Below are 141,778 nucleotides of genomic sequence, written 5' to 3' on the forward strand. Positions count from 1 at the left end.
CAGAAAAATTGTAAATGTACCAATGACCTGAAAGCCCCCCCTTCTCCCCCTTGGAGTTGTCTCCCCTTCCAGATTGAAACAATGTAAATCTTACATGTGTTGATTGATGTATTAGGTCTGCCCAAAATATATAAAAGCAAGCTGTACCCCAACCACCTTGGGCACATGTCACTGGGACTTCCTGAGACTGTGTCACAGGTGTGTCCTTAACCTTGGCAAAATAAATTTTCTACATTAACTGAGACCTGTCTCAGATATTTGGGGTTCAGAGTTCTCAACCAAACAGCTATAAAAAAGACATTCTAGGCCAGGCACAGTGGTTCACTCCTGTAATTCCAGCACTTTGGGAGACTAAGGTGGGAGGGTTGCTTGTGTCCAGGAGTTCAAGACCAGCCTGGCAACATAGCGGGGCCCCATCTCCAGAAAAGAGAAAAAGAGAAAGAAAGAAAGAGAGAGCGAGAGAAGAAAGAATGAGAGAGAGAGAGAGAGAGAGAGAGAGAGTGCGTGGTGGCTCATGCCTGTAATCCCAGCACTTTGGGAGGCTGAGATGGTAGGATCACCTGAGGTCAGGAGTTTTAGACCAGCCTGACCAACATAGTGAAACTCTGTCTCTACTAAAAATACAAAAAGTAGTCGGGCGTGGTGGTGAGCACCTGTAATCCCAGATACTTGGGAGGCTAAGGCAGGAGAATCGCTTGAACCTGGGAAGTGGAGGTTGCAGGGAGCCGAGATTGGGCCATTGTACTCCAGCCTGGGAACAAGAGTGAAACTCCGTCTCAAATAATAGTAATAAATAATAATAATAATTTGTGACTATGTTGCAGGGTGTCTTTATTATTAGAAAACTCACACTAAAATATTTAGGAGTTCCCTGTTATCCATGGGGATGTAAAAAAAAAAATTTAAGTATGTAGGAGTGAAGTATCCCCATGTCTGCAGCTTGCTTCCAAATGCTTCCATGAAGATGAATACACAGAGAAAACAAAATAGCAAAATGTTTATTACTGGACCTAAGTGGAGGGTATACTACTATTCAGTTATTCTTTTACTGTTTACATATATTTAAAAATCATAATGTAAAGTTGAAGAGATGGAAAAGAGTTGAATCTAGTTCCACAAAATGTCAGACACTGAGTGTATTTCTTTTTTGTTTTGTTTTGTTTTTGTTTTTGTTTTTTTGAGAGAGTCTCGCTCTGTCACCCAGACTGGAGTGCAGTGGCACAATCTTGACTCACTGTAACCTCTGCCTCCCGGGTTTAAGCAATTCTCCTGCCTCAGCCTCCTGAGTAGGTGGGACTACAGGCGCCCACCACCATGCCCGGCTAATTTTTGTATTTTTAGTAGAGATGGGCTTTCACCATGTTGGTCAGGTTGATCTCAAACGCCTGGCCTCAAGTGATCCACCCACCACAACCTCCCAAAGTGCTGGGATTACAGGCATGAGCCACTGCACCCAGCCATGAGCATATTTCTTAAATATATATGACATACTAAAGAACAAATTACTTAATAAGATAAATCAATAAAAGACAGGTTTCCATCCTCATTCTGCAAAACTTTGCATAAACTGTGTTCTGTTAAACATAAAAAATGTCACAGAACACCAATATTAAGCAAGGCCACTGTATGATCATGATAGAATAAGACAAAAAGAAGGCCACTGAGTAATCATGTCTAAACACAGACAAAAATGTGGACATCATTCGAACCACAGAAATGACTGTGTCCCTATGCTGAGTAATATGACTGACTGCTGCCTCTTTCCCAACCACAGCTTTAGTTTCACTTTATTCCACCTACCTTCTAGATAAGAGGTATTAAGATACCCAATCCGAATAACCACATCTTATTGACAGTATGTAATCCGGGACAAAGCTCCACTTCTTGAATCCTCCTCGCAAAATCACTGAACACAGACCCAAATCCTGTAGTAAGATCTTTCTAACACCCTTTCACTGAGATGTCCTCATGGTTCTCCATGGTGTTCTTTCACCCTCATTGCAATGAGTCAATAAACACAGTGTTGTCCAACTACAGCTGTGGTTCTCCTGGACTTTGGCTGAAGAGCATTGATATATTTTGCAGTGAAATAGAACATAAGGTGAAAGTGAATGTGGAAGAAAAGTTGTTAGAAGTTTGAAGAGAAAGGAGAAATTGTGAAATACTTAGGAGCACAGGAGAATGAACTGACTAATGTTTTAGGAAAATAGTAAAACAGTAGCATTGCTGGGCAACACAAATGCCTACTTGAGATTAATGGTCATGTATTTAAAGTGAGATCACACTAATACGTAAACAGCTCCCAGAAAAACATATGGAAAAATCACAGTCAAGTTAAAATTGTTAAAGTATATGTCAGAAAGTTCATGAAAAAGTAAATACAAGTGTCTTTTTTTTTTTCTTTGAGATGGAGTTTCGCTCTTGTCACCAGGCTAGAGTGCAATGGCACGACCTCAGTTCACTGCAACCTCTACCTCCTGGGTTCAAGCGATTCTCCTGTCCCAGCTTCTGGAGTAGCTGGGATTACAGGTGCCCACCACCACGCCCAGCTAACTTTTTTGTATTTTTTTTTTCTTTAGTAGAGACAGAGTTTCACCATCTTGGTCAGGCTGGTTTCGAACTCCTGACCTCATGATCCACCCTCCTTGGCCTCCCAAAGTGCTGGGATTACAGGCGTGAGCCATCGCACCCGGGCAAGTGTCTCTTAAAAATATAAAAGATCCTCAGTTTCACACAGAATAGCATAGAAATTAAAACCACACTGAAATACTATTTTTCACTTATTAGATTGACAAAAGTACAGAAATTTGAAAACGCATTCTGCTGACAAGACTGTGGGGATACAGTACTCTTATAATAGAAGTGTAGAGGCTGGGTGCAATGGCTCATGCTTGTAATCCCAGCACTTTAGGAGGCCAAGGCAGGTAGATCGTTTGAGGTCAGGAGTTCAAGACCAGCCTGACCATCGTGGTGAAACCCTGTCTCTACTAAAATGCAAAAATTAGCCAGGCATGGTGGCAGGTGCCTGTAATCCCAGGTACTCGGGAGGCTGAGGCAGGAGAATCGCTTGAACCCAGGAGGCGGAGGTTGCAGTGAGCCAGGATTGCACCACTACACTCCAGCTTGGATGATAGAGTGAGACTGTGTCTCAAAATAATAATAATAATAATAATGGAAGTGTAAAGTAATGTAGCAGATTTGGCAATAGCTACAAAAAGTACAAAATGCATACACTCTTGCAGCAATACCAACTTCTGCAGTTTTTCCTATAGATTTAATTGCATACATGCAAAATAATCCAAAGTTATTCCTAGAAGAATAGTTTGTAGTAGTAAAAATTGAAAACAAATCATCATCAATAAAGGACTGGTTAAATAAATGACATACCTCCATCCATTAGAATTTGAGATCCTATGTAGTTTCATAATAATTTTTAAAAGAATGAGGAAGAGCAACATCAACAAAAATGGCAGAGTGGGGAACTTCAAAAGTCTGTTCTTCCACGAAAGCAACAAATAAGGTGGCAAGAGCTGTCAGAAACAATTTATTCAGAACTCTGGAATGTCACCAAAACCTTACCACAATCAGAGGAATGCTTAATTAAGAGAAAACAGCTGAGTATCAGTAAGAGACTTTTTTGACATTTTATTTTAACTTACCCTGGTACCATCCCCCACTCTACAATAGCCCACATTCCTGGTACTGATTCCTAGTATCAGAGGTAGCAGTACAGACCTTATTCTCGAAGAATTGTTATCTGTTTGCTTTGACCTGTTTGGTGGCTCCCTGAAGGCTCAAGGACTTGTGTGCCTGATTTTATCTCAGAACTCTCCCAAGAGTAGGACACCTGCCTTGGGCAGGTGTTGGTGGGGGAAAGTTGGTAGAGGGGGCAGGTAGACTGTTTATTGAAAACGTTTGGGCCAGGCACAGTGGCTCACGCCTGTAATCCCAGCACTTTGGGAGGCTGAGGGGGCGGATCACCTGAGGTCAAGAGTTCAAGACCAGCCTGACCAACATGGAGAAACCCCCGTCTCTACTAAAAATACAAAAATCAGCTGGGCGTGGTGGTGCATGCCTGTAATCCCAGCTACTTGGGAGGCTGAGGCAGGAGAATCGCTTGAACCCAGGAGGTAGAGGTTGCAGTGAGCCAAGATAGTGCCATTGCACTCCAGCTTGGGCAGCAAGAGCAAAACTCGTCACACACACACACACACACACACACACACACACACACACACACAAGAAAAAAGAAAAGAAAAGAAAACATTTGAAAACAAATATATTACCAGTATTACTTGGGGCAAGGGATAACAGTTCAGGCAAACAATGGACAATCTGAAAAGCTTAACAGGAATACCTGGGGAATGAGAATCTTTGGGAAATAAGGGCTTTGAAAAACTCTCACAAATTCCTGGGAATCCAGAAGGCCACATCCATCCCCAGAGCTGGGAACATGCTCAGAAAAGACCTAAGAAGGCCCTAAACTTCCACCCTTGGCTGACTTTCTGCTCAGCTAAGGCAGAGATATGAATTGCCTGGCTGGGTGTTACAGGTATACCCAACACACAGAAAGCCAATCTGCACAGTCTGGAAGATAATTCCTCATTTCTGTATGTATTTTTCTTCTTCTGTTTTTATTTTTTTCTAATCTGACAGAACAGAGACTTATGTGGTCACATATAACAAAGAATGCAAACTTTACAAAATTAGTTCAACTTGTATGAGGTACCTAGAGTAGTCAAATTCACAGAGAAAGAAAGTAGAATAGTGGTTTCCAGGGGCCATGAGGAGGACAGAATGGGGCTTTATTTAACAGGTTCAAAGTTTCAGTTTGGGGTGAAGAAAAAGTTTTGGAGATGTGATCATTACACAATATAAATGCATGTAATGTCACTGAACCATACTTAAAATAGATAAAATGGTAAATTTTATCTTGTGTATATTTTACCGTAACATAAAAAAGTAGTTTATAAAAGATACTAACAAACCACAAATAAATGCTAAAATAAGCAGCAACAATAAAACCTGGGGAGGTGTACAACCTGATTTTCCAAGTTGCTGCATTATGCCGGGTGCAGTGGCTCATGCCTGTAATCTCAGCACTTTGGGAGGCTGAGGCAGGTGGATCACCTGAGGTCAGGAGTTCAAGACAAACCTGGTCAAGATGGCAAAACCCTGTCTCTACTAAAAACACAAAAATTAGCCAGGCATGGTGGTGGATGCCTGTAGTTCATGAGGCTGAGGCACGAGACTCGCTTGAACTGGGGAGGCGGAGGCTGCAATGGATCGAGATCGCACCACTGTACTCCAGTCTGGGCAATAGAGTAAGACTCTGTCTCAAAAACAAAAACAAAACAAAACAAAGTTGCTGCGTTGTAATATTCAAAATGTCCAGTTTTCAACAAAAAATAAAGTATGCAAAGAAACAAGAAAGTTTGACCCGTATACAGAGAAAAATAATAGAAACCGTCCCTAATGAAGCCTGAGCATTAGGCAGACAAAACTTTAAATCAACTATTTCATATATCCTCAAAGAGCTAAAAGAAATCGAATTCAAAAGAGACCCATGAGAACAATGTCTCACCAAATAAAGAATATCAATAAAGAGATATAAATTACAAAATGAACCACATAGGAACTCTGGAGTTGAAAAATACAATAACTGAAATGAGAAATTCACTAGAGTAATTCAAATAGACTTGAGCAGACAGAAGAACAAATCAGCAACTTGAAGGTGGGTCAATTGGGATTATTCGGTGTGAGGAGCAGAAAGAAAAAAAAAGCAAAGAAAAATGAACAGAACCCATGAGACCTGTAAAATGCTACCAAGTAGACCAACATATACAAAATGAGAATTCCAGAAGGAGAGAAGAAAGAAATAATATTTGAAGAAATAATGGCCAGGAAAGAATGAGGAAACTCTTTATGTATTGATATATAAAGATCTACAAGAAATTTTGTCAAATAAAAAAAAATAAGGTGCAAAACAATATATAGTGCCAAAAATGCATACTCTGAATCTAATTGTGAGGAAACAGACAAACTGAAATTGAGGGACATTACTTGAACTCTTCAAAAACATCAAACTCATGAAAGGCAAAGAAAGACTGAAGTGTTGGTTCATACTAAAGAACACTAAAGACATATAGCAACTAAATACAATGTGTGATTTTGTCTTGGATCCTGAACCAGAAACATTTTCTAGTTGTTGTTGTTGTTATAAAGAACATTACTGGGACGACTGGAAAACTTTGAATAAAGTGTATATTACATTGACTCAATGTTAATTTCCTGTTTTTGTTTTTTGAGACAGAGTCTTGCTCTGTCACCCAGGCTGGAGTGCAGTGTTACGATCTCAGCTCATTGCAACCTCCGCCTCTTGGGTTCAAGCAATTCTCTTGTCTTATACTCCAGAGTAGTCCCAGGTGCACACCATCACACCCAGCTAATTTTTGTGTTTTTAGTAGAGATGGGGTTTTTACTGGTCATGCTGGGTTTGAACTCCTAACCTGAGGTGACTCACCCGCCTTGGCCTCCCAAAGTGCTAGGATTATAGGCGTGAGTCGCCGTGCCCAGATAATTTTCTGTTTTTTATAATTATACTATGGTTGGGTATGGGGATGTGCTTGTTTTAGGAAGTGGAGTCATGCACTACATAACAATGTGTCAGTCACTGCATTCAACAGTGAACCACAAGAAAACAGTGTTCCCATAACTTTATAGTACAGTATTTTTACTGTACTTTTTGTATGTTTGGATACACATACTTTCCATTGTGTTACAGTTGTCTTCAGTATTCAGCATGGGAACACGCTGTCCGGGTTTCTAGCTCAGGAGCAGTAGGCTATTTCATATAGCCGAAGTGTGCAGTAGTAATACAGGAGATAGAATTTAGGCAGATAGTAAGGGTAAAAGAGTCCTCGGTGGAACTCCCCTTTTAACAAAAAGCAGCCACCAAAACATTTCTTTTCTAACAAAGAGCAGCCTGAAAAATCAAGCCACAAACATAGATAAGCAAGCTAAAAAGCTTGCACAGGTGAATTCCGGCCTCTGTGCCAATAGAAAAGGGCTATCTGGAAGCCAGGCATGTTCAACAGGGAGGGTCCGTCTTCTCTTTTCTTTGTCACCATGTGTACAGTAAAGAGGCAGGCAACATGGTGCCTGGCCAGGTAGAGAACCCATCTGCATAATAAAAGGTTAGGATGGGGTGGCCAGCTTCTTTGCACACTATGCAAACTGCACACCTAGGCCTAACCAGTTCTTCGCGTGCTATGCAAATGACACACCAATCTTTTGTGCTCTATATAAATCAGATACCACCTCCCCAAGATCATCTATACAACCTTCTGCATTTCACCATGGAAGCAGCAACCCATATTCTCCGGGGCCCCTCTCTCTGCAGTGGAGAGAGCTTTTCTCTTTCTTGCGCCTATTAAGCTTCTGCTCTGAACCTCACCCTGGTTTGTCCACGTCCTGGTTTTCCATGACCATGGGACAACGAACCTCAGGTATTACCCCAGACAACATCACTTCAGTAGGCTTTACCATTTAGATTTCTGTAAGTATATTCTACGGTGTTGGCACAACAGCAAAATTGCCTAATGATGCATTTCTCAGAACATATTCCAGTTTTTAAGTGACGTATGACTTTGTGCACTGATATATTTGATCTAGCTCACTCAAATGTTTCAGAAAAAAAAAAATGTGTGCCAAGAGAGAATAATAAATAAAGCAAACATGAAAATCTGAGTAAAGGTTTTATGGGAAGCCTTTGCACTATTCTTGCAACTTCCTTATTTCAAATAATTAAAAACTATTATAACTCAATAAATAAAGTGAAGTCAGCCTCCACAAATGTGTGATTTTTTTTTTTTTGTAGTTGCACAAATGCAAATGCAGAATGGACACAGTTGGATTTAATTAGAGGTTTTGGAGGGTTTCTTGAGACAGGGTCTCTCTCTATTACCCAAGCTAAAGTACAGTGGCATGATCACTGCTCACTGCAGTCTTAACCTTCTGGACTCAAGTGATCCACCTCAGCCTTCCAAGTACCTAGGGCCACAGGCCCACACCACCATACGCAGCTAGGTTTTGGGGAGTTTTGTTTGTTTGTTTTGTAGAGACTGGGTCTCCCCCCATGTTGCCCAGACTGGTCTTAACTCCTGGCCTCAAATGATCCTTCCGTTTTGGCCTTCCCAAGTGCTGGGATTACAGATGTGAGCCACTGCACCAAGCCTAAGGTTGATTTTTACCAGGCAAGTATGCTAAGTCACAAGAGAAGCAAGGGAGATAAGTATGTATGCAAGGGTTTGGCAATAAGGATTGCCCCTGGAGTCCAAGCAGGGTTAAGAAGCAAAATAAGGTCATAAGAGTGTGAAGGCTAATGAAAGTGTGAGGATTAAATGTTTGTAAATCTAGTTGAAATTAAAGGACTGCTGGTGATAGAAGTGATGAGTCGGAAAGACACAAATGGTACTTGAAACTGAGATTGTGGACAAATTACAGTTGTAATGGTAAATTCTGTGATATGAGCATGAGAGTGGGTGGCTGACTAGAGTGGTGGTTAAGATTGTTGGGGCAGAGGTCAAGGCCCTAGGAAACCAGGAATTGAAAGTATAACATTAGTGGCTGTTGAAATCACCAAGTACAGAAGGAGAAGTGTAGAAGAAAGTGACCATGAGCAAAGAGCAAAAATCTTCAGTGAAAAAGGGAACGTGAATTGTGAGTTTATAGATGACTCCAATAAGAAAAGGCAACGGGTGGCATAGTGTTCCGACATGAAATCAAAGCTAGAGTATTAAGAGTGAAGGAAAAGAGCCTGGAAGTACCAGGAAAAAAGACAATCACTTTTTCTCGGGCCCATTGGTGCTCCAGCTACTATAGTTGCATGACAAATCACCCAAAACCTTAGTGGCTGAAAACAACAATAATCATTAATTATTTCATGGTTTCTGTGGGTCAGGAACATGCAGCAGCTCAGCTGGTCAGTTCTAGTTCATGGGCTTTCAGAGGTTGCCCTTAATCATGTGGAGATCCAGTCATCAGAAGACCTGATAGTGGCTGAAGGATCCACTTCCACGGTGTCTCACTTACATGGCCAGGCACCTGGTACTGGCTATTGGTTTGGGACCTCAATTCCTCTCCACATGGGTGTCTCTACAGAGCTGCTTCAGTCCTCATTGCATGGCAGTGCCTTTCCTCAGAGCAGGTAATCCAGGATACCAAGGTGAAGGCTACAGTGCCTTTTATGACCTAACCTTGGAAGTTATAGACTATGATTTACACCACATTCTATTGGGGTCAGTCAGCTCTGATTCACTGAGGGAGATGACTCCACAGGGCATGAATGATAGAGGCCAGGATCAATGGAGGCCTTATTGATTGGAGGCCAATGGAGGCCAGGATCAAAGGAGGCCAGATCAATGGGAAGTTACAAGTGATGTGACGGTGTGGGAGAGGAAACAGACACCACTTGAGAGGGCTTCAGGGAAAGCCGTTTCCTGTCAAGTTTCAGGGGAAAACCAAGTATCAGTGCGTTTGTCCAACCCGTGGCCCACAGGCACATGCGGCCTAGGACAGCTTTGAATGCAGCCCAACACAAATTCGTAAACTTTCTGAAAACATTATGAGATTTTTTTTGTCATCAGTTATCATTAGTGTTAATGTATTTTGTTTTATTTTATTTTATTTCATTTTATTTTGAGATGGAGTCTCGCTCTGTCACCCAGGCTGGAGTGCAATGGCGCAATCTGGGCTCACTGCAACCTCCACCTCCCGGGTTCAAGCAATTCTCCTGCCTCAGCCTCTCTAGTAGCTGTGACCACAGGTGCATGCCACCACGCCCGGCTAATTTTTTGTATTTTAGTAGAGATGGGGTTTCACTGTGTTGCCCAGGCTGATCGCGAATTCCTGAGCTCAGGCAATCCGCCTGCCTCGGCCTCCCAGAGTGCTGGGATTACAGGCATGAACCACCACGTCCAGCCTAGTGTTAGTGTATTTTATATGTGGTCTGAGACAATCCTTCTTCCAATGCAGCCCAGGGAAGCCAAAAGATTGGACACCCTTGAGTTAGAGCAAGATGAAGAAAGATTTTTAGAGAATTTTCAGAGAAAACTCAAAGAACTTAGGTTATAGAAGATTTTGTTAATGTCTGATCCTGAATTTCACAATGCACCAAGGAAGGAATTTTGGAGTTAAGGACGGGGTGGTGGGGAAGAAATGAGTGCTGGGGAAATAGATAGGGTGCTCAGAAGCACGTAGCAGTCCTAGGGTCACCTCTTTATTTTATCCCAAGGAGGCCCAGAGGCAGACTACGGATAGTATGCCACTTTTTGCCTGTTCACTAAGTAGAGTTTTCCTGAGGTACAGCTCTTTAACTTACATTTCATTATTAGAAAGAGCTTGAAGGAGTTTACAAACTTCACTCTTTCAAATTTTTTAAATGTTCAGTGTGACTGGTTTTAGTATAGATCCTTAGGAAATGTCATTGTTAATTTTTATCACTTTTTTCTAGTTTTGCTAACCCATAAATGGTGCATTAACATATGTTTATAGACCTAATGAGGGGGGTCATGCCTGTAATCCTAGCTTTTGGGAGGCTCAGGTGGAAGGATTCCTTGAGGCCAGGAGTTCAAGACCAGCCTGGGCATCACAGCAAGACCCCATCTCTAGGAAAATTTTTAAAATATGTGTGTGTGTGCGCGTGTGTGTGTGTATGTGTGTGTACATATATGTATCTAATTTTGTTCCTTCCTGAAACCCACCCAAACTGCAATAAGAGGAGTTGTGGACAGAGAGAACAGGAGAGGAAACAAGAGCAAGAAATTTGTAAGCTGAAAGGCAGGGAAATGAATGGCAACTGAATTATAAAACTCACTCTCTCTGACCATATTTTTGCCAGACATCTAGTATCTGGTCCAGGTGCTCAAAGTCTGGTGAGTCCTAGGCTTTCCAGGACTCCCTGTAGGGCTCCTGCTCACTGACTTCCCAAAATGACCTCTAGGACAACCAAGGACCAAGCTGATTTATACCTCAGAATGCCCAAAAAACATGGGACAACACCAAAATACCTGTGAAACGGCTGATTAAGTAAGGAAAGAAGTAGAATAGTAGGTAAAATAAGGACTCAGGTCAAAGCTCTTTGTTTTATTTTTATTTTTTTATTTTTAAGATAGGGTCTCCCTCTGTTGCCCAGGCTGGGGTGCAGTGGCACGATCTTGACTCACTGCAGCCTCCACCTCCTGGGTTTAAGCAAGTCTCCCACCTCAGCCTCCTGAGTAGCTGGGATTACAGGGGCATGCCACCATGCCTGCATTTTTAGTAGAGACGGGGTTTCATCATGTTGGCCAGGCTGGTCTCAATCTCCTGACCTCAGGTGATCCACCCGCCTCAGCCTCCCAAAGTGCTGGGATTACAGGCATGAGCCACCACGCTGGCCAGGTCAAAGCTGTTTGGAAAGCAGTTATATCCCTAGGTCATCTCCTTGTCTCCAAGCTGCTAGGCAATTTTAATTTTCAGATGTATATGTCTCAAAAAATATTGCCACCCACCATGCTTAAGAAACAAGCTACCGGAGAAACAGCTCATTGAGATACCAGTAAAGACAACATGTGGGTGATGAAAACCAAGCACCAGGATAGAGACAGCAATTCCCAAGTGGTAGATCCCAGAGTGACAGCTGCAGACTAGACATAGAAGGCAAGTAGTCCAGATTGGAGCCGTGCAATTCAAGAGACAAGCTGATTGAGTGCTGTCATCACCAAGATCCCTATTGCCATTTATCTTCTTTTTAGCTGAAGACAGAATTTCCCCATGAGCCATGTTCAGATTCTTTTCCATACTTTGCTTGTGAAGTTCCTATTCTCCCTCCATGCTCTGCTGCTTCACCCCACGGATTTCTGGTTTGACTTACTCCTGAGAACGGGAGGTAGCTATAATGGGTTTAGAAGCAGAAAACACAGAACAGTCCACTTTCTCTGACCGTGTTTTTGCCAAACATCCAGAATCTGGTCAAGGTGCTCAAAGTCTATAGAGTCCTAGGCTTTCCAGGACTCCTGAAGGCTCCTGCTCACTGATTTCCCTAAAAAAGACTGTTTATTAACTCTCCGGGAACCTAAAGCCAGATTTTGATCAGTTTCTTTTCTCCTGAAAGGCTTTAAAAATCTGATAGTGACACCAATTGCCCTTTGCTTACACAGGAACATAGGTGACATATCTATAAATTAAGACAAGGCACTGATTAACTCAAAAATCACAGTAATGTTTATCTTTGGGGAAAGAAGAGAGATGCAGTTTGGGAGGGCTTCTATGTTACTCCAATATTCTATTTCTTTCTCTTTTTTTTTTGGAGATGAAGTCTTGCTCTGTCTCCCAATGGCACGTTCTTGGCTCACTGCAATCTTTGCCTCCAGGGTTTAAGCGATTCTCCTACCTCAGCCTCCAGAGTAGCTGGGATTACAGGCACGCGCCACCATACCTGGTTAATTTTTAAATTTTTAGTAGAGACCGGGTTTCACCATGTTGGCCAGGCTGGTCTCAAACTCCTGACCTCAGGTGATCCACCCGCCTCGGTCTCCCAGAGTGTTGGGACTACAGGCGTGAGCCACCCCGCTTGGCCCCAATATTCTATTTCTTAATCTGAATGATGCGTACATACATATGTATTTTTTTAATTGTCCATGTTAACACTATATATTTTTCTGTATTCATGATACATATCAAAATATTTTAAGTAAATAAACAATTAATGAAAGTAATTATGTTTTTATTTAAATGTTGCTTATTGAGTGTTGGGTTGACAAACATTTTTGTTTTGATTTGAATAGTTTTTGTAGGATGAATGAAACTGGAATATATATGTACATATATCTTAAAAGGAAAAAGCCAATAGAGAAAAATAGGCTTAGGTTGGGTACAGTGGCTCACGCCTGTAATCCCAACACTTTGAGAGGCCAAGGTGGGAGGATCATCTGAGGTCAGGAGTTGGAGACCAGCCTGGCCCATGTGGCGAAACCCCGTCACTACAAAAAATACAAAAATTAGCCAGGCATGGTGGTGTGTGCCTGTAATCACAGCTGCTCTGAAAGCTGAGGCAGGAGAATCACTTGAACTTGAGAGGCTGGAGGCAGAGGTTGCAGTGAACTGAGACAGTGCCACTGCACCCCAGCCTTGGCAACAGAGCGAGACTCCATCTCAAAAAAACAAACAAACAAAACAAACAAACAAGCAAATGGGCTTAAATTGGGTAGAGAAAGGGACACAATTTCCAGGGACTATAGAATGAGATCCACTGAACAGAACAAAGTTTAAGGCTGGTAAAATAAGGATATGTGCAAAATAGAAGCCAGTATTAGAGTGAAAAGAGAAAAGTACAAACTGAGAGAGTTCCTACGTCATTTGCTAAGGATATTAGGTTTCCAGATTCACATTTCATTAAACTATAAATTATTTAAATGCACCTTGTGTCAATTTCTGAAATGAGATGCCTTGTATTATCTAATGTTGCACTGTAACCCATGGTGTTAAATAAATTAAACTACCTAACCTAAATTTGACCTGCCATGTCTCTCGTTCCTCTCCTATCTTTCTGCCTCAATGATATCCATCGACCTCTCAATTTTAGCATTGCTATTTTAAGTAAAAATGCTTTGCCTTTACAAAGAAATAAGCAAATATTTTCCAATAGACTATTGATAGTGTAATTAAATTTAGAAATTACCAAACATGTTGAGACCATGTTTTCCTTTATACTCTTCCTGGAAATTAGACATTTTTAGAAATGACATTATCTATTTGATTGAACCTAATAGGCCACAGGAGTATTATTTAATAAAAATCTCTAGCAAGATTATTAATAATTTAGCAGTTATAATTCATGGATAAGTGTTAATTCAGCCAACTAAACGTAAGAATAGAAATCGTGTTCATTGTGATTAGAAACCCATGCTAAAAATATGTAAAATATAAAATGTGTAGTATTTTTTGAGTAGCTACGTTAGTTGGAAACAGAGGCAAGAATACAAATATTCATGAATATCTTTCCTTGGATCACACAATAGTGCGTTTAAAAATAAGTATAGGCCAGGTGCATTGACTCACACCTGTTATCTTAGCACTTTGGGAAGCCAAGGTGGGGGGATTATTTGAGTCCAGGAGTTTGAGACCAGCCTAGGCAACCTGGCAAAACCCTGTCTCTACAAAAATACAAAAATCAGCTGGGTGGGGTGGTGGGCGCCTGTGGTCCCAGCTACTTGGGAGGCTGAGGTGGGAAGATGGATCACTTCAGCCTGAAAGGTGAAGGCTGCAGTGAGCCATCATCATGCCACTGCACCCTAGCCTGAGCAACAGAGTAAAACCTTGTCCAGAAAAAAAAAAAAAGGGTTATCTAGGCAAAATAAAAATGATGCTAGGCTGGACGTGGTGGCTAATGCCTGTAATCCCAACACTTTGGAAGGCCAAGGTAGGAGGATTGCTTGAGGTTGACAGTTGAGACCAGCCTGGCAACATAGTTAGATAGATCCCATCTCTCCAAAAAAAATTTAAAATAACTGGGTGTGGCAAGTCCCAGCTACTCAGGAGGCTGAAGTGGGAGAATTGCTTGAGCCTGAGGTCCCAGGCTACAGTAAGCCATGATCACAGTGCTGCACTCCAGCCTGGGTGACAAAGCCAGAGTTTGTCTCAAAAAAAAAAGAAAAGAAAAGAAAAGAAAAATTTGGTACTGTGATTAAGAAGCCTGTAATCCTAGCACTTTGGGAGGCCGAGGAGGGAGGATTGGTTGAGCTCAGGAATTTGAAACCAGCCTTGGCAACATAGTTAGACCCTACAAAAAATTTAAAAATTAGCCAGGCATGGTCGCGTGTGCCTGTAGTCCCAGCTACTCAGGAGGCTAAGGCATGAGGATCACTAGATTCTGGGAAGTCAAGGCTGCAGTAAGCTGTGACCACGCCACTGCACTCCAGTCTAAGCAAGACCCTATCTCAAAAATAAAATAAAATAAAAATAAGTACAACCTTTGGAAAACAGCATTTATATGTGAATCAAATTCTAGAATAGAAGAAAGACATTGGAGAAAAAGATGTGGGCCATCCTGGGCAACAAAGTAAGACCCTGTCTTAGAAAAAAAAAGTTTTTTTTAATTAGCAAGATGTGGTGGCGCATGCCTGAAGTCCCAGCTACTCGGGAGACTGAAGTGGGAGGATTGCTTGGGCCCAGAGCAAGCCCATGTCAAAGGAAGGAGGGAAGGAAGGAAGGAAGGAAGGTAGGAAGGAAGGAAGGAAGGGAGGGAGGGAGGGAGGGAGGGAGGGAGGGGAGGGGAGGGAGGGAGGGGAGGGGAGGGAGGGAGGGAGGGAGGGAGGGAAGGAAGGAAGCAAGGGACTGACTTGAATTCTTAATTCTCTCAAAATGAAGGCTGACACGTTGAAGAAGCTTTCTATAAAATGATGCAAAAATGCTCAAAATGGGTAGGTATCTTAACGAAAAAATAATACATTCTCTCTCTCTCTCTTTTTTTTTTTTTTTGGAACACAATGTTTCTTTTTCCTTTTCTTTCTTTCTTTCTTTTCTTTCTTTCTTTTTTTTTTTTTTTTTTTTTTTTGAGACGCAGTCTCGCTCTGTTGCCCAGGCTGGAGTGTAGTGGCTCTATCTTGGCTCACTGCAAGCTCCACCTCCCGGGTTTATGCCATTCTCTTGCCTCAGCCTCCCAAGTAGCTGGGACTACAGCGCTGCCTGGCTAATTTTTTGTATTTTTAGTAGAGACAGGGTTTCACTGTGTTAGCTAGGATGGTCTCGATCTCCTGACCTTGTGATCCACCCGCCTCAGCCTCCTAAAGTGCTGGGATTACAGGCGTGAGTCACCGCACCCGGCTTTTTTTTTTTTATTTTGAGATGGAGCCTCGTTCTGTCACACAGACTGGAGTGCAATGGCACAATCTTGGCTCACTGCAGCCTCCACCTCCTGAGTTCAAGTGAGTCTCCTGCCTCAGCCACCCAAGTAGATGAGACTACAGGTGCCTACCACCACACCCAGCTGATTTCTGTATTTTTTGTAGAGATGGAGTTTCACCATGTTGGCCAGGTTGGTCTCCAACTCCTGACCTCAAGTGATCCACCTGCCTCAGCCTCCCAAAGTGTTGGGATTACAGGTATGAGGCACTGCACCCAGCCCAAAATAATATATATATATATATTTTTTTCTGGAGACAGGGTGTCACCCAAGCTGGAGTGCAGTGGCACAATCTCGGTTCACTGCAACCTCCGTCTCCCCGGTTCAAGCGATTCTCCTGCCTCAGCCTCCTGAGTAGCTGGGATTACAGGCATCTGCCACCACATCCGGCTAATTTTTGTATTTTTAGTAGAGATGGGGTTTTACCATGTTGGCCAGACTGGTCTCAAACTCCTGACCTCACATGATCCGTCCGTCTCGACCTCCCAAAGTTCTGGGATTACAGCAGGCATGAGCCACAGCGCCCAGCCTAACACATTCTTTTTTTTTTTTTTTTTTTTTTTTTGAGACGGAGTCTCGCTGTGTCTCCCAGGCTGGAGTGCAGTGGCGCGATCTCGGCTCACTGCAAGCTCCGCCTCCCGGGTTCACGTCATTCTCCTGCCTCTGCCTCCCGAGTAGCTGGGACTACAGGCGCCTGCCGCTGCGCCCGGCTAATTTTTTGTATTTTTAGTAGAGACGGGGTTTCACCATGTTAGCCAGGATAGTCTCCATCTCCTGACCTCGTGATCCACCCGCCTCGGCCTCCCAAAGTGCTGGGATTACAGGCTTGAGCCACCGCGCCCGGCCGCCTAATACATTCTTAATACATCACTTGAAGGCCTTCTTTTAGTGAGAACTTCCTGGAACAAGACAACCCTATGATTCTGTTCAATGTAACTGTAAAAATCACAGTAGTTATTTCTGCTCAGTGAGAATTTTGTGGAAAAGGAAATGTCTTCAGTTCAGTTCCCTAGGAACAGAGCCTGAGAATGAGATTCCTATGAAAGTGGCTTATTGAGGGAGTGCTGCTTAGGTGAAATTCATAAGGGAGTGAGGAAAGTAGGAGAGAGACGGAGAAAAAGAAGACGCTGATGTGGGTGCCACTGAAGTTTCTCCTCAGCCTGGTCCCACAGGGAGCTCAGGAACATCACAGACTGGCGTCACCTTGAGGCAAGAGGATTGGTCTTTGATACCCTCATATTGATTTGGGTGCAGTTGGGTGTGTGGGTGGGGGAAACAGAGGGCTTCAGTTTCCAGGCATCGCCAGATGTGACAGCTGCTGTTGGTTGAGGGCAAATACAGTACAGTACAGTAGAGTACAAATACGCTGCTGCGAATTCTTATCAGCCAACACTCCATCAGAATATGTGAACTGGCCTGGCAAAGGGAATATGTGCATTTCACCAGCAGGAGCTATTACAAGTAATATTTCTTTTCTTCTTTTTTTTTTTTTTTTTGAGACAGAGCCTCGCCGGCCAGGCATGGTGACAGACACCTTTAGTTCCAGCTGCTTTGGGGGCTGAGGTGGGAGGATCGCTTGAGGCTTCACCCAAGAGGGAGAGGCTGCAGTGAACCAACATGGCGCCACTGCACTCCAGCCTGGGTGACAAAGTGAGACCCTGTCTCAAAAAGAAAAAACAAACAAACAAGCAAAACCAAAAACTTATTTGGCAGTAGTTTAATCGAAGTTAATGCCAACAGGTTATGATTCAAATATCAAGAAATATGTTCTATTAATTTTGAAGTAGTTATTTCCTGAAGAGTGTTGCATTTGATGATGAATTTCTATATAATACAAGGCTAACATTTACCTTGAATCCTTCTAAAGGTATTCAGTAGGCACTTGTATTTTTTAAATTTATTATTTATTTATTTATTTATTTATTTATTTGAGCCAGAATCTCACTCTGTCACCTAGGCTGGAGTGCAGTGGCACAATCACGGCTCACTGCAACCTCCACCTCCCGGGTTCAAGTGATCCTCCTGCCTCAACCTCCCAAGTAGCTGAGATTACAGGCATATGCCACCATGCATGGCTAATTTTTGTATTTTTAGTAGAGATGGGGTTTCACCATATTGGCCAGGCTGGTGTTGAACTCCTGATCTCAAGTGATCTCCCCGTCTCGGCCTCCCAAACTGCTGGGATTATAGGCATGAGCCACCATGCTCGGCCTAAAATTTTTTTTTTTAATAGAGACAGGGTCTCACTAGCCCAGGCTGGTCTTGAACTTCTAGATTCAAGCAATCCTTCCATCTCTACCTCCCAAAGTGTCAGGCTTACAGGCATGAGCCACTGTGCCTGGCCAGGAAGCACTTACATTTTAACTGATACTAAAACAGTCAGTCCGATTTTTGACTTACAAGCAGGGTTGCTGAAGTTTCTGTCATTTGAAAACTACCCTTATTTTTGCCATATCTTTTTACTTCTGTGATTTTATATACTTAATAGTTTTCTTTAAAAATGACTCACTTTTAAAAATACTGAAGTTTGACTGCTTCCTTAAGCAAATCCTTGAAATCATGGATTTAAAGTGCTAAATGTTTGCCTCCATACATTAAAATGCATACTATTCATCTGTCTCTTTCCTAAAACCATCTCACGGCACTGAAGTGCACTGTGCAGGTTTCCCTTTGTGGAAAGACTTGCTGCCCAGCTGCCAGGAGTGTGGTCAGCAGACAGCCTCCAGCTATCAGCGCCTTCTTGCTCTACAGTTGCTGAAAACCACCCAATCTGAGATGACATTCTCACAGGTATCTTGAATCTGGGGACCAAGAGAGGCAGGGGTATAAAGGCCAGGCCATTTTAGGCTGATGCATGTCAACTCTGGCAAACTCCAGAGGTTCTGCCTAGGAGTGGACAAGTCTGTCAGGCCTGCTTTGTACTTTACTTATTTTCTGCCCATTCCTGCTTTTGCTCCCTTCCTTTCCAACTTGTTCATTGCTAATTAACAACTTGCATCCCAATCTCCACCTAGATGAGCTCTGGAAGTTCATCTGCCTCCAGAAAAAACCTGTAATTCCATGCTTGGGGAAATACTGTCATAAATCATATAAGGGTAAATGTCGAAAGGGCTTTATAAAGACTTTAAAATGAAACATGCGATTTAAAAAATTAAGGCCATAAATATGATTTTATGTGCCGAGTGCAGTGGCTCACACCTGTAATCCCAGCACTTTGGGAGGCCAAAGCTGGCAGGTCACCTGAAGTTGGGAGTTCGAGACCAGCCTGACCAACATGAAGAAACCCCGTCTCTACTAAAAAATATAAAATTAGCCAGGTGTGGTGGCACACGCCTGTAATCCCAGCTACTCCAGAGGCTGAGGCAGGAGAATTGCTTGAACCCAGGAGGCAGAGGTTGCGGTGAGCTGAGATCACACCATTGCACTCCAGCCTGGGCAAGAAGAGTGAAACTCCATCTCAAAAAAAATAAATAAATAAAATAAATAAAAATATGATTTTATGTGATTTAAAGCAATTTGGGACTTTTATACAAGGTGTCCCAAGACTCAGTACAATTTTAAGTCATCAAGGAAAAACTAAATGTATTAGCTTTTTGGGAGTTATAACAATGCAAGAGCTATTCTGATGATTTTTGAGAGTCAAACTAGGTCGAGCGTGATGGATCGTGCCTGTAATCCCAGCAGTTTGGGAGGCTAGGGTGAGGATCACTGGAGCCCAGGAGCAACACAGTGAGACCCAGGGTGGGAGGATCACTTGAGTCTGTGCAACATAGTGAGACCTCTGTCTCTAATAAAAAAAAAATTAGCCAGGCATGGTGGCATGCACCTATTGTCCCAGCTACTCGAGAGGCTGGGGTGGGAGGGTTGCTGGAGCCCAAGAGGTCGAGGCTGCAGTGAGCTGAGATTGTGCCACTGTACTCCAGCCTGGGTGACAGAGCAAGACAATGTCTCAAAAAACAAAACAAAACAAAAAACAAACAAACAAAAAAACCAGAAAATTCAAACTAAAAAAATTTATCTTGATCGGTTAAAAAAATTTTTTGAATCCCAGGAAAAATGCCAGGTTTTTGTTTTTGTTTTTTTTTTTTTGAGACAGGGTCTCACTCTTGTCACCCAGGCTGAAGTGTAGTGGCATGATCATGTCTCACTGCGGCCTTGACTTCCTGAGTTTAAGTGATCCTCCCACCTCAGCCTCCCAAGTAGCTGGGACTGCAGGCATGTGCCACCATGCCCAGCTGATTTTTAATTTTTTTGTAGAGAGGAGGTCTTACTATGCATGTTGCTCAGGCTGGTCTTGAACTTCTGGGATCAAGAAATCCACCTGCGTTGGCCTCCCATAGTGCTGGGATTACAGATGTGAGCCACTGTGCATGGCCAACAAATGCTATTTTTTAAAAATCGAACTAAATTATACTCCTTTATAATTATGTTCACAAGCTATGTTGCAGAATTTTTATTCCTTTTTAAAATCTCCCATGTGTAGATAAATGGACAGAAAAAAACCTGTTGGTCCATTCAGTAAAATACCTGAAACTACTATAATAGAATCCTGTTTAGAATCCATGGGCATTACAGTTATTATTGCTAAAATTTCATGATTTAGGAAAACTTTGAGTGCCAGGCTATTCTGAGTCTAAATGAGTCAGAATACATGTGAATCAGCAGAGCACAGTTTAAGGCAAGTACCAAGGTACCTCATAAAGGATAAATTGTTCTGCAACATCTTATAATGCTGAGATTATGATAAAGCTAGTCAACATTTGGGAGAATGCTTATTTAAATCTAAGTCTCTCATGCTACTTTTTTTTTTTTTTTGAGATGGAGTCTCGCTCTGTCGCCCAGGCTGGAGTGCAGTGGCACGATCTCGGCTCACCGCAAACTTTGCCTCCTGGGTTCAAGCAATTCTCTTGCCTCAGCCTCCTGAGAAGCTGGGATTACAGGTGTGTGCCACCACGCCCAGCTAATTTTTGTAATATTTAGTAGAGATGGGGTTTCACAATGTTAGCCAGGATGGTCTCAATCTCCCGACCTCGTGATCTGCCTGCCTCAGCCTCCAAAAGTGCTGGGATTACAGGCGTGAGCCACTGCGCCTAGCCTCATGTTACTTTTCATAGCTAAGCATGGAATAAAGATAGCTGTTTCCCAAAACTTGCCACATGGCAAGAATCACTTGGAATGCTTGTTAAATCGATTCCCCTACCCTTTCCCTAGACTAGAGATTCCAATTCAGGTTGGTTTGGGGCAGGGCCTGGGAATCTGTATTAACACAATTCCACGTTTCTTACATTCGGACAAGTTTGGGTAACATCTAATTAAGATGTATAATTATTTAAAACATTAAACCTGTTTCTAACAGTCATCCATTGCTACTTTAGGGGGCTGTGATATGTATTGACGGACACCTGAGTACATATTTGTATGCAACTGGCTACAGCACTGTGAAGAGACAACAATTTATGCATTCTGTGTTCCAAGAACAGACTATTCTCCAAATTCAGGTCAGCTATCCGACAAAGCAAGCTATTGATTGCAAAGAGAATTGAAAGTGCCTGAACTGAAAATTTTAAATCTATTACCACTGCTAGGAAAGTGTAAGTTTAAAAATCAAACAAACAAAAACATAATTTTCTTATTAGGTAAAACCTAAAAGTATTTTTAAACCACCACTATATATTTCTTAATGCAAAAAATACTTTAAATATAAACCTCTTAGGTATAATCATTACTTGTTTTTGTAAACTTATTAGTAAAGTATGACATATATACAGGAAAGTGCTTGAATTGTGTGCATGAATTTTTACAAAGTGAACCCATCTTTGTTATCAGGACTCACATCAAGAACCAGAACATATCAGCACTCCAGAAGCTCCCCTTCTGCTACACTCCTGTTATTTTATTTACTTATTTTTTTGAGATGGAGGCTTGCTCTGTTCCCAGGCTGGAGTGCAGCGGCATGATCTCAGCTCACTGCAACTTCTGCCTCCCAGGTTCAAGCAATCCTCCTGCCTCAGCCCCCCTAGTAGCTGGGATTACAGGCATGTACCACCATGCCTGGCTAATTTTTGTATTTTTAGTAGAAACAGGGTTTCACCATGTTGGCCAGGCTGGTCTTGAACTCCTGAACTCAGGTGATCCGTGCGCTTCGGCCTCCCAAACTGCTGGAATTACAGGCATGAGCCACTGCGCCCGGCCTACCCTCCTGTTATTAACATTCCCCTCCCCACCATGTGTAACTGCTATCCTGACTTCAAACACCATAGATAAGTTGTTTTTTTACATTTTATATAAATTGAATCATTCGCTGTTGTCGGGCTTCTTTAAACATTATGTTTGTGAGATACATGCATGTTGTTGTGTTAACTTTCATTTTTGTATAGTATTTCATTGTGCAAATATACCACAACTTACTTCAGTTCTTCCAAACTGTTAGCCAGGTGGTTCCCAGTTTGGGGCTTTTACTAATAGTGCTGCTATGAACATTTTGGTACATGTCTTTTTGTGAACATACATGTATGCATTTCTGTTGGATATAGACCTCAGAATGGGATTTGTGAGTCATTATTTATTCCCAATTCAATTTTGTAGACTCTGTCAGAATAGTTCTCCAAAGTGGTTGTACAAATTTATACTCTTGCCAAATATGTATGACAGTTCCTGTTGCTCCACATCTTCACCAGTACTTGGTATTCTGTCCTTTCCATTTTAGCCATTCTAGTGGGTATGAAGAGGTATCATATTGTATTAATTTGCATTTCTGATGACTTGAAGTTGAGCAACTTTTTCACATAATTGGCCATTTTTTGAGGCATCTGTTAATTCTTTTATCTATTTATAAAGATCTCTGCATTTTTTGTTTGATTTCTTTACATATTCTGGATATAAGTCCTTTATCAGATATTCATTATTTTTATATTCTTGTTCCTCCCCTCTTTAAAGACCTCTATACAATTTTGGTAAAAATGGTTATCTATTTCCAGATTCATCTTCTTCAACTCTGGCTCAAACTCGAACAATTTTCCACTCACATTTTCCTTCTTAAGAAAAACAAATTGGGCCAGGTGTGGTGGCTCACACCTAATACCAGCACTTTGGGAGGCTGACCAATGCAGGTTGATCACCTGAGGTCAGGAGTTTGAGACCAGCCTGGCCAACATGGCGAAACTGTCTCTACTAAAAATACAAAAATTTGCTGGGCATGGTGGCACATGCCTGTAGTCCCAACCACTTAGGGAGGCTGAGGCACAAGAATCACTTGAACCCAGGAGGCAGAGAATGCAGTAAGCCAAGATCATGTCATTGCACTCTAGCCCGGACAACAGAGCAAGACTCCATCTCAAAAAAAAAAAAAAAAAAAAAAAAAAAACCTTGGCCAGGCATGGTGGCTCATGCCTCTAATCCCAGCACTTTGGGAGGCTGAGGCAGGAGCACCTCTTGAACCCAGGAGTTTGAGGCTGCAGTGAGCTATGATCATGCCACTGCACACCAGCCTGGGTGACAGAATGAGACCTTGCCTCTCTAAAAAAAAAAAAAAAAAAAAAAAAAAAAAAGGATGAGTGGGCCAGACGTGGTCTCACGCCTATAATCCCAGCACTTTGGGAGGCTGAGAAGGGCGGATCACCTGAGGTCAGGAATTTGAGACCAACCTGACCAACATGGTGAAACCCCATCTCTACTAACAATACAAAAAATTATCCGGGTGTAGTGGTGCATGCCTGTAATCTCAGCTACTTGGGAGGCTGAGGCAGGAGAACTGCTTGAACCTGTGAGGCTGAGGTTGCAGTGAACTGGGATCACACCACTGCACTACAACCTGGGCAAAAAGAGAAACTCTATCTCAAAAAAAAAAAAAAAAGATGAGTGAATCATATTACCCATGTCCATGTCCACTTTGTCTAGCCGGTAATTTCTCACTGGTTTTTCTCAGGTTACTTTAGCTCATATTACTTGGGTCTGAATGAAAAGTACACATGTAAGGAAAAGATACACAGTATGATTTAGTGGAAACAAAGAAACACTAGGAATCAGGAAGCCAGGATTTTGCTATTAAGTAGCTCTGTGACAAGGGCAAGTCAGTTAACCTCCTTGAACTTCAATTTCCTCTTCTACATAATGAGGGGGTGGGAATAAATGATCAAAATCCCCATTGATCCCTTTACTTTCGGGAGCATTAAATCACATCTGTCTCCTTATACCCAAAATAGTATGTGTACTCTCTGCTCTTTCTCAAACATCTTGCCTCCAAGTCTCCTGATCTTTTTACATGGTGTTTCCTTATTTTGCAGAATGCCTTTTTTTTTTTTTTTTTTTTTTTTTTTGAGACAGAGTCTTGCTCTTGCCCAGGCTGGAGTGCCAGTGGCACAATCTCAGTTCACTGAAACCTCAGCCTCTTGTGTTCAAGCAATTCTGCCTCAGCCTCCTGAGTAGCTGGGACTACAGGGGCACACCACCACACCCAGCTATTTATTTATTTATTTAGAGACGGAGTCTCACTCTGTCGCCCAGGCTGGAGTGCAGTGGTGCAATCTCGGCTCACTGCAAGCTCCGCATCCCGGGTTCACGCCATTCTCCTGCCTCAGCCTCCCAAGTAGCTGGGACTACAGGAGCCCACCACCACACCTGGCTAATTTTCTTTTTTTTGTTTTTAGTAGAGACGGGGTTTCACCATGTTAGCCAGGATGGTCTTGATCTCCTGACCTCGTGATCCGCCCGCCTCAGCCTCCCAAAGTGCTGGGATTACAGGCGTGAGCCACTGTACCCCAGCCCACACCCAGCTAATTTTTGTATTTTTAGTAGAGACAAGGTTTCATCATATTGGCCAGGCTGGTTTTGAACTCCTGGCCTCAAGTGATTCACATACCTTGGCCTCCCAAAGTGCTGGGATTACAAGCGTGAGCCACCTGGCCCAGAGTAACTTTTCAGTTACTAATTGACTAATTTTTTTCCTGGATTTGTAAGAAGCCTGCAGTGGTTGCTAGTAGTGTCCTACCTCTGTCTCCTCAACCATGACCACCATTTCAGTGCCACCAGCCTGACCTCCCAACTGCCAGTACCTAAATTATTTTGCAGAGGGTTTTCTGTGGCCACCAGGGCCTGATCTACCTGTATGCATGTGCTGTGTATTGACTCTCCCCATCTTTATGCGCACAGCTTTCAAATTTTAAATCGACAGGAGCTGGTTGTCAAACAAGTTACCACAGTTTCCTCGCACCCTGGTGGGAATAACTGCGATGTGCATTGTTCACTTGTTCCCCAAACTCCCGAGCAGGATTGTGCTACATAGTCCAAAGTATTAACTTGGTTGGTAATGAGTGCTTTAATTGGCTTCTTTCCATTCTGTCTCAATTCTCTACTTTCCTAATGGTGTTTCTTGATACCATCTCCCAAATAAACTACCTAAACTCAATTACTTGTCTCAGAGTCAACTTCTGCGGGAATTCAAACTAAGCTCTTAGAACAACTTCAGTAGCATTTTATCACCCCATTTGAGAAAGCTGATTCCCTTCTTCATATTCCTATATTGTAGCAATACAGTAAAGCTAATATGCTGAAGATATTGGGATATTACCTAATGGACAAAAAATTACCGACTCTATAATGAAGAAGTCTTCTCATGATTTTAAAAATTTCTCTCCATAGCCGGGCGCGGTGGCTCATGCCTGTAATCCCAGCGCTTTGGGAGGCCGAGGCGGGCGGATCACAAGGTCAGGAGATCGAGACCACGGTGAAACCCCGTCTCTACTAAAAATACAAAAAATTAGCCGGGCGCGGTTGTGGGCGCCTGTAGTCCCAGCTACTCGGGAGGCTGAGGCAGGAGAATGGCGTGAACCCGGGAGGCAGAGCTTGCAGTGAGCCGAGATCGCGCCACTGCACTCCAGCCTGGGACAGAGCGAGACTCCGTCTCAAAAAAAAAAAAAAAAAAATTTCTCTCCATAAACTTCAGACTCAATGGTAATATACAGCTGTTTATTTGACACTGCTTCTTCACTCCTTTGGAAATTGTTAAAAATATAACATTTAAGGAAATAAAATATATCCTATGTAACATAATGAATTGCTACAAAGGATGTTGCTACATTATTATACTGGACCTTAAATTGGCTTGCAAAATCATAAATTACAAGGATTTAGTTCACTTGTTAAAAACTGAAGAGTACCACTGATTTCCTTGCATTTAGAAGTGAATTTATAGAAACCACTCACTTTCTCAATTTAAAGTAAAATTCAGAATGGGATGGGATTCTGTGTATTATATTTCCAAAACATAGTGTGATACAATTATGGGCCTTTTTGCAGGCTATAGTGAGGGCTCCAATTCAATTTCATAATCTTAAGAAACAATCTATAAAAAGGAAGGAAAAATTTTTAAAAGGTCATACCAAAACAGTAAGTCAAGATACAAGGTACACGTTTTCTAGCAGAATGTGCCATAAAAAAGAGAAAAAGAAAAAAATGTTAATTTAAATCCACTTTTTATTCTTTCACAGATTTTAACAATTATACACAACTTTTAACATAAACATAGTGAAATCTCAAGGATAAGGAGGCAATATATATGGCCTCTTCTATTCGTTATTCAGGATGGAAGGAAATTTTCGAAGTACAATGTGTGAGATTTAACACTGGAAAAATACATAGGAAACTTGTTTAACTGGCTCCACTTAGGACCAGACACAGCACAATAAATATAGAACCGCATCATCTTTTTAAAAGATCATTGTAATTTTAACACATTCTTACTAAAGAAATACATACTATCAATGACCAATCTGAAATTCTGTAACAGGTGAAGAGAGACTTACGATGAATCTCTGAGCGTAGGTTCGCTAGCATCTTCACACTCATACATAAACATTCTTAAAGGGAATAAGAATGATTTCAAATTCAAAACAACAACAAAAAAACAAATTTGGTCAAACTTTCTTCATCATACCATTCATTGCTATCACAATCCTAGCTTGCTGGTAGGTTTAAGAAAGGAATAGAAAGTTTTTGAAATCCTTTTAATTTCTACTAGTCTTAGGGCCTCTTGCGTAGGCCACTTTGGAAGCAAACTGATTAAACAGCACCATTAAGTCCGCATCTCAACAAACCATTGCATAATTTCTGTCAATGTTCTCAAAGGTTAAAACAAGTTGTATGGAAGAAAACCTTTCCTCAATAGCAGGCCACTGTAAAAACATGTAATCTGCAAGAATTTAAACAAAACTATCCTGAATTCTCTACTGATTGCTTCTTTCCTTAATAGATCAACATATAGGCATTACCTAAAAAATTAAATAATAATATACTGAGGCATAAAATAAATACTTCATTTATGCTATCACAATTTGGGTATTTGAGATTGTTAGCCATGTTCACACACCCTTTCCTCTACCCAAAGAGGAAGCAATGGTGCCAGCACTACTGGTCAGAAAGAGTTAATGGGAAACTGTTGCTCTCAGAGCTGTTCTGCAATATGCAGACACATAAATTATTATTTTAAACATATACTTAAAAGATGGATAAAATGATCTTTTTTTTTTCATGTGATGCAGATTCTGTTATCAGTAGATACAAAATTAATTTCATTCCTATTAGGATGGAAACTGGTATGCTGCTGTGGCCATAGATAGTCTGAGAAACCTCTTAAGCCAGTGAACCAAAAACCATATGAAACAAAGTAATATTTTCTGTGATTGGTTAACTGGCTGTTCAAAAATTCAACAAGCAAACAAACATGCAAACATGTGACACGTCATTATTTCATAAAAACATAATGCCACTCTGGCCCCAGGAATCACTATAGCCCAGCTGGTCCTTAAAGGTGCAAACAGCCTTTAATTGCTACTAAAATCTCTGCTATTTTACTGCCCATCACACTTGCCACATGATTCTCAGAAGCTTAGGCTTCCAAGATGTTTAAGGAAAATAAAGAAGGTGTGATGTGGATCAAGTTTTCAGTGATTGTTTTAAATGTAATTTTAAAAAGAACTTCTAGTAATGAAGTATATAATAGTCCTTGATACTAAATTTTTTCTAGTGAAATAAACTATGCTTTAATAAGACAATGTTGCTCTAAGTTTGACCGCCTGATTCTTTTCTTCTCTTTTTTAGAGGGTACTGTTTCATATTATTGTGTGAGCCCCACAAATGTCTATTTTAAAAAGAGTATAGTCCCCGGCCGGGCGTGGTAGCTTATGCCTGTAATCCCAGCACTTTGGGAGGCCGAGGCGGGCGGATCACCTGAGGTTGGGAGTTCGAGACCAGCCTGACCAATATGGTGAAACCCCGTTTCTACTAAAAATACAAAATTAGCTGGGCATGGTGAAGCATGCCTGTATAATCCCAGCTACCAGGGAGGCTGAGGCAGGAGAATCGCTTGAACCCGGGAAGCTGAGGTTGCAGTGAGCCAAGATCGTGCCATTGCACCCCAGCCTGGGCAACAAGAGTGAAACTCTGTCTCAAAAAAAATAAAATAAATAAAAAATAAAAATAAAAAGAGCATAGTTCCCAATAGTTTCTCACAAATATTCCTGATTTATAGTGGGGGAAGCGATGCATAATTGGAACATTAATCATTATGTTTTTGAAAATTAAATATTTCCTGCAAAGCAATTCCTCTGCAAAATGCTAAGCTGCCAATGAGCTTACCACAATAGATATTGAGTCATTTCACAAAGTACCTGTTCAAAAGTTATAGAAACCTGGCCTTCCATTCCAAATTCACTGCAAAGAGAGTACATGCAGTAGTCCTGTTTACAATTTAATAGAGATAAGGGCACACCTAGGACAAAGAGGGTCATCACCCTACATACAAGTTTACAGTAGTGTAACCATAATATATATTTACTACATTCACCACTTCAGATAGAGGAAGAGGGAGGCCCTTCACAACACTAGAACAAAGGAATGTTAGTTTTATATAAGACCTACCAGAAAAACAGGGAAACAAATAACACACATAGGCACTAGTCTCAAAGCTGCACAATAAAGAAGCAAAGGGTTTGAGATGAGAAATTCAGGAAAATATACACATAGGAGCTTGTTGAGGAAAAGGAAATCACAGTTCTAATCTTCAAGGCTTCTAATCTTCAAGGCTACGGAATGCATTCTGCATATCTTCAAGAAGTTGTGCATAGTCGCTCTTGATCTTTGCCTCACCATCTTTCAGTGGATCCTGAAAGAAGACATTACAAATTCAACTTGCATTTGGAAAATAATTTTCATTATGTTTAGTAAGTTACTTTTTTTTTTGGAGACAGAGTCTTACTCTGTCGCCCAGGCTGGAGTGCAGTGGCACGATCTCGGCTCACTGCAACCTCCGACTCCTGGCTTCGAGTGATTCTCATGCCTTAGCCTCCCAAGTAATTGGGATTACAGGCACCCACCATCATGCCCAGCTAATTTTTTCTTGTATTTTTAGTAAAGACAGGGTTTCACCATGTTGGCCATGCTGGTATTGAACTCCTGACCTCAAGTGATCCACTTGCCTCGGCCTCCCAAAGTGCTGGGATTACAGGTGTGAGCCACTGCACCTGGCCCAAGTTACTTGTATTTTATATATTTTGAGTAGTAGGTGGTAAACCACAGGCAGGAGATAAAACTATACTCATTTTCCCTTTTTCTTAAGGATACAAATCCAACCAAACAGAAAGAAAACAAAATTTAAATTTTGCATTTTGCTTGATCACCACATTCGGTGACCAAAGGCTTTATCCTCAACAATGTGCACAATAGTGGGAAATTATGCCACTTCATATATTAGATGAATATGACTTAATGCACGATAATTAGGAATTTAATCAAAACAGAATTTGCTCAACATCTGGTATCATACTGGGATGGAAAAGTAAAATTTAGGATATAATGTTAAAATGCACCATTATTTAAAATCCTTATGAAAAGCAACTTACTACTATGTATAAATGAGACTTAACAAGGCTTGGTGCCTCACGCCTGTAATCCCAGCACTTTGGGGGCTGAGATGGGCAGATCACTAGGTTGGGAGATTGAGACCATCCTGGCCAACATGGTGAAACCCTGTCTCTACTAAAAATACAAAAAAATTAGCTGGGCATGGTGGCGTGTGCCTATAGTCCCAGCTATTTGGGAGGCTGAGGCAGGAGACTCACTTGAACCCAGGAGGCGGAGGTTGCAGTGAGCTGAAATCCCGCCACTGCACTCCAGCCTAGTGACAGAGTGAGACTCCATCTCAAAAAAAAAAAAGACTTTAAAATGTTCCAGTTCTCTAACCCAATAATTCCACTTCTGGGACTCCATACTAAGAAAATGCACAAAACCAACTACATACAACTACATGGTCATCCACGCCAATAACGGGAAATTTTCTTTTCTTTTTTTTTTTTTTGAGACAGAGTTTTGCTCTTGTTGCCCAGGCTGGAGTGCGGTGGCGTGATCTCGGCTCATCGCAACTTGCACCTCCCGGGTTTAAGTGATTCTCCTGCCTCAGCCTCCTGAGTAGCTGGGATTATAGGCATGCACCACCACGCCTGGCTAATTTTGTATTTTTAGTAGAGACGGGGTTTCTCCATGTTGGTCAGGCTAGTCTAGAACTCCTGACCTCAGGTGATCCATCCTAAAGTGCTGGGATTACAGATGTGAGCTGCCGCGCCCGGCCAATAACTGGAAATTTTCTAAGTGTCTATGAATAGAAAAATATTACTGTCCAGCCACAAAACAATGCTACAGAAGAGTAATGACATTAAAAAATACCTGTGATGTTAATTTGACACAATAAGCATGTAAATAGAAATTATTACTACATACTTCCTATGAATATATAGTTTTTTAAGACAATATTTGGATCAAGTTACATTTGGAAGTTTTTTTACTCTGTGACATAAGCATTTCTCCATGTCTTTGAATATTTTTGACCAAAATGGTAATGCCTTCATAATATCTATCTTATGGACACACCATAATGTACTGTTGGCTCTGTTCATTCTTGGGTGACATTTAAGAAATTTGGCTTAGTGTAGTGGCTCATGCCTGTAATCCCAGCGCTTTGGGAGGCCGAGGCAGACAGATCACCTGAGGTCAGGAGTTCGAGACCAGCCTGGCCAACATAGAGAAACCCCCGTCTCTATTAAAAATACAAAAATTAGCCGGGTGTAGTGAATGCACCTGTAATCCCAGCTACTTGGGAGCCTGAGGCAGGGAGAATTGCTTGAACCTGGGAGATGGAGGTTGCTGTGAGCCAAGATCGTACCACTGCACTCCAGCCTGGACAATAGAGCAAGACTCCATCTCAAAAAGAAAAAAAATAAAATAAAAGAAATTTAATAAACAACCTTGTATATCCATATCAAAATTCTGGTTACTTCCTTCGTTTTATGTATCTCAAGGTGAAATGACAAGACTAAAAAGGTGTAAATGTTTTTAAATTCTCAATATAGTGATTATTTCTACAGGTTTACTTTCAATCTATAGTGTAAACACACACACAAAATGTATGTACTATCTTAAAATTTTTATATTACATATACACTCAGAGAATCATTCTCAGTAGATGGTTAGTAAATATGCCTGGATGTCATGACAGAAATAAATACAATTCAACTGATCAAATATTTAAAAAACAATCTTATACATTTGAGTTCCTATTAATAATTTCATTTAATTATCTATTTTTATCTTGTGTACTTCCAAAAGAACAAGAGGCTACTTAAAAGTTAAAAAACAGCCAGGCACGGTGGCTTATGCCTGTAATCCCAGCACTTTGGGAGGCCGAGGAGGGCGGATCACATGAGGTCAGGAGTTTGAGACCAGCCTGGACAACATGGTGAAACCCTGTCTCTTCTAAAAATACAAAAATTAGCTGGGCGTGGTGGCAGGCACCTGTAATCCCAGCTACTTGGGAGGCTGAGTCAGGAGAATCGCTTGAACCCAGGAGGTGGAGGTTGCAGTGAGCCGAGATCATGCCACTGTACTCCAGCCTGGGTGATAGAGCAAGACTCTGTCTCAAAAAAGAAAAAAAAAAAAAAGTTAAAAAAGGATGTGCAGTACATGATATTTAAAAGAAGTAAACAGAGATGTCATTTCAGAAGAACATGTGGGCTAGAGGTTAATAGGCACTTGGAGTAAGGTAATTGTTGCTCATCTATGAAGCAAGCTCTAATTTGCCTGGCAGCTAAGACAAAAAGGAATACACATCAGCATTTATTTTAGACGTGACATAATTTTTTTTTTTTTTTTTTGAGACTGGGTCTCACTCTGTCGCCCAGGCTGCAGAGTAGTGGCGCGATCATGGCACACTGCAGCCTTGACCTCAGCCTCCCTGGTAGCTGAGACTACAGGTGTGTGCCCCACACCTGGCTAATCTTTTGTATTTTTTGTAGAGACAGGATTTCGACATGTTGCCCAGGCTGGTCTTGAACTCCTGGGCTCAAGTCATCCTCTTGCCTCAGCCTTTGAAAGTGCTGGGATTACAGGCATGAGAACCACTGTGCCTGGCTGATATACTAATTTTTATCATTAGAATTCCTATTTCAACATAACTTTGAGGTCTCTACTGGTTTTACAAAACCTGAACATGTGTGAAAATAACTGCAAGTTTTATAGCCCAGGTTTGGGCTCAAAATAGCTAGAAAAATTAAACAGAAGCATTGCACTTTGGGAGGCCGAGGTGGGCGGATCATGAGGTCAAACGATCGAGACCATTCTGGCCAACGTGGTGAAACCCTGTCTCTACTAAAAAAATCCAAAAATTAGCTGGGTGTCATGGCACGTGCCTGTAGTCCCAGCTATTCGGGAAGGTTGAGGCAGGAGAATCGTTTGAACCCAGGAGGCAGAGGCTGCAGTGAGACAAGATCATGCCACTGCACTCCAGCCTGGCAACAGAGCGAGACTCTGTCTAAAAAAAAAAAAAAAAAAAGAGAGAGAGAGAAAAAAAGAAGCATTTTCAAATAAAAAAAGTTACAGCAGAAACAAAATATACCTTGAATTTCATGGAGGAAAGTTTATAGAGGATGTCTCCCATGTGTTCACGAATAATGGACCACGTGATTTTATTGTCACTCTGGGCAGTGGTTTCAACAGCTCTACGAGCCATATCGTAAAATGCAATCATGTTGGACAGCATCCCTACTGTCTTGTAGAATGGGCAGAACCTAGAATAAATGACGGTCAAAAAAGTTAACAAAAATAAATTCTAAAACAGGTTCATAAAACTACTAGAGCATTCGTTTCTTTATCTAAGTATGCAGATTGCTTACTTATTAGACGATACATAAGGAATAAAAACATAATAGTAAAAAGACCAACAGCTGCTTAACCAGAGTTTTTGGACAGAGATGTCTCAGGATATGGGATAGAAGAAGATATATATTCTTTTATTTATTTTAAGGGTAAATTTTACTTTTCTCTGTTAAAATCATCAAGTTGGAAAACAATGAAACAGTATTGCTATAATCTAATGACTCTCTGAGGGTTTGTTTTTGTACAATGCAGTTAAATAAGTAACACAAATGGTAAAATAACTGAGTTGTAAAGACTCCCTTGTGATAGTGGATTAGGTTTAATGAGTAATAAGAAAGCAGGAAATTGCAAGTTCCTAAAGTTAGTAGTAGCCCCTTTTTTCTTAATGTGTTCATTTTCATTTGCCAATACTTTTTAAATAACAGACACAAGAACAAATACTCAATTGCAGTCACATACATTCTTACAACTTTTGGACATGTTTAAACACATTTGCGTACATAATTTCATGCATACTCCTATTACACCTTTTCCAAATAATTTTTCCCTTGTTATCTTTGTGTAGGTGATTCCTAGAAGCTTCATAAGTTCCCAACAGAGCAAATTTCTGGGGCTTACTGATAAACTGGCATATTTACTGCTTGCCCTACATTCCGGTAATCCTTCTATTGGCTCAGTTCCTTCTTCAGTCTTGTATGGGGCCAAATATGATTTAAGGGAGAAAAGATAATCTGGCATGAAAGGGCTAAATTCTCAAAGTTGAAAAGAAATGAGAACTTTAAACAAGCCTCAGTAGTAGCATTGATAATGATGGAAAAAAGAAAGCACTGAGTAGGAGTTGGAGTGCTCTAACAGAGACCTTGGTAGAAAGCAAGCAATAGGACTCTTGGGAAATGAGGCATGAAAGCAGAACTATTAATTATTTAGGAAAAGAGTAATAATTATTTAGGAAAAGAGTAAAAGAAGCCAGGCATGTTGGCTCATGCCTGTGTCCCAACACTTTGGGAGGCCGAGGTGGGTGGATTGCTTGAGCCCAGGAGTTGGAGAGCAGCCTGGGCAACATGGCAAAACTCAGTCTCTACCAAAAAAAAAAAAAAAAAAAAAAAAAAATTAGCTGGGCATGGTGGTGGGCACCTGCAGTTCTAGCTACTCAGGAGGCTGAGGTGAGAGAACTGTCAGGAGGTTGAGGCTGCAGTAGCTGAGACTGCGCTACCGCACTCTAGTTTGGGTGACAGAGTGAGATCCTGTCTCAAAACAACAACGTAAGAGAGTAAAGGAGACATGGGCAGTGGAAAGAAACGAAGAAGGCTTCTGCACTAAGCCACAATTAAATCTAACTATAGATGAATGTATGAGTGAAAATACTGTTGTAATTGGACAAATGAGCAAATCAAGATAGGGGACATATTAGATCATTAGATGTCTACTACAAATATACAAATAAACCAATCTACTAAATCAGAGTGTATGAGCCTGTATGAGAATAAAAAAAGGTTTTTATGTGTACCCCTTCATCAAAACACAATAGAAAATCCTCAAATAAAAAAAGGAAATCAATATAGCTTACCTGTCATAAGGAGTATATCCATTTTGTTGTAGGAAATCATCTTTGATAAGTTTTGCTACCTCCAGAGTGATTTTATCTGTTTCTGCCAAAGAAGCCTAGAAGAGAAAAAGATATTTTTAGACATTTACTCTAAAATGTAAGATCGATGGTGGCAATTAATTAACAAGCAGAAACTATATAATTCACAATCACCTATTGTTAATAAATTTACTTATAACTGCTTTCTGATTGCTGTTCTTTTTAAACTGTGGTTAAAAAGCATATAACATAAAATGTACCATCTTTGCCGCTTTTAATTATATAGGCAGTAGTGTTATATATACTCACATTACTGTGAAACAGATTTCTAGGGCTTTTCCATGTTGTAAGTCTGAAACATTACATCCAATGAACAGTAACTCTCCTTTCTCTCCTCCCCCAGCCCCGGTAACCACTATTCTACTTTCTGTTTCTATGAATTTGACTATTTTAAATACCTCATAAAAATGAAATCATACAATGTTTGTCCTTTTGTGACCAGCTTATTTCACTTAGCATAATGCCCTCAGAGTTCATCTGTACTGAGGCATGTGACAGGATCTCTTTCTTTTTTAAGGCTGAATAATATCTCATTTTATATATATATATATATATATATATCACATTTTGTTTATGGATTCATCCATAGATGGGCATTTGGGTTGCTTCCACTTCCTGGCTATTGTGAACAGTGCTGCTAAGAACATGGGTCCGGGTGCAGTGGCTAACACCTGTAATCCCAGCACTTTGGGAGGCCAAGGCAGGAAGATTGCTTGAGTTCAGGAGTGCGAGACCAGCTTGGGCAACATGGTGAAAACCTGTCTCTACAAAAAATACAAAAATTAGCCAGGTGTGGTGGCACGCGCCTGTAGACACAGCTACTTGGGAGGCTGGGGTGGGAAGATTGCTTGAGCCTGGGAGGCAGATGGAGGTTGCAGTGAGCTGAGATCGTGCCACTGCACTCCAGCCTGGGTGACAGAGCGAGAACTTGTCTCACACACACACACAAAAATCCCAAACAAACATGGGTGGCAAAAAGCTTGCTGTTTTCGCCGGATGCTGTGGCTCACACCTGTAATCCCAGCACTTTGGGAGGCCAAGGTGGGCAGATCACAAGGTCAAGAGATCGAGACCATCCTGGAAAACATGGGGAAATCCCATCTCTACTAAAAATACAAAAATTAGCCAGGTGCGGTAGCGCACGCCTGTAGTCCCAGCTACTCGAGGGGGCTGAGGCAGGAGAATCCCTTGAATTTGGGAGGCGGATGTTGCAGTGAGCCGAGATCGCGCCACTGCACTCCAGCCTGGTGACAGTGTGAGACTCCCTCTCAAAAATACATATACATACATACATACATACATACATACACACACACACACACATAAGCTTGATATTCTTTTCTTGAAATACCGCTTCACATCTTGGCTTGCTATCTTAATTATTTGTATTCTCAGTCTTAAGTTTGTTTAATAAAAATCTATATCTCATAAATAGTTGAATTTTAAAAACATTACAAAGTATTTAGAACTATGAAGTACAGTAAGTATGTACTATTCTATGTCTGAGTGCTATTTTACTAGTATAGCTAAGTTACAGAGCTTCATCCTTTAAATATCACTACCTCAAAAGCCCTAACTTTTATAATCGCCGTAGCAGCCTTAAGAGATAATATCAGTGTTGCTGGGATCACTAACAGGTAAAGATTTCTTGGGAGAGGAAAATGGACAAGCCCAATGAGTTAACTACATTCTTTCATTATTTATGCGTGCTAAGTTCCTTAGGTAAGGATCAGGTCTCCAGTTTTTTTTTGTAAATCCCTTTTATCCGTAGTCCTCTTCAACCACAGGTAAATATTAAACAATGTTTTATGTGCATTCTTTTATTTGTATAAATTCATGTACAATGTGTATTTTATTTTGTGCAAGTGTCTTTAATTATGTAAAACATTCTTACTTGTGTCTTTGGTTTGGTACTTTGTTTCGATCCACCCATGCTGCTGTGCCACATGGTCTGCAGCTTCCAGCTCTCATATATTTCATCGTCTATGGTGTGCACCCTCCCTATTTTACCTTCCATCTTTTGCTCACAGTAGAGGACCTTCAGATTTCTTCTATTTCCCCACCACCACAAACATCCACTTAAGGACCTGTTTGAGAATTTCTTTGGGGATAAATATCCAGAAACAGAATTGCTAGGTCCCAGGGTATGTAAGTCAGTCCTATCAGACTGGTCTCCACAATGGCAGCACCAGACAATCCGCCCACCAGTTCCTCTGTCTCCACAACACTGGCAATATTTGACATTTTAACTAGTATAATGTGGTGTTCTCAGTGTTGTTTGAGCAATTCTCCATAGGTCTTAGTCTTTTGGGATTCCTTTTCTATAGTCAGTCTGTTCTTTCTTTTGGCCACATTTCTGTTGAAGTTCTAGTCTTCTTATTCATTTACAGAAGATCTTTGTACATTTTAGACATTAGTCCATCGGTGTTTTCTTTAATTTTTTAAAAAATATTTTTAAAATTAAAATTTTTCTAAACATTTTTATCTTATTATGTATTTACTTATTTTTTAATAGAGATAGGGTCTCACTCTGTCACCCAGGATGGAGTGCAGTGGCGAGATATCGCTTCACTGTAGTCTCAACCTCCTGAGCTCAAGTGATCCTCCCACCTCAGCTTCCCAAGTAGCTGGGACTACCGGCCTGCACCACCACACCCAGCTGATTTTTATATTTTTTATAGAGACAAGGTCTCGTCATGTTGCCCAGGCTGGTCTTGAACTCCTGGAGTCAAGCCATCCACTCACCTCGGCCTCCCAAAATGCTGGGATTACAGGTGTGAGTCACAATGCCCAGCCAGTCCATGAGTTTTAGATGTCACAAACTTCCCTCCCAATGTCACTGGTCTGTTACCCTTAACCAGGATAGGCCTTTGCTAAACATAAATGCTTACTTTTCATGTAATCAAAAAACTCTTTTTATTGTTTTAAGGCTAATGTTAAGGGGTTTATTTTAGAAGTCCTTTTCCAACTCTAGATCACAAAGATATTTTCTTAATATTTGTTTTCTATTAAACTGAAAGTCTTACCTTTCCCATGTAAATTGTGAATCTATCTGGATTCTAACTTTGTATGTGGAATTAGAGAACAATCCAATTTTGTTTTTTTCCTCCAAATAGTAAACAGTTTTCTATCACAGACTAAAACAATATATCTTCTCCTCACTTGATTTTTGGTACCATCTTTGCATTATCAATGGTTTATACAATCATAAGTCTATCTCTATTCTGTTCCACTGGTCTGCTGGTCTGTTATTTTACCAATACCACACTATCTTTATTATTATGGTTTTGTATTTCCCCTTATCCAATAGGGGAAAAGCTCACACTTTACTGTTCTTATTTAAGGTTGTGAATCTTTGTGAAATCAAATGAATTTTAGATTGGCGTTACATTGAATTTACAGATTAAAGAGAAATGGCTTTTTTTTTTTTGAGATGGAGTCTTATTCTGTCGCCCAGGCTAGAGTGCAGTGGTGCGATTTTGGCTTACTGCAGCCTCCGCCTCCCAGGTTCAAGCAATTCTCCTGCCTCAGCCTCCCAAGTAGCTGAGATTACAGGTGCCCGCCACCATGCCCAGCTAATTTTTTGTATTTTTAGTAGAGATGGGCCAGGCTGGTCTTAAACTCCTGACCTCGTGATCTGCCCGCCTCAGCCTCCCAAAGTGCTGAGATTACAGGTGTGAGCCACCACGCCTGGCTGAGAAGTGGCATCTTTTTAATAAGTCATTCCATCCAAGAGCATGGACTGTTTCTATTTTCAGATCATCTTCTGTTTCATTTATTAGTTTAAAAGTGGTTTTCATAGAAGAAATACATATTTCTGGTTAGTTCCTACACTCTAGTTTTTGTTGCTATTGAGAACATCTTATTTTTACTTTTATTTTCTAGTTGGTATTGCTAGTGTAGAGAAATTCTCTTGATTTGTGTTTATCTTGAATCATAACCCCCCAGTGAACTCTTACTTCTGTTTCTCTGTTAATTCTGTTATATTTCTAATATAAGAGCACATTATCTACAAACAATGACATTGTTATCTCTTTCTTTACAATTTTTCTTTTTTCTCTTCTTACACCATTGGTTATAATCTCTGGTATTCGACTGAACACAGTGATGAGATTAGGCATGCTTGTCTTAACCCCAGTTTTTAAATGAAATGCATCTGAAATTTCTCCAGTAAGTAAAGTGGTTTCCCTAGGTCTTAGTATATTACTTTCAACACATTAAGGAAGTTCTCTTCCATTCCTTGTTTGCTGTTTCTAAAAATTGTAATAAACTTCAAATATTTTTCTACATTAATAGAGATATCCTTTTCCGATTATTACTTTAGTGAATTACAATAGATCTTCTGTGTCTAATATGGACATTCCTGAGATAAACTTGCTTATGATGTATCATTTTGTTGTCTTTAATATCCTACTGGACCTCATACTCTAATATTTAATATTTTATTAAGTATCTACATTCATACCTACATTCATCAACAATATTAGCCTATATTTTTCCTTTCTTGTATTGCCTTTATCTGGTTTTACAGTTCTTCTTGTTTCTTGCTTCTCTTATTGGGCAGATAAGAGAATATTTTTATTCTACAAATAATAAGTAGTAATACATGCTACAATGTTAGCTATCTCCAAATATTAACCTTTTTTGGAATAAATTAGGAGGTGACTTTATAACATATAATAAAAAGAACAAAACCAGACAGAGAACTCTGAGTACTAACTAGCACTGCATACTACCTGAGAAGTCTTCATTCTGGCATTTAATTTGCCTAAATTTAATTACACCACCTTTCCTTGAAGAATCAAGATACAGACACAAGAATGTAAGTCACCTGGTTAAGGCCACATAGCTAATTAATGGAGGAACTATAAGCCAATCCTTCTGGTACCTAGCCCTAGCATTCCTACAAAAATGTATGTTAACAAATCCTAACTCTACCACCTCTAATTTGGTTGGTGATGGGTATATTCCATTTCAAGATAAAAGTAAATCAAGTGTTTCTTTCTCACCTACAATATACCCAAGAACCATGCTAAGTAGTGTAATGAATTAAAAATTTCAATTAAAAATATTTAATAAATATTTATTTTGCTAGGCAAGAATCTGCAATATCTAAGGCTCTATCTGTTCTTGTAACACCCCAGTGTAACCCACAGATCTATTTTCCATGGAATTTAACAACTCACCTTTCCGACAAGCTGTACAATTTCTGCCAGGTCTTCTTCTTCCTGCAGAATTTCCTTAGCTTTGGTCCTCAGAGGAACGAACTCTGTGAAGTGTTTGTCATAGTATTCATCCAAGGCACGCATATACTTGCTGTAGCTGATGAGCCAATTGACAGAGGGGAAATGCTTACGCTGAGCTAGTTTCTTATCTAAGCCCCAGAACACCTGATTAAAAAAAAAACAAAACAAAACAGTAATTTTTCTTAAAAAACAAAGTTAAAAAAATTCTGAAGCATATTTGTCCTAACCATGCAATTTTTTTTTTCTTTGAGACAGTCTTACTCTATCACCCAGGCTGGAGTGCAGTGGCATGATCTCCGCTCACTACAGCCTCTCCCTCCTGGGTTCAAACAATTCTCCTGACTCAGCTTCACAAGTAGCTGGGATTACAGGCATGCGCCATCAGGCCTGGCTAATTTTCGTATTTTTAGTAGAGATGGGGTTTCACCACGTTGGCCAGGTTTATCTCGAACTCCTGACCTCATGTGATCCTCGGCCTGCCAAAGTGCTGGAATTACAGGCATGAGCCACCATGCCTGGCCCCTAAATATGCAATTCTATAATTCACTGGTCAAATTATACATCGTTTTAGTATATACTAAGTAAAATTAAGACAGAATAAAATTTGCAGAAAATGACAATAATCTATTTCCTTTTATTTTCAAAGTGGGTAATACCTACAAATCAAATTTAAAATTTACCTGTATTTTCTTAATAGTGTGTCAAATCCAACAGCAAAAAGAAAAATTAATTTACTCTTTTGAGAATTATTATGGTACAATAGAACCAGAAAAAGTTTATGTAGATGGAATACACACTTTACTTTGATTAAAAACCTCTAACTGGCCAGGCATGGTGGCTTACACCTGTAATCCTAGCGCTTTGGGAGGACGAGGCAGGTGGATCACCTGAAGTCAGGAGTTCGAGACCAGCTGGCCAACACGGTGAAACCCTGTCTCTGTTAAAAATACAAAAAATTAGCCGGGTGTGGTGGCAGGTGCCTGTAATCCCACCTACTTGGGAGGCTGAGGTAGGAGAATCGCTTGAACCTGGGAGGTGGAGGTTGTAGTGGGCTAAGTTCGTGCCATTGCACTCCAGCCTGGGCAACAAGAACGAAACTCTGTATAAAAACAAAACAAAACAAAAATATCTAAGTGTTTCGATTAAATTTAGCTCCCTATCATTCACAGGGCCAATCCAATAACAACTGACAGTGATTTTTGTAAGGGCAAACATTCACAGATATTCCATGCATTTCTAACTCTAGCCCTCTTCCCCCAAAATTTGAAACTCAGAATTTAGCAAATGTTAAAGAGCTTGAGAGTTGTAAATTTAGCCTCCGCCCTTTCCTTTTATCTGATACTGTCATAAATACAAGTAAATATTCTGTTTTTCCCACATGAATAATACACATATATCACTTTTTTTTTTTAAACTATAGCTCTGATTTGTATACATCTTTTATTTGGGCTTCTTTTAATAGTCAAGCTGGCTACCTATCCACTAAAATTCATGTCTTGTCACTGGGAAGCAAATGCTTAGGCAGAAACTGCATTTTCCAGCCTTGCTTTCACCTGGATGTGGCTAACAGAATGAGTGGAATGACTGTCACTTTTGAATCCAAGGTTCAAAAAAGGTGGGTATGCCTTCTCCTCAAGGCCTAGCTCACTTGTGTCAGCTAGATGCAGATGATCACCAGGCCAGGTGACAGTGGAGTCACAAGATGGAAGGAATCCTGGACTCAGAATTATTACTAAACAGAAGAGAGCCTTGGACCATACTGTGAAGAGAAATAACTTCTGGGTATTACACATTTTTGGGCCGCTTTGTTTCTATAACTAGGGTTACTATGACTTAAAGGATAGTATTACTCTAATACTAATCAAACCTTTGCTACCTAGATATATTTTCCACTTATATATTATTAAGTTTATTAAATATCCTACGTAAACAGCTAAGAAAAAAAACAGACAGTATTAAAGGCTCTGTGTTGAGAGTGTTTCTAAAACAAACTTTACCATTGCCTATACTTTAGAGACTAAATTAAATAATTTACAATGATTACATTAGATCGCATTAGAACAGCAGGGGCTGCAGAGAGGAGGAAAGGCTCAGAAGTTGACTACACTAGGGAAAGACATACCTGAACGATACCAAGAGTGGCAGATGTAACTGGATCAGAAAAATCACCACCAGGTGGAGAAACTCTAAATTAAAAAAAATATATGGTCATTACAAAAAAATACAGTCATTAGAAACGCTTATGAAAAATAACATATATATAAATGTTAAATTTTTTTGAAAGTCAATTTTAATGTAAACAACTTTTTAATGTAAATAACTTCAGAAATGACCTTTGGAAAGAAAATCTTACCTAAAAATCTTTAAAAAAGCCAGTATTTAAGTTGTAAATAAGAATGGAAACTACAGAACACTTTCTAGTATGAGACATGAGATAGATATTTTATTATAATCAATTTTATTATTCTAACCAAATAGATGAAGCAAGAAGGAAAAGCTCCAAGAAAAAAAGTATGGCTTTACATAGTGATCATGAATCTTCACTTTCGTTTCACCAAGATGCAATCTCACCTTATTACGTCTATAATTTCTAAATTCCAAAAATTAAATAAGTATCTAAATTAAACATATATAAATTAAAGTCAAACCTATGGTACCTAGAACATGTAGAAATTGCCTAAACATATGCATCTTCAAAGAGCTCCTTAGGTGACTCTGGAGTGCAACCCTCCTTAAGAATCGCTGCTCCCAGTGGGAGCTAAATATTCTCTTTACAATAAGTGACTTTTTTTCTCTGTTTAATACATCTGTAACTTTTTTCCTTTTATAAAGTACATAGTTTGGGTGCTTACGCTCCTACAATGCTGACACTCCCTTCTCTTTCAGGATTTCCAAGACATTTCACCCTGCCTGCTCGTTCATAAAAAGAGGCCAGACGGGCACCAAGATAGGCTGGATATCCACTATCTGAAAAAGGAAAAGATATTTTAAAACAGAGTTTCTAAGCCAGCCCTGAAAATCCTATCAGCCTTGTTTACATGATAAGCAATACACAGACTTACCTGCAGGCATTTCAGCTAAACGACCAGAGATTTCTCTAAGGGCCTCAGCCCATCTAGAGGTAGAGTCAGCCATCATACTGACATGATAGCCCATGTCACGGAAGTACTCGGACAGTGTGATTCCTAAATTGGGAAGAATATTATTATAAGTTACAAAGCTAGCATATAAAATCCTCGATCTTTCCACCCTTAAGAAAACTTTAAAGCAAAAAGCACACAACATAGACTGCTAACGGCTCCCTCAAAGCTGGTCTTCCTCTTTTTCTGGGCACACACTGAACTGTTTCCTAGCATCCTGTGCATTTAGATATGGCCAAGTAACTGATATCTGGCTAAGAAAACTCAAGTCAAAATAATGTGTTCTATGGCCAGGCAAGTCACATACTCTTCCATACTCTTTCTTCCTTCTGGCCTACTGAAATGGAGAGAACTCCCAGTAGTCTTGGAAGCCATGTGTTGAAAATGGTAGAGTTCGTTTCAGCCTGGATAGTGGCCCAGGATGACAGAGTAAAGAGTCTCCTGAACACTTGAAATAAACATCTATTATAATGAGCAAATATACATTTGGAATTATTTGATGCCATAGCCTAGCTTACCCTAATATAATGCACGTTTTAGAAAGCAGGAAATGACTTTCTCTATTTGTTGAAATAATTAAGTCTGAAATTAATTTTCAAATGTAGCTTCTCTATATATATCACATACACACACACAAGCATGTATGCATGCAAAAGTAACCCTTAACCAATCAGCTTGGGTGGTTACTTTTCAAAAGTAACAAATGTTATTAAAATGAGTAATATCTCAATTGTCCAGATTATTCTGCTATGCAGATCAGGTCCCATCCTGTAAATTTAGACAGTAAACCACTTATAAGCAGCTAATATACAGAAATGGGTGTTGGGTTCTAGTTCCTATTCTGTCATTAACCTTAGCAAAATAACTCGATCTCCCAGTGTGGCTTCCTAACCTATTAAAAATGGAATAATGCCTGCCCTATATACTTCTATATAGCAGATGAAGTGAATTAAATAAATGTCATCTAAAAAATACAAAGTGTTATGAAACTCTAAGATACTAGGAAAAATGTATAGTTATAAAAGCTCCAAAATCTAATGCCTTAGTTTCTTTATTTTACTGGTAAAGAAACAGAGGTTTATATAAGTAAAATTAACATAATTAATGGAAAATTCAGCACTTTACTATTTATCATATTGCATTCAGAATAAAAAATACTGACTGTTGAGGCATCCATAAAATGGTCTCATGAAGAAAGTCTTTAGGAAACATTATCAATATTAAGGCTTCAACAACACAATGATTACCACATATTCCAATCTAATAAGAACAGATCCTTTCTTATACAAGCACGCTGTGTTTTAAATCTGTGATGAAATGTCACAGATACTTGTGATACTAGACAGAAATGGCAGAAAAGACAGATACACATGAGTAAGTGAGAATTCTGACAGACCTACAGGTTTCAGATAAAGCTTCTTCAAACTTGAAGGCACATCCTGAGGAGCAACAGTGCTTTGTTTGGAACACTGCAAAAAGCTACATGGCCAGTTGCAGGAGTTCCTTGTACCCAGTTTGGCATCAAAGAGAAGCAGGGAGATGGGGATGAATAAAACAAAAGTAGGTACTCCCTATTTTCACTAAGTGAAAAGTGAGTGAGGCAGAGGGGAAGAATTCACTGTGAATGGTCTTACAGCTGCTAATTTCTGGTATTAGGCAAGAGTAAAATAGCTTTTTTACACAGCTGCATGCCATAGTAAACTTCACAAGTTACCATGAAGAATTCCTACTACCCAGGACACAGTCACAGCCACCCCTCCCATCTCCTGCAAAGATGAGTAACAGTAATAATAAACATCGGTATACAATATCTAAACAAAGATAAAATAAGAAAAAAGACAGAAGAGAAGAATACAATGATGGTCAAATAACTTGCCAAAGAATAAATGAAAACTGTGACCACAGGTTAAAAAAAAAAAAAAAAAAAAAACCCTATAATAATGCAGCCTACTACAAAATAAAATCTCAAGGCATATGGAGCAAGATAAGAAGAGTTATTTCATGAGCTGGCAGAACAAAAAGAAATAGAAGTGAAGGTTTCATTAGAAGCAACACAAAGAATAAATACCATTTATCCTGTGAACAGACAAAAGGCTAAATAAAGAGGATCAGAGAGGAAATAACGCACATGGAAAACAGATAACAAAAATCTAATATGTCCAGTTGGTATATTTGAAGAAGATAGCCATAATGAAAGAGAAAAAGTTTCAGATGCAATTTTCTAAATTTTTCCAAAATAAAAGACATATTTCATAGATTAAAAGGGTACATTATGTCTCCAGAACAATTTAATGAAACTACCAATATTGGGATATATCCTAATAAAGTTAAGAGACTTCAAAGTTAAAGAGAAAGTCTTTTGGGAAAAGAGAAAAATCACCTACAAAAGGAAAAAAAGCAGGCCAGCCTCAGCTTTTAATGTCCCCAGCATTTAATACTAGTTCTCAAAGAAAGAAATATTGATCAGGAATTTTTTTTTTTTTTTTTGAGACGGAGTCTCGCTCTGTCGCCCAGGCTGGAGTGTAGTGGCCAGATCTAAGCTCACTGCAAGCTCCGCCTCCCGGGTTCATGCCATTCTCCAGCCTCAGCCTCTGAGTAGCTGCGACTACAGGCGCTAGTTTTTTGTATTTTTTAGTAGAGACGGGGTTTCACCGCGTTAGCCAGGATGGTCTCGATCTCCTGACCTCGTGATCCGCCCATCTCAGCCTCCCAAAGTGCTGGGATTACAGGCTTGAGCCACCGCGCCCGGCTGATCAGGAATTTTATACTCAGCCAAACTACTATTAAAGTTTAAAGGCAGTAGAAAAAAAAATCAAATTTATGAAGAAACAAGAATTCAGAGAACATAGTTGCCAGAAATCTTCTTGAAGAAACTTCCAAAAGTCAAATCTTAGCCAATAAAGAAATGGAGAAATTATAGCCAAGGACTGCTAGCGAGCATTAATTCCATTTTAATGTAGGTCTACAGTTAATTCAAATATTGGCTTTATGGCTACAGAACAGAATGTAAGTTTTATAAATCCTGAAAATGTAGACATAAAAGCTGGGATGGAAATGGAACCAAAGATGGAAGGTCATTAACACATGAATTGTCTTATCTTTTATATCCCCAGACAAAATATATTAATTCAAAGCTGATAACTCAAGTTACAAAGGTACAACTATATTTAAAACTAGATCAATGATAAAATATGTAGTGAAAAAAGGTAGTATAAGATCATTTTATGATCATTAAAAAAATTGAGGCAGCTCTATAAATGTCTTATATTCATTTATTCTGAAGATATAATACATAATTTCTTTTCTTTTTTTTTTTTTTTTTTGAGACAGAGTCTTGCTCTGTCACTCAGGCTGGAGTGTAGTGACGCAATCTTGGCTCACTGCAACCTCTGCCTCCAGATTCAAGCGATTCTCCTGTCTCAGCCTCCTGAGTAGCTGGGATTAAAGGTGCCCACCACCACGCCCAGTCAATTTTTTGTATTTTTAGTAGAGACAGGGTTTCACTATGTTGGCCAGGCTGGTCTTGAACTCCTGACCTCAAGTGATCTGCCCGCCTGGGCCTCCCAAAGTACTGGGATCACAGCCATTGAGTCACCGCGCCTGGCCAAGTAAAATATTTTTTAAAAGCTAGGAATGTGCTTATATGTACAGAGACATTTTAGAATGAAAGCAAAAAGTTCTTTAGAAAAGTTTGGTGCCAGCTTTACACTTAAGAACAGATATTAACTGCTTTTATTCCAATTATATACTCACCAGTATAAATAGAGGCTTCTCTAGCAGCAACAGGCATATTGGAGGTATTGGCTACCAAAGCTGTCCTCTTCATAATTGACTCTACCTTACCATCAACCTCCATTGTGAGCTAGAGGTAAAATACATATTAGTGAATCTCCAATTTTTAAGGTAACATTTTAGCCCTCCATCTTTTTCTTTTTTTTTTTTAAACTTTTGCCCATATTTAATGCCTCTTATAATCAGTGTCCCTAAAGTAATATTCCGAACCACTCCAACCTCTCTTCCCTGTTCCACAGTGCTATGAAGAAGATAGATATTATTTCAATTTCATAAATAAAATACTTTATGAAAAAAATATTACTATAATAATCTAGATCATAAATCATATGCAAAGTTCACATCTATAAATGTTTTATTTCATCTTTCTCTCAATAAGTAAAAACCACCAGACCATAAAAAGAAACTTTCAATTGTTTGACTTAGGAATTAAAATTCCTGGCCAGGAGCGGTGGCTCATGCCTATAATCCCAGCACTTTGGGAGGCTGAGGTGGGTCGATTACTGGAGGTCAGGAGTTCAAGACCAGCCTGGCCAACATGGTGGAAACCCCGTCTCTACTAAAAATACAAAATTAGCTGGGCGTGGTGGCGTGCGCCTATAATCCCAGCTACTCAGGAGGCTGAGGCAGGAGAATCGCTTGAACCTGGGAGGCAGAGGTTGCAGTAAGCTGAGATGGTGCCACTGCACTCCAGCCTGGGCAAAAAGAGCGAAACTCCATCACACACACAAAAAGAATTAAAATTTCTTTTCTTGAATATACAAATTAATTACAAATATAATTTTAAAATTCCTTAAAGATCCTTGATGCATGACAGCATTGCTCCAGACCCAACACAAAGCTTTATTAATTGTCAATGAACATTGATTAGTGGTATTTTCTCTAGGATATTATTTGAAGCTTTATACAGACCTCTGGGAAGTCCCGGAGGACTTCAGACATCTCATTTCCTCTTTCACCACATCCTACATAGATGATTACATCACTGTTAGAATACTTGGATAGAGACTGTGATATCACTGTCTTTCCACAGCCAAAGGCTCCCGGGATAGCAGTAGTTCCTCCCTGGACACACCTAAAGAAAGAAAACAAAGTATGGATTACTTGACTTGCTAATAGATATTAATAAATAAAGTAGGGGCTGGGCACAGTCGCTCACGCCTGTAATCCCAGCAGCACTTTGGGGGGCCGAGGCAGGTGGATCATCTGAGATCAGGAGTTCGAGATCAGCCTGGCCAACATGGTAAAGCCCCGTCTCTTCTAAAAATACAAAAAAAAAAAAAGAAAGAAAAAGAAAAATTAGCCGGGTGTGGTGGTGGGCACCTGTAATCCCAGCTACTCTGGAGGTTGGGGCAGGAGAACTGCTTGAACTAAGAGGTGGAGGTTGTAGTGAACTGAGATCGTGCCTTTGCACTCCAGCCTGGGTGACGAGCAAAAAACTCCATCTCAAAAAAAATAAAACTAAATAAAAATAAATAAATAAAGTAGGTAAGGAACACAAAAACACAAGATAGAAAGCACTATGAAATATATTCCATAAACTGGAGAAGAGAGATATAAGAAAATAATAAGATAAAATAAGGCTAGGCATAGAGGCTTATGCCTGTAATCCCAATGCTTTGGGAGACTGAGGTGGGAGGACTGCCTGAGCCCAAGACTAGCCTGGGCAAAAGAGTGAGACCCTCTCTCCACAAAAAAATTTAGAAATTAGAAGGTCATGGTGGTGCATGTCTATGGCCTAGCTATTCGGAAGGCTGGGACAGGAGGATAACTGGAGCCCTGGAGTTTGAGGTTACAGTGAACTATAATCTAGGCATTACATTCCAGCCTGGGCCACAGAGTGATAACCTGTCTCTTAGAGAGAGAGAGAGAGAGAGAGAGAGAGAGAGAGAGAGAGAGAGAGAGAGGAGATGGTTTATGGTTTTTTAAGCAGTCGTAGAAAATGGAAAGAGCAGACAACAAATTAAGAAAGATTGCTGGGCAGCAGAGAGAGCCCAGTTGATTTTATTTAGTCAGTGCAAAAATAATGACAGTTTTTACCATTACTTTTAATAGAAATCATCAATTTATGGTGACATAAATCTACTGTTTTTTTAATTATACCACAATTCTTTGTTTTGAAAAAGTTACACATGCAAATAAATTAAATACACACTTTATACTGGGAAATCTATTCCTGTGCATGCTTTTGGTTTACTGAGTGACCTAATAAATTGCTTGGTAATAATTTATACTTAAATCATTTGAACTTTGTACATCACAAAACCAGTTTACCATAAAATTATACAATTGGTTACAGAAAGGCTTAAGCCAAAAATTTACATCAGTTGAAAGCTATAGATATTGGAGTATTTACTTCTTTGCCATGAAATAGGGCATCTTCCCCCTTGCTCTGTCATCTGAATTATTTAATAATTTTAAATCTAGAAGCAGATCCAGCATCAAACTTAAAGTTAGGTATTCATGTTGCTTGCTTCTCAGTTTGGGATGGAGTTTGGGACTAAATTGATCCCCTGGATCACGTGATGACTGCAGAGATTTCCTTCACCAAAAATCAGATTAAAGCTGTGTTTCTGCAGAGGTATGGGTGCACTAGAGCATTTAGAAGCACATTCTGTACTATTTTCTTTCCCTCTTCCAAATGTTATCCCAGTTATTTGGGTGGGGCTTCTGTCTTGGTTTCCAGTCTAGGATAACTTAAGAAACATGGTGGCCAGGTGCAGTGGCTCACGCCTGTAATCCTAGAACTTTGGGAGGCCAAGGCAGGTGGATGACTTGAGCTCAGAAGTTTGAGATCAGCCTAGGCAACATAGTCAAACCTGGTCTCTACCAAAAATACAAAAAATTAGCTAGGTGTGGTGGTGCATGCCTGTGGTCCCAGCTACTCGGGAGGGTGAGGCAGGAGGAGGACTGCTTGAGCCTGGGAGGCAGAGGTTGCAGTGAGCTGAGATCACGCCACTGCACTCTAGCGTGGGTGAGTGAGATCCTGTCTCAACTAGAAAAAAAAAGAAACACAGTTATACTGTTTTGGTACAGATTTTCTTCAGCAAATTTAATTTTTCCAGAAAAGTTTCAGAAATAATGCTTTCTGTGGGCAACTATGAAAAAAGTAAATCTTCAATGGTTTGAATTTATAGTAAGTGCTAGCAATAGAAAAATATTTAATTCACCATTATTACTCTAGATAATGTATTACAGTGTTAAACACATAAACCCTTTATCTATGAAGATAATAAAAACATAAGCACATATAATAACTCTGAGGGAAAATCATGGGACACATCTCAAACTTACGGAAAAAGGGCATCAAGGACTCTCTGGCCAGTCAACAGAGGATGATTGGCTGGCAGCTTCTCAGTGACAGGTCGAACTTGACGTACAGGCCATACTTGCACCATGGTGAACTTTTCCTTTACACCTTCAAATTCAAGCTCCAAGACAACATCCTATAAAAATACAGTACGATTTTAGTATGGTCAAATTTGTGAACATTTCTTCCTTCAAAATCAAAGTAACCCGATTCTCCTTGGGGTTAGGAAGGTGATACATGTAATCAAAAAGGTAACGAGTAATACAATAACATTTGTGAACATTGAGATGCTTTCAAACATTCACAAATAGCGCCAATGTCCATGGCCCTACAGAAATCTCTAATTTTGTTGAAATACGAATTTGAATTATCTGCTTTACGGGGGTTGCTCCATTGGGAGTGAGTCTCCAAACTAGTGTGCAAATCTAGTTGATTTCCCCAAATCCGTGTCTTAACTCTTGTTCTCCATAACTGATAGAGCACAGTCTTACTCTTATGAAATGATTAAAAAATTACTATTTCTTATCACATTTTATTGGGAGAAAATTATATGCTATGATAGTCTTTTCAATAAAGTTATCTTCATACCCATAAAGATTACGAGCCTAATGTGTATTATGTGACTGTAAATAACATTAAAGGTCTAAGTTTTAATCCAGTGCCAGGCATGGATTACAGCTTACGCCTGTGATCCCAGCACTTTTGGGAGGCCAAGGCAGGAGGATCACTTGAGTACAGAAGTTCAAGACCAGCCTGGGCAACAGAATGAGATCCTGTCCCTAAAAAAAATTTTTTTAAATTAGGCTGGGCACGGTGGCTCACGCCTGTAATCTCAGCAATTTGGGAGACTGAGGTGGGCAGATCACGAGGTCAGGAGATCAAGACCATCCTGGCCAACATGATGAAACCCCATCTCTACTAAAAAAACAAAAATTAGCCGAGTGTGGTGGCAGACACCTGTAATCCCACCTACTTGGAAAGCTGAGGTAGGAGAATCGCTTGAACCCAAGAGGCGGAGGATACAGTGAGCAGAGATCACCCCACTGTACTCCAGCCTGGTGACAGAGTGACAGAGCAAGAGTCCATCTCAAAAAAAAAAAAAAAAAAAAATTAACCGGGCATGGTGGCATGTGCCTGTGGTCCCAGATACTTGGGAGGCTGAGGTGATAGAATTGCTTGAGCCCAGCAGGTTGAGGCTGCAGTGAGCTATGATTGCACCACTGCACTCCAGTCTGGGCAACACAGCAAGACACTGTCTCAAAAAAAAAAGAAAAAGAAAAAAGATAATTCAAATAATCTTATATAATATATATGATTATATAATAATAATAATTACATAATAATATATAATAATAATTATATAACAATTATATTATTATTATTTTTTTAGATAGAGTCTTGCTCTGTTGCCCAGGTTGGAGTGCAATGGTGCAATCTCAGCTCACTACAACCTCTGCCTCCCAGGTTCAAGCGAATTTCCTGCCTCAGCCTCCTGAGTAGCTGGGATTACAGGCGTCCGCCACCACGCCTGGCTAATTTTTGTATTTTTAGTAGAGACGGGGTTTCACCATATTGGTCAGGGTGGTCTTGATCTCCTGACCTTGTGATCTGCCCGCCTCGCCCTCTCAAAGTGCAGGGATTACAGGTGTGAGACTACGCGCCCAGTCCTATTACATAATTATTATGTGAATATTAATACACCATTAAAATCAAAGTCTATTCTATGCCTAAACAATTAGGGCTTTAAATAAATGTAGCATCAGTTAAGATGGTAGAAAACTGTTACATTTCTTTAAAAAGAAATACTATGTTCTGCTTTTTTATCCCTGAATCCAAGTTAAAAACAAACAAAAAAACCTTCAAAAATTATAGGAGTTACTCAAAACTTACATATTAAATATCAATTGTTTAATTACTTAGGGCACTAAAACTGGGCAGCTGTCATATAAAAATAGAGCCACAGGCCGGGTGCGGTGGCTCAAGCCTGTAATCCCAGCACTTTGGGAGGCCGAGACGGGCGGATCACGAGGTCAGGAGATCGAGACCATCCTGGCTAACACGGTGAAACCCCGTCTCTACTAAAAAATACAAAAAACTAGCCGGGCGAGGTGGCGGGCGCCTGTAGTCCCAGCTACTCGGGAGGCTGAGGCAGGAGAATGGTCTAAACCCGGGAGGCGGAGCTTGCAGTGAGCTGAGATCCGGCCACTGCACCCCAGCCTGGGCGACAGAGCAAGACTCTGTCTCAAAAAAAATAAAATAAAATAAAATAAAATAAAATAAATAATAAAAATAGAGCCACTCTGCAGGATAAAGTTCAAATGATACTTACAGAGGTATCATAATTCCCAGGTGGAGCAATATAAGTTACAGTTCCTCTGTTTCGTGGGGGTAACATGATTTTGTGTTTGATAAGCGAGTTCTCATTGACAATTCCATAAATGTCTCCGCCAGTGATATGACTACCAACCTAGAGGATAAATGTATTTGCTGTTTAATTTTCAAATAAATGTCAAGTAGACTTGCCCCTGCTGCTATAATTTAAATCATTTACCTGACTTATCAATAAAACATTAGTTCTAAAATCCCACAAAGTAGAGTTAAGAAAAAATTTAAACTATGCTTCTGTAGTCTATTTTTACTTGGACTAACAGTACAATGTAGTTTACTAAACATTCATTTTATATTCTTTCAAGAACTTCAGAAATTCTTGGTTACACAGACATACCCGTAGGTTTTTGCAAGGTGTAAAGTCCCATTTGATATCTCTGCTAAGAGCAGACACATTTACTCCTCTGGGGATGTAGATGCTTTGGGTCTGACTGCTGATATCCGACAAAGGTCTTTGAATACCATCAAAAATGGCTCCCATAATGCCAGGACCAAGCTCTACAGAGAGGGGTTTACCAGTGCGAAGTACAGGATCTCCAACAGAAACACCAGCTAAAAACAGCAGCTAAGGAAAACCTATTATGAAGGTTTAAAGACACTATTAACAGGAAATACCACAGTTTAACAAGGAAATGCCACTCAAGAAGTGAAAACAGAAGTTCCCAAACTTTCTCAGTTCACAGGATTTGTAGTGTTTTCAGTAATTTTTTTCAGTGTCCCAGGACAAAAGATATATCTAACACTTGCATTTATTAAATAGTTATGTCTAAATAACCTAATATGTATATATGTACTAACAACTGAGTAGCAATTTGAGAAAAATATATGCATAAGTTGAAAAAAAAAGAATATTAATTTCAGTTCTAAATATCCATAATTCTTATGAATGTATATGCCCTTGGGGAACTATATAATTTTCCAATCTTGGAATCAGATTGGAAACCTGTTCCATTTTGATTTTCACATTATACTTGCTTTTGTAGCTTAGCAACTGCCAAAAACTCAGCTTTGCAAAGATATGATATCACTGACAAAAATATAGTACAGCAACATAATGAAACTGTTTATTATCTCAAGCTACTAGTTCATGTGGTGTCTGACAATATGTCTAACATTCCTGTGTTTGCCTCAAAAATTTTAAATATCCTGGCACCACATGAGTTTGCTGCAGCTTCTCAGAATGCCTCTGCAAAGTTTGGAAACCACAGGGCTAAAAATAGAAGCAAAACCCTCTCGTTAATACATTGCTTCACATATACGGCTAAGGAATCAGTCCCCTGATAAGGGTATTAGTACTGGGACAAAACCTAAAATCTTAAAAATAAAGTTATTTTGAAAACATACAAATAAGAATAAAACATATAAATAAGCATAATGAGTCCACTTTATTCTCACACATTTGTTGACAGGAGTAAAATCAGTACAACTTTTCCTGAGAGCAATTTAGCAATATTTATCAAAATTCAAAATGGGTAAGTCTTGACCTAGGAATCCAACTTCTGTGAATTCTTACTATACTTACACTGTAGCACTGTTTATAACAACCAAAGACTAGAAACCAAAACTTCTATCATTAAGATATTAAGTAAATAATCGTACATTTATATGATGGAATTATTATATGGCTGTAAAAAAAAGAACCAGAGTTATCATGAATTCCTCTAGAAATATCTCTAAACTATGTATTTTCATTTCCAATTTTGATTATGAAAATCTTCTGAACAACAACAAAGTTGAAAGAATTTTACAGTGGACTTCCAATCTCTACCAGTTAGAGTCTACCTTTAGCATTTTACTATATTTATCACATATCTATTTATCTTCTAGAATACATATACTTTTAAGTGAAAAAAAGCAAGGTGTATAACAGTACATATAATATGCTATCTTGGGAGGCCGAGGCGGGTGGATCACGAGGTCAGGAGTTCAAGACCAGCCTGGCCAAGATGGTGAAACCCCGTCTCTACTAAAAATACAAAAAATTAGCTGGGTGTGGTGGCACACGCCTGTAATCCCAGCTACTCGGGAGGCTGAGGCAGAGAATAGGTTAAACCTGGGAGGCAGAGGTTGCAGTAAGCTGAGATCGTGCCACTGCACTCCAGCCTGGGCGACAGAGCAAGACTCCATCTCAAAAAAAACAAACAAACAAAAAACAAACACATATAGAGAGAGAAAAAGGAAAGAAAAATACAAATATTTGTATTTGCTCATGTCTGTAATTACTAAACTAGAAGGATATACAATAAAGGGAGCTATAAATGTGGTTGCATGTGTGCATGGAAGTGTGTATGTGTTTTGATAAATGGCTAGATACAAGACAACAAAGGCAAGGAGGGTTGTCACTGTTTACATTTTCATTTATTTTAATCTTCAAGCCATGTAAAAGATTAAACAAAAGATAAAAGTAACAATAGAAAAAATATTTCTGATTAGTTACAATTTCATAGCTACAAAAACTTCTGTTTTTATTTAAAATTTTTAGATGATTTTGTTTTAAATTGGCACCTAGTACTATAGAGAGACTAGTTAACTGCATGCATGTGTTTTAGAATGGCCAAAAACATCATACCAAATAAATCTTGATTAAATACTCAAATAATTAATGGGGATTTTGAGAATCAAAGTAAAACACATATAGAAGCACTAAAAAAGTGATTCTTCTTCACTAGGCTTAACCCTTTATGCTTATTTTTCATAGAAAATTGAAAATAAATACTATGTTTAAAAGCCAAAATTATGATAACCAAATAGTAAAGCTTTCCTAGTAATAAAACTGAAATGTAATACGTCACTCGGTGCTATTATGGTGACCAATTTATTTGTGGACTTACTATTTTAAACCGAAATCATAATTGGAGAATTTTAACTTCACAAATCAATATTGTTATTCTGTTTACGCTTTCTTCCACAGTATGTGTCCCACTGAAGAAAAAGTTCAGTTGATCCCCCTGAAGTTCATGAATTACTGAAGCAGTAAGAGCAATGAAAGTTCAGAAGATACTAATTTCTTAAAATAAGAATATTAATTCATAGTACCTTTCTCTCTTTCTTTAACGTACTCCGGTATAATTTAGGTCTCTTCACAACACCAGCATTTCATGCTTCTAATAACATTAGTTGTTGCTGCTTTGCTGCTTCTACCTTTGGCTTAAATCCTTACTTTTTTTTTTCTTTTCTGAGACAGAGTCTCACTCTGTCACCCAGGCTGGAGTGCAGCGGTGCAATCTTGGCTCACTGCAACCTCCCTCCTCCGGGGTTCAAGCGATTCCCCTGCCTCAGTCTCCCGAGTGGCTGGAATTACAGGCGCCTGCCACTACGCCCAGCTAATTTTCTTATTTTTATTAGAGATGGAGTTTTACCATGATGGCCAAGCTGGTCTCAAATTCCTGACCTCAGGTGATCTGTCTGCCTCGGCCTCCCAAAGTGCTGGGATTACAGGTGTGAGGCACTGTGCCTGGCCTAAATCCTTAAATTTTGAAATATAGAAAGTGGCAGGAAATTGAGCCAAAAAGGATACAAGTTTCTTCATACACCTGAATAGTAGCCATGTCACCCTCCAATCGAATAATCTCTCCAACCAACTCGCTGTGGCCCACTCTCACCAGCTCATACATGGCTGCACCCGCCATGTCACAGGCTGTAACCACTGAAGAGAACAAAAGACTATTTTGATGACTTAAAACTCTAGTGTTCTGTGAATAGTCACAAATTATTAAAACACCCAATAAACCCAGTATCGTGCCTCTCTCATATATTCATAAGAAGAATAAAAACCTACTATTGAACATACTGGTAGTTTCACATAGATACATTTTTAGTGTATAATATAAACAGATAAGCCAAAGATTATTTATTTACATAATATACATGAAAACTTTTCAAACATTTCAAGTTCTGCACGGCAAACTTACCTGGTAGGATTCAAGTATGTTCTGAGAGTTGCTATGATATATGGAGTGAAGGCTTTGGAACAATAAAAAAACTTTTAAAAGTAGAAATTGGAATAAATGGTTTGGCTAGTAGTATGGTGGAATGCCACACAATTATCACTTTGCTATGCTGTTACCATTTCCTTTGAGAGACAGACCTAAAGGAACATCTTTACTTTCTAACAACTTACAGCAGTGGTTCTTAAAACTATTCTGGGACATGGACCCTTTTGAAAAACTAATAATAGCTCTACTAGAAAAACTCACACGCACATCTACAAAATTTTTTTCATAGGCCATAAGGATATTTACAATCAGTCACCACCACTGGGTAAGAAATTATCAATGGAATTCCATTTACTGAACTTACTATTTTGGACCATGTTGTCTAGTAAGCAAAACTTACTTTTCTAGCAGGGAGGAAAGGAAAGGTTGCCATATTTTTAGACACGTGTAAGAATAAACCAATTTTTAATATTTAGCCTTGTGATACAACTGATTAGAACTATATAACAGGTAATACTTCAGTGGAAACTATTAAAGTTTTATGAGTTAATTAACCTGTGTTAAAACAATGAAGACTTATTCATTCTGTAAATATTTCCCTCTATACTGATTACTTAAGAATTAAGATGCACTGAAATACCAGAGATAGTGAAATTTAAAAATCATATTTCATAAGCCAAAAAAGGATGCCATTGTTCCATTGCCTTATTAAGTACTTAAGAATTAAAAATTGCAGGAGGCAAGGGGAGGGAGAGCATTAGGACAAATACCTAATGCATGTGGGGCTTAAAACCTATATAACAGATTGATAGGTGCAGCAAGCCACCATGGCACATGTATACCTATGTAACAAACCTACACTTTCTGCACATGTATCCCAGAACTTAAAAGTAAAATCTAAAAAAATTTTTTTTTAAAAATTGTTTCCAGGAGCAGTTTACTACACAGTTTCACAGAGTATTTTTTCCTGAACTCTTTGATGTTCTTTTGCTTTTTCTCTAAAAGTTCTTGGGTTTAGCCTGTCCTTCCTAAAGACCCTTATGATCATTGAGAGGACAATTATTTCTCTGCATGGCAAAAGATACTGATAACCTTTTAATGACTTGCCAATGAAATCAAGCTCAAACACCAAGTTCTTGGGGGAGAAAAAAGGGGACAGTGACTGACAGTTTTCATTTGCATAAACATCAAAAAACTGTCATCACCACTACTGTAACTGGAACAAGAAAAAGACTATATAGCATGAGGTTTGAAGGATAATACATCACTAAGCAGGCTTTACTTAGAGAAACTGTGACTGTGAATCACATTTTGTAGAGGGAGTATTCAATAACAAAACAAATACTGGCGCAAGATTTATTATTTAAAAAGCAGCACTCCACGTTTTGGCAGAATGGACACAAAGTTTGGGTACTAAAACTTCTTTCCCACAGGTAGTTAATAAGACACTTAACCATTCAAAAAGTTTCATAAATGCAAAAGGCAAAAGCTAATATTACTGAGAAATGCTCTGAGCATTTGAATTATTAAAGTTCAAAGCAAATTAACATTTACTGAATGCCTGCTATATGCAAGATATTACATATTAAAAGCAATATACTTCATAGTTTTTTTTACCTCAAATTTAACAAAAAATTAAGACACATAAAACTGAACACTGGTTGAACATTTACATAATTATAAACAGGATATCACAAAGCAGCACCTCAATAATTATCAAATTTAGATAATCAATGCTAGATGAGCCCTTATGATACAGATTCTACTTAAGTCTTACAGTCACTATGAGATCTCCTAATGACAAACGGAATTTATGCAGGTAAACAGAAAGTTGTATATTTCTATGTAAAATATTTTGAAAAGACATTAATCAAAGTTAGATATCCTTATTTTGAGATTATGATGTATTACTTACCAGGTCCTGAGACCCCATGCACATAACCAAATGTGCTTTCTTTATCTTCATCGAGTATTTTGGGTAGCTTGGAAAAATCCATGTTAGTTTACCTATGGTAAATAAATAAATAAATAAGTTATAATTATAAACCCTAAAGCAAAAGAACCAAAATACAGGTAGTCCACTAAGATGAGACCACTCTCATCCTTGGTGTATTCTTGAGTTATTATACTTCTTCAAAGTAGAATATAAAAATTTCCTTTTTCTTAATTTGAAACAATTTTTAAGAGGCTCTCTGTCACCCAGGCTGGAGTGTGGTGGTACAGTTATATCTCACTGCAGCCTCAGACTCCTGGACTCTAGCAATCCTCCTGCCTCAGCCTCCCAAGTAGCTATGACTACAGGTGTGTGCCACTACAGGACACACCACTACAGGTGTGTCCCAGCTAGTATTTGTTTGTTTTGTTTTTTGTTTTTGTTTGTTTTTGAGACAAAGTCTAACTCCACCACCCAGGCTGGAGTGCGGTGGAAGGATCTCTGCTCACTGCAACCTCTGCCTCCCAAGTTTAAGCAATTTCTGTGCCTCAGCCTCCAGTGTAGCTGGAATTACAGGTGCACGTGACCACGCCTGGCTAATTTTTGTATTTTTAGTAGAGACAGGGTTTTGCCACGTTGGCCAGTCTGGTCTCAAACTCCTGACCTCAAGTGATCTGCCCACCTCAGCCTCCCAAAGTTCTGGGAGTATAGACGTGAGCCACTGAACCCAGCCAAAATTCCCAAAATGTAGTTAAAACTACCCTATTCCTGGATGCTTAATGGTTATATCACAACTGAATTATATCTCTATGTGAGGTATTTCATATGAAATATCGATAAGTATAACAAAAAAGTAAAGTTTTTTCAAAGATTTATCCACCCCTACAACAAGCCCATCCTCAATGACCTCTCTGACTTATCCAACTACTCTTCCACTTAATCATGCTGCAAATACATTCTGAACTCTTTGTCAGTTCTCAAAAACACAAGCACATTCTACCTCAGGGCCTTTTGAACAGGTTGTTCCATCTGCTTAGAATGTTCTTCTCCAAGGTATCTGCTCCTACATCTCCTTCAGGTCTTTTTTTCTAACACGGTCTGGTTCCGTCAGCTAGGCAGGAGTGTAATGGTGTGATCATGGCTCACAGCCAACTCAACGTCCTGGGTTCAAGAGATCCTACCACCTCATCCTCCCTAGTACCTGGGACCACAGGTGTGTGCTACCACATCTGGCTAATTTTATTTTATTTTCTGTGACGACAAGGTCTCAGTATGTCGCCTAGGCCGGTCTTAACCTCCTGGGCCCAAGTGATTCTCTGGCCTTGGCCTCCTGAAGTGTTGGGATTACAGGTGTGAGTCACCATGTTCAGTATCCCTTCAGATCTTTACTCAAACATCACCTTCTCCATGAGGCTTCTCTGTCCATTTATTTAAAACTGCAACATCCTCCCTCCTTCCCTACTTTATTTTATACCACAGCATTTTTTACAATGTAACAAATTATATATTTTACATTTTAAAAGTATCTATTTATTACCTATCTTTAAATTTTAACTAGGAATGTTTTTCCTTCTTTTAGTGGAACACACAGAATAGTTTAAGAAATTCATTTCAACCTCTTACTTTATAGATATACAATCTAAAAAACATGAACTATCCAAGTTCACATTGAAAACTGATAACAGATTCCAAAGGAGAAAGTTTATTTGTGACTGCTGGTCTACCTTAATAACTATTACCAATTGAATGAGGGAGATGAAATACATGTACACTTGAAAAGCTAAATAATGTCCAAAAATAACCACAAAGAGTCATAGATCAGTAAGTGATAAAGTACCAAATAATATACCCTTATTTACTAAAAGTTCAAAGATTAGAATGTTTAGAGAAGACATCTTGAAGGTCAGGTAGAATTTGCACACAGTAGAAAAAGAAAGGTAGCAAAGACACTGCGGAGGGTAGAGGGGGTGCCAATAACAAAAGAATGGAGAAAAACATTCAGGAATAGTGAACAGACCAGCCTGACTGGTATAAAAGACTTATATTAAAGCAGCAGTGGGAAACAAGGATGTAAGGGTAAAGACTAATTTGTGGATCTTGAACTGACTGCCAAAATAAGTGGACTTTATTCTATAAACACAAGGAAATCAGTGAAGATTGAGGGAGAACTATTATAAGAATGGTATTCAATTACTTTAACAGAATTAAAGTAGGGTAGGCAGGATAAGTTGAAACAGCTCAGGAAATAGGTAAGGCTTGAATGTCAATGGAATTCCATTTATTATATGTTTACAGAGCTTTTGAAGCTTTAAATAGCTGTATAGTAAAACAAAATGACTTAAATGCTCAACTGAGGGGCAAACACCACCTTGGGAACAGAGGAGAAACTGATTCCAACTTGAAGAAGTGTAGACCAATGTGGATGAAGTATAGTGAACAAGTAGCTGTAAAGTAAGTTTTTGTTTCTTTTTTTTTTTGAGACACGTTCTCGCTGTCACGCAGGCTGGAGTGCAGTGGTGGGATCACGGCTCACTGCAGCCTTGACCTCCTGGGCTCAAGTGATCACCTCAGCCGCCCCCGTCCCCACCCCACCCAGTAGCTGGCAAGACAAGCACGTGCCACCGCACCCAGCTAATTTTTACATTTATTGTAGAGATAGGGTTTCACCATGTTGCCCAGATTGGCCTCAAACTCTTGGGCTCAAGTGATCTGCCTGCCTCAGCCTCCCAAAGTGCTGGGATTACAGACATGAGCCACTGCTCCTGGCAGAAATTTATTAGGTTTTTTGGCTTCCTGAACACACAGTAGAAGAAGTCATTAAGAGCAGGCATGGGACTGTAAAACATTGGAATCTAAAGAGACAGAACGAGACTTTCTAGAAACTATGAGATAATACGGGGGAAAATGGAAAGAAAATTTAAAGACAAACATATTTAATTGGACAACAGGTTGGGAGGAGTCTTCAAAGAAGTAGTGAACAAGTGAATGAGGTGAAATTTCAATCTTCAGAAAATCAAAGATTTTCAAAATCAGAAGAAACTGACAATCATACATAGTCTAAGTTCCTCCCCAAATATGGGTATTTCCTCTATAGCATTCATGATACATGGTCATCTGCCTATTAAAGTGGAAACAGCATGAGATCATGGGTCAGCAGACTTGGGATCACATTCTGGTCCTACCAATAACATGCTGCAGAACATCTTGGACAAATCAGAATCTCTTAATATCTGCATTTGAAAAACAGTAATAATGCTACCACCTACCCCAGACTTGTGATTGCCTTACAAATTTGCTTAAATGTTCCTTGTGTCTGGGTGAGGTGGCTCATGCCTATAATTCCAGCACTTTGGGGGGCTGAGGTGGGCGAATCACCTGAGGTCAGAAGTTCGACATTGGCCTAGCCAACATGGCAAAACCCCGTCTCTACTAAGAATACAAAAATTAGCCGGGCGTGGTGGTGGGCACCTGTAATTCCAGCTACTCAGGAGGCTGAGGCAGGAGAATTGCTTGAACCTGGGAGGCGGAGGGTGCAGTGAGCCAAGATTGCACCACTGCATTCCAGCCTGGGCAACAAAAACAAAACTCCGTCTCAAAAAAAAAAGTTCCTCGTGAAATGTAATATGCTTACAAAAATGTCATCAGTAACACTATTTGAATATAGGTCCTGAATTTGGAAAAAGCCATTCTGTTTTTAGAAATACTATCTCATATCCAAACTAAATCTACTTCCCTTTACTTCTATCCTCTGGCCCTATTTTTTCCAACTACTATAGCCACACAAGGTATGTTTCCTCTCCAAGCAAATTCTCTTTAGTGCTTTCCACTGTCCCTCAAAGCATAATCTTTTCAGATCCCTCACTCCTGAAACTACCCTTTTCTAGAAGTATTTCACAAGGTCAGTATTTCTTTTAACTAGTACAAATAAAACAACATTCTAGATGCTGTATGATTGAGTACTGAAGAGTACTACTTCATCTATTCTGAATGCTGCCTTTTTTTTTTTTTTTTTTTTTTTTTTGAGACAGGGTCTCGCTCTCACTCTGTCACCCAGGCTGGAGCACAGTGGTGCAATCTCGGTTCACTGCAACCTCCACCTCCGAGGTTCAAGCAATTCTTGTGCCTCAGCCTCCTGAGTAGCTGGGACTACAGTGTGCGCCAGTACGCCCAGCTAATTTTTGTATTTTTAGTAGAGACAGGGTTTCACCATGTTGGCCAGACTGGTCTCGAACTCCTGACCTCAAGTGATCTGCCCACCTGTAATTCCAAAGTGCTGGGATTACAGGCATGAGCCACTGTGCCTGGCCCTGAATGTTTTTTTTTTTTTTTTGAGACGGAGTCTCGCTTTGTTGCCCAGGCTGGAGCGTGGAGTGCAGTGGCACAATCTCGGCTCACGGCAAGCTCTGCCTCCCGGGTTCACGCCATTCTCCTGTCTCAGCCTTCTGAGTAGCTGGGACTACAGGCGCCCGCTACCATGCCTGGCTAATTTTTTGTATTTTTTAGTAGAGACAGGGTTTCACCATGTTAGCCAGGATGGTCTCGATCTCATGACCTTGTGATCTGCCTACCTCGGCCTCCCAAAGTGCTGGGATTACAGGTGTGAGCCACCACACCTGGCAAATGCTTCTTTTTATTGAGAGACAAATGCCACGGTTTGAAGACTTTGAATTTATAAGTTGTGTCCTTAGACAAATCAAATTCTTTCATCCTTTTGAGCCTCAGTTTCATCTCTAAAATCTAATGGGGTTTTTGTGAGGCATCTAACAGTATCCCTAACAGAAAAGTAATACTGATGACTACTAATTTTACTCTGTTAATATAAGCTAAGATAGCCTTTTTCTAAAGTGTCCAGTGATTCTTATCTTGCTACCAAATCTAGTAGTTCTTATCTTGAACCAAATCTAGTCACTCAGCTAGTTTTTTTGGATTTCAGAGAATATACAAGAGCATACCAAGAAATTTCCCTGCTTATAGTAGACTGCTATAGCATCCTGTTTCTTGTTCACATTCTGGGATGGGGTACATAGTTCTTATCTTGAACCAAATCTAGTCACTTAACTAGTTTTTTTTCCCTAGTTATCAGGTGTATTTTATCATAACTTTATTTTCTAAGACCAACTGTATTTTTTTTTAAGCATTGATGATGTGCCACCTGCTATATTATAGATAGAAAATATAATGACGTAAGACACAATCTTTCCCCCAAGGATCTTCTGGCATAGTGGGATGAAAAGACAAACAGGTAGTTATAAGGTGATATATGTGCTCTCTTAGGAGTACTATAGGCTGGACATCTAGAAAAGCATAAAGCAATGGTATCTAACCTAGACTTGGGCAAGATGAAAGTGACTTAACAGGAGGTTAAGCTGAGACTTGGAGGGATGAACAAAGAGGCATCAAAGTATCTAATAAAGCTTCCCTACAGATGGTTGAAACCTGTGGTTCAGGAAGGTATTCTAAAGTTTATGAGAGAATAATGATGTCTGTTCTGGGTTTTTAAAACGAGTATTTATATACTTTCCCTTTAAGACTAAACAGTGCATGCCTCCAAATGTATGAGCAATGATTAGCGGAAACCAAATGAGTTTGTTCATGACTCAGCTGTCTTGTGGGTTTAGCAGTCAGCTGGAAAATCCTAGCCAACATGAGAATTTTAATGATTCTATACTTTTTAACTCTTTAATTTTTAGGCACATATTATTTAATTTATGCCAAAGACAGCAGACATTAGGAAGTGACATCATACTAACAAGAGAACCTAGAGTCCTAGTGATAATTCCACAAATTTACATAAAGATAATTGTCACCAGATCCATAAATTTGCATTAATTTGGTGAATATTATTGTATTAGCAAACCAAGATGACTGTCCTTTTTAAAAAGCCAATATTGGCCAGGCGCAGTGGCTCACACCTGTAATCCCAGCACTTTGGGGGGCCAAGGCGGGTGGATCACAAGGTCAGGAGTTTGAGATCAGCCTGACCAACATGGTGAAACCCCATCTCTACTAAAAATACAAAAAAATTAGCCGGGTGTGGTTTCGCGCGCCTGTAATCCCAACCACTCAGGAGCCTGAGGCAGGAGAATTGTTTGAATCCAGGAGGCAGAGGTTGCAGTAAGCCAAGATCACACCACTGCACTCCAGCCTGGGTGACAGAGAAAGACTGAATCTCAAAAAAAAAAAAAAAAAAAAAAAAGGCCAATATTAAGTGGAGAAAAAAATGATGATGATTCTGAGTAATTTAATTTTCTCTACTCCATTGTGTTTATACAGAGAAGTGGTTGTAAATACATCCTGAAATCTGCTCTTACCACATCTTTCATAATAATTATGAAAACACGAGTTTTAAAGTGTAAAATTCCAAGCATTTTTGTCCATTTTGATGTTTTAAAATATTTACATTTTAATCTGCTACAGCAACATGGATCTTTTATATTTCCTGTGCTCCTGCCTAGAACGTTCTTTTCTCTAGGATTCATTTATTAACATCATTCATGTCTCTGCTCAAATATCCCCAGTCCAAAAAGCACTCCCATAGTGTTACTGAATAACTAACAGCTGTCAGCCCTTCAAGGTCAGCCTCAGATGCTGACAGCTGCCTTGCCTGCATTCACACCACTTGCAGAGCAGTGTGCACCTGCTGAATGGACACAATGAGGTACAAAGGCCCAGCCATCTCAGCCTGATGCAGGACACTCTCACAAGCAACACTCACTCCAGATCTCTCCCACTGGGTAACTGAGGCTCTGTGGGACTTGCACTGCATTTCAACTTCTTCTTCTGCCCAACTCTGCTTCCACCCCCTTCCTTTCAAATGTATTGATTCAAGTAAACATCGACGTGAATAACCACTCTATCTACTCCATCCCAGAATGTGAACCAGAAACAGGATGCTACAGCAGTCTACCGTAAGCAGGGAAATTTCTTGGCATGCTCTTGTATATTCTCTGAAATCCAAACAAGTTTTATACTCTACTTCATCTCATACAATAAATTTTGTAAGACAAATATGTACCTCGTAAATATATACATTTATGTATCCATAAAACTAAGAAACTAAAAAAAAATGAAGAAAAAAAAAGAAAGAAAAATATCCAAGTGTTTTCTCCCCACAGTGAAATAAAAATTACTCATCAGGCAGACATACTATAGTGACCTGATGACTGAATATGGCTAAACATAAAGCATTTTGGTAAGCATGGTCATACAACATACTAATTTGTTTATAACTCTTCCTTATTATCTGTGAATAGTTAAAAATACCCCACTAAAACCTTCTGCTTCATCATTGAATGCTCATGCTTCTCAGTGAAAAAGAATAGGCTTTTAAAAATATTAAAACAATCTCCTAAAACACCAACTTTCAAAAAGCAAATTATACTGCAAGTTAGATTATATTGAAAGTTAACTTTTTTTTTTTTTGAGACCGAGTCTCCCTCTGTCGCCCAGGCTGGAGTGCAGTGGTGTGATGTCAGTTCACTGCAACCTCCGCCTCCCAGGTTCAAGCAATTCTCCTGCCTCAGCCTCCCAAGTAGCTGGAATTACAAGCATGCGCCCCAACACCCAGAGAATTTTTTTTGTATTTTTAGTAGAGACGGGGTTTCACCTTATTGGACAGGCTGGTCTTGAACTGCTGACCTTGTGATCTGCCCGCCTCAGCCTCCCAAAGTGCTGGGATAACAGGCGTGAGTCACCATGCCTGGCCTGAAAGTTAATTTTATCCCAAATCTCTGTAAGGTCCAAACTATGATATGATTTAATGCTACATAAAATAGCTTTACAGGCTATTTAATAACTCCTTCTTAAGACAATATATACCTACTGATTTTTTTTTTTTTTTTGAAACAGGGTCTCAGTCTGCTACCCAGGCTGGAGTGCAGTGGCACAATGTCGGCTCACTGCAATGTCCACCTTCTGGGTTCAAGCAATTCTTGTGTGTCAGCCTCCCAAGTAGCTGAGATTATAGGCACGAGCCACTATGCCTGGCTAATTTTTTGCATTTTAATAGAGACCGGATTTCGCCAAATTGACCAGGCTAGTCTGGAACTCCTGACCTCAGGTAATCCGCCCGCCTTGGCCTCCCAAAGTGCTGGGATTACAGGCATAAGCCACCGTGCCCGGCCTATACAACTACTGTTGTTCTCCAACATTTAAAAAATAAAAGCATGAGGCCAGGCACGATAGTTCATGCCTGTAATCTCAGCACTTTGGGAGGCCAAGGCAGGTAGGTTACTTGAGGTCAGGAGTTCAAGACCAGCCTGACCAACATGGTAAAATACTGTCTCTATCAAAAAATACAAAAATTAGCCAGGCGTGGTGATGCAAAACTGTAGTCTCAGCTACTTGGGAGGCTGGGGGAGGAGAACTGCTTGAACCTGGAGGTGGAGGTTTCAGTGACCGGAGATTGCGCCACTGCACTCCAGCCTGGGTGACAGAGTGAGAGTCTCAAAAGTAGATAAATAAATAAATAAAAGCAGCAATACTTATTACATACTTTCGTGAAAGCAGTGTGGTATGCACAGATGCACTCATAGAAAAATCAAATCAATGATTATATTAAAATGTTGCCTTTAGCTGTTATGACTTCAACCTTGTTTAAGGGTAAAAAGTAAACGCAACTTACAACTAAGATTCTTTGGTTACAAATTATAGGAGTGCCCCTCTCCACCCCATTTGTGAAAGATTTAAACAAAAACAAAAACCCTGTGGTAGAAGAGGAAAAATCCAGAAAGGCAGCATAGGCAACCCATCTGAGTTAATGAGTCATCATCAGTCTCTCCCCAACAAGCACTGCAGAACACTGCAGTGGCAAATAACACCAGAGGAAAAAATTTTTTTCTACAAGGTCCACTCCAAATTGCTGGTGGTTAATGCAACTGGTAATTTCATTATTTCAGAAATTATTCTTTTTATTACCAGAGTCTTGGATGATATGGCTGCTGGGGGCAAAGAAGAGGTGATACATAAAAGTTAAACACTAAGATTCCAAGGTAATATTTACTCACATACAAAATCCTGGGGCACTTCATTGATAATGAAGCATTATTTTGATGTAACACTTGTTACATTAGAGTGTAATGAAAAAAATACATTCTATCTAATTGATTAAAGACTATCTCTGGAAATCACAGATTTTTTAAAATAGGTTCAGAAGAATCTAATGGATTATAACCACTTACTTATTTTCACACACTGTTAATCTTTTTATAGAAAGGTGTCTCAAATCTGTTTAATATTTTTATGTTTGGTCAGGAAGTTATAGAACAGGTGGAATTCCAGCAAATAACATTACCTTATCATATTTTTAGAGTATCGTACTAGTCATTTTGTGACACTCTCTATTCATCTCCTTCAATCCACCTACCTAGCAACCCTATTAGAATGGCTTATGTGGCAGATTTATTTCACTATGTATATTTAGTTTCCTGATTTTTCCTTGCCAACCAAAAGCCAACTTTGTTCAAAATTTGGTAAGTCTACTACTATAATTCCAGTTCCCTCGACTGCTTTGGAAATAAGCACATAATAAATGATGTTCTGACCAACAAGAATTAAGGCAAAATCCGTTGGAGACGTTCTGGAAATAATTTCTTTGTTCTTTTAAAAGATACAGGCAGCTGGGTGCAGTGGCTGTAATCCTAGCACTTTGGGAGGTCAAGGTGGGTGGATCACCTGAGGTCAGGAGTTTGAGACCAGCCTGGTCAACATGGCGAAATCCCATCTCTACTAAAAATACAAAAATTAGCTGGGTATAGTGATGTACGCCTGTAATCCCAGCTACTTGGGAGGCCGAGGCAGGAGAATTGTGTGAACCTGGAAGGCGGAGGTTATAGTGAGCCGAGATCACGCCATTGCACTCCAGCCTGGGCGACAGAGCGAGACTCCATCTCCAAAAAAAAAAACGATGCAGGCTATGAGAAACAATATTCTCCTTTGGGATTTGGTCATCTGCCTGGGACATCTGGAACTGTGGCAGCCATATTAGGACCTTGAGGGAGCTAAGCAGGCAGCCCACCTTGCTAAGGATGACAAAATAGAAAGACAAAAGACATCTGAGTCCTTGTTGCCTTCATTGGCACACTCAATTAACCAACACAACAAGAAAGGACTTTCAAAAATAAATATTTTTATATTGTACATATTTCATAGTGCTTTTTTAAAAATAAATAAACCAAAAGGTTAAGAACAAACATAAGGTCATCAGTGAAGTAGTCCATAACAATTACTAAGGTGGACTACAATGAAATGTGTAGAAAAAAGTAGGAATCAAAGAGTAGAGAAGAACAGCAAAGTCACAGCTGGCAAACTGGACTAACAATCAGGAAAAATTTATTCTTATTGGAATAAAATTATTTGAGGACACACACACACACTCTTCTATTTCAACTGTGTATCAAAAACAAATGCATTCCTGAAAAAGAAATAGTGACGATAAAAGCTAGTCTGGACACTTAAACTGGGAATGGAATTTAAATTGTGTCAGCTAAACATACTTAAGGTTCGTCAACAAGCTTGTCCAGAAATGATTTTTATGTCACTTTTAGAAATAGATTCCTTTCCAGCCAGGCACGGTGGCTCACATCTGTAATCCCAGCACTTTGGGAGGCAAAGGTGGGTGAATTACGAGATCAGGAGTTCAAGACCTGCCTGGCCAAGACGGTGAAACCCTGTCTCTACTACAAATACAAAAAAATTAGCTGGGTGTGGTGGCAGGCACCTGTAACCCCAGCTACTCGGGAAGCTGAGGCAGAGAGGAGGTGGAGGTTGCAGGGAGCTGAGATTGCGCCACTGTACTCTAGCCTGGGCAACAGAGCAAGACTCCATCTCAAAAAAAAAAAAAAAAAGAAGTAGATTCCTTTCCCTTCAAATTTTTTAAAATAAAATTGTGTGATATTAGGTGAAACAGTAACAAAATACTGTACTGAGTGTACAAGTTCCACAGTATCAATGTATAGGCTAGAAGCCTATGGTCAATGGTAAAACTGATGTACAGATTCAAGTATCCCTGCCCTCAAGGTGCATATTATATCATTTTCCTACTTCCTCCCTTTCATATGGCATAGTGTCTTATACAGCAGTAACTCAGTAAAATGTTCTGAAATTAAAAAGAGATAACATCAGGCTGGGCGTAGTGGCTTACACCTGTAATCCGAGCACTTTGGGAGGCTGAGGCAGGTGGATGAGGTCAGGAGTTGGAGATCAGTTTGGCCAACATGACAAAACCTGGTCTCTACTAAAAATACAAAAATTAGTCGGGCATGTGCCTGTAATCCCAGCTACTCGGGGGGCTGAAGCAGGAGAATTGCTTGAACCCAGGAAGCTGAGGTTGCAATGAGCCAAGATCACGCCACTGCACTCCAGCCTGGGCACCAGAGCAAGACTCCGTCTCAAAAAAAAAAAAAAAAAAAAAGACATAACATCAACTACTATTTGTTAAGTACATATCACACTCCAGGCTTTATGTTAAAAAAGCAAACATCTCTTTAGCTCTTAACAATAGTCCTATGAAATAGGTATTATTTAATTCAGAAATAGTGGACAGAACTAAAGACTGATGATGACCAGATTTAGTCTGATCACAACACCTAGGCATTTAATAAATAATTCAAAAGACCTTATTTAGACAGTTTTCACCTTTAGCTATTAGGTTGGTGCAAAAGTAATTGCCATTTTGCCATCAAAAGCAATGGCAAAAACTGCAATTACTTTTGCACCAACTATACCATTTTTTAGAAAAGAAAGCCATGTGTCATGGACTAAGTGTGTCCACCCAAAATTCGCATTTAAATTCCAACCCTCAACGTGATGGTATTAGGAAGTGGGGCCTTTGGGACATAATTAGGTCATGAAGGTGGAGCCCTCATGAATGGGATTAGTGCCCCTCTAAAGATGATCTCTGAGCTTGATGCAGTGGCTCATGCCTGTAATCTCAGCACTTTGGGAGGCTGAGGCAGGAGGATTGCATGAGTCCAGGTGTTCAAGAACAGAATAGGTAACATAGTGAGACCTTGTCCCTACAAAAAAATTAAAAAATTAGCAGGGCGTGGTGGTGTGCGCCCACAGTTCCAGCTACTCAGGAGGTTGAAGTGGAGGACTGCTTGAGCCTGGGAGGTTGAGGCTGCACTGAGCCATGATCGCACTGCTGCACTCCAGCTTGGGTGACAAGAGTGAGACTCTGTCTCAAGGGAAGCAAAAAAAAAAAAAAAAAAAAAAAGAGAGAGAGAGAAAGGGAGAGATGATCTCTGCTCTCTACCATGTGAGGATACAAGAAGATATCCATCTACAAGCCAGAAGGAAGCAGGCTCTGACCAGACACAGGATCTATAGGCACCCTGACCTCAGACTTCCCACACTCTAGACCATGAGAAATGTTGCTGTTTAAGTCACATAGTCTATGGCTATTTGTTATAGCAATCAAACTAAAGACTTTTTTTGTATTACTTACTGACCCTATGTTAGAATGACAATGGATAAGATGCAGGCAAAAGGGAGAAGATGAAAAAAAGGTGACATAATGGGTCATTCACAAACTAAGGAGTAATTAGTAGAACAAGAATTGACTGTTCCTAAATTACCCATCTCCTTTTTTTTCGAGATGGAGTCTTGCTCTATCACCCAGGCTGGAGTGCAGTGGTGCGATCTTGGCTCACTGCAACCTCCGCCTCCTGGGTTCATGCGATTCTCCTGTCTCAGTCTCTCGAGCAGCTAGGATTACAGGTGCATGCCACCACACCTGTCTACCTTTTTTTTTTTTTTTGTATTTTCAGTACAGATGGGATTTCACCAAGTTGGCCAAGCTGGTCTCGAACTCCTGATCTCAAGTAATCTGCCCACCTCGGCCTCCCAAAGTGCTGGGATAACAGGCTGAGCCACCACGTCTGGCCACCCATCTTTCTCTCTCTCTCTTTTTTTTTTTTTTGAGATGGAGTTTTGCTCTTGTTGCCCAGGCTGGAGTGCAAAGGCGCCGTCTCAGCTCACTACAACCTCCACCTCCCGGTTTTAAGCTATTCTTCCTGCCTCAGCCTCCCAAGTAGCTGGGATTACATGCATGCACCACCACGCCTGGCTAATTTTGTATTTTTAGTAGAGACGGGGTTTCACCACGTTGGTCAGGCTGGTCTTGAACTCCTGACCTCAGGAGATCTGCCCACCTCGGGCTCCCAAAGTGCTGGATGAGCCATTGCACCTGGCCCCATCTCTTATAGAACTAAGATTTTTTAAAAACGTAACGCTGTATTTTGCTAATACCTAGCTTTATAACACAAACATAACTGACTATATTAGCCAAAAAAAAGATAAAACATCAATGTGACTACAAAGTAAATGGACATATCTAAGAGGAAAATGGGCATATTTGAGGATAATCACAATATTGATGCCCACAGACTCAATACAACTTTGCTACTACTAAAAATAGAGAACAGTAGTGGGAAATTTCTGGTCAATTATTTTAAGTTCAGAACAACGAAGCTACCTGAAACAGAATTAGGGTAAGAAATTCCTGCTTTTTTTTTTGTTTTAATTAAGACATGGTTTGGGTCTGGCTCTATCACCTATGCTGAAGTACAGTGATGCAATCTCAGCTCACTGCAACCTCCACCTCCAGGGCTCAAGTGATCCCCCCACCTTCGTGCTGGGATTACATGCATGAGCTAGGATTACAGGCATAATTACAGTGCTGGGATTACAGGCATGAGCTACTGTGCCGGGCCTTATTTTTTTTATTTCTTAAACTTGATAAACTAAAGGGAGAAAAGTAATTGTAAAGCTCACCTTAATATCCCACATTTGAATTTTTAGGAAATTTTCCTGGTTTCAGGTTACAAAGAAAAAACAAGACACCAAAGAAGATCCTATCGATTTAAAGCTTAACTTACCTATGATGTAAACAGCCAAGAAGACAGCCAACAATATAAATAGTAAAGAAAGCATTTGTTACACATCTTTCTTTAAAATCTGCTTTCAGAAGCAATATGCTTATAATTTTAAAAATACCTAATGAAAGGTCTCACCACTTGAATATGATTGACTTATTTCCCCACAATTTTTTTACATAATTGTAATCAATACTAGAATACAATTATTTTACTTCAATTTTTCTATGCGCTACACAGTCTTTGTGTCATCTTAAACTGTATACCATTCCATTAAATAGATACCATACTTTATCTAACAACAGTAACTCTCTATTGCATAACAAGACTGCTTCCTATTCTGAGCTGTTTTTAATATTTTGCTAACATACTTTTTCTTTTTTTTTCTTTTTTTTTTGAGACGAGGTCTTGCACTGTCCGGCAGGCAGGAGTACAGTGGTGCAATCAAGGCTCACTGTAACCTCAATCTCTTGGGTTGAAGCAATCCTCCTGCCTCAGCCTCCCTTGCTGGGACCACAGGCATGTACCACCACGCCAGCTAACTTTTTGATTTTTATGTAAAGATGAAGTCTCACTCTGTTACCCAGGCTGCTCTTGAACTCCTGGGCTCAAGTGATTCTCCCGCTTCAGCCTCCCAAAGTGCTGGGATTACAGGTGTAAGCCACTGCACCCTGACACTTTAATTCATTTTAACTTACTGACTAGGTAAAGACAAGGCAAGGCAACTACCTAAGAATCCATGCTGATGTCTCACAAGAGCAATTCTTACGAACACACAGACCCCTATTTAGAAGTTAATACCATATTTCACCTAATCTAATATCAATTTTAATAAACTCCTTTATTTGATGTACTACTAAGGAAAAAAACCTGACATATTATGGCATTCCAGAAATTGCAGGACAGGCACTAATTTCAGAGCTGTTAAAAATATGGGAGAAAAATGTCCTACAAACAACAAAATATGGTATTAGAACTAATTACAGTACAATATTTATATACACGAGAAGTCAAACTTGCCACCTTCAATAGAAATAAAGTGAAGACTTAAGAAACAGGAGAACAAAAGATCTCTGAACTGGTATAATGACAGTCTTAAAGCTTCTGCACATGGCAAAAGACCTTCATACAGTCTTGGGACTCAATTTATGCACAATTAAAAATTATTATCTAATACTTTGGACCACTGCAGATTTAAAGCAGCAAATCATTAAAGAGTTACTCTATAAGAATAAATGGAAGGGCTGGGTGCAGTGGCTCACGCCTGTAATCCCAGCACTTTGGGAGGCCGAGGCAGGCCGATCAAGAGGTCAGGAGATCGAGACCATCCTGGCTAACATGGCGAAACCCCGTCTCTACCAAAAATACAAAAAAATTAGCCAGGCGTGATGGCGGGTGCCTGCAGTCCCAGCTACTCGGGAGGCTGAAGCAGAGGAATGGTGAACCCGGGAGGCAGAGTTTGCAGTGAGCCAAGACTGTGCCACTGCACTCCAGTCTGGAGACTGAGCGAGACTTCATCTCAAAAAAATAAATAAAAAATAAATAAAATAAAATAAATGGAAGGTGAAAAGGAAAGAGATGTGAATTGACTAATGGTAATAAGAATGACCCATAACCATCAAGAAAAGGTTAATTTGGATTTATTATTTTCTAGGAAATGTGGGGAAAAAATTGGTAATATGCAACTGAGTCCTTAAAGATGTTCAAGCCTTTTGATCCAAAAATTGTATTTCTGGGAATATATTTGGCATGTGGATAAGGACTTATTTATATATGTGTTTACTGTTATACTGCAATATTAGAAAAACCTTTAAAATCCAATAATGACAACAAAATGTAGTATTAAATTATCTGAAATCCTATAGTATTCCCCCCACACAAAATGTACTTAAAAATAATAATGAAATTTCTTATGTTAAATAGTCTACAATTCTAAGTTCATAGTGCCAAGAGCTGTCATCAGCAAATTCTCTTCTGGAATCATCAACCTTCATGGCGTATTAGCATTGCAATGACTGGCTTTTGGATAGGCTTTTGTCAGATTAACTGCCTATGAAATGACTTTACCAATTTTTTTCTTTTTTTTTTTTTTGAGACAGAGTTTCATTCTTGTTACCCAGGATGGAATGCAATGGTGTGATCTCAACTCACTGCAACCTCCATGTCCCAGGTTCATGCGATTCTCTTGCCTCAGCCTCCCAAGTAGCTGGGATTGCAGGCATGCGCCACTACGCCCGGCTAATTTTGTATTTTTAGTAGAGACGAGGTTTCTCCATGTTGGCCAGGCTTGTCTCGAACTCCTGACCTCAGGTGATCCGCCCGCTTCGGCCTCCGAAAGTGCTGGGATTACAGGCATGAGCCACCGCGCCCAGCCGACTTTACCAATTTTTTTAAAATTCAGGCAATCATGCAGGAAAATTATCACCTTCAAAAGAAGTCAAACTAGAAACTGTATAACTACTTTAAAAAGGTAATTGCTTAAAATACTTACAAACTTTATTTTTCTTTTTTTTGAGACGGAGTTTTGCTCTTGTTGCCCAGGCTGGAGTGCAATGGCACAATCTCGGCTCACTGCAACCTCCACCTCCCGGGTTCAAGCGATTCTCCTGCCTCAGCCTCCAGAGTAGCTGGGATTACAGGCATGTACCTCCATGCCTAGCTAATTTTGTATTTTTAGTAGAGTCGGGGTTTCTCCATGTTGGTCAGGCTGGTCTTGAACTCCCAACCTCAGGTGATCTACCCGCCTCGGCCTCCCAAAGTGCTGAGATTACACGTGTGAGCCACCACGCCCAGCTGAAACTTATTTTTAAAACTTTACAATTACCATATTACTCTTGTTACTGAGCAAATTTTGATGGCTTTGCCAAAAAAAAAAAAAAAATCATGAGCAGCTAAACTAGCCAAATATAAGCAATGTAGGCATTTGAGACTGATGCACATACAAGGAACAAAAAAGAGACAGCATCAAAACTAAAACTGTTGTACTAAAACTGCTATTACACTTATATTATAAAATGATGCTGTCCAGGTACAGTGGCTCACACCTGTATTCTCAGCTACTTGGGAGGCTGAAGCGGGAGGATCGCGCTTGAGCCCAGCAGTTTAAGACCAGCCTGGACAACATAGTGAGACCCTGTCTCAAAAAAAAAAAAAAAAAGAAAAGAAAAGAAAAGAAAAGATGATGTCTACATTTAAATGAATCCATCCTGTCATTTATTTAATGGCTGGAATAGCAGAGGACAAAGGTTCACAAACTGTGCTCAGGTATATTAACCCAATGTTTACAAGAGAGTGTCATATAAATAGGTTCACATTTAATTCAGGAATTCATAAAATCTCTGCAATAAAAATATATCCTAAAGCACAAAGGATAAAAGAGGAAAAGAATACTGCCTAAGATAGGTGAAAAAACACCTCACAATGTGGATTTAATGACTACAGTCAAAAGTCCAGACATTCTCAATTCAGAGGACAAGAAATCTGTGTTTCTAACAGTTTACCTAGTATACTATGATTAACAACCAGCGTTTATTTAACTAAATTAGTTGTGGGGAGAGGAGAGGTTTTAAATAGTATGGTTTACTAAGAAATTAACTGCCTGCTCCCTGGTATGTGCTCAAGGTCTTTAATATTGCTCCTTAGTAGTACTTACTACTCTTGTGATTAAAAAATGTGAAAGAAGCTGTTCAATGTCTGTCTTCACTTCCAGACTGTAAATGCTAGAAAAACAGGGACCACCTCTGCTTTGTTTATTGAGAACTCCAATTATCCAGTAAAGTACCTTGCCACATAGTAGGCAATTACTAAATGTTGCTCAGTGACAGTACCAGCAAGGGTGTGAGGGGAAATAGAAACTCTCATCGTTAAGTGAAAACTGATAAAACCCTTTCAAAGTACGCTGAATACACATTTTGGCCTAATGCTTGATGGCCAAGATTTTTAAAATATTCACTTGAGGTCAAAGCTGAATCCAAATATTACCATCACAGAATGACCTTCTAAGATCAAAAATTATTGTCAAATATTCTTAAATATTAAGAAAATAATAAATTTGATTCAATTTATTAACTTTAAGTTATAATTTTATTAATAATTTTAATGGTCATTTTGTTCAATCTTGTGAACAGTAAAACACATATAATTCTATAATGAATAGATAAAATTAAATCTCTATTAATCTGCCTGTTATTATTATTTAAAATTTTACAAAATTTATTAGCTCAAAAAGGCTCTACTCCAACACATATATGGAGAACTGGCTTTTGACAAAAGTGCAAAGGCAATTGTCTTTTCAACAAGTGGTGGTAAAACCAATGTATACATAAATGAAAAAACAAACAAACCCATAACTATATACAAAAATCTAAAAATGGATGGTAGACCTAAATGTAAAACTTAAACTATAAAACTTCCTTTGTGACCTTGGATTTGACATAACACTAAAAGCACCATCCACAAAAGAATAAAATGCTAAACTGGACTTCATGAAAATTTAAAATCTCTGCTCATCAAAAAACATTGTTAGAACAAAAAGACAAGGTAAAGACTGGGAGAAAATATTTACAGACATAATCCTGACAAAGAACTTATATCCAGAATCCACAAATATCAAAACTCAATAATAGGAAAACTCAATTAAAATAGGCAAAAGATTTGAACATTCACTTAACCAAAGAAGATAGATGGCAAAGTACATGAAAAGATGCTCAAGCTCATTAGTCACTAGGAAAATGCAAGTTAAAACCACAATGAAATGCCATTCCACAGCTATCAGAATGGCTAAAAGTTTAAAAGACTGACAAACGAAGTGTTGGTAAGGATGTAGAACAACTAACACTCTCACATATTGCTAGGAGAACTGTAAAATGGTACAACCACTTTGGAAAACATTTTGGCAGTTTCTTAGAAAGTTAAACTTACACGTACCATATGGTTCAGCCATTCTACTCCTTGCTATTTCCCCATGACAAAGCTTATGTCCAAAGACTTATATGAATGTTCATAGGAGCTTTATTCATAATGGCCAAAAAGTGGAAAGACAACACAAATCAATGGGTGAATGCATAAAGAAACTATGGTATATCCATAAAATGGAATAATAGTCAGCAAGGAAAAAATGAATTATCAATACATGTAATGCAAATTAATCTATAATGATAGAAAATAGATCAGTGGATGGCTAAGGATGGGAGGTGAGGCGGTATGGAAGGACAGGATTAAAAAGAGGCACAGGGAAACTTCTTTTGGGTGTGATGGATATGTTCACTATATTGATTATAGTGTTGGCTTCATGTGTATATACATATATTAAAACTTATCCAACTGTATACTTTATGTGCAGATGTCAATTATATCTCAATAAAATTATTTTTAAAAAAGCACAAGTTATTGCCAGCATGACTCCTATAAAGGCATGCTTCCACAGAACACATACTCACTTTTGCTTTTATTTGTTGACTAATAGAATATTTCTTTTTTCTTTTTTCTTTTTTTGAGACAGAATCTCACTCTATCGCCAGGCTGGAGTGCAGTGGGTGTGATCTCAGCTCACTGCAACCTCCATCTCCTGGGTTCAAGTGATTCTCCTCCCTCAGCCTCCTGAGTAGCTGGGACTACAGGCACACACCACCATGCCCAGCTAATTTTTGTATATTTAGTAAAGACGGGGTTTCACCATGTTGGCTAGGATGGTCTCAATCTCTTGACTTTGTGATCCGCCCACCCTGGCCTCCCAAAGTGCTGGGATTACAGGCGTGAGCCACTGGGCCCAGTTGACTAATAGAGCATTTCTAAAGGACTATTTGGCCTATGCAAATTTGTTAAGATAATTTTAACCCTAGAAACAGCATAGGGGGAACAGATGAAAACTTAACCAAACCAGTTTTTTGTCTGTCTATTTAGAATGAATATATGTGGCTCTGGATAAGGTTGTGTGGGCACCCTCTGGTCCTGCTAAGTTTAGCTAATTCTGGGAATTTCCAGTCACTTAATAGCTCAGGAGTATAGAAGTCAGATATGCCTCTTAAGTACTTTATGCATCTATATTTTCAGAACGGGGCTAATGGCCTATCAGCTTATAATATCTTGAATGAGAATTTAGGAAAATACTAACTCCATGTTGAATACACTTTCATGCCATGAGGCATAGAAGGGTTTGTTGTCCAAGACTCAGATTAACCTCTAATAATTTGGACATCAAAGTTGATATGGCTCAATGGCTCACTTGTAGGGCGGAGGTATAGGGAAAGTTATTTTCTGTTGCTTTATACTACTGTGAGGTAGAATTTGCTCACAATAAAGAACTTTTTCTGACAGCCTGTTTCTCTATTTACAGCTACTTTCCAAGCTGTCCCTATCCCCAGTAGAGTATCTGAGGGAGAATGAGGTCATATTTAAAACACACACACACACACACACACACACACCCCATTGTACAATAAGCAGGTACTATAGTGGCACATTCAGGCACTGCAGGTATACTAGGCTGGGACCTGAGAAGATTCTGTATTTTAAGTGTCTGTTTTGGATCACATTGAAGAGTTTGGTGTCAGTCAACCTGCTTCTTAGATTCGTAATAAGAGATATTTTTTCCTTTCTTGAACAAGTGAAATATTGGGCACTGAACCCAAGTGTGTTATACTCAAAATAATTTGTGGATTTTATAACTCATCTAAATAAAGCTCCTCACTACCTAATTTTGCATTATGTAAGGCTAGGACTCACAGATTATCAAAAACTCACTTTTCACAAGAAAGGACACAGTTATTCCTATATTTAGCTAGCTATCACACTCTTAAATGTTCAAATGCAATCTGATTCACTATTTAACTATTTGAACACTCTTACATAATTGCCTTGGTACATAAAATCAGCAACTTTCACAATTATTAACAATTATAGCATTTTACTCTTTCAACAGTATTTAAACTTCGATTGATAGAATTTCAGTGTATAAATCACATTAAGGAGCATTTCAAGTTATATCTAAAATATTTACTATTATTTGAAAGTAGTAAGTCCAAAGGTCACACCTTTTTCTCATACTGACATTGTTATGTTAATTCCATATGACAGTAACTTAAGCTATTACATGATGGTAGATCACACACAATTCAGGGATGCTAGAAATGTTAAAAGCACACCTTTCAAAGACTCTAGCTAAATGGCAGGTTTTGGCAAATTACTAAGGACAAAGGTGAACTTCTGAACATCCCTAAATTGGAAAGCAATTTGGCAGTGCCCACCAAAATTCAAATTGTACTTACCTTTGACATGGCTAGTCCATTTCTAGGAATTTACTGTAGGTGTACAAAATGTTCTATTAACAAAATATTAACTATAGTACTGTTTCTTAAGCAAAAGATTGGAATATTCATTAATATGAAGGCTGGTTAAATACCTTGTAATATTATGACAGGCTACATGTTTAGTGGTATTACGGCAGCAATTCCTGGAAAGTGACTCCCTGCGCTCTAATCCTGAGCCCTACCACTTATGAGCCATGTGACTGTTGGACATTTAATCATCCCGTGCCTAGTTTTCCTCATTTGTTAAATATGGAAAAATAGTGCCTATCTCATAGGTTGCTATGAGGCTTCCATGAGTTAATAAAACTAAAGTATTAAGAAAGCATCTGGATCAGGAGTAAGCGCTCAATAAATGTTACATGATGATGAGGGTATATTAATACAATTGAATACTAAACTATCATAAAAAAAGGAGGCAGCTTTAACTGTATCAATGTAAAAAGATCTCCAAGGTAATACCCTTAAGTGAAAAATGTAAGGTCCAGAATAATATGAAGAGGTGCTACCATTTGTGGATAAATATATGGCAGAAGAAAAGAATAAGGATGAGGGGAGAGAAAACACACTTGTATGAATATATAAATTTTACCATATTTGTACATGTATTACCCATTCTACTGAATTAAAAATATTGGATGAGTCAATGAATGTTAAAACAATTGAGGCAAGAAAAACTATTATAAATTATACCTAATTGAGCAAATAATAGCACATATTTATATTATTCTAATATATATATTTTTCTGAGACAGGGTCTGGTTCTGTCACCCAGGGTCTGCAGTGGCACGATCTCAGCTCACTGCAACCTTTGCCTCCCAGGCTTAAGCAATCCTCCCACCTCAGCCTCCCGAGTAGCTGGGACTAGAAGTGTGCGCCACCATGCCTGGCTAATTTTTTTTATTTTTTGTACAGACATGGTTTGGCCATGTTGCCCAGGCTGCTCTTCAATTCCTGGGCTCAAGTAATCCGCCTGCAACACCCTCCCAAAGTGCTGGGATTACAGGTGTGAGCCACTGCATCCAGCTGGCAAATATATATATGGCTTTTATGTGCCAGTTATTATTCCAATCACTTCTCTTATATTATTCACAACATCCAATGAAGTTAAATACTCTTATTATCCTTAAAGTTGAGAAAAATGCAATGCAAAAAGACACAAGTAACCCTCCCAAAGTAACACCACTAGGAAGCAGAGCCAGGATTTGACTCACATAGTCTGGTGTCCTTCATTTCTTTGCCATGTTAATACTACTCTAAAATTATTTTTATTTACATATATCCCAACTCTTGTAAAAAAGACTTTGGACAGCTTACATTAAAGCACATATATGCAATTAATAAAACTGGTAATGAAAAGGGGAAGAAATACCAACGTGAGAAAAAAATACAGCTACTTTAAGCATGCAACAAATCCAACTCTAAAGCATCTGCTATTTTCTACCAAGGCTTTGAATGATGTATTCTATTCAGATACTTTTAAAAGGACAGAAATCAAGAATTAAACAATTATAAATACTTTCTATTTTGCTTCTTTAAAGAAGTTCTTGCTTAGAGTTTTCTTAAGGCAAGTTAATCTTGTGATCCAGTTTATATGCCAAAACCCAAATAGGGACTTTTCTTATGATTCTGCCATATGATTAAGTCAGGTGACAGATCCCACACTTGTGCAATGTGCTCTACATCTCTAAGGCAGAAAGTGTGTCTAGAGCACTGACTATCCATACCAAAAATAACATGCCAATTTGTAATCCTATCTAGTAATCCCTATCATTTTGTGGTACATTTTTCTTTCTTCTTTTTTTTTTTTCTTTTTTTTTTACTTTAGAGACAGGGTGTCACTCTGATGCCCAGGCTGGAGCGCAGTGGAACATTCACAGTTCACTGAAACCTTGAACTACCGGGCTCAAGTGATCCTTCCACCTCAGCCTCTTGAGTAGCTGGGACTACAGGCAGGTACGTGCCACCATGCCCAACTAATTTTTTATTTTTTATTAGTAGAGAGGGGGTCTTGCCATGTTGCCCAGGATGGTCTCCAACTCCTGGGCTCAAGTGATCTACCCATCTCAGCCTCCCAAAGTACTGAGATTACAGGCGTGAGCCACCATGCCCAGCCTGTTTCTCCTAATTACAGAAACACTTCATGTCCACTGTAAAAATAAAAACATATAATGTAAAGTGTAGGGAAGAAAGTAAATCACCTTAGTGCCCATTGTCTCCTATAATCCATTTTATACACAGACATGTACAAACATGTAGTTTTATATAAATATGTTACCATGGATATTCTCTTTCCTTTTTCTGTTTATTTCCTCTTTCCAATGGTGACAACCAGGTAAAAATATACAAAACTCATGGTGTTTTTCAACTGGTTTTATAAAAAATGAGACATCATTACAAATGTTTCTCTGTACTTTGTAATTTTTTTTTTTTCTTAAGATACATGACAGACAGCCTGGGCAATAAGGTGAAACTCTGTCTCTACCAAAAATACAAAAAATTAGCCAGGTGTGGTAGTGCACACCTGTAGCCCCAGCTACTCTGGAAGCTGAGGCGGGAGGATCACTTAAACCTAGGAGGAGGAAGTTGCAGTCAGCCAAGACAGCACCAGTGCACTCCAATCTGGGTGACAGAGCAACAGCCTATCTCAGAAAAAAAAAAGAAAAGATATATGATAGAAATTCTTTCAGAATGTACTTGGAAACCCTTTCTAATCACCAGTAGATTTAACTCCTACCATTTAATCACTTCAGGACATTCCATAAAATGTCTAGGCCATAATTTATATAACAATACCTCTATTAACAGGCATTCTCTTTGTTTCCAAGTTTTTTGCTACTACTAACATTGAAACATTGAAACAGTGTTGCAACTAACACTCATGTAAACTCTTACTGGTGCTTTTATTTCTAAGGAAAATATTACATGGAGTTAGACTGATGGGTGGAAATACATGTATTCTCAGTATTAACACATGCTGCCTGATTGTTTACTAGAAAAAACTCTAGCACTTCACATCTCCACAAGCATTTTATGAGATAATCCTTCTCCACATATCCCTGCTAACAGTAGGTTTACCACTTAATTTTTGCTTGTCAGAGAAGTAATATTTCATTGTTAGTATATTGATTACTAGTAAGGTTACACACCCTTTTATGTTTGTTGAATGTTTGGATTTCTCTTCTATGAACTTCTGGTGACATGTTTTATCTGTATTTTTACTGGGTGAACTTTTTCTTAATTGGTAAGAGTTCTTACAACGGTTAACTCATCCGTTACATACATTTCAAGTCTTTCTTTCCCCCTGATTTTGTCTTTGGTCCTTTATTTTTGCCACTAAAGAATCCTTCGTTTCTATGCAGTCTCACATATCTATCTGCACTTTTATGACTTTTAGGTTTTCTATCTTGGTTTAAAAAACTACATCTAGATTGTATGTATAAAGAAAATTTAGGAGATTAATATCTTAAATATTTTATTGTTTACATTTAAGCCTCTAATCCATCTGAAATCAGTTTTTGCATATGTTGCAATTTTTGGATTATGTTTTCTTCTAGATGAGCAAGTTGTATCAGTTACATTTACGATATATATGTGCTTTTTTCACCATTGTATTGAATTATCCCTTTCAAATGTGGTTATACACTGAGATTTACTCTGCTTTTTAAAATTCTGCTGCACTTAAATACTTAAGATTAAAAATATATCCACACACCTATAAAATTAAATAACTTACTCAGCTATCTGGATAAGACAAAACATTTTCACTTAAGATATCCTAGTAGTTAAGATGAAAGAATTATTTAGGTGCCTTAATTTTCCATATCAAATTAAGAAATATTTTGCAATATCTATTGATATTATGAATTCAAATATACAGAAGGTATACTAATAAATTTTAATTTTTTCTTTAATGCATCAATCTAGAGATAGTAACTTATTCTGATGCATTTCCTTACAACTTTTTCCATATTTATATACTATTATTATTACATATATGCCTTTTTCAGTTTTATAGGTATTTTCCAATTCAATTAGTCTTCTCTATTTTACCTTTAAATAAACATTAAAAAAATTAAACTAAGAACTAAAAACTTATAAAGTCTAGGTGCTTTTCATTGCTCAAGCACATCTGAAACTCTTCTATATCTTATCATATACCACTTATTTTCCGTGAAATAAGTTTAATTATTTTTCACAAAAGAAACAAAATGTGGCATATTGCAGATAAAAATTTTTTCTAAAGGCTTATCACCAAGAGAACAGTTTCAACAGATAGCATTAAGATCCAAAACTGGAATTTTTCTTGTAAGTTAGTCATAATAATAACACGAAAAATAATAGTGATTTTTAAAACCTTGATATAAGAAAGTGTTTCCTTCTAAAATTTAAATCTGAAAATACTTATGATACACCATTAATTTTTAAAAACTGCTAATCACAGTTGTAAATTTATTAACTAGAGCTAACTACAAAGAAATATACAGAGACGAGTTTCAAATGTAAATAAATCATTACATAATTCTAAAGATCACTTCAATAGTTTCAGGTAAAAATAAATATGTTATTATGAAGGTACATATCCACTTCAGCTGCCTTTATATGTACATACACACACATTGTGCACTTTATACACAAATATTTACTTTATATATAGTATATACATAATATGTATATACTAAATATAAATGAATACACTTATAAAAATCAAAGTCGCTTTCATTTCCCCATAGGGGAAAAAGAGAATAGCAAAACTTTAATATTCTCTTCAGAAATTGTATGGAAAACATTTTTATTGCTCACTATTTATTTACAATAAACTTATTTAGTATAAAGAATAAATTCATTCATAAATCAATAAATACATTTGTTATAACAGACAATCAACATTAAAGAAAAGTCAATAAACTCCTAATAAAATCTTCCTTAGGACAAATGAATAATTTTTTTTTCAGGATTAAAGTGATTCATAAACTCATGATAGCTATACTTAAATTATTGTTTAATTTACTGACATTTTCCATTGCAAAACTACTAATCCTTGTGAATCATGAATTTAAGAAGGGAAGAATTTTACTCTAGTTTACGTCTCCATTATGTTCCCTACATTTCTTTGTCTATTTCATATAAGGATAAAAATAAGATATAAAAACACTTAATTTTTTTAAAAACACAAAATTTTTCAGCTTATAAGCATTAACTCAAAAGTCCCTGCTCTACAATCTGTACAACTTTAACATACTTCTATAATCCATTGCAGGAATAAAAACTTCAAAATTGAAAAATTGCCTCCTTAAATTGATTCCATATATTAATGATTACAAGCTTTGGAAAATCTTTACATTGAAAATATTAAGACACTGTAGTTGCCCAAATAAGGGACTTTATCTTGATATTTTTCAGATACAATTAATAAATCTGTTTTAGAATCTTTGCTACAAGTACATTTTTCTTATTGCCCCATTTTTTGGGTAATAGCTTCTTTTCAAATTCTACTCCCTTCTTCACGCCCCAAACCTGCTGCTCACAGCGACATCAGTCAATTCTGTGGGCTGTTTTAAGTCTTCTTTAGAAATTAAGTATTTAAAATCAAAGTAGTTATCAGTAAAATTAATTAAAAATTTTTTTTTACAAAATATGTTCTAGGCATTATACATTCATGATCTAACTTAATAGCACCTATGGTATAGATTTAAACATGAGAAAACTTAACCTTACTTAAGTACACTGTCCAAAGTCACATAGTTATTAAGTGGTAAGGCCAGAACTTCAACTAGGTCTCTATGACTGGGAAATCAATTCATGTAAAGTCTGAGCTACATTGCTTTACCATTTTACACACCAGTTTTTTTTTTTTTTTTTGAGATGGAGTCTCACTCTGTCGCCCAGGCTGGAGTGCAGTGGCGTGATTTTGGCTCACTGCAACCTCCACCTCTCAGGTTCAAGCGATTCTCCTGTCTCAGCCTCCCAAGTAGCTGGCACTACAGGTGCGTGCCACCATGCCTGGCTAATTTTTTGTATTTTTTTAGTAGAAACAGGGTTTCAACATGTTAGCCAGGATGGTCTCGATCTCCTGACCTTGTGATCTGCCCACCTTGGCCTCCCGAAGTGCTGGGATTACAGACATCACTTAGTTTTTAAGATATTTTCACATAGATTACCTAGGGACTATGTCACAGGAAGGTTCCTAAGTATCAAAACTGAACCCCTCCCCAGCATTACTTAAAAGGACATATAACTAAAGTGGCAGAGCTGAATGAAGATCCTCTGACTTTTAGTCTAGTGCTAGTCCTCTTCCCGTCTCTCCCATATTTTGATGAGAACCATATTTACTAGCAAACAAATATGTTGTGAAAATAAGGTGGTCTTAGCCTTAATAAAGTCATCTGAGGTTTTTATCTATTGTATTGACCATAAATTTGGAAGGTTATTACCAGTTTATATTTAAAAGCTAACATTTAGTGCACAACTTTAGGAAGAGTTATGATCTGCAAAAATTAAAGTGGTTTAATTTCCTTGTCTAATTTTCCAATATTCATTCAATAAACAATTTACTGAGTACCTATCAGGTACTTCAGTATTCTGGTGCTGAAGACACAATAGTACTATAGTTCACAGTCCTGGAAGCTTTATGATTTGCTGAGGAACAGCTCAGGAAACAGCAATTAAATACAATGCTAGAAGTACAAGTAGAAGAATAGAAAAGATGATGATGATGATGATGATGATGATGATGATGATGATGATGATTAGAAGTCTATAGGACTGAGTGGCTACCTCTGTCTATGGGAGAAGAAAGCATTCTTAGTGGTGGCAAAAATCTATAAAGGCACTGAAAACAAGAAAGGCCTCAGGAAAAGAAAACCAGAAGTGCCAAGGGCCCTAAAACAAAACTAAACCCTTATGTTTTATGTAATGGTGGACTATAGCACAATGCCCTAATAAATGTTAAGATTTCTACATGTAACACTCGAAAACTGGTAAGGCAAGTCTCAGAAATGTTTTCCAGGCTTCCAATCCTGTGTATGTGCGTGTGAGATCTGTGTATAATGTCAAAGTTTTTTTTCACATTTAACCTTACCAGCAATGTAGTCACCAATTCCCACTACTAATCTACATTTCATCAGTGGTCTAAGTTATTGCTTTCACAAGTTCTCTAAAACTGGGGGAATTGTGAAATAAAACTGCAGACTCATCCAACCACTTTCATACTGACATTTTTCCCTCTAGTAGCCAATGCTTCTAGCTGGTTTTCCCTTTCCCATTTTGGTCTCAGCCAGACAGGACTAGTTAGGACTTCCAGACCACATGGAACCTTACTATGGAGAAAATTAATAGATAAAACTACATATATATATCTACAGCAGGCATGGTGATATAAATGTATCAATATATTAGTCTATTGCCCAGTATGCGACTTAAGTACGAAATGTTAAAATGGTAAATCCACAAGAGATAATAGTAATCTTCATTACTTGGGGAAAGCAACATCTTCGAGGTTTTTTCTATTAAGGAGCATCAAAATAAGGCAGGTTATGTATTTTGAACTTACCATAAAAATACTTTGTTAAATTGCTACTACCGTAGAATTTTAACTTTTTGTTCTCCTTAACAAAATAAGACCAGTTTATTGTACAGAATTTGGAAGACACAGAAAAACAAATCAGTCACATCCACCACTCAAAGACGATTCCATCTTCCTCATTTTTCAGCAGTCTTCCTTAATTACCTTGGTTAGAAAACTACAAGATTTAACTGAGCATATAATTTTTCATATTAAGGTGTAATTTAAATTTCAAAAATCAAATTTGTAACATTTGTAAGACCTCCAAATGAAAAGCAGCATGGAATTTTCTGAGTTTGCAGTATAAATAAAAGAGTTTAACCACAAACTGAAAAACATTCTTCCCTAAAGCACATTGTTTGGGGTCAAAACATTGGTAATACATTACAGGAACGGGAGTACTTGGGTTGGACAACACCTATATTTTCAATTGGACAACAATTTCTGTTTTTTCACAAAATACTATTCATCAAAATCTGAAGAGGGCACTGGGAGTTTTACAAATGGGGAAAGCTAAAGAGGGATACAAATGCTACTTAACCTAAATTTACCACAAAGCCGGTCAAGGAATAGATTGGGAGTGTCAATTAAGTTATATTTTAGGGAAAAAATAACAAAAAGGGAAGGATTGAAGGCAGAAAACATGTGCAGACAGCAACATCTCGACTTGATTCTACCTTTCAGCATATGGCCAAATAAATTTGGTTTAACAGTATTTCCGACCCAATCAGTTTCTTATTTTGGTTTCAGGGAACCCTACTCACTTTTCCCTAAACCAGCCTGGGCCTCCTACACACCACGACACCACAACACCATCTTTCAACGCCTCCTCATTCAATCGAGACTGTCGCATTACTAACACCTCCCGTTTTGAAGACAGTACTCCTTCAACTGTCCTCTTCCTCAGAGAAGAAAAAGTAAAAGCCCTTCTTTTACCCTTCCAGTCCCATCCGAAGCACGTGAACATCTCCGGAACCTTCCCTGCAGGTCTGTCAGATAAAACCCTTAGAATTACTGAGAAAGCACCTTCGGAGGGAAGCTTCTCAGTGACTCTGCAGTGAGGGCCGTATCAGTGACAGTCCCTCCCAAGCCTGTCTCACTGGAGACGCCTCTGCCTCCAGGGTTTTTGCTACCTCCCCGCTCCTCAGCCCTGAGCTGAGGGCAAGGACAGTGAGGACCCTGGCCAAAGAACGGGCTTTAAGGAATGGGACCTAATGTCTACTGCAGACCCTGTGAAATGGCTGAAACGATCTGCTACCCGAAGCCCCAAAGGCTCTGAGTAGGGAACCATAATGGCCGCACTCACTTCCAACCCTGGGAAAGGTGGACATCTCAAACCCCAAGGAGCGGGAACGACCACAGTTGGGGGAGCGGGGGTTAAGGAGAAAGGAGCTCCTTGCCGGTGCAGGGTGACAGCGGGGAGGAAGCCTCAGGCAGGGAGGTCGCCGTTCACACTCTCCCTTCTCTCCCCTCTGCCTCCTTCCACCCCCTCTATCCCCACCACTCGCCAGTTACCGGCCGCCGCTCACCTGCTGGGGCGCGAGGTGCAGAGACCGTACCGACCGAGGACCGAGAGGCTCTGTCACCACGGGGGGAAGTCCTCAGCTGCACAGGGTTGGGAGGGGCGGGCCCAACCAGTCACGTGACGTCGAGCTCCGCCCTGCCTCCCCCATCCCGGCGCGCTACATCTCGGGGGGCTTGTATTTTTACGTATCCCTTGAATATTAATCTTCTTGAATTAAAGAAATAAAAGATAAATTTTCACAAGGACTATGTTGTAAAGTACAATGTGGAAAATGTGGACAGCAAGAGTTAGAGCGCATTGCTAAGGAAGTGACGTTCACGCCACGATCGAGGGACAGGAAATGGCGGTGGGGTTCCGTCCCTCTGGAGTTCGCCGGTAAAATTCCAGGCTCTGAGGTTTGGGCCAATCACGTGATCTCAAAACTTGAGGCGTGCTGGAGGGTAGCCAATCTATCCGGCCGATTGTTAACCACGTTTGCTTTAAAACACCTAACTTACTTGAGCTTTACACAGATTTCTTTACATTTGGAAGAACCAGCTTTATAAAACTCTACTAGGAGGCAAGTGCGTTTGAAGGTCACTCTGGAGACCACAAACCGGGAAGAACAGGGCCGAGAAAACCAATCTTGCGGATATGGGATAGAAGAGGGAGGGGTGGAAAAATCTGGATTTTACCGCCAGGGCTTACCGAGCCAGCCCCACAAGCAGTGTCGTAAGGGGGTGGGAAGGAGGAGCATGACGCCAGAAGGCACAGTCCGGGAGAAAGATGGACGTTCCGGAGTGGAGGGGGCAGGGTGCGCGGAGGCTGGCAGTACGACTGCGCGCGAGGCGGCTGACGCGCCGGCGCGCGAGGGGCGGGGTGAAAGGTCACAGCGCGGCAGCGGGTCTGGCTGGCGGCAGCGGCGGGAGGGAGCTGAGAGACCCGAGTGCACGTGTGGAGTAGCGGCAGCACTAGCACGGCGGCGGGAGACACTCCCGCCCCCACCAGACTCAAGCCCTCACTCGACTCTCGCGGCCTTCGTTGCTCGCCCAGCTCCCTGCCCAGGCTAGGAGGCCGGCTTGCGGGGTTGAGTGGCCCGAGCTGAGGGCGCGGAGACCTGAGGGCGGCGACTACGACGGCGTTGATATCGGTGGTAACGACGGCCTCAGCAGGCGGGGAAGATGAAAGGGTGAGGAAGGGCAGCCGGGCAGGGCCCGGCCGGCGGGGTAGAAGGGCCCGGGCCCATGTAGAGGGGGAGAGCTGCGAAGGCGAGGAGAGATTCAGGGCGAAGACCGGCGGAGGGAGATTTCTCGCCTTCTCAGTTTCCTCGGTTCCCGGAGGGGGCGGAGGCGAGGCTTGGGCTGTTGGCGGGCTGAAGGGCCAGCGGAGGCAAGACCCGGTGGCTTCAGGGTTTCGGTTCGGAGGACGATTGTGGGTTGAGTGGAGAGAAGCAGCTGAGTGGGGCAACATGGAAAGGCTATTATGAGGCGCCCGGGGCCTCCTTCCCGGGAGCGGACCTCTGAGCCACGCCGGCCCGCCGCTCCAGGTGGAGTGGTTTGGTTGTCTTCCACCTCCAGACTCCACTCTGGAACTGCGGTGTTTGACACCTTTCAGTTTTATTCACGCTTGGGAGCTGTGCAGAACCTTCTGGAGGAAGAAGAAATTGGAATAAAGAGCACGGGGATGAATATTAAGAGCTAGTGACTCAACTAGATTTGGGTTGGGTCACAGCGAGTGGAGGAGGGGGAGAGAGCGCGATCGCTGTAGACTTGGGGTGCCAACATGTTTAAGGAAGTATAGGGTGGATCAGTAGGTGGAGCTATTGCTTCAGTGGTTCACTATTGCCCCTGAGTGCTGATGCGGTCCTGGGTAGTTTTACCACGCTGCTCCTTTCAGGTGATTGGCAAAGTTAATGTTCGGTCTGTCATCGTTTGCCTCTTAGGTAAAATCAGGAATTATTTTGGACCGACTGTTTAAATTTTTATGAAATGTCTCCTTACCATTAAGTTGTATAGTTTTAATATATTAATTACATAACATTTTTCCGAAGCATTGCATCAGTAAGCCGTTTTGGAACTTGTCTTTACCCTCAAAGAAATGAAGCTCGTAAACGTGAAAAGCTCTCTGCGATGCCGTAGTTTGTTGTTTCTGTAAATCGATTAAGAAATCGTAACTATGTTTTAAGTTAACGAAGTCATTCCAACTATTCAACAGCCCTTTTGAGGATGAAATAAAAGTCACTTTCATCGTAATCTCATACATCCCCAAACAAGGACCTAAATAATATCTCTCTGTATCGGTGTTTGAGGTTCCTGAAGAGATTCAAAGAAAGTTTAATTTGGTCTTAGGTCTGTAACATGTTTCCTTACTCTTAATTTTCCTTTAAATACTGTATATTTATTCTAATGTTGAGTTGTATGTTTTGTATTAAGAATCTTTAAAGTTTAAGAACCGTGAACTATTCACAATACCTGCATTGTTTCACATCAAGTTCTAAAGAGTTCCAGTTGGGGAAATAAAATTGACGGGTATAAGAAGTATTTGCCCCACTGGAATCATGATCTGGGAAGTTCGGCTATTTCAGATGACAATCCAACATATTTGGAGAATGTTGTTTTTCTGCTATACTGCACTTCTTTTTCTTCTCTTCTTTTTTTTTTTTTTTTAAATGAGACAGGGTCTCGCTCTGTTGCCCAGGCCGGAGTGCAGTGGCACGACCTCGGTCCACTGCAACCTCTGCCTCCCAAGCTCAAGCAGTCCCCGCTCCTTAGCCTCCCGAGTTGTTGGGACCACAGGCGCGTGCCACCACGCCTGGCTAATTTTTGAATATTTTGTAGAGACGGGGGTCTGACTGTGTTGGCCAGGCTGGTCTCAAACTCCTGCTCAAGTGATCCACCTACGTCTGCCTCCCAAAGTGCTGGGATTACAGGCGTGAGCCACCAAGGGTGGTATATACTGCACTTCTTGAGCATAGCTGCTGACTCTTACTCATTTTTGTACTCATTGTCAGGCACTCAATACTTATTTGTCATGTTCTGTTAAGAAAAACGAGGCTGAAGAGTTCCCAGTGTTGAAATTGCCATGGATTTACAAAGGGGGCTGCCAGGAAATTATTCTGTATGTTTCGATCCAAAATCTTCAATCTAGTTCAGACTCTATAGGGTGTGATGTTCTTTCTGATACCTAACTTGGCGATAGAAATGGAGCTGAACAGTCATATTATTCACAATCTACCTTTAATTAGTATATTCATGGAGCAATTATCTCTGTTTAAAATGGATATTTACATGTAACCTGATGAAGGCAGATCCCTAGAAATGGGTAACTGGCCGAATTTAGAGGAAACTTAAAATTATTGAATCTGTACCTTTATGCCAGTAACTATGCCTGTGAAGTTCTTAATACTTCTTATGATTGGGAGCTTAGAATTTTATTCTTTACTGTAAACCTTTAAGATGATTTCACAGGAATAATCCCTTTAACTTAACAAATGAACTCTCAGGTGAGATGAAACTTTTTAATTTTTTTTACTTCTAAGTCTGTATTTAAGACACTCAACAAATGAGTTGTGTGAACCTTGTGTTTGGATACCGAACCTACAACAGTATAGGTTTAAAATAAGTTAAGCGCCTTCAGTTCCAAAACTTGTACCACCGTGCACAGTGTGGTCAGTTTTATAGTCCTGACTCTTAATGTGGAATGACCTGTAAAAATGAAACAGTGGTCCTGATTGTGTGGCTTTTGTATGGAATTTTATTTGCTAAGTGTTCTGTTGTATATTGAGCTAAGTAAACAGTAAATTGAAATATCTAAAATTGGAAACTGCAGAAGTCCCAACACAAAACCAGTTAAATATTTAAAATTGTACACTGTTGCCTATATTGCCTATCATATTGAAACTTAAAACGTACCTGGTTTTTCTTCATATTTTTACTATGAGTATTTTTATTAGTAGTAGCAGTAGGACTTTCCATTGTATTGGCATGTCTTTCCTCCATAGAAGATAAATTTCTGGTTATTAACTACTGTATGTAATTTATATGCACATCTAGAAGTTTGAGATATACTGGGAGATGTTACTTCCTTTTGAGGTTGGCTGTTTTTGTGAACCAGGGACATTGTAGTTTGAATTTGTGGGTGGCATTTTTATCTCCTCTTTTCTAGGGAAGGTGATTTCAAGCAAGAAGGTATGCCACAGATAACCATGAATGAGGTGGCAATCTAATTAGGCAGTGTAATGGAAAGTATAATAAAACCAAATCATTTAGCCTTCAATTGTAGTAAAGAGATGCAAATTAGTCCTAATAAAAAATGTCTTTAACAAAATATGAGTACGTGACTAAGATGGGAAAGTAGGTAGCAGTAATATAAATATGGAACAGTGCAGATTACTAATTGGAATAGTAAAGGGAGCCATTTTACCAAATAAAATTAAAATGTAGGATTCTGCAGTCAGAAACAAAACTTTAAGAACTCAGAACAGTGGTTACCTCTGACAGCATATGGACTGGGAAGAGGCAGAAGGAATATTTCTAGCATCTCAGCATAGTGAGACCTCGTCTCTACAAACAATAAATCAGGCAGGAGAATCGCCTGAACCTGGGAGGTGGAGGTTGTAGTGAGCTAAGATCACGCCACTGCATTCCTGCCTGGGCAACAGAACAAGACTGTCTTAAAAAAAAAAAAAAAAAAAAATCAGCCAGGCATGGTGGTGCAAGTCTGTAGTTCCAGCTACTTGGGAGGCTGAGGCAGGAGGATCACTTGAGCCCAGCAGTTCAAGGCTGCAGAGAGCCATGATCTTGTCACAACATTTCAGCCTGGGCAACAGAGCGAAACCTAGTCTTGAAAAAAAAAACGAAAAACTTTTTTTAAAGGTTGTATTGCTGTTTTGTTTTTCAGCAAAACCAAAAGCTAGTCAGGCTGATGTAGCATTTGACACCTTTTGTAAACCTACAGTTTATACTCGTTCCTTCTGTGAAACAAATAATTTGTGGTTTGTTGATTGAGATAGTGAATTTTAACAAAAACTTTGTAATGTGCCCTTGTGTTGAGATGAATTCATATAAAATATAACCTGCTTACACCGTAAGTTTTTTTTAATCAATGTACTGTCGTCTCCAATAAAAGAAAAATAAAAGGGAAGTAAATCATAATAAAATTTATTTCAGTATTTAATGATGTGGCACAACTATACCATAGTTGTATAGTTAAACAAAGCATCAGATCAAGTGTTTTCATCTATCTGTAAATAGAATCATTGTGTAATTTAGCAGTATAACTGCTGCCTATACAGTTGTGTGCATTGTTGACTCATGTGTTGCCATTAGTGGTGTGATTTCTTCCTGAAATTGCATACAACTCTTAGTAAAGCTCTAAACAAAGAATAATCAATACTTTCTGGGTTGGAAAAGATTTTTAAAAGTCACTTAGTCCAAGCACTCATCTTATTGAATCAAGATATATTCCCTGTTTATCATAATTTCAAAGATCCTGACTTCTGTTATGTGAATATTACTGCACATATCAGTAGAATGGGAACTATTATTGGCCTAAATTATATATTTCCTGTTACTGCAATTTATGGTCAAATTAATTTTACATTATTGGACATTATCTGTATTGTCAATTAAAATCTCTTTCTAAATCTTATAAAGCTCTGCCCAGACCAAACTAATATCTGTGTTAAATTTTACTTCGCCACATCCTCCATTTTGGCCTGTGGAAATCTTTTTGACTCCTGATTTTTTCTTCCAGGTACTCCCTATGGCTTTCAGCCGTGTGACATCTGAAGAGATACTCTTTCTCAATTATTCAAATGATTGGCCTTTTTTTAAAGGAAGCCTGCAGTAACCAGTAGAATACCAGTAGTAACCCAGTAGAAACATTCTTCCCATCGCGAACATGAGAGTTATATTTAAGTCTGTTCAATGCCTAACTTAATGGCAAAATGTTATTGTTCTGTCTACTACAGTCATGACTAGCTACAATTGGCAATTGAACAGTTAAAATGTACCTTGTGGTCTATGGCACAGTTGCCATTTCCTGCGTAAGATGGCTGTAGTCTGTGTGTTGACCTGGAGCAGGAATGCTGGGTAGCTGATTTGTTTCACTGTTTCCCAACATGTAGTAATGTTCATGTTTTGAAGCCAAATTGTGTGTATTTCTTTGATTATCCTTCATTCAAGTATAGTCATCCACATCATTTTCTGAAAACATCTAATGCTGTATGTGGACAGGTTCAGTTCAGACTCTCAGACAGGGAAGAAAGGATTAGAGAAGTAACTGTTAATGTTATGTAAAAGAAGGAGATACAGTGTCTCAGTTTGATAACATCTGTGAAGTTCAAAGTGATAAAGTTTCTCTGTTACCATCACTAGTCCTTATGATGGAGTCATTGAAAACTCTACTATAGTCTAGATGATATTGCCTATGTGGGGAAGCCATTAGTAGAAATAGAAACAGAAGCTTTAAAGGGTACTGTTAATCTGTTTTACCAAATTGATTATTGTTCACCTTTTGTCATTGAGTCTCAAAAACGACCTTTAAAAAACAAAAAAAATGTGCCTTATATGACAGAACTAAATTTTAAATTTTATAGTGTGAAAACTGATTCTCAGCTGGGTACTGTGGCTCACACTCTTAATCCCGACACTTTGGGAGGTCAAAGCAGGAGAATCACTTGGGCCCAGGAGTTCAAGACCAGCTTGGCTATAACATAGTGAGACCTCATCTCTACAAAAAAATAATAATTAGCTGGGTATGGCGGTGTGTGTTTATAGTCCCAGCTACTTGGGAAGTCAAGATGGGAGAATCACTTGAGCTCAGGAGGTTGAGGCTGCACTGCAGTGAGGCATGATAATGCCACTGCACTCCAGCCTGGGTGACAGAGGGAGACCCTGTCTCAAAAAGGAAAGAAAACTCACAGTCAGTTATTGGTCAGTTTTTAAGTATGTTTGAAATAACTTAGATACGTAGATCTACTGCAGATTTTGTGAAATGTAAATAGAGATCAAATATTTCTAAGGAAAATGAGTAGCTGAATTGGGCCATGCTGTGAGTGTAGTAAACTGGATTTAAAGACTTGGAATAAAAAAAATTTTTAAGGTAAAATAAGTTTTATTTTGACTACAGGTTGAAATGATTTCTCCCCATTGTAAATGTGGATACTAAACTTGAATGAAAAAAAAATTTAAGGTAAAATAAGTTTTATTTTGACTACATGTTGAAATTATTTCTCCCCCTTGTAAATGTGAATACTAAACTTTTTTTGTTATATCAAGGAAGTCTTCCCAAGATATTAAACATTTTTAAATTTTGTATGTCATTTGTATATCTGTTGGACAGTCCTGTGTTAAACCCATAAAAAGCCAAAGTTGTATAAAACATGAACTTTTCCTTTAGCATCTACTTCCCAGATGATAGATATTTCTAAATGTTTCAACTTGTGGGCCAACAGATAGTTTATGGCTGTTTATACCTCTGTGGTGAAGGATTTTGAGGCATTCTGGTTTTTGGTTAAAGTGTTGCCGTTTAGTCACTTGGTCTGCTGTTGAAAGGGTAGGGAAGAGACAATTGGAAGTATTCGTCTTTCTTGAGCTAGTGCAAGCTATATTCTGCCTCTGTCAGAAACTGTTCTTAAGAGAAAATCTTGTTCTCCAATTCCAGAGGCTTCTTACCTCAGTTCCCTATAGTGCTGTGGGGAATGCTTGTTCATAAAACTACCTGACACACATCCTTAATTACTTCTTTTGGATAATTTCCTAAGAATTAATTTTTTGGATCAAAAGGTACTGACTTTTTTAAAGCTCTGATGTTTGTTGCCAGTTGACCTCCAAAAAGATAGTAGCAATTTATTCTGTCAGCAATGTATGAGAATGTCCTTCTCTTTCCAAGGGCTAATGAAGGGGAAGGGCACTTGGAAAAACCTCAAGAAAACATACTGTGTCTGACATTTCAGCCAAGAATGGTATAAATTTTCTTTGGGATGCGTTCATATTGAACACATTTTTAAATGATAGAAATAACTAATAGCTTCCTTACAGGTTGTCTTTGAGTAAATATTCACATTTTGCTTTAACTCTAGTTTTACTTTGCTAATTAGGTGATAAATGGCATTTCTTTTTTTAAAGATTTGATGATTACTTGGTGAAGTTTGAACATATACCATTTTTACTGGTCATTTTGTGATGTAGGTTGTTTATAACTTACCCAGTTATTAATTGAGATGATGATTGCCTTAACTTTAAATTACAAAACAAAGATGATGTTCTTTAGAGAGTGGGGGTGAGACATTAGGGCCCAAGGCATTTGAAATAAAAATTTTTGGCCGGGCACGGTGGCTCACGCCTGTAATCCCAGCATTTTGGGAGGCCGAGAGAGGCAGATCATGAGGTCAGGAGTTCAAAACCATCCTGGCGAACACGGTGAAACCATGTCTCTACTGAAAATACAAAAAAATTAGCCGGGCGTAGTGGTGGGCGCCTGTAGTCCCAGCTACTCGGGAGGCCGAGACAGGAGAATGGTGTGAACCCAGGAGGCGTAGCTTGCAGTGAGCCGAGATCACGCCACTGCACTCCAGCCTGGGCGACTGAGCGAGACTCTGTCTAAAAAACAAAAAAACAAAAAAAAAACCAACATTTTTTAGAGGTGGAACTTGTTAAATAAGGGTAAGCAAGGAAAATATTTTGTACTTAGGAGCATTTCAAACACTTCTCTTTCCAGAAAATTAGGGTATATTTAAAGGTATGTTTGGGTTCCCCTGCTTCTAGTATATATTGTTTGTTGTTTATTTTAAAGGAAACTTACTATAATGCAAAAAAATACTGAACTAAAAACAACCAAGTTTTAGTTTTATGTACCACAAATGATAGCTAGCAGTAGGGTCACTAATAAAGGTGTTTAAACCTCTGAGCCTTGGTTATCTTTAAAGGGAATGGCTTGAATCTGAATAGGAATGGCCAAAGATTCCAGCTTGTGAGCCAATTCTATTTTGTAGGTATCTGGGGAAACAGAATTAACAGAGATTAAAATAGGACATAAAGAATACATAGAAAACTAAATTTCTCTGTTGGATGAACAGTGGGCTCTTCATAGATTGTAGAGGTAGTCCTAATTTCTTATGGAAAGTGATGCTGTCACATTTAGATATGTTGAATTTGAGATTCTTGTGGAGCTCATCAGTAACCAGTCAGAAATATTGGCTTGGATTCAGAGATTTCTAAATAAAAACATTAATATATTAGATAGCAGTGAAAGAAAAGCCATAAGCTGGCAAGGAGCTTTCTTAATATGTGGGTGACAGTGGAAACAATTTTCCAAAGAGTAATTTGATTCTTTTTAGGTTATAGTCTTGAGCAGATTGTACCCATGTGTGTATTTAGCATTAGTAACCAACCAAATAATTACTGAGATTTTTATACCTCTGATACTTGCAGGCATACAATTTGGAGAGCTGGTCCACACCACCTTCACTTTTTTCAAAGAAATAGAGTCAGGGTTTTGTCATGTTGCCCAGGCTGGTCTTGAACTCCTGGACTCGAGGGATCTGCCCAGTTTGGCTTCCCAAAATGCTGGGATTACAGGCCTGAGCTACCAGGCCCAGCCCCACTTTCACTTTTAAAATTACAGCCAAACCTCTAGAACAGTGACTGCCAACTAGGGCAACCACCACCCCCTCTTCCCAATTATTGGTAATGTCTGAAGACACTTTTGGTTGTCCTAACAGGATGTAGGAGAGTTCTGGCACCTGGTGGGTAAAAGCTAGAGATGCTGCTGAGTATACTACAGTGCGCCAGAAAGGCACTTCACAACAAAGAATAATGTAACCCCAAATGCCAATGTTGAGATTGAGAAACGCTGCTGTAAAATCTAGGTGAGATGGAACTTACTAAAAGTAGTTTAGTAATTCCCTGAAATATTTGAGATCCTGCCCTAAGTCTTATAGTTTTATAGAAGAGTTAAGGTATAAAAATAAATGTTTGTAGCAGGGCAGAGGTGCCTTGTAAGGACAGAAACGGTAATATCGTTCATATGAGGTAGAAATCTCAGTGGGTGACAGGTTAAGACCTCCTGACCCAGTTAGTGTTGAAGCTGTGTGATAAATTTTGAATGGGCTTACTTTCAGGTTGAAGGACTTTATTTTCCAGAGGAATCACTCTTTCATGTAATTTACTGCAGGGTAAGAGTTTAGAAACATTGCTGCTAGCTAAGAAAAAATTACCTCCCTTCTAACCCCTTGACATTTGATCCTTACTAAAAGGACCATTTGATCCTTACTAAAAGATGCTTTGAGTTTTATGCAAATGAACCTTTATCAGTATATGTCAGAAAAATGTTTACCAATAGATCTCTCTCCCTTTTTTTAAAAGGTGACCTTGAGGGGTAAAGATCACTCCTTTGACAGAACGTGGTGTGACTGATCTTGTGCTACAATGGAAATTAATAGACATGGGCTTGATTCTAGCTTTATCCATAATTGTCTGTATAACTACAGGTACATTTGTCTCTTGGAGGTTTAGTTTCATCATCTGTAAAATGAAGGGGAAATAGATCCAGTCCAGATCAAATACTCGCACAACAAATGAACAGGCAGTTAAAATTATGTGCTACTCACTAAAGTATAAACAGGCTTTAAGCTTTCTCTAGACTTCATTTTCACTTTTTGTTATATAACTTAAAAAGTCACACTTTGAGCCTGGTGTGGTGATGTGGTGCCTGTAGTCCCAGCTGCTCAGAGTCTGAGACTGGAAGATCACTTAAGCCCAGGAGTTCAAGGCCACTGGGCAATATAGTGAAACCATCCTTCTTAAAAAAACTTTTTACGGAGACCCACTTTTGTGGAGTCATATCCCCATCTTGTGGCCTTTCAGAATATTGCTACTAAATGTTTTTACAATTATGAGCGTAATTGGCAATAAGTTAAATAGCTAAAAACATTTGCGTCCATATTATCTGACATTGCTGTGCCAAAATTTAGTGTGCATTATCTCGTCACACTGCTTGATTTATAGGCCAAGAGTAAAGTTTTCCTACTAGCATATTCTAAGCCCAGAAGTTACGTACATGAAATTACAATCTTGTGGCACAAATTAATAGCCCATGGGGGTCTATAGAGGCACACAAGTAACTGCATGTTTCACATTTAAGAACTTAGTATAAATTGTCTGTAGGCACTTTGGCAGTAGCTGTTTCTTACTTACATCACAGTCTGTCCCACTTTCAGTTCCTTAGTCTAAAAATTCTGGTATGAGAATGCCTTGGGGTTTGATTGTTATGGATCTGAAAAACAAGAAAAAGTAGCATGTCACACCAATTTACTTGAGCTGAGAGAGTAATTTAGTTTATTTAATAACAACTGTCTTCAGTTTTCTACAGGTAGGGCCATAAACTCTACTGCCAACAGGGACCATGCAGATAAAGTAAATCAGTAAAGCAAGAGAAGCTGCAATTTGAGACTTTATATAAAATCGTTTAATTTAAATATTAGCATTGAACTTAACGTAAAAACCTGAAACAAAAAGGAAAAACTGAGTCAGGCCAGGGACGGTGGCTCGTGCCTGTAATCCCAGTACTTTCGGAGGCCGGGAATTCGAGACCAGCCTGGCCAACATGGCAAAACCCCATCTCTACTAAAAATGCAAAAATTAGTCGGGCATGGTGGTGGGCGCCTGTAGTCCCAGCTACTCGGTAGGCTGAGGCATGAGAATCACATGAACCTGGGAGGCGGAGGTTGCGGTAAGCTGAGATTGTGCCACTGCACTCCAGCCTGGGCTTCTGAGGGAGACTGTCTCAAAAACCAAACAAAAAACTTGTGGGTCAAACAGATGTGACCACATGGCTGATTTAACTCTTAGGCGGGCGATTTGTGTCTTATATGCAGAGTAAAGGTCTTAAACTGCTGATAAATTAAGGTAGTCTACATTGTTACGTTATATTACATTCTTACCAGAAGTAAGCAAACAATTTGTGATCCTTTGTGATCGTATAGCATAGTTTTTCCAATGACCCATTCTCTGTGTCCATCCTTAGCTCTTGTTTCCCTCACCAGATTTCTCAGATTTAGGAATTTACACACATGCAGTGGGAAATTTAATTTAGTTGGGTGTTAAATTTGGATGATGATTTACATAACAAACTTAATTACAAAAGTAAAGCTGCCAAGGTGGAATTTGAGAATCTGAATTTTTAACTGGCAGGATGATTCTGGTATATAACCAGGTTTGGGATTCATTCTTTGATTTTGTAACACTACTCTCCAGGTTTTTTCCTCCCTTCTCTTGAAAATCGTTTCTTAGACATCTTTGTAGGTTCCTGTTCTTTTACCTCTAAAATTCAAGTGTTTTTTATATTCTTTTCTTTGACCTTCTTCTTACTACAGACATCCTTGGTAGCCTGATATAGTCCCATAATCAAAGGTTATACGCTATGAACTAGTTATGTTTCAGGAAATAGCTGTCAAAGCGATATATTTTAAAAGAGAATTCTTTCATTTTAAAAATCCAAGTGCATTTCCCTTTACCACCTAGTTTTTAACACTTCAGTCTCATTGGGTAACTTTTAGACTGCATCATATAAATCATTTTTAAAATTGCTCGTTCATACCTTAAAAGCATTTGACACTAGTTTTGATGGGGGGGGGGAAACTATCAGAACATGTATTAATAGGTGTTTATTCCAAAGGCAGAGATGATAACAGACTGTCTGGACACTGCTGAAATTTGGAAGAGTGATCTGGTACCCAAATGGAAGGCTCACTCATTCAGCTCTCTTTCAATTTCTGTTCTATATAAACTGAAGCCTTGTACAGCTGGGGATTGAGAAATTATAGTGTATTAAAGGTTTGAAGGTCTTGCCTCCTTTTACTTGTTCATACAGTAAGAAATAAATGAGGAATCATTTACTTTCTACTTTGAGTTTTAATGTCAAGAATAACATGCCTGGAAAGTACTGCAGCTTGTTGTGCCTTACATAATAAGTAATGTTTGTATTTTATTTTACTTTTTGTTAGGGATTCTTTTTCAACTTTTAGGTACAGGGATTACATGTACAGGTTTGTTACATGGGTATGTTGCATGATGCTGAGGTTTAGTGTGCAATTGATCTTGTCACCTGGGTAGTGAGCATGATACCCAACAGGTAGTTTTTCACCTCTAGCCCCTCCCTCCCTTCTCCCTCTTCTCGTAGTCCGCAGTATCTGTTGTTCCCATCTTTATGTTCATGTGTACTATGTGTTTAGCTCCCACTTACAAGTGAGAACATGCAGTATTTGATTTTCTGTTACTTTAATTTACTTAGGATAATGGCTTCCAGCTGCATCCATATTGCTGCAAAGGATGTGATTTTGTTCTTTTTTATGGCTGTGTAGTATTCCATGGTGGATGTGTGGAAATCTTTAAACATTTATGAAATGAAACAGTAGAATGAGCCCCATCAATCAACTACAGTAAGTAGGATCGATTCCCATTTTATTTCGTCTTTGCCTGACCTATAATTTTCCCTTTTCACTGGGGCACTTCCAAAAGAAACTCTGGATGTATTATCCTTTTCCATCTATAAATGCTTTAATATTTAATATGAATCTTTTTTCTTTCTTTTTTTTTTTTTTTGGAGACAAGTCTTGCTCTGTCACCAGGGCTGGAGTGCAGCGTTGCAATCTCAGCTCACTGCAACCTCTACCTCCCAGGTTCAAGCGATTCTCCTGCCTCAGCCTCCTGAGTAGCTGGGATTACAGGTGCGCGCCACCACACCCGGCTAGTTTTTGGTACTTGTAGTAGAAATGGGGTTTCGCCATGTTGGCCAGGCTGGTCTCAAACTCTCAAACTCAGGTGATCCACCCGCCTCAGCCTCCCAAAGTGCTAAGATTACAGACGTGAGCCACCATGCCTGGGCTTTAATGTGAATCTTTAACAGAGAAAGATTTTTTAAACAATTGCAATACTTTATATTATGATCTGATATCTAGTTTGTACTTAGTTTTTTTCTGTCTTGTAAATGTCTTTTAAAAATACATTTTTTTCACATTAGAATCCAAAAAGATTCACAAATTGCAAGTGGCTGAAATGCCTTATCATCTGTTACGCTAATAGTTTCTCCACTAATTAAAAAAAAGAAAAAATTGGTAGTTTTAGATTTACAGAAAAATTGCAAAGATGCTACAAAGAATTCCCAGTTTTCTCATATTACTAACATCTTATGTTAGTATGATACCATGGTAAGAAAATGAAAAGGCAAGCTAATAATTGAGCTTAGTTGCAAAGTCATATATCTAATAAAGGACTTGTATCCAGAATATATAAGGAACTCTTATGACAGTAAGACAAGCAATCCAATGTAAAAATAGGAGTACAAAATTAGTGGAAAAATTCTAGGTTTATTCTCAGGGCTACACCATGGGCAAGAGATTTAAATAGACATTTTACCAAAAAAAAAAAATAAACATATTGCTAATAGCCATATGAAAACATACTCAACATCATTAGTCATTAGATAAATATGTCCAATGAGATATCACATCACACTAGTAGAATGGCAATTAACAGAAAGGCAATAAAAGGTGTAGAGAAACTGGAACCCTAATACATTACTGATGGAAATATAAATGCCACAGCCATAGTTTAGAGGTTAAATGTCTGAAGTGGGTTTCACTGGGCTAAAGTCAAGGTGTTGGCAGGTAGAGTGATTTTAAATACTGTCCTTCAAAAATTCTTATCTACCTGGAACCTCAGCATGTGAGCTAAGTTAGAAATAGGGTCTTCGTAGGTATAATTGAGTTCATACTGATTTAGAGTGGGTCCTAAATGTAATGAATAGTGTCCTTATAAGAAGAGGAAAGGAAACAGACACATCACAAAGACCATGTGAAGATGGAGGTAGGCTGCCCCAAGCCTGGGGCCACCGAAGCTGGAAGGGGCAAGGAAACATTTTTTCCTAGAGTTTAGAGAACATGGCCCTGCTGACAGCTTGATTTTGGACTTCTAGCCTCTTGTACTATAAGAGAATAAGTTTGTTGCTTCAAGCCACTGAGTTTGTGGTAATTTTTAAAGATAGCCTAGGATACTAATACAGCAGGATTGTGTTTCTCCTAGAGGCCCTTGAGGAGAATCTGTTTCCTTGGCTCTTCCAGCTTCTACAGACAACCTGCATTCCTTAGCTTCTGGCTCTTCCTTCATGTTCAAAGCCAGCCATAGAGCATCTTAAAATCTTTTTCGTCTGAATCGTATTCTGTTGTCATATCTCCTCTGTTTATTAAGGACTTACGTGATTATATTAGGCCTGTCTGGATAATCATGGTTGATCTTCACATCTCAAGGTCTTAATCACATCTGCAGTCTGTTCTTCCATGTAAAGTAACATATTCAAGATTCCTGGGATTATGACATGTACATCCTTTGGTTGGGGGTGGGGGGCATTATTGTACCTACCACAGGCAGTTTCTTTAAAAGCTAAACATATTTGTCATACAACCTAGCAATCCCACTTCTAGTTATCTACCAGAAAAGAAAACTAAGGCGTATGTCCACACACAGACTTATGCAATATACATAGTAGCATTATAATAGCCAAGATGCACATACAGCCCAAATATCCATCAACTGGTGAATGAATAGACAAAATGTGGTATAAACTATACCAAAATAGAATACTATTCAGTAATAAAAAGACCAAACTGCTGACATGTATTAAAACACAGGTGAACATCAAAAGTATGCCACATTAAAAAAGCCTAGTGCAAAAGATCACTTTTCTTGTGTGCTTCCATTTATATTAAATGTCTAGTAAAGACATTTGTGAAAAGAGAAAGTAGATTTAGTGGCTGTTTAGGGGTAGGTAAGGGGATTGATTGCAGATACACCTAAGGAATTTTGAGACTGTAATGAGAATGTTCCGAAACTGAATTGCAGTGACAGTTGCACAGCTTTATAGTAAAAAAATCACTGAACTGTGCATTTAAACCATGGTTTTTATGGTATATAAATTATACCTCAAGAAAGCTGCTTAAGAAAAAAAAAAATGAGGGGGATTTAAGAAAGAGGGAGTTCATACACCTAAATGTAAAACATCTAGAAGAAAACAAACTCTTTGTGATCTTGAGTTAAGCATATTTCTTGAATACAACTCAGAAATAGAATCCATGAAATAAATTTGTCAAAATGTAAAACTCTCCCAAAAACAATAAGAAAATGAAAAAAGCCATAGACTGGTAAAAATTCTTTGCAACATACATAACTTACAAATGACAAGTATCCATAATACACCCAAAACTCAAGAAAAACCAGTTTTTAAAAAATTGACAAAAGATCTGAACTGATAGTTTATCAAAGATGATACATGAATGGCAAAGAAATACATGAAAAGATGCTCACTTCATTTATTATTTAGAGGCATGCAAATTAAAAACCACAATAAGTTGTCACTATATACCTGTTAGAATAGCATAAATTTTAAAAGTTAATGCCAAATGCTGATGAAGATGCAAACCAGCTGGAACTCTTATGCACTTAAGACCCAGCATTCCCACTCCTAGGTATTTACTAAGAGAAATAAGAACTTATGTTCATACCAAAACCTATAGGTAAATGTTTATAGGAATTTTACTCATGATCTCCAAAAATTATAAATAGCCGCCTTTCAACAAGAGGATAAATTTACAGTACATCCACATAATGGACTACCATTCAGCATTAACAAGGAATGAGCTATTGATACGCACAACACTGTGGTGAGTCTCCGACATTATGTTAAATGAAAGAAACCAAACAAGCAGATATGTGATTCCATTTATGTGACATTCTTGAAAAGGGAAAACTATGGGGAACAGAAAAGAGATTAGGGGCTGCCTGGGAGTTGAACTTTAAAGGGTCATGTGGGAGGTTTGGGGAGTAATTAAATTATTGTATATTTTGGTAAGGGTTACATGATTATTTGTAAAAGCTCAGAACTATACACCACAAAGATAAATTTAGTTTTATGTAAGCTTTAAAAAGTTTTCTTTCCAAAAGCCAAGGGATCAATCAAAATTGATCCCCATAAAAGGCAGGAAAATGAAGAACAGTTAATACTTGGTACAAATAGAAAATGGCAAGCTGATGGACTTGAATCAACTAAATCAGTAATTCAATAATTACATTAAATCTTTTTTTGAACAATCTCGCTCTGTGACTCAGGCTGGAGTGCAGTGGTGCGATCTCGGCTCACTGCAGCCTCTGCCGTTGGGTTCAAGCAATTCTGCTTCAGCCTCTCGAGTAGCTGGGACTAAAGGCACGCGCCACCACACCTGGCTAATTTTTTGTGTTTTTAGGAGACAGGGTTTCACCATGTTGGCCAGGCCGGTGTTGAACTCCTTGCTTCAAGTGATCCACCCAAGTCAACCTTCCAAAGTGCTGGGATTACAGGTGTGAGCCTCTGTGCCTGGCCCATTAATTTTTAACAGACCAGATATTCCAATTGTCAGATTAAAGGAATAAGATCCAACTATATGCTATTTACATGACACACACTTTAAGGACACAAGAAAATTAAAAAAAAAAAAAAAAAAAAAAAAAAGGTTAAAGAACATGAAACTTTGATTGGAAGGAAGCTGTAAGGCCAGGCCTGGTGGCTCATCCCTGTAATACCAGCACTTTGGGAGGCTGAGGCAGGTGGATTGCTTGAGTTCAGGAGTTCAAGACCAGCCTAAGCAGCATGGTGAAATCCTGTCTCTACCAAAGATACAAAAAAATAATAATAATTAGCTGGAAGTGGTGGCATGCATTTGTGGTCTCAGCTACTTGGAAGGCTGAGGCACGAGGATCCCCTGAGCCCGGAAGGCAGAGGTTGCAGCGAGCCAAGATTGTGGTACTGCACTCTAGCCTGGGCAACAGAGTTGAGACCCCCATCTCAAAAAAAAAAAAAAGAAAACTGTGTGTATTGATGAACAAAGTAGACTTTAAAACAAGGAGTATTGCCAGCAAAAAGGAGGGATATTTCAAAATGATCAAAGGGTCATATTATCTACAGTAGTCCTAAATGTTTATGCCCTTCCTAACATAGTTTGAAAATACCTGAAACTTTCTATTTATTGATTGAATGAAACAGCAAAAAGGAAGAAACACTTCCAAACTTTCTTTGAGGCCAACATAACCCTGATACGAAAATGTATCAAGAATATTACAAGGGCTAGGTGCAGTGGCTCACACCTATAATCCCAACACTTTGGGAGGCCAGGGTGGACGAGCCTATCTCTTGAGGCCGTAAGTTCAAGACCAGCCTGGCCAACATGGTGAAACCCCGTCTCTACAAAAAATACAAAAATTAGTTAGGAACGGTGGCACATGCTTGTAATGACAGCTACTTAGGAGGCTGAGGCAGGAAGATTGCTTGAACCCAAGAGGTGGAGGCTGCAATAAGCTGAGATTGCACCGCTACACTCCAGCCTGGGCAACAGAGGGAAACACTGTCTCAAAAAAGAAAGAAAGAAAGAAAGTGTGTCAGGGTAAGCCTTTTTGAGATACCATTTGAACAAAGACTTGAAGGAGTTAACATATTCTGCAGCCAAGGATGGAGAGGCCATCAATTGACAGGAAATACTGCAAGCAAAGCAGATTTTGGAACGAAGATTTGAAATTGTTTACAGTATGTTCACTTTGAAGTGTCTGCTGGAGATGGCTTGGATCTAGGAGTGTAGAGTTCAGGAGTGAACTATAGGCTAGAGACAGAAATTTGGAAATTTGGCAGCATTAAAGCCACAGAACTACAAGATTGAGTGAGATCAAGAGAATAAGTATAGAGAAGATAACCAAATGCGCCAATATACGAGGCCCTCATAAAATTGGTTCTTTTTCAGCTTCCACGTTTGTACACAAGCACACTTGATGTTTTAGCCATATCAAACTGACTAGTTTTCGGACTACATCATTGCTATTTTGTTCATGTTTTATTAGACTGCGTCTATTGCCCTTCCACAGGATAAGCTATCATTCTTCAAAATGTTTCCCATTGTCACCTTCATTCTGGTATTATTTTTGTACTATATGTACATACAGTGTTAGTAGCACATTGTATATACCTGTCTTTCCTACCAAATGTAAACAAACACCTTTGCATTCCAGATGCATAAGACAGATATTCAAATATTTATTGAAATAGAATTGACTTATGCTTTAAATAGGCAACTCTATTATGTTTGTAAGAACTTTAGAAAAATTTAGATTCACAGAATTCTTAAAATCTCCATTAGATTAGTTTTTTAATAGAGACTTTAGACTTTCTTTTAACTTAATTTTTTATGAGCTATTTTAACTAAAAGCTTTTTGGTTGTTTACATTCAAGTAATATTATCATTTTCTTGACATGTCTACATATCCGTTACATATGCTTATGCCTTTTTTTTTTTAACTACATGTTCCTTGCTAACTTATATTTACAAGTTGATTATATTACTTTGATATATTTAGAAAATCCACGTCTTAAAATAATTTGGAGCTAAGTGATCAGGATTACAGAAGTATTCCATTTCAGTCAGACATATCATGTTAATGAGAGTTAAACTATATTTGAAGCTTAGTTTTGCTGACAAGGTTACATTAAGTGAACATTTTGAAATTGTTCTAGCATATTTTTTCTTGCAAAAATCAAATTAATTTCTCTGAAACAGCTTAATTTTTCCAATAGCTACCAAACAATATTTATATCTCAAATTTGTCTAAAGCGTGTGTGTATGTATATACACATAACACACGTATATATACGCACATAGAAAAATATGGGAAGACTATCAACAAACTTATTTCTGGCCATGTTATGGCAGGATATTTTCCCTTTCTACGTCATTTCTATGGTGTGCCTTTTTAAAAAAACAAAAAAAGACATGTATTGTTTTAATTAGTTAGGGAAAGATTAAGCTGCCTATTCCCTAATGGTTCAATATTGTTTTCTGTATTTAGGCTTTATCTGGCCACCCTGATGGAAACTTTTTTTAGTAGCTAACTTTTATTAGACTCAATCTAGCACAGTGCACTATAACCACTTTTTCTTCTTGTACGAAGTCAAGAAATACCTGGTATTATTCTTTCAAAATTATAAATGTGCTTGAAGCCTAGTTATTATTAGCTACAGATGATTCCTAAAATTTTAAAAACCTCAAGTTCTTTCATTTATACTTTAGAAGCTTGCTTTATGGGTTCTTAAGTTACTATTATTATTCATACTTAAACTTCATAATGTAATTTTAAATCACTTTTTAAATACTAAGACTCTTTTTTTAGTGATGTGCTCTAAATTAATATAAACCCTATGTAAAAAAAATTACACCCAACTTGTGGCACTGTGGTAAGTTAAACAGCAGACAATGTAGGTAAGATGTGATCCCTGTCAGCTACAGCATTTTTAAAAGATCCTGTATTTTGGCCAGGCACAATGGCTCATACTTGTAGGCCCAGCACTTTGGGAAGCCGAAGTGGGCGGATCACTTGAGCTCAGGAACTGTAGACCAGCCTGGGCAACATGGTGAAACCTTGTCTCTGCAAAAATTCAAAAATTAGCTGGGCGTGGTGGCATGTGCCTGTATTCTCACCTGCTTGCCAGGCTGAGGTGGGAAGATCACGTGAGCCTGAGAAGTGGAGGCTGCAGTGACCTGTGATTATGCCACTGCACTCCAGCCTGGGCAACAGAGCAAAACCCTGTCTCAAAAAAAGAAAAATAAAGGATCCTATATTTTACAGAATTACAGTATCCCCAGAATTTTTTTTTTTTTCTTTTTTTTTTTTTTTTGAGACGGAGTCTTGCTTTGTCGCCCAGGCTGGAGTGCAGTGGCACGATCTTGGCTCACTGCAGCCTCTGCCTGCCAGATTCACTTGATGCTTCTGCCTCAGCCTCCCGAGTAGCTGTGACTACAGGCGCATGCCACCACACTGGGCTAATTTTTGTAGTTTTAGTAGAGACAGGGTTTCACCATATTGGCCAGGCTGGTCTCAAACTCTCGACCTTGTGATCTGCCCTCCTTGGCCTCCCTTTTTTTTTTTTTTAAATGTGAATGGTAGATAGTGGGGAAAGTGAGCCCGGTAGATTTTAGTCAGAAAAGTGTTATGAAGAGGGGGAATTCTGTCAATGAGATGTAATCTACTTAAAGAAAACATGAATTTCCTACAGGGAATTCATTATAGTTGTCAAATATTTGGGATAAGAAAAGGCTATGTGGCTAAAAGTTGGAAGAGACTATAACAAGAAAATCTCTATTTTTTTATTTTTATTTATTTAACCTCTATGGTGCTGAGGGGTTTTTTAAATATATAAATCTCTTACCCTTTTACTAACATGTTTGTTTATTTAATCTGTGTGGTTGCTAAGAAACTATGTTCAGATTTTAGGAAGACATACAAGACATGCAAAGATCATTGGTTGCAACAAATAATACAGATTAGTGGTATAAAAATTAAATAATCAAGGCAGGACCGCTAAATGAGCTAAGCCTTTCAAAACTGCTAAGTATGGCAGGAAGAATGCTTTATGCTGTCTTTTGTGTTCTTCATACAGACTACTTAAATAGGGGGTAAAGTCTCCTGTTTTTGCCTAACTCCTTAGCAAGCAGAATGTTCTCCAAACTGGGCATTATGGAGTAATACATCTTAGAGAACTTTGTACTATCAGATAAAATATTATATCATATTCCTCTCTATCCAGATAAATCAACTTTAGAAATTTCTTTTTTTATCTGTAATTGTTGCTGTTTTTTGTTTTGTTTTTGAGACAGTCTGTCACCCAGGCTGGAATGCAGTGGTACACAATCAGCTTACTGCAGCCTCGACCTCCCAGGGTCAAGCAATCTTCTCACTTCAGTCTTCTAAGTAGCTGAGACCTTAGGTGCAAGCCACCACACCTGGTTAACTTTTTAAAAAAAATTTCTGATAAAGTTTTGCTATATTGCCCAGGTTGGTCTTGAACTCCAGGGCTCAAAGGATCCTCTTACCTCGGCCTCCCAAAATGCTGGGATTACAGACCTTTATGCCCAGCTGTTTCTTTGTTTTTGTTTTTTCTTTTTTTTGTTTTTTTGCTTTTTAATCTGAATTTTAACATTTCAAAATACAGTTTTTAAAATTACAATTTCTGGGCCGGGCACAGTGACTCATGCCTGTAATCCCAGCACTTTGGGAAGCCAAGGCAGGCGGATCACCTGAGGTCGGGAGTTCAAGACCAGCCTGACCAACATGGAGAAACCCCATCTCTACTGAAAATACAAAATTAACTGGGCATGGTGGCACATGCCTGTGACCCTAGCTACTAGGGAGGCTGAGGCAGGAGAATCGCTTGAACCTGGGAGGTGGAGGTTGCAGTGAGCCGAGATCGCACCATTGCACTCTAGCCTGGGCAACAAGAGCAAAACTGTGTCTCGAAAAAAAAAAGAATTACAATTTCTACTACACATTAAAATCCTTTCAAGCATGTTTCTGTATATGTTAACAAAAGTCCGTTGTGTTTTTTTGTTTTGTTTTGTTTGTTTGTTTGTTTGTTTGTTTGTTTTTTTTTTTTTGAGACGGAGTCTCGCTCTGTCTCCCGGGCTGGAGTTGCTGTGGCCGGATCTCAGCTCACTGCAAGCTCTGCCTCCCGGGTTCACGCCATTCTCCTGCCTCAGCCTCCCGAGTAGCTGGGACTACAGGCGCCGCCACCTCGCCCGGCTAGTTTTTTGTATTTTTTTTAGTAGAGAAGGGGTTTCACCATGTTCACCAGGTTGGTCTCGATCTCCTGACCTCGTGATCCACCCGTCTCGGCCTCCCAAAGTGCTGGGATTACAGGCTTGAGCCACCGCGCCCGGCCTGTTTGTTTGTTTTGAGACGGAGTCTCAAACTGTCACCCAGGCTGGAGTGCAGTGGCGCCATCTTGGCCCACTGCATGCTCCGCCTCCCGGGTTCATGCCATTCTCCTGCCTCAGCCTCCTGAGTAGCCAGGACGACAGGCGTCCACCACCACGCCCAGCTAATTGTTTTTGTATTTTCAGTAGAGATGGGGTTTCACCGTATTAGCCAGGATGGTTTCGATCTCCTGACTGCGTGAGCCACTGCGCCCCGCCCAGCAAAAGTCCGTTGTTAAATATGGTTGAAATGTGCTTTTTCTCCACAAAACAATATACTACAGTATCTTTTTTGGGCAAATAATACAGATGGAGTAAGAAAATTGTAGAATGCTGTCAGGTTTGCCTTATCACATTTGATCTGCCTTTAATAGTAGTGAAGTTCACTTCAGCTATTAAAAATTGTTTATAGCTCTGCAGGCAAAACAACTTTGATTCTTTGTTAAAAGTTAGAACTGAAAACTTTTTAGCTTTAATCTTCTTTTCCATGGAACCAATTGTTTAGATTACAGGTGGTTTCTTAGAATGCTCCTTTTATTAGTCCTTTCTCACGCTGCTAATAAAGACATAGCTGAGACTGGGTAGTTTATAAAGGAAAGAGGTTTAATTGACTCACAGTTCCGCAAGGATGGGGAGGTCTCAGGAAACCTATAATCATTTTGGAAGAGGAAGCAAACACGTCATTCTTCACATGGTGGCAGGAAGGAGAAATGAGAGCGAAGCGAAGGAAAGGTTCTTTATAAAACCATCAGATTTTGTGAGAACTCACTATCACGAGAACAGCATGAAGGCAACTGCCCCCATGATTCACCAGGTCTGTCACATGAAGTGGGAATTATGGGAGCTGCAAGATGAAATTTGGATGGGGACACAGCCAAACCATATCACTCCTGTTGCTTTCTTAATGGATAGTTTTCATACTGGGGTGGTTTTCAAAATGTGGATTCCTTTGTTTCGTTCCAGCAACTCTGGTTCTGAGAATGGGGTATGTGTGTCCAGGAATGTGAATTTTGAGTATCGCCTCTGTGACTCTGATGTAGGTAGTTCATAGACCACGGTTTTCAATGAATAGAATGTGCATGGTATTGCATACTTCCATTGTTTTCTTAGAATAAATTACTAGAAGTAAGATACTTGGACAAAGGAACTGTAATGTTATCAGAAATAGGTATATCTAAATTTTTCTGAACTATAAACTACAAGGAAAATTTTGACACTTGTAGAATGTTATTCTAGCCTTTGTAGTAGTTGTTGTGTGCCATATTTGTCCCTAAATGTGCGTAATTGTATGAAAGCTATGAGTAGAATTTGTATTGAATGATGTCAAAATTTGCTTATAAATGGTAATTTGCTTATAAATCAAGTCTGAAAGAGTTGGATTTATCAATCATGTAAAAAAGACTTGGTTCCCCTTTCATATGTTCATTTTAAAAATGAGGCTAATTATGTATTATTGAGTACATTTTGATTTGTTCCAGTAGCCGGATCGAGCTGGGAGATGTGACACCACACAATATTAAACAGTTGAAAAGACTGAATCAGGTCATCTTTCCAGTCAGCTACAATGACAAGTTCTACAAGGATGTGCTGGAGGTTGGCGAGCTAGCAAAACTTGGTATTACATGGTTTTTTTTTTTTTTTCCTCCCTTTTCCTTCTTTCTGTTCTTGAGCCCTATTTTTTAGAGAGCAGAAAGAGTTAACTAATTTAGTTTGCTTATTTTGTAAGTGAGGAAATGGGAGTGGTCTAGGTTGGGAGAAAAATCTCAGAAATCAGTTGAATAAAATAGTTGAATTTTAAAAAGAAATGCTTAATGTTCTTATTTAGTGTATGCCTGTGTGTTTTCACTTTTTAAGCTATACTGGAGGAGGCTTAAACTTCCTAAAATGGCATAAGAGCTTTGAGGTCATTGATATTCATGAGATAGTTCATGAAATTTAATGTTGATAGGAACAATGTAGTCCTTTAAAAGGGAAAAAGATTAAATAAAATGTGTTACTCTGTCTGTTCAACATTATATCTTTATATTTTCCTTGGCAGCCTATTTCAATGATATTGCTGTAGGTGCGGTATGCTGTAGGGTGGATCATTCACAGAATCAGAAGAGACTTTACATCATGACACTAGGATGTCTGGCACCTTACCGAAGGCTAGGAATAGGTAAAAAATTGTGGGTTTTTTTACTTCTTCAGAGAGGCATAAACATATTCTTTGTTAATGTGTCTGACCTAGTAAGTTAATTTGGGTCTTTTTAAGGAATACTGAGAAAGGGTTACTGAATTATGTAAAATATGGTGAGAAATAACTAATGTTTGTTAACATAATTCTGCTGGAATCCCTACATAGATTTGCTATTTACGTCCCCTTCTGCTTTTTCTGTTTTTCTTCTACCTGGAAGTGCTTGTTTAAAAAGGTTAGTCTTCTGTTAACAGTTTTAAACATATGTAGCTATTGTAGAGAGAGAACACAACTTTGGAAAATAAGAATAGTCTATACCTCATAAATTCTATTAGGACCCAATAAGTAGTTCAGATGGCAGGTGGATAGATACATAATTTAAAGGTTGATTTATGAAGTCACATGTTATTTGTTTTATTAACAGGAACTAAAATGTTAAATCATGTCTTAAACATCTGTGAAAAAGATGGTACTTTTGACAACATTTATCTGTAAGTAAATTAATATTTTATGTTCTTATCAGAGGGGTTTAATAAGTTGGCAGGAGAAATCTTGACTAGAAACTTTAAAATCTGGTCACTTACTGTGCCTTTGGAAACACTGTGGAAGTAGTTGTTACAAAGTATTCGAGTAGTTGTTTTGTTTAGTTTTGTTTTATTAATAATAGTAGATTAGGGACCTGAGATAGAACACATTGCTTTATTATATTAGGATGAGAGCTCCAAAATCATAGGGAGGAAATCAGGATTAAAACTCAGGCCTTGGCCAGGCGCAGTGGCTCACACCTGTAATCCCAGCACTTTGGGAGTCCGAGGCAGGCGGATCACAAGGTCAGGAGATAGAGACCATCCTGGCTAACACAGTGAAACCCCGTCTCTACTAAAAATATTTAAAAAATTAGCTGGGCATAGTGGCGGCCGCCCATGTCACAGCTACTCGGGAGGTTGAGGCAGGAGAATGGCGTGAACCCGGGAGGCGGAGCTTGCAGTGAGCTGAGATCACGCCACTGCACTCCAGCCTGGGAGAGAGAGCGAGACTGCATCTCAAAAAAAGAAAAAACTCAAGTCTTCAGAATTCAAAACCATTAATACTACTTTTCTCGTGCATAACCTTGTGTGTTTTGTTCAAGGCTATGTTGGATAGCCTTGAACATTGTAGTAGATCATTTGTAGTAGAGTTTAATAATCAAAATCATAGATTACCTAGCTGAGATTATACTTGAATCTCAAGAGGCTGTACATAAAGAGCTATGACTAAGATCACAGTCATGGATGTTCATAATTTAGTTTGGCTGTGTGAGATGCTGAATTATACAGTGTTATTTTTGGGAGTAATTGAGAAAGCTTGCATTTTTAATTTTTAAAACATACCATGTTTTTTATCAATCAGAAGGAAGATATATCTTCAAGCTTTGAGACCCTAGTTTTTTATTTTTCATCATTATTTTCTGTGTGTTAATAGGGCCTTTTAATAATTTATCCTCTTAAAATGAAAAAATTTTGATAGCTGTGGTACTTTTCCATTTGTTGACTATAAGAATAAACACTGTGAGCCTTCTAATCTTAACCAGCTGTCTTACAAATGTAAAAATTAGATTAAAAGTGTAAAATTGGGCCAGGCGCAGTGGCTCACGCCTGTAATCCCAGCACTTTGGGAGGCCAAGGCCAGGCAGATCATTAAGTCAGGATATCAAGACCATCCTGGCTAACACGGTGAAACCCCATCTCTACTAAAAAATAGAAAAATTAGCTGGGCTTGGTGGTGGGCGCCTGTAGTCCCAGCTACACGGGAGGCCGAGGCGGGAGAATGGCATGAACCTGGGAGGTGGAGCTTGCAGTGAGCCAAAATCACGCCACCGCACTCCAGCCTGGGCGACACAGAGAGACTCCGTCTCAAAAAAAAACTGTAAAATTGTCATCAAAAGCTTTTAGGTAAGCATGCCTAACCTTTGTTGATTAGTGGTAATTGTAAAGAGAATGTAACAAATGTGCAGCATTCTAGCTCCAACCAATTTGGAGCTATCTGTGGAGAATGCTTAAAACTTGATGAAACCTTAATTTTAATTTTTTTCTGATACTCTCTTATACCTCAGGCATGTCCAGATCAGCAACGAGTCGGCAATTGACTTCTACAGGAAGTTTGGCTTTGAGATTATTGAGACAAAGAAGAACTACTATAAGAGGATAGAGCCTGCAGATGCTCATGTGCTGCAGAAAAACCTCAAAGTTCCTTCTGGTCAGAATGCAGATGTGCAAAAGACAGACAACTGAACAAATTACAAATGAACTTTCTTGCACTTGCTTGTCGCCAAATAAAAGAGAGGCCCATTGATACCCCCTCCCCCAACACTTTTCTTTTAAAGCTTTTCTCCCTCCTTGTTCTTGTTTTTCTTTCTTCCTTTCCTTTTCTCTAAGAGTTATAATACTTTGAAGGACTTCAAAAAAATAATCATGTTTGAATTGTTTTCTCTTATTTTTGTGAGGTGGTTTGAAGGAAGGAGAAGGTAGATCTGTTTAATTTTGCAGTTAAAGCTAGATGGTCCTAAAAATTTAATTGTCAAATTTCAAATTTAATGTCCTGCTTTCACATTGAAGGGCAGAGCCTACAAAACATTGTATATTTCAAAAGACAAAAAGAAGCAGCAGCAATATCTTGTTCTCTAATGCATAGACTAGTTGAGTGTGTTTGTGGTACTTTGGGTTTTTTAAGACTGGGATACTAATCCCTAGACGTTGCCTTCACTCCACCTTTAGTCCTTCTGAGCACTCTCTCGGGAGTTGAACATCGTTATCCTTGTAAGAAATACTAAGCTTATTTTGATTTTTAAGCAATTATATCTTCTCTTCTTGCTGGTGGGTGGGGCAGTTTGGTTTAGTGTTATACTTTGGTCTAAGTATTTGAGTTAAACTGCTTTTTTGCTAATGAGTGGGCTGGTTGTTAGCAGGTTTGTTTTTCCTGCTGTTGATTGTTACTAGTGGCATTAACTTTTAGAATGTGGGCTGGTGAGATTAATTTTTTTTTAATATCCCAGCTAGAGATATGGCCTTTAACTGACCTAAAGAGGTGTGTTGTGATTTAATTTTTTCCCCTGTTCCTTTTTCTTCAGTAAACCTGACAATAGTCTAACCTTAAAAATTGAGTTGATGTCCTTATAGGTCACTACCCCTAAATAAACCTGAAGCAGGTGTTTTCTCTTGGACATATTAAAAAGTACCTAAAAAGAAGCTTAGATGGACTGTGACACAATAAATTCAATTAATGTCATCTAATGCCAGCTGTTAAAAGTGTGGCCACTGAGCATTTGATTTTATAGGAAAAAATAGACAGTATTTTTCAGAATAACATAGCTGTGCTATTGCATATCTGTTGGAGAACATCCCAGATTTGCTTATACTCAGTGCCTATGATATTGAGTTTAAGGATTTGAGGCAGGGGTAATTATTAAACATATTGCTTCTATTCTTGGAAAAGTAGAAGTGTAAAATGTTAATAATACAAATGTCACTGTGACCTCCTCCACTGAGAGGACTGGTTTATGCCAGATCATTTTCTGGCACATAGAGAGTGGCTTTGACAGGTTGATAACTTTGTAAGATGGGAGACATCTGAAATATTCATGTTTTCCTCTTATAGTCCCATCTCCACTATTTAGAAATGTTCTCAGACTTTGAAATAATGCACAGGGCTTGAGCTTTCTGTCATTTGACTTTGAAAGGAAGTTTCATTCATATTTATCCTCTTGTGTAAAATTCTAGTATAAAGTCTCATCTCCAAATATGTTAAATGACAAAATTATTTTATAAAATGTTTATGCACACTTTATCACCTTAAGTTTTTATTTGAGAATGTGAAAGTACAAGGTGCAGTAGACTTCAACAATCTTGAGTGCCAAGAAAAATACAGAAAAAGAAGACAGTTGATGAATGCGTTTATAGGTTTCTAATCTTAAGATGGTAAAAATGTAGAAAGACCTTGCTGGTTTTTTGAGAGTATTCGTTTCTTAAAACAATCCAAATCTAAGCTTAGAAGAAAAGTTTAGCATTAAGCTCATTTATCTTCATGGATAAGCTTCAGCTTGCTCTTGGCAAGAGAAGAGTGCTTGAGTTACAGAAAGCATAATTAGTTTGAAGAATGCAGCAGCCTTTTTGTAAACTTCCCAGATATCAAAATCGACTTTGATATATAAATGGTTTTCTGAGATGACACTGCCTCTATTTCTATAACCATTTCACCTGGACTATCTAATCAGTCCTATGAATGTATCCCTAAATGTGGTTATTGAAAACCGAATAGCTGCCTCATGACAAGTATGTGTTATTTAAGGAGGAAAAAATATTAAATTTTGAATTGAGTGTGTAGGCTCCCTATCATTATATAGTTTCTTTTTCCATGGTAGTCAGTGACTTAACCTAAATTGTAAATGTTTGTAAAGGGTTAATTGTCCTACATCAAACTTATGTTAAATAATTCCATCCACTTATGGAGGAGGAGGAGAATGTGGAAGAGGTAAAAAGCTGGGCACAAGTTCATATGCCTATGAGTCAGTAAAGACTGAAGTAATGTCCTATGTTGAGCTGGTTATTTTGATATATGATAATTATCTTTAGAACAATTCTGTTAACTGGAAAATCACAGGATATATCCATCATATTTTTCAGGACAGATAGTTTTTACTGTGGGGCAAATAGGTTAAAATTACACTGTATGGTAGTTGCATTTAGGTTTTAAAGCAAAGAATCTGTAGAGAAATCTATGCAATATATAGTTTGTCCAGATTAGCTTTCGTTTGGGGAATGAAGTTCTGAAATATCTAAAGCAGTTTACTCATCAGTTGAAAAGTCCTCCAAAAAGAGAACTATTGGGAAACCATGGTGTGTGGTGGTGGAAAAGAAAAGCTCCCTCAGTTTTTTGGAGGGAATAACTTAAAAAAAAAAATACTTAAATGGCTAAGTTTTCTTGGTGCAGTTAAGAATTAAACTTGTCAATTTTAACATTGCTGTTACATCTGAAATAAACTTATGTGATGTTCTGGTAGTGAGCTGTGATATCTATAAATGTCAAAACTGTATTGTTGAATTCTGCAGCCAGCAACTGTACATACTCATTGTGTAGTGTTTCCCTTACTGCTTTTATTTGCTTTCACATTTCTTTAAGATCTAATTTTAAAATCATTAAAATAGGCCAGGTGTAATTAAGGCATCCTAATTCAGATCTTCTGTGACTTGCTAGGTACTGCCCAATGTCTACAATTCAGTTCCAGTAAGAGGGAAAAAACAAGATCCAAGGAACTGTCTTGCTGCTATATTCTTAATGTAATTGTTAGAAATACTTGACACTTCAGGCTGCAATCTGTTTAGTAATGTGTATTGGCTACAGATAACATATTCAGGTGTTTTGGTTTTTTCCTTGTAAGGAAGGAGTATAGTAGTTCAATGAGTTGGGAATTGGCTTTTAACCTTTTTCCTGAATATCAAACATGAATTTAATATTTTTTCTTTAACGGAATTAATTCAGTATTTAATATTTCTAGTCAAAATTGTTATAATTAGAGTTTTGCTTTTTTCACTTAAGAAACAATGGGTGATCCTTGTCTAGTGTGTCTTAGTTATTACTGTAGTTTAAAACAAGTATTATCTTCCACAGTTCTGGATCAGGAATCTAGGAGCTGCTTAACTGGGTGGTTCTGTCTTGAGATCTCAGAAGGTTGCAGTCAAGCTGTTAGCCAGGACTGTACCATCTTGAAGCTTGACAAGGCTAGAGGAGCCATTTTCAAGATGTCTTGCTCACGTGGCTCTTGGGCTTCAGTTCCTCACTGTGTGGGTATCATCATGGGGCTGCCTGATGGACAACTGGCATGTGGCTTCCCCCAAAGGTGATACAAGAAAGTGAGCAGAAGCCACACTCTTTTATGATGTAGCCTCAAGTGACATAATTTCTGCCGTATTCCATTAGTCACACAGACCGACCATTGAATCACTCTGGTATAGTGTGGGAGGGGACTACACAAGGATGTGAATACTGGGAGGTGGATGTCATGGGGCCCTCTCGGAGACTGGCTGTCACTGCTCAGAGAAGATACTGGGCTTTGTTGACTCCCAAGGTCAGGGTAGTTTTGGTGAGGTTGTGTTTTATTAGTCTCTAAAAGGAGTAGTTTTCTAAATGAGGGTTAGAAAGCACTGCACTTTACAATTAGGATATAAAAGAAATAGAGAGTGGGCCTAAAGGCTGTGCTCTTGTGATTGGGTTTTCAGTGGGGAAGGGAGACAAGGCTGTCTCAGACTGACGCTGTTCTCACTGAGTGATTTGAATATTTCTGGGAAATTGGATACTACAGTCACAAATAGGAACAGTAAGCCTGTAGAAATTTTTCAGGAAGTAAATATTTTCTATGGCGGTGTCCTGAATTGGTTCTCCCTTGCAAGACTGAACTGTAGGAACTTAGTCCTAGTTTATGATACAGCCAAATAACATAGTCATATGGGAAAAAGGGTTTGAGTCAGATTTCTTAATGTATGTGTAGTTAACTTGGTAGAACATTGAGAACTATCAAGTCAGACAACAATCTGTTACTGGGGCAGAAATTCCCAACCTTTTCAGTTCTCCAAAATTTAAGATAACTTGATTTCTTAGGTAAAATGTTTTTGTTTTGGCAACAGAGTCTCGCTCTGTCGCCCAGGCTGGAGTGTAGTGTGGCACGATCTTGGCTCACTGTAACCCCCACCTTCCAGGTTCAAGCAATTCTGCCTCAGCCTCTCAAGTAGCTGGGACTACAAGGCACATGCCAACATGCCCGGCTAATTTTTTGTATTTTAGTAGAGACGAGGTTTCACCATGTTGCCCAGGCTGGTCTGGAACTCCTGAGCTTAGGCAATCCGCCTGCCGCGGCCTCCTAAAGTGCTCGATTTCAGGGGAGCCACCGCGCCTGGCCAGTAAAATGTTTTCTATCTGGAATGAATCGAGGTCTTTCCCTTGCTCAGTAGCTTCTAGAAGAAGAAAAAATAGCATCAAGATCTGATTCAGAAATAGTTGGGAGCAGAAAGTTAATATGAAGGAGTTGCTACTTGTTAACAGCCTAGCGTTTAGATCTAGAAGAATTATTACCTTTTTAAATTTGTAATGAAAGCTTAAATTCAGCATTTGGGAAGTTTACTCTTGGCTGGAATATTTTGGAGTTTGTAAACAGTGTGTTAGATATTCCTGATTTAACTGAAACTAATTTGCCACATAGATTTAATTTCATTCCAGTTTTACTTGTTTTATTTACTGTCCTCAAAAACTCAAGACATCTGAAAGGATCTAAGCAGTATAAATTAAAGCACATATTGAATCGCTGCTTTCATAGGACATCTGATTATAATGCTTTTCTTTGTTGCTTTGTCCATACTGAACTTGTCTAGTTTATCTTTGAGAAACCATTTGCTAGTATCAAAAAGTCTTCTGTAAAGATTTGAACAATCTTGAGTTATCCTTGTCACTAGCAATCTCTTCCCCTAAAGTATAATAAAACTGTCAGGTACTGTATGTGTAATTACTTATGCAGGTGAAATTTGAATACACAGTAAAACCCAGTTCTCTTAGTAAGATGAGGGCTTTGTTGTAGCACCTTTAAAACAGTTTTACAACATCATTCTTATCACCTTCCTAAGTTAGAAATGATCTTCCTTTAGTGGATATAAAAGTTGTACGTTGTTTCTACAAACTTATTGGGTGCCTACTATTCTGAGCTCAGGATATAGCAGTGAGCAAGGCAAATAATGTCTGTGACCTCATTAAATAAAGGTAAGTAAAATTCTAGTTGCAGAATTCATGTCTAAGTGAAGGTCATCCTCTTTACTAAAATGAATCAGCTCCTTCAAGGATCTTGATTTTACCTTAATTTTGAATTCCCTATATTGACTTGTTTTCTCTTACATTGGCTCCAATACAAACAAAAAGCCTTAATTCCTATAGGAGAACTGAGACTTAGAAGTGGGAAAGGGAGTGCAAAAGAGATATAAGTTCAGAATGTATACAGGAGAAACAATGTAACATTGTAGAGGTTCTTTTTTTTTCTTTGAGACGGAGTCTCTCATTCTATGACCCAGGATGGAGCGCAGTGGTGCAATCTTGGCTCACTGCAACCTCCGCTATCTGGGTTCAAGCAATTCTCCTGTCTCAGCCTCCTGAGTAGCTGGGATTACAGACATGCACCACCATGCCCGGCTATTTTTTGTATTTTTTGCAGGGACGGAGTTTCACTATGTTGACAGGCCTTTTCTCAAACTTCTGACCTCAGGTGATCCCAAGGTGCTGGGATTACAGGCATGAGCCACTGTGCCCAACCTAACATTGTAGAGGTTCTGATTCCATCATATGTAGCTTGTGTCTGTGGACTCATGCAGCTTATCTCATTCTAAATGGCCTTTTTCATGCTACAGTTTAAAAAACAGACTAGCTCAGCTCTGGTGACATCTCAACTAGAGATCGTATCATCAGACAAATGAGTGACCTACTTCACAATTTGACCTTTTGCATCGGGATCCAAAGAGTAAATTCTTTCCTTCATTTTAGTTTCTGATTAACAGTTTTTCCCCAGATGATGTACTAGCAATGACCTCCCTCTGGGGACTTGATTCAGTTTGTTTCACATATAAGCAAATCTGTATGACCTTGGTTACAATTATCTGCAAGTATCCTGATTCTGTGTCTGTCTTGCTTTGTTACAGTTACAACACTGCTAACTCCTTCAAGTGTAACTTCCACAACTGCTCAGTGCCTACTAGCTTGGTCTTTTCTTGCCAAACCTTTCTTCCTCTTTCCCTACATAGAAATGTCTAGAGTCCCTTCACAGCAAATGGAAGTTTAGCCTATATTATGTACCCTGGGACAAGTTTAGAATGTGGTTCCTGGATTATCACAATCATTGACAAAAGAAAAAAAAAAAAGGTGCTCCTTGTAACTTGCAGGGCATAGTACACTGGCTTACATGAAATTTGGTCATAGAATGTACTCATAAGAGATCAAGTGCTGACAGTGAAAAAGATGAGTATGGCCCTTACCTGGAGATGCTTAGCAGTCTAGTAGAAAACATTTTTTTCAATTCCCATGAGATACTGTGTTGAGATGAGAGGTATAAATTTACAGAATTTTGAAGAAGACTTAATTAGTTTTGAGTTTGGTTCTATTACTACAAACAAAATGAGTAATTATTGTGTCATATGGTTATCTAGACATCTAAGAGTGAACAAAAATGATAAGTGTGCTTAGAGAATTAAATATCTCTACTGAGGTATGGTAGCGCCACAGGAAAGGTGTGTCCTGTAGCAGATATCAGATAATTTAGCTATTGGAAAAATAATCTAGGACCGAAGTAATTGATCAAAACAAAAATGGGGTAAATAATTGAACGTGTAACCCAACGCCAGAGCTTTGCAAATTTATAAGAATCACAATGCTTAAAAAAAATAGATCTAATGTATGCATTTAAAAGGACAAAAATTCTGCATTAAGAACTTGGGAGAGGGGTTAAAAAACTCAAATTTAACTCTAAAGAGCTCCTATTCTAAGAAAAGCATTGCGGTATTTTGATAATGAAAAGATCAAAAAAATTCTAATAGTTTTTTAAAATATGGCTTTACTTTTGCCTAATGTTGCATTGGGTTCATTCATTACAATAAAACTTACTGGCCGGGCGCCGTGGCTCACGCCTATAATCCCAGCACTTTGGGAGGCTGAGGCGGGTGGATCAACCTGAGGTTGGGGGTTCAAGACCAGCCTGACCAACATGGAGAAACCCCGCCTCTACTAAAAACAAAATTATTAGCCAGGCATGGTGGCGCATGCCTGTAATTCCAGCTACTCATGAGGCTGAGGCAGGAGAATCGCTTGAACCCAGGAGGCGGAGGTTGCACTCCAGCCTGGGCAACAAGAGCGAAACTCCATCTCAAAAAAAAAAACTTACTGAGCGCTTACCACGTATTAGGCACTGTGATTGATGCTACCATCCAACATAGTGCTTATAAGTAACAATACTGTAATATATACTTAAAATTTTGCAAGAAAGATAAATCTTACATGTAAGTTTTTAAATCACAAAACAATAGAGGCTGAGAGGAAACTTTTGGACATGATAGATATGTTTATGGCATTGTGATGGGTTAATGGGTGTATGCTTATCTCCAAACTCATCAAGTTGTATACTTTAGATATGTACAGCTTTTTGTATGTCAATCATACCTCAATAAAGTGCTTTTTTAAAAAAAATTAACCAAAATAGACCATACTGACTTGGGTTATAAGTCAAAATACTAGCACTTCAGGAGGCCGAGGTGGGTGGGTCACCTGAGATCTGGAGTTTGAGACCAGCTGACCAACATGGTGAAACCCTATCTCTACTAAAAATAAAAAAATTAGCTAGGCGTGGCAGCTTGGGATGCTGAGGTAGGAGAATCGCTTGAACCCGGGAGGCGGAGGTTGCAGTGAGCCGAGATCAAAAAATTAGCTGGGCATGGCTACTTGGGGTGCCGAGGTAGGAGAACTGCTTGAACCCGGGACAGGGAGGTTGCAGTGAGCTGAGGTCATGCCATTGTACTTCAGCCTGGACAAGAGCAAAACTCAGTCTCAAAAAAAAAAAAAAGTCAAAATATATTTAAGAAGCTTGAGGCCGGGCGCGGTGGCTCAAGCCTGTACCAGCACTTTGGGAGGCCGAGATGGGCGGATCACGAGGTCAGGAGATCGAGAGACGATCCCGGCTAACACGGTGAAACCCCGTCTCTACTAAAAAATACAAAAAAATAGCCGGGCGAGGTGGCGGGCGCCTGTAGTCCCAGCTACTCGGGAGGCTGAGGCAGGAGAATGGCGTGAACCCGGGAGGCGGAGCTTGCAGTGAGCCGAGATCGCGCCACTGCACTCCAGCCTGGGCGACAGAGCGAGACTCCGTCTCAAAAAAAAAAAAAAAACTTGATATCTGGAAAATAATCTGAAAATTAAACGTTTCTAAATCATGTCTAAGAAGTTGTTGCAAGAGAAATGAGAAATTTTGAACAGAAGGAAAATGAAAACTGTATCAAAAGCTGCAGCAGGCAGCTAAACGCTTAAAGGGTAATTTACAGCATTTTGTGTGAGGAAAAATGTCTTAAATAAAGGATCTTAAGTTCCATCTTAAGAAACTAGAAAAACAAGAACTAGTTAAACCTAAAGTAAGCCGAAAAGGAAAAAGAGCAGAAACCAGTAAGATTGAAGACAAAACAACAAACAAAGCAACTGCCACTTTGAAAAAGTAAGATTGATAAACTTCTAGCTAGACTGATCAAAGAATAGAGAAGACACAAATTACTGATATCAGTAATGGCAGGGGACAACACTACACAACTTAGAATAAAAGGATAATCAATTCATCCAATACAACAACTTAGATGAAATGGACGTTTTTTCAAAAAATATGTCCATTTCATCTGAAAGACAAATTACTAATGTTATTCAAGAGGAAAGTCTGAGGTTTGCAAAAGGTTAAACAGTCACCATATGACTCAGCAACATACACATCAGAAATGAAATGTCCACATGACAACTTGTATTCATAGCATTAAGAATAGCCAAAGGGGCCGGGCGCGGTGGCTCAAGCCTGTAATCCCAGCACTTTGGGAGGCCGAGACGGGTGGATCACGAGGTCAGGAGATCGAGACCATCCTGGCTAACACGGTGAAACCCCGTCTCTACTAAAAAAAATACAAAAAAATAGCCGGGCGAGGTGGCGGGCGCCTGTAGTCCCAGCTACTCGGGAGGCTGAGGCAGGAGAATGGCGTGAACCCGGGAGGCGGAGCTTGCAGTGAGCTGAGATCCGGCCACTGCACTCCAGCCTGGGCGACAGAGCGAGACTCCGTCTCAAAAAAAAAAAAAAAAAAAAAAAAAAAGAATAGCCAAAGGGTGAGAACAACCCAAGTGTCCATCAACTATATCCACAGAAAGAGCTATTGTTCAGTCATAATAGGTGAATCGTATGGTATGCAATAATATCAGTAAAGCTGTTTTCATAAGAAAAATAAGAAACCTGAAATAGTCTCATATATATAAAGAAAATTGAATTTGTAGTTAAAATCCTCCCTACAAAGAAATCCCAGGCCCTATGGCCTCTTTTGTGAATTCTATCAAATATTTAAGGAAGTTATGATACGAATCCTACATACTCTTCAAGAAAATAGAATATTGGTCAGTTCATTTTATGAGAACAGCATTATGCCAACACTAAAACCAGACAAAGACATTATAAGAAAACTATAGGCCAATATCGCTCATGAATTATGACTGGAAAATCCTTAAGAAAATATTAGCAAATCAAATCCAGCAATATATTAAAAGGATATATTATGATCAAATAGGATTAGTCTCAAGAATGAAAGGTTGATTTAACAATTGAAAACTAATTTGTGTAATTTATCATATGAACGATCTTAAAAATAAATGATTATCTCAATAGATGCAGGAAAAAAATATTCAACAAAATTCAACACCCATTCACGATTTTTTAAGAGTTTGAACAATATAGGAATAAAAAGGAATTTATTTAATCTGAAAAAGTTATCTATAAGAGCTTTCACCATACTTGATAGTCAAAGACTGAATGCCTTACCACGAAGTTTGGGAAGAAGGCAAGGATGGCTCTTCTCACCATTGCCATACGATATTGCACTGGATTTCAGTAAGTGAAAAACTGTATATTAGACTAGCCAGTCCAATAAAATAAGAAAAGTATGCAGATTGTAAAGTAAAATGGTTTTATTTACAGATGAGTAAGTAGAAAACATTAAGATGATCTTTTTTTTAAAAAAAAAAAAAAGCTACTAGAATTAATAAAGGAGTGTAGTAAGGTCACAAAATACAAACATCAATTGTATTTCCAGCAATAAAATTTGAAATGGAAAAATTTTAATAATATAACAATGTAAAAATATTTAGAGATACATTTAACAAAATATATGCAAGACATGTATACAGAAAGTTATAAAACACTGCTGGGAAACATTTGTAAAGACCCAAATAAATGCAGAAATATAACATGCTCATGGATCCCAAAACCCAATATTGTGACTTGTCCTCAAATCGAATTATATATCTCAGTCAAAAGTATTGAAGGCTTGCATTTTCCTGTTTAAATTGATGAGCTTAAGTCTACATGGAAACGTGAAGAAAAGAGTTAATACAATTTATAAAAGAAAAACACAATTGGAGGACTTACACTACTTGACTTTAAGACACATAAAGCTGCATAAAGACAGTATGGTGTTGGTGTCAATGCCCACAAATATATCAGTGGAAAGGAATAGAATTCAAAAATGCATCAATGAATATATGGTCACTTGATTTTTGTCCCAGATACAAACAATTCAGTGGAGGAAAGATAGTCTTTCCAACAACCAATGTTGGAAGAAATGGATTTTCCAATAAAATATATAAACTTTGATCCACACCTCCACGATATGCAAAATTTAATTTAAAATGCAGAATGAATCTAAATATAAAACTAAAAAACGTCTAGAAGAAAAACATGAGAAAATCTGTGTGACCTTGTGTTAAAGATTTCTTAGCTATGACATCATAAGCATAATCCATAAAAGGAATAATTGATAAATTGGATTTAAAATTACTATATGAAAGACAAGAAAATGAAAAGACAAACTAGGAACTGGGAAAAACCACTTGAATAACATATATCTGAAAAAGGTTTTGTAATCAGAATGTATAAAGAACCCTGGAAACTCAGTAAACAACAAACAGCCCAGTAAAAATGGTCAAGACATTTGAACAACACTTCATCAAAGACATATAAATCATACAAATGGCGGGGGAGGGGGGAGGGATTGCATTGGGAGTTATACCTGATGTAAATGACGAGTTGATGGGTGCAGCACACCAACATGGCACAAGTATAAATATGTAACAAACCTGCACGTTATGCACATGTACCCTACAACTTAAAGTATAATAATAATAAATAAATTTAAAAAAAAAAGTTCCAGAAAAAAAAAAAAAGTCTAAGATAATTCAAATTAAGTTATTAAATGTTTGATGTAAGTTAAAAAAAAAAAAAAAAAAAAAAGAATCTACTGGGAAATTTCCATGCGGGGAATGAAAGCTTCAAGCTATAAATATCAGTGTCAGATTTGGCTTTATGATTTATGTGAGAAACTCAATGACCTTATAGCAGAACCCATTGGGCCTGAGAGTCTGCATGCAAGTAAGTGATGTTTAGCAGAAGCTCTTTCCATATGTAGCATGTACTGTCATTTGATTTTCAATGTTCAAATACTATGAGGTACCCATTTTCTTGGTGGTTTGAATTTATCCAGGACTTAGGTGTTGCAATGTTTTCATTGCAGACTATCAAGTCACAGATGTGACTAATTTTGCTCAAATAGAAATGCTGGACTTCGCCAGATACAATGCCAGCAGGTGCGATGTTATAAAATTAGTGTTTTTGTCTTTTTTCCATTGTTGTAGTTGTAAGCTGGTGTAATTTAAAATGGGCTTTACTTGCAGTAGTTGTCCAACAAACCATTGTTAAATGTTATTAAATATCTGCCACCATTTTCCCAATTTTTTTTTCTTCCAAATAAACTCAACTTTATGGAGAAAAAAAAAAAATATCATACAAATGGCTAATAAGCACATGCAAAGATGTGTCGCATCATTAGTAAATAGGGAAATGCAAATTAAGGTCATAATGAAGTATCATTATGTGCCTATTAGAATGATGAAAATTTAAATAGACTGATCATGGCTGAGCGCGGTGGCTCACACTTGTAATCCCAGCACTTTGGGAGACCAAGACAGGCAGATCTCTTGAGCCCAGGAGTTCAAGACTAGCCTGGGACATGGTGAAACCCCATCTCTACTAAAAATACAAGAATTAGCCAGGCATAGTGGTGTACACCTGTAGTCCCAGCTACTCAGGAGGCTGAGGCGAGCAGATCACCTGAGCCCAGGAGTTTGCAGTGAGCCGTGATCATACCACTGCAATAAAGCCTGAGCGAGACAGCAAGACCCAGTCTCAAAAAAATAATAATAATAAGATGAAAATTAATAGACTGATCATATAAAGTGTCACCAAGGATGTGGAAAAATTCAAACTCTTATGCACTACTAGCGGGAATACAAATGGTACCGGAATTTTGCAAAGCAGTTTGGCAGTTTTTGTAAAACAGAAAATACAGTCTGGGCATGTTGGCTCCTGCCTGTAATTTTAACACTGGGAGACTGAAGGAGGAAAATTACTTGAGTCCAGGAGTTGGAGACCAGCCTGGGCAATATAGCAAGTCTGTCTCTACAAAAAAAAAAAAAAAAAAAAAAAAAGCTGGGCATGGTGGCATGTACCTGTAGTCCTAGTTACTTGGGAGGCTGAGGTAGGAGGATCTCTTGAGCACAGGAGTTCAAGGCTGCAATGAGCTATGATTGCGCCACTGCCCTCCAGTCTGGGCAACAGAACATGACTCTGTCTTTAAGGAAGGGGAAAAAAAAGTAAGTCGACTGAATGAAAGAAGATAGACAAAAAGAGACAAGAAGGGTATATACTGAATAATTTCATGTATATAAAATTCCAGAAAATGGAAACTAACGTATAGTGACTGAAAGTACATTAGTGATTGTCTGGAGAATAGGATAAGGCCAGAGGAGGGAATTAATTAGCATGAGGTAATTTGAGTAGCAAGAAAGATATGCTCATTGTTTACTGTGGAAGCGGTTTCACAGGTGTATACATATGTTAAAGCTTTATCACATTGCCCATTTTAGATATGTTCAGTTTGCTGTAGGTCAATTATATCTCAGTACAGCTATAGGAATATCTTGTTGCATTGCAGTTTCCTTTATTGAGCTTCACAGATATTGCACTTTTTTCACTGTGTCAACACTGCATGGAGCAAGCCTGTCAGTGCCATTCTTCCAACGGCATGTGCTCACTTCCTGTCTCTGTATCATATTTTGGTAGCTCTTGCAATATTTTAAACTTTTACTAAGATTTTTTGGGGGGAGTTTGGAACTATTAACCACAAAGAATAGTCTTTCCAGGCCAGGCATGGTAGCTTACACCTATAGTCACGGCACTTTGGGAGATGGAGGTAGCCAGATCACTTGAGCTCAGGAGTTTGAGACCAGCCTGGGCAACAGGGTGAAACCCTGTGTCTACTAAAAATACAAAAATTAGCCGGGTGTGGTGGCACCCGGCTAATAGTCCCAGCTACTTGGGAGGTTGAGAGGTGGCAGGATGCTTCGAGCCTGGCAGGCAGAGGTTACAGTTAGCCGAGATTGCGCCACCACACTCCAGCCTGGGCAACAGAATGAGACCTTGTCTTAAAAAAAAAAAAAAAAAAAAAAGTCTTTCCAGTGTTTGCAGTTGAAGGTGTAAACCCATTGGAGGATTTTTCAAAGCATGGTATATGTCCCATGGAATATAATACACTGTGATAGATAATGTAGTATCAGAAGAAAATAATGGATTTCACAGAAAAGGATAATGTATCTATATTGGTGTCATATTGGTCTTTTCAAAGACAAGGAATACATATTCAGTTTCTAGCAGGAAAGCTGACAAGGATGAACCGTTATTGCTGAACCATTCTCATTGCTGGTTATCCAAATGTCATAGTAATTTGAGTGCTTTATTTTATTATTTATTTAAACAGTTATTTTAGGTTCAAGGGTACCTGTGCAGGTTTGTTATATTGGTAAATTGTGTGTCCTGAGGGTTTGGTGTACATATTGTTGTATTACCCAGATAATAAGCATAGTACCCCATAGGTAGTTTTTGGATCCTCACCCTCCTCCCACCCTCTACCCTCAAATAGGCTCTGGTGTCTGTTCCCTTCTTTTTTTTTTTTTTTTTTTTTTGAGACAGAGTCTCGCTCTTTCGCCCAGGCTGGAGTGCAGTGGCATGATCTCGACTCACTGCAAGCTCCACCTCCTGGGTTTATGCCATTCTTTAGCTTCGCGTGTACTCAACGTTTAGCTCCCACTAAACTAATGTTCCCACGTGAGAACATTCAGTATTTGCTTTTCTGTTTCTGCGTTTATTCACTTAGGATAGTGGCCTCTAGCTCCATTCATGTTGCTGCAAAGGACATGATCCTTTTCTTTTTTATGGCTCCATAGTATTCCATGGTGTGTATGTATCATATTTTCTTTATCCAGTCCATCATTGATGGGCATTTAGGTTGAGACCATGTATTCGTTATTGTAAATAGTGCTGTGGTGAACAAAGATGTGCATGTGTCTTTATGGTAGAACAATTCATATTCCTTTGGGTACATACTCAACAATGGGATGCTGGGTCAAATGGTAGTTCTGTTTAAGTTCTTTTTTTTTTTTTTTCTTTGAGATGGGGTCTTGCTCTGTTGCCCAGGCTGGAGTGCAGTGGTGCAATCTCGGCTCACTGCAACCTCCTCCTTCCAGGTTCCAACGATTCTCCTGCCTCAGGCTCCTGAGGAGCTGGGATTACAGGCGCGTGCCACCACACCCAGCTAATTTTTTTACTTTTAGTATAGACAGGGTTTTACCATGTTGGGCAAGCTGGTCTCAAACTCCTGACCTCGTGATCCACCCACCTCGGCCTCCCAAAATGCTGGGATTACAGGCGTGAGCCACCGCGCCTGGCCCTGTTTAAGTTATTTTAGAAATCGTCAAACTGCTTTCCATAGTGTCTGAACTAATGTACATTCCCACCAGTAGTGTGTAAGCGTTCCCTTTTCTCCACAACCTTGCCAGCATCTGTTATTTTTTGACTTTTTAATAATAGCTATTCTAGGGCCAAGTGAGGTGGCTCACGCCTGTAATCCAGTCATCTTGGGAGGCCCAAGTAGGCAGATCGCTTTAGTCCAGGAGTTCAAGAACAGCCTGGGCAACATAGTGAAACTCCCTCTCTACAAAAACTACAAAAATTAGGCTGCTGTGGTAGTGTGCACCTGTTGTCCTAGCTACTAGGGAGTCTGAGGTAGGAGGATCCCTTGAGCCCAGGAGGTCGAGCTGAGGTCACACCACTGCACTCCAGCCTGGGTGACAGAGTAAGACACTGTCAAAAGAAAAAAAAAAAGTCATTCTAACTGGTGTGAGATGGTATCTCCTTGTAGTTTGGGTTTACATTTCTCTGATGTTTAGAGATGTTGAGTATTTCTTCACATGCTTGTTGGCTGCATGTATGTCTTCTTTTGAAAAGTGCCTGTTCATGTCCTTTGCCTGCTTTTTACTAGTTTTTTTTTTTTTTTTTTTTTTACTGTTAATTGGTTTAAGTTCCTTGAAGATTTTTGATATTAGACCTTTGCCAGATGAATAGTTTGCAAACATTTTTCCCATTCTGTAGGTTGTCAGTTTACTCTGCTGATAGTTTCTTTTGCTGTGCAGATGCTCTTTAGTTTAATTAAGTCCCATTTTTCAATTTTTTGGTCAAACTTTTGTTAATATTATGTTGGTTAGGTGATATGTGATCAGTGATCTTTGACGTTGCTATTGTATTTGTTTTGAGGCCCCACAAATTGTGCCCATATAAGATGATAAAATTAATTGGTAAATGTGTGTGTTCTGACTGCTCCACTGATGGGCCATTCCATCATCTCCCTCTCCTGAGGCCTCCCTGAGACACAGCAATATTGAAATTCGGCCAGTTAATAACCCTAAAATGTCCTCTAAGTGTTCAAGTGAAAGGAAGAGTCACACATCTCTCACTTTAAATGTTCTTTTTGTTTGTTTGTTTTTTTCTTTTTTTTTTTTGAGACGGAGTCTTGCTCTGTCGCCCAGGCTGGAGTGCAGTGGCGTGATCTCGGCTCACTGCAAGCTCCGCCTCCCGGGTTCACGCCATTCTCCTGCCTCAGCCCCTCCAAGTAGGTGTGACTACAGGCGCCCGCCACCACGCCCAGCTAATTTTTTGTATTTCTGGTAGAGACAGGGTTTCACCGTGGTCTCTATCTCCTTCCCTCATGATCCGCCCCCCTCTGCCTCGCAAAGTGCTGGAATTACAAGCGTGAGCCACCGTGCCCGGCCTCTCACTTTAAATTAAAAGCTAGAAGTGACTAAGCTTAGCAAGGAAGGTTTGTTAAAAGCCAAGATAGACTAAAAGCTAGGCCTCTGGTGTGAAGCAGCCAAGTTTTGAATGCAAAGGAAAAGTTATTGAGGGAAATTAAAAGTGCTACTCCAGTGAACACACAAATGGTAAGAAAGCAAAACAGCCTTATGGCTGATACAGAGAAAGTTTTAATGATTTGCATAGAAGATCAAACCAGCCACAATATTCCCTTAAGACAAAGCCTAACCCAGAACAAGGTGCTAACTTTCTTTAATTCTATGAAGCCTGAGAGAGGTGAGAAAAGTTGCAGAAGAAAAGTTGGAAGCTAGCAGAGGTTGGTTCATGAGGTTAAGGAAAGAAGCCATCTCCATAACATAAGAGTGCAAGGGGAAGAAGCAAGGGCTGATGTAGAATCTGCACCAAGTTATCCAGGAGATCTAGCTATGATCATTGATGAAGGTGGTTACATTAAACACCAGGTTTTCAATGTAGACAAAACAGCCTTCTATTAAAAGATGATGGCTTTTAGTACTTAATAGCTAGAGAGGAGAAGTAAATGCCTGGCTTCAAGGCTTCAAAGCTTCAAAGGACAGGCTGACTCTCTTGTTAGGGGCTAATGCAGCTGGTGACTTTCAGTTAAAGCCAGGACTCATCTACCATTCTAATGATCCTAGAGCCCTTAAGAATTAGGCTAAGTCTACTCTCCCCATGCTCTATAAGTGAAATAATAAAGCCTGGATGTAAACAGTGCATCTGTTTACAGCACGGTTTACTGAATATTTTAAACTCACTGTTAAGCCTACTGCTCAGAAAAAGGATTCCTTTCAAAATATTACTGCTCATTGACAATGCACCTAGTCATCCAAGAGCTCTGTTGGAGATGTGCAGGAGGTTAATGTTTCATGCCTGCTAACACAGTATCCATTCTGCAGTCCATGGATCAAGGATTAATTTCAACTCTCAAGTCTCATTATTCAGGAAATACATTTATAAGGCTGTAGTCACCAAAAACAGGGGTCTTCAAAAAATTCATGGAAAATTCATATTATGAAAAACTATGCACATGGATTTCAAAAAATTTTCACACCAAAATAAACCAGCTTGGGCAACATGATGAAACCCTACCTCTTACAAAAACTACAAAACTTAGCCAGGCGTGGTTGCATGTACCTGTAAGTCCCAGCTACTTGGGAGGTTGAGGTGTGAGGAACCCTTAAGCTGGGAAGGTCAAGGCTGCAGTGAGCCGTGTTTATACCACTGTACTCCAGCCTGGGTGAGAGAGTGAGATCCTGTTTCAAAAAACAAACAAACAAAAACACGATTTTTGGTGACATTTGGGTGGAAGAATGGTAAAATCATTGTCATTGGTGCTTTACAAGATGTTTATGGGGGCAATGCCTCAAAGAAATCAACAGTTTACAAATGTATAACTAATTTTAGGAAGGGATGATATGATGTTGAAGATGAAGCCCACAGCTGCAGACCATCCACATCAATTTGTGAAGAAAAAATTTCGTTCATGCCCTAATTGAAGAGGACCAATGATTTAACAACAGAAACAATAGCCAACACCATAGACATCTCAATGGATTCTACTTACATAATTTTGACTGAAAATTAAAGTTGAGGCAACTTTCCCTTTCCTGATGGGTACCAAAACTGTTGTGCCCAGATCAGTTGCAGACAAGAGCAAAGTTTTCAATGGAAATTTTAAACAAGTAAGGCAAAGATCCTGAAGCATTTCTTCAAAGTATTGTTAACAGGACATGAAACATGGCTTTACCAGTGTGGTCCTGAAGACAAAACACAATCTAAGCAACGGCTACCGAGAGGTGGAAGTGGTCCAGTCAAAGCAGAAGTGAACTGGTCAAGAGATGCTTAAGGCACTTTGCTTGTTGACTATCTGGAGGGCCCCAAAATAGAAACATCTGCTAACTATGAGAATGTTTTGAGAAAGTTAACCAAAGCTTGAGCAGAAAAATCCCCCAGGTGAGCTTTCACTGGAGAGTCCTTCTTCACCACAACAATGCTCTTGCTCATTCCTCTGATCAAATAAGGGCAATTTTGCATGAGTTTTGATGGGAAATGATTAGGCATCTACCTTACAGTCCTGGTTTGGCTCCTTATGACTTCTTTTTGTTTCCTAACTCACATTTCTTCAGTTAATAATTAGTAAAAAAGACTGAATTGACATGGTTAAATTCCCAGGACTCTCAGGTCTTTAGGGATAGGCTAAATTGCTGGTATCATTGCTTACAAAAGTATCTTGAAATTGATGGAAATTTTATGTTAAGAAATCATGTTTATGGTCTGGTGTGGTGGCTCACACCTGTAATCCCAACACTCTGGGAGGCTGAGGCAGGCAGATCATGAGGTCAGGAGATCGAGACCACCCTGGCTAACACGGTGAAACCCCTGTCTCTACTAAAAATATAAAAAATTAGCCAGGTGTGGTGTCGGGCCCCTGTAGTCCCAGATACTGGAGAGGCTGAGGCAGGAGAATTGCTTGAACCCGGGAGGCAGAGGTTGCGGTGAGCCAAGATCACACCATTGCACTCCAGCCTGGGCAACAAGAGCAAAACTCTGTCTCAATAAGAAAAAAAAAAAAAAGAAAAAAAAAGGAAAAGAAATCATGTTTATATTTTCAATTTTTATCTTTTAATTCCATTTTTCCACAATTTTTTTTTTTTTTTTTTTTTTGAGACAAGGTCTTACTCTGTTACCCAGGCTGGAGTGCAGTGGTATGTACTGGCTCACTGCAGCCTTGACCTCCTGGCTCAAGCAATCCTTCCACCTCAACCTCCTAAGTAGCTGGGACCACAGGCACGTGCCACCATGCCCAGCCAATTTTTAGATTTTTAGTAGAGACAGGGTTTCACCATGTTGCCCAAGATGGTCTCAAACTCCTGGGCTCAAGCAGTCCTCCTGCATCAGCCTCCCAAATTGCTAGGATTACAGGCATGAGCCAGCGTGCCTGACCTTCCACTAACTTGGTGAAGTCCCGTAATATAGTGATGCCTCTGATGGATCTGGGCAAAGTAAATTGAAAGCCTTCTTGGGAAGGCTTCACCATTCTACAGGGTTTTTTTTTTTTTTTTTTGGAGATGGAGTTTCCCTCTTGTTGCCCAGGCTGGAGTGCAATGGTGTGTTCGTGGCTCACTGCAACCTCTGTCTCCCAGGTTCAAGTGATTCTCCTGCCTCAGTCTCCCGAGTAGCTGGGATTACAGGCATGCATCAACACATCCAGTTAATTTCTGTATTATAGTAGAGACAGGGTTTCACCATGTTGGCCAGGCTGGTCCCGAACTCCTGACCTCAAGTGATCTGCCAGCCTTGGCCTCCCAAAGTGCTGGGATTACAGGCATGAGCCACTGCACCTGGCCTCTAGATGCTATTAAGAACATTTGTGCTGGGCGCAGTGGCTCACGCCTTTTACCCAGCACTTTGGGAGGCTGAGGCAGGTGGATCACAAGGTCAGGAGTTCAAGACCAGCCTGACCAACATGGTGAAACTCCATCTCTACTAAAAATACAAAAATTAGCCGGGCATGGTGGTGCCTGCCTGTAATCCCAGCTACTAGGTAGGCTGAGTCAGGAAAATTGCTTGAACCCACGAGGCGGAGGTTACAGTGAGCTGAGATCGTGCCACTGCACTCCAGCCTGGGCGACAGTGAGACTTCATCTAGAAAAAAAAAAAAAAAAAAAAGAAGAAGACATTTGTGAGTCATGGGAAGAGGCCAAAATATCAACATTAACAGGAGTTTGGAAGAACTTGATTCTAGCTCTCATGGATGACTTTGAGGGAAGAATTCAAGACTTCAGTGGAGGAAATAACTGCAGATGTGGTGGCAATAGCAAGGGAACTAGAATTAGAAGTAGGGCCAGAAGATGAGACTGAATTGGTGCAATCTCATGATAAAACTTGAATACATGAGGAGTTGGTCTTTTTTTTTTTTTTTTTTTTTTTTTACATGGAGTCTTGCTCTCTCACCTAGGCTAGAGTGCAATGGCGTGACCTTGGTTCACTACCTCTGCCTTCCAGGTTCAAGTGATTCTCCTGCCTCAGCCTCCCACGTAGCTAGAACTACAGGTGTGCGCCACCATGCCCAGCTAATTTTTGTATTTTTAGTAGAGATGGGGTTTCACCATATTGGCTGGGCTGGTCTGGAACTCCTGACCTTATGATCCTCCCGCCTTGGCCTCCCAAAGTGCTGGGATTACAGGTGTGAGCCACTGCGCCAGCTGAGGAGTTGCTTTTTATGGAAGAGCAAAGAAAGTAGTTTCATGAGATAGAAAGTACTCCTGGTGAAGATGCTGTGAACACTGTTGAAATTATATAAAAGGATTTAGAATAGTACATAAACTTATTTGATAAAGCAGTAACAGGGTTTGAGAAGACTGACTCCAATTTTAATTAAATTTAAAACATTTTAAATTTAAAATTTTATCTATTTATTTAACAGATGGGGTCTCACTCTGTTGCCTAGGCTTGAGTACAGGGGCATGATCATAACTCATCAAAGCCCCAAACTCCTGGGCGCCAGCAATCCTCCCACCTCAGCCTCCCAAGTAGCAGGGGCTGTAGGTGCTTGCTACCAGCTAATTTAAAATTTTTTATTGTTGGTAGAGACAGGGTCTCTTTTTGTCACCCAGGCTGGTCTGGATTTCCTGGCCTCAAGTGATTCTCCCATCTCAGCCTCCCAAGGTGTTGAGATTACAATTTTGAGCCAATGCACTTGGCAAGCATAACTTTTTTTTTTTTTTTTTTTTTTTTTTTTTAAATGAGACAGGGTCTCACTGCTGTTGCCCAGGCAGAAGTGCAGTAGGGAGATCACAGCTCATTGTAACCTTAACCTCAGGCTCAAGTGATCTTCTTGCCTCATTTTTTTAGAGATGAGGTCTCACTATGTTGCCTAGTCTGGTCTCAAAGTCCTGGGCTCAAGCCATCCACAGGCCTGAGCCACAGCGCCTGGCCCAACATAACTTTTATATGCACTTGGAAACGAAAAACGTGTGTGACTTGCTTTTTTGTAATATTCTCTTTATAGTGGTGGTCTGGAATCCAACCCAAAATATCCCTAAGATATGCCTGTATTTTTTTTTTTTTTTTATTGACACTCTTAAGCAAATGAAAAGCAAGCTATTGACTGGGTGAAAGTATTTGCACAACACATATCTGAAAGAGAACTTTTATCCAAAGCACCTAAATATTTTTACAATTCAAAAGACAAACATATTGATTTTTAAATGGGCGAATTGTTATTATTATTTTTTGAGACGGAGTTTTGCTCTTGTTGACCAGGCTGGAATGCAATGGTGCAGTCTCAGCTCACTGCAGTCTCTGCCTCCCAGGTTCAAGCGATTCTCCTGCCTCAGCCTCCTAAGTAGCTGGAATTACAGGTGCCTACCACCATGCCTGGCAAATTTTTGTATTTTTAGTAGGTACGGGGTTTCACCATGTTGCCAGGCTGGTCTCGAACTCCTGACCTCAGGTGATCTGCCAGCCTCGGCCTCCCAAAGTGCTAGGATTACAGGTGTGAGCCACCACGCCTGGCCAAGAAATGGAAATTAAAATCACAATGAGATACCATTTACACTCACTATAATGGCTAGAATTAAAAAGAGTGACAATATCAAGTGTTGGCCATGCTGTGGAATATCTGGAGCTCACATATACTGCCACTGGGAATGTGGAAACAAGTGTTATGACTGCATTGGGTAAAAGTTGGGCAGTTTCTTTTGGGAAATATGGAAGTAGATTTCAAGAGCTGGCCATTTAGGCCGGAGTGGTTTTGCTCATGCCTATAATTCTAGTCGTTTGGGAGGGCCAGAAGAAAGGACTCCTTTAGGCCAGGAGTTCAAGACCAGCCTGTGGAACATAGTGAGACCTGGTCTCTACAATTTTTTTTTTTTTTTTTTTTTTTTTTTTAATTAGCCAGGTGTGGCGGCAAGTGCCTGTAGTCCTAGCTACTTGGGAGACTGAGGCTGATCCCTTGAGCCCAAGAGTTGAGGTTGCAGTGAGCTATGATCACACCATTGCACTTCAGTCTGGGCGACAGGGTGAGAATCTCTAAAAAAATAATTTAAAAAAGAGAGCTGGCCATTCACTTACTCTATTCGGAAAGCAAAAGAATGGCTTCTAAAGAGAAAACACAAGCCTAACACTTCGACAGAGAAGTGAGAGTTAAAAAGCGACCGGGCGCCCGTGGCTCACGCCTGTAATCCCAGCACTTTGGGAGGCCAAGGTGGGCAGATCACGAGGTTAGGAGTTCGAGACCAACCTGACCATTATGGTGGTCTCTAGTAAAACATACAATAACAAAAAATTAGCTGGGCGTGGTGGCGCACGCCTGTAGTCCCAGCTACTGGGAGGCTGAGGCAGGAGAATCACTGGAACCCGGGAGGTGGAAGTTGCAGTGAGCCGAGATCGCGCCACTGCACTCCAGCCCGGGCGACAGAGCAAGACCCCATCTCAAAGAAGGAGGCGGGAAAAAAAAAAGGCCGCCGGGCGCTGTGGCTCACGTCTGAAATCTGAAATCAGCACTTCAGGAGGCCGAGGCGGGCAGATTGCCTGAGGTCAGGAGTTCGAGACCAGACTGGCCGGGCAAAGGCCACCTGGTGTAAACCTGGCTGCCCAGCTCTTTATGCACTCACGGCAGCATGGGAGCCCTGTCGCCCCGCGCGCATCTACGGGCCTGGCAACCGGGGACGCGGGGCGGGCGGGGAAAAGAAGGGTGCGCACCCCATGGGCGCTGGCACCCCCCAGGTACCACACACAGAGATCCCTAGGAAGGAGGCGCACTTTGCGCAGTTCTTGCCTCCTGGAGCAGGATGGAGGTGGGTGGAGCTGAGTCCGGGGCCTCCCCGCAGCCTTGGTCACCGCCCCAGGCTCTCAGTGGCCTCTTCCCGCAGTCAGTCATCTCTAGTAGTAGGAAAAAACGGAGGTCTTGATATGAAACTGGGGATGCAAGGAAGTGCTTATGTATCATGCAAATAGTCTTTCAGCACCATTGAAAAGTCTCAAGAATGTGGGTGAAAATCAGTTTCATTCTGTCCACTTGAAAAAAAATGAACTAACAGCCCTATACACCAGTTTCACTTGGCCAGTATATTTTACCACCAATATAGGTCACTGAAGCACTGCCAGCTAGTTCGAAAATAGGACTGGTGTGATTATCTGAAACGGATGTTGAATGGGTAAAGCCAAGAAAAAGATTCTGGGCTTCAGCCCAGGAGTTGAAGACCAACCTGGGCAACATAATGTGACCCCCATCTCTACCCAAAAGAAAACTGCCGGGCATGTGGTTCCAGCTACTCAGGAGGCTGAGGTGGGAGGATCGTTTGAGTTTGGGAGGTGGAGGCTGCAGTGAGCTGTTAACAGTGCCACTGACCTTCAGCCTTGGCAACAGAGGGAGACCCTGTCGCAGGAAAAAAGAAAACAAAGAAAACAAAGGAAAGGAAAATAAAGGAAAGGAAAGGAAAGGAAAGGAAAGGAAAGGAAAGGAAAGGAAAGGAAAGGAAAGGAAAAGGGAAAGGGAAAGGAAAAGGGAGAGGGAAAGGGAAAGGGAAGGAAAGGAAAAGAAAAAGAAAAAAGAGAAAAGAAAGGAGAAAGGCTGCACTTAGGAAATAAGGATTAATTTAAAAAGCTAATATTGTGATCTTTATCAAACAGAAATTGCTCTTCTTTTCTATGTCTATATCGTGCCAGAAATATATTAATGTGTATTTTTAAAGGTGATCTAAAGAAACGGTTAAATTCTGTTTCATGATTCATCAAAACTATTTGTGTGGCTTTACTTTAGAATTGATGCATTGCAGTTGTTTAGGAAATCATGCATACCCTAGATATATTTGTTAACGGGAAATGCCTGAACACATTGGAAATTGTTTCCTATGGCTGAGCATACCAATACTATACAATTTTATGGTGATGTTATTAGCATTGTTATTATGGCTCTGACTCGTAGAATCTTTCTTATCTGCAGCTTTGATTTGGATGTGCCAAGTCTGTTCAAAGGCTAATTCGAACTTCGTGTGCCTAGATGGATGAGTTAAAGATTTCTAGCCTGTTTATTAGTACCCCAGTTTATAAGCAACACTACAGGCCTTCCGTTTCATCATAGCTTTTCAATCCACTGTACAAACATAAGACTCCGTTACTGTTAACCTTTACCCTTTTGCTCAATGCGATTTCTGCTGCTTCAGTATACAGGCTCAAGTAATTCCCATTATGCCATGCCCTGTGTGCACCTTCTGGAAGTTACCTGATCTGGAAGTTAGCCCATGGACAGAAGTTAGCCCATGGACAGCAAAGATCTGGGATATTTCCAAATCTGGTTGTGGAAGGGCTTGGAAATCTATAACCACAACCAGGTGGAGGACACCTGTTTCAGGAGGGGGTTATAAAATATGAAGCGAAACTAGGGAAAGGGAGTTGTGATCACGGTTCCAAGGGCTCCACACCCATCTTGGAGTTAAGGGGCACTCAGGTCTCCAATTCGTGACCCGTAGCCCTACTTCTGCTAGATCCAGGTCTTTAGTAACCCAGGCTTGAGATTTCAAACCCCATCCCCCAATGCCAAACTCCCTTGTCCCAGCTGGGAGGCCCCCAGGGCATTTCTGAACATGGCCATCTCCAGTTCGCAGAAATCTGTGTGTTGCTGCAAATAAAGGATGACAAGAGACCACAGCCTACGAATGCGAGCAACGTCAAGTCAGCAACAATCTTCCAGTTATCGAGAAGTCGGAGACGTCTGATTCTCTTTCTTCCTCACATTTACTAAGAGGTATCTTCTTGCCTCCCTGCCCTCCACGTTAAGAGGGGCTATTCCGAAAGACTTCCTTGCCCCCTTTCTTTTCAATTTTTCCACTTCCAAACTCCTACTGAAAGACGAAGAAAAGAGACCACAGAACAAGGCAGAAAGAAGTTTCGTAGAACACCTTCTTTTCTAGGTTCTCAAGGCGTCCCCTTTAAGGAACCAGGCCCACC

The 141,778-nt window shown here is 39.3% G+C and overlaps 2 protein-coding genes across 10 annotated transcripts; one reads left to right on the forward strand and one right to left on the reverse strand.

Moving 5' to 3' along the window:
• Positions 1–26,392: 26,392 nt before the first annotated feature.
• ATP6V1A (ATPase H+ transporting V1 subunit A) lies at positions 26,393–89,573 on the reverse strand. Of its 4 annotated transcripts, none has more exons than XM_028843329.2 (15): positions 89,480–89,573; positions 58,508–58,599; positions 56,175–56,303; positions 52,995–53,209; positions 52,599–52,736; positions 50,254–50,405; positions 47,872–48,034; positions 46,921–47,029; positions 43,090–43,212; positions 42,880–42,994; positions 42,150–42,213; positions 39,968–40,171; positions 34,704–34,798; positions 32,877–33,048; positions 26,393–29,096 (listed from the first exon to the last, which is right to left on the reverse strand). In XM_028843329.2, the coding sequence occupies exons 2-15, from the start codon at positions 58,587–58,589 to the stop codon at positions 29,004–29,006; spliced, it is 1,854 nt and encodes a 617-aa protein (XP_028699162.1). In that variant the 5' UTR covers positions 58,590–58,599; positions 89,480–89,573; the 3' UTR covers positions 26,393–29,003.
• Positions 89,574–89,660: 87 nt separating this feature from the next.
• Positions 89,661–118,800, forward strand: NAA50 (N-alpha-acetyltransferase 50, NatE catalytic subunit). Of its 6 annotated transcripts, none has more exons than XM_028843327.2 (6): positions 89,661–89,960; positions 102,065–102,212; positions 113,069–113,205; positions 113,629–113,748; positions 114,191–114,257; positions 115,859–118,800. In XM_028843327.2, the coding sequence occupies exons 2-6, from the start codon at positions 102,190–102,192 to the stop codon at positions 116,034–116,036; spliced, it is 525 nt and encodes a 174-aa protein (XP_028699160.1). In that variant the 5' UTR covers positions 89,661–89,960; positions 102,065–102,189; the 3' UTR covers positions 116,037–118,800.
• Positions 118,801–141,778: the final 22,978 nt, after the last annotated feature.

This window comes from Macaca mulatta, chromosome 2 (genome assembly GCF_049350105.2).
Source record: "Macaca mulatta isolate MMU2019108-1 chromosome 2, T2T-MMU8v2.0, whole genome shotgun sequence".
Taxonomy (NCBI): domain Eukaryota; kingdom Metazoa; phylum Chordata; class Mammalia; order Primates; family Cercopithecidae; genus Macaca; species Macaca mulatta.

Coding starts and splice junctions, on each gene's coding strand:
- NAA50 (XM_028843327.2), top strand. CDS start 102,190: ATGAGCCCCATCAATCAACTACA. Junction 102,213..113,068: donor AGCCCCATCAATCAACTACA/GTAAGTAGGATC, acceptor GATTTGTTCCAG/TAGCCGGATCGAGCTGGGAG. Junction 113,749..114,190: donor TTACCGAAGGCTAGGAATAG/GTAAAAAATTGT, acceptor TTTTATTAACAG/GAACTAAAATGTTAAATCAT.
- ATP6V1A (XM_028843329.2), bottom strand. CDS start 58,589: ATGGATTTTTCCAAGCTACCCAAAATACTCGATGAAGATAAAGAAAGC. Junction 56,304..58,507: donor GCATGGGGTCTCAGGACCTG/GTAAGTAATACA, acceptor TGTTCTCTTCAG/TGGTTACAGCCTGTGACATG. Junction 33,049..34,703: donor GGATATACTCCTTATGACAG/GTAAGCTATATT, acceptor CATTTATTCTAG/GTTCTGCCCATTCTACAAGA.